This window comes from Eretmochelys imbricata, chromosome 6 (genome assembly GCF_965152235.1).
Source record: "Eretmochelys imbricata isolate rEreImb1 chromosome 6, rEreImb1.hap1, whole genome shotgun sequence".
In the NCBI taxonomy this organism is placed as follows: Eukaryota; Metazoa; Chordata; order Testudines; family Cheloniidae; genus Eretmochelys; species Eretmochelys imbricata.
Window position 1 is genome coordinate 105764594 of NC_135577.1, and position 144179 is coordinate 105908772.

The window sequence follows — 144179 nt, forward strand, 5'->3', positions numbered from 1 at the left end:
AGGCTTGAACCTGACTCTTCCATATTCAGGCGAATGTCCCAAACTACCTGGCTACTGGCGATTCTGGAAGGTGTGTTTGTGAGCGCTCTGACCTACATACAGCAGGCACATACTAAACCCCATGTATCTTATTCTGTGGAGGACATGTTATCCTAGAACTGGAAGGGACCTTGAGAGGTCATCTAGTCCAGTCCCCTGCACACATGGCTGGACTAAGTATTATCTAGACCATCCCCGACAGGTGTTTGTCCAACCAGCTCGTAAAAATCTCCAGTGATGGAGATTTCACAGCCTTCGTAGGCAATTTATTCCAGTGCTTAACCACTTTGACAGTTAGGAAGTTTTTCCTAATGTCCAGCCTAAGCCTCCCTTGCTGCAATTTAAGCCCGTTGCTTCTTGTCCTATCCTCAGAGCTTAAGAAAAACCATTTTTCTTCCTCCTCCTTGTAACAACATTTTACATACTTGAAAACTGTTATGTCCCTCTCAGTCTTCTCTTTTCCGGACTAAACAAGTCTAATTTTTTTCAATCTTCCCTCATAGGTCATGTTTTCTAGACCTTTAATCATTTTTGTTGCTCTTCTCTGGACTCTCTCCAATTTGTCCACATCCTTCCTGAAATGTGGTGCGCAGGACTGGACACACTACTCCAGTTGAGGCCTAATTAGCACTGAGTAGAGTGGAAGAATTACTTCTTGTGTCTTGCTTGCAACACTCCTGCTAATACATCCCAGAAGGATGTTTGCTTTTTTGGCAATAGTGTTACACTGCTGACTCATTTAGCTTGTGGTCAACTGACCCCCAGATCCCTTTCCGCAATACTCCTTCCTAGGCCGTCATTTCCCATTTTGTACGTATGCAACTGATTGTTCCTTGGAGACTAAATCTGTTAGTCTTTAAGGTGCCACCAGACTCCTCATTACTTTGCATTTGTCCTTATTGAATTTCATCCTATTTACTTCAGACCATTTCTCCAATTTGTCCAGATCACTTTGAATTTTAATCCTATCCTCCAAAGCACTTGCAACCCCTCCCAGCTTGGTATCATCCAAAAACTTTAAGTGTACTTTCTATGCCATTATCTAAATCATTGATATTGAACAAAACCAGACCCAGGACTGATCCCTGTGAGACCCCACTCATTATGCCCTTCCAGCATGACTATGAACCACTGATAACTACTCTCTGGGAATGGTTTTCCAACCAGTTTTGCACCCACCTTATAGGAGCTCCACCTAGGTTGCATTTCCCTAGTTTGTTTATGAGAAGGTCATGCAAGACAGTTGCTGAATAAGGAAGCATGCAGGGACTGTTAAGGGCATATCGACTCCTGCATGGCTTGTGTCTCTCTCTATGTGCCCCCCCACTTTCCATTGTTTTTCTCTGCTCTTGGCTTTCTCCTTCTAGCTTCCATGGTGCTGATCAACCTTGGCTCTCTGAATATTAGTGGATGCCAGGATGGTCATAAAATGGTGCAGCTTTTTGAATTTCTTAGACAAAAATGGGCTGATGTTGGTGTTTTTGCAAGAGACACATTCAGATCCCAATAATCAGGGGTGTGTGTTTGTGTGTGGAGGGGAGGCTGTTTGAAGGGGAAGGTTTCTTGTGCCTTGTGCCAATGTCAGTGCTGAGGTATCTGTTCTTTTCTCCTGTGGCATGGGGGAAGGGCGGGTGCAGCTCTCTGGAAAGAGATTGGGCTAGGCTGACTCCTCTAGCTGGGAGCACATAATGGTGGTTTTAAATATTCTTACTATCTATGCCCCTACTCTGGAGTGGCATCGTGTCTCCTTTCTGCAGACACTTGCCCAGGCCTTGCTTAGCTGTGATCCTGCAGGGATCCTGGGGGAGACTTCCGCTGTACTGTAGACTGTTTTAGACTGGAACAATGAAGAGACACATCAGTCAGCCAGGGAACTGCTTTGTCTCCTGCAGACCTTTAGGTTGGTGGCTGTCTGGAGGTTCTCACCCCATGTTAGGCAGTACTTCTGGCCAAAGGCTACTCCCAACCACATCTCAGGGGCTAAACTGGATCACTTTTATACCAGGAAGTCCAGTGTGAATGTTCGTTTGGTCCTGTCTCCCACGCACTTGTCTGACCATCATTACATCTCTGATACTGTCTTTCTCCCTGTATGTGCTTCCTACTGGCACTTCATTGCCAAGCTGTTGCAGTACTTGAATTTTTCCAGGTGTTTGCTGTGTTGGCAGCAGAAGCCCTTGCATGAGTCTCTGAGATGGTGGGATATTGGGAAGGTCCAAATCCAGTTCTGCTAGCAATACATCCAGGCTGTTATATGAGCCTTGGATGTGCTATAAGTGCTTTAGAACAAGACACTTTGGACCTTCATGGTAGCTTTGTGGGGAATCAGGTGCAGATCCATCAAACTCTTATTGAGAAGTACCAGCTTCTGCGGTGCTTGCTGGAGGAGAAGGTGCAGTGAGCCCTGGCTGGGTCTAGGGTGACCAGATGTCCTGATTTTATAGGGACATTCCCTATTTTGGGTCTTTTTCTCACATAGGCCCCCCCCCCGCCCACCTCCTGTCCTGATTTTTGACACTTGCTATCTGGCCAGCCTAGCTGGGTCCATTTCACCCACTGCACAACATCAGTGCTCTCATGAGTTGTTGGGTTTTTTTTGTTTTTTTTTGTTTTTTTTTTTTTTGGAGAAAGACTATGGCCCATTAGCAGATTCCCTGTCTCTGGCTGCCTGGTGGTCATCTGACTGCTGACTCTGCAGAGATCTGGCAAGTAGCTACTTCCGTTTACAGTGCTCTGTGTTTGCCTGAAGCCTGTGATGTGCAGCCTATGAAGGAGCTGTACCTCAGTCTGATTGGCAAGGAGTTGTGGTGTCTGGATGCCCCTTGTTTACAGGAGGTCTCTGTTGTGGCCTAGCTCTCTACAGACAAGGACCTGAATATCACAAAGCTGCCCTTTGAATTTTATAAACATTTTTGGCATCTTATTAATTCTGAATATTTGCTGGTGATGTCTCCTTCCTTTCCAGGAGAAGGAGCTGCCCCTCAGCAGCCACAGAACAGGAATCATCCTGCTGCCCAAGAAAGCAGACCTTTTTGACTTAAGGCACTGGAGACCTACTTCCCTTCTGTTTTGACTATAAAATCCTATTCAGGGCTTAGTTTCCCATTCTGGCTTTGAGACCCACCTTACAAGAGAGACTAGAACCATTATCCTTTCCATTCTGCATGTATTGGTGGCCAGTGCCAGATGAATATATTAATTAAAACTGAAGTGTTACCAAGGGAAGAGAGAGAGGTGCTATTGTGTAGAATGTATCCCATTTCTATTTGTAGTCTGAAATTGTTGTAGTACTTCCATATGCCCAGTAAGCAGACAGTAGATAAGGTTGTTTGTGGAATGCTAAGTCTGAATATCCTGTGTTTGTGTGGTGTGTGTGTGTAGTTTTTTTTAATAAACTATGCCATTGTAACAGCATTCCTTTTGCTTAAGACATACATATGTTTTAAGCCCTAGCTTTACCTTGATGAAATATTTCATTTCAGATAACTTAATTGTTTGAAACAGAAACCATTATATGTCATCTTCTCATGTCCTTTGTGCAAATCTCAGTAGTAATTGCTACAGTCAAATCTTGTAGTCTTTACTCTAGCATAACTCCCATTGAATGCCAACTTTATTTTGTCCCTTCCTTTATCTGAAGCACTTAACTTACATACACCTATTCTTGAGAAAATAAGGCTTTACAGCTCTGGTTATCAATCAGTCTTGAGTAATTCACCCTTAATTCTGCAGCATTCTTTCCCCATTCCTTTGTACTTTCTTCCTAAGCACATTCTACTCGTCTCTGGACAGATTAATCTCTCCAAAGATGTTCTTATGCCAAGCCTGCACAGAACTAACAGAGTTAAGCCAAATCCAATGTTACAATAGATTTCATGGTTTATTATGCATCTCACAGCACTGCTAGGCCTGGCTCATTGGCAAGTCTAATTGGTACTCTCAGTACAGCTACAGCCCATCGAGGTTCTTCCGCCCACGTATGGCAGGTTTTCAGCCAGCCAGAACATTCAAGGAGCTGTCAGGGAAGCCAGCTCAGCTTTGCTTGCTATCTCTGCTTGTTGAGTTGACATGAGACAAGTTATTACCATATAAATGAGATCAAGTCTCAGATAATTGCTGACTGAAAGTAAAACTGAACTGAATTGCTTGTGGCCAGAACTATTAAATGTATCCATCTATTTTTTTAAACTTTTGCCACCGCCAGCCCCCCATCCATTAGCCAATTCTATAAATTCTATAAAGAGCCCTTAGGTCTTCAATCAGGCTACCAACTGTGGATTGATTTTTAGATTTAGCACTTTCTAGGGCTCCTTTCAATTCTCCTCCATTTGCCATCATGAATCTGTACCTACTCTTGCACAAACCTTACAATGATAAGAAATTGCTCTGTAGGTGGATATGGATGACAGTCAGCCTGACACAAATAACCCAAGAGAGTCAAGTTATCCAATTCATTACTATGATCTTCTCTTAAAAAAATTCAAAGAATATGCTTTTGGTCGACTTGCTGAAAACAACCCTTCTTGCACCTTCCTCTGATGTATGTGGTAGTGGCCACTGTGGGGGACAGAATACTTGACTAGGTGGATGATTCTGCTGTGGTATGGCAATTCTTATGTTCTCTGCTGCTAATCCTTGGAATGCTGTTTGGAGTGTCTGATGGGACCCCCAGGATACCACCTGGAACTGTGGGACTGGCAAACCTCCTTAACTCAGGCTGGTGAGTTATCTCTATCAGTGCTTTCCTAGTGACAAGCAGCAAACCCCTCCAGGTGCTGTTATCACTCAGCCACCAACATGCAGAGGCACACCCAGCTAAGCTGCATGAATACTCTGTTGATGTTTCCCTGTGTATAGTTCATGAATCTCCCAAGCCCCCAGCCATTCACTCCAGGAATATACCATCTTGCACTATTCAAGAGCAGGGCTTGAGTAGTGCAAGATGGTTTTATTAACTAGTTCACCACTTTGTCAAAGGAATGTGGATATGCACTGACTTTATAACCTGAGCAGTTTCCTAAGCACTTTTGACAAACTCACTGGTAAGGATAAAACATTAAAGTAAGTTTTATTAACTGCAGACAGATTTTAAGTGATTATAAGTGGTAGGCATAAAGGTCAGAGATAGTTATCAAAGAAAATAAAAAGTAAGCATGCAGTCTAAATCCTAAAGTATTTGGATCAAGCAGTTTCTCTCACCCACCTGGATGTTGCAGGCAGGTTACAGTCCTTAACATCGGCTTTCCCTTTAAGCCTAGGACCAGTCTCCTCAATTCAAGTCTGTCTTCCCAGTGTTCTTGTTGCTTTCAGTGTAGGTGGAGGAGGAGAAAGGTGGTCTCATGATGCCTCTGTCCCCTATTTTATATCCTCAGTTCATGTGCCTAGAAAACACTAGCCTGGACATGTCCTGGTGGGCTTTGCTGAGTCTCAGAGTTGAGCAATCCCCATTGTGTGGTGCTTCTGCAATTCTCTTACAAAATTATAAATCCTTTGTTTACAACTCCCCTGCTGGCTGATGGTGGTTTAATGCCCAACTGGGTGTGGGTCACCTCCTTCATTGTCGTTGGAGAAACAGAAGTGGGTGACTCCCAAACTCACAACATATTTCAACAACAGCCATACAGCAAAACATCTTAACTTCATACACACTAACTATATATAGTGTGTATGTATAAATATATATATTGACAGAACAATGGGTTTCAGCAGATCATGGCCTTTCCCGTAATATCTTACATGGCATGCTTTGGTTGAAATGTCACAACCATATACAAATGATGAATAGGGATTACAGGGTGCTATTTTGAGGCACAGTGTGTCACAGGGTGCTACTAGCTAAGGGGAAAAATAGTGATAGATATAGATGGAGCAATATATCTAACATTCCTCCTCCTCCTCCTCCCATGTAGCATAGAGAATCCAAAAGAAATGATAGAATCCTTCATACTTCTCAGCAGTGAAATCTGAAGGGGTCATATTTGAATGACTGAAATAAAAGGACATGATTTAAAATAAAATGCTGGGTGCTTTTTCTTTCTTTTTTTTTTTTAATATTTGGCTGAAGCTGAACTACTTGGCAATTTACTTTAAAAATTAATTCAAATTGACTTGGATAGGAACACCACAGATGGAAAACTGGCTGAGACACAATAAACCAAGGGTAAAGACAAACAATACACTGAGTTGGGGAAGGTGTTTGGGGGTGGGTGGGAGTTTCTGCCAGGACTGGCATCTGGTCCCCTTGTGTGTATACATTATGGTAGTCTTTAATTACAAGATCACACACTATTGATTCCACAGGACACCTGCCTCATTTAATGTGCTGGCTGGACACACAATTACGTTGCATAGGCAGCCATAAATCTGGCAGTTCTTAACTTTGGAGTACTTGATTTTGCAACCCAATAACTTTTTTGCAATGTAGTTTTCATTTGTTTGTTTATATTGATATATGTAATATGAGAGAGAAACTGGCTTCTGCTCTTCAATAAATATGTGATTAGTATAAATGCCAAGCAGGGGGAGAAATGTTTTAGTGTGTTGCAAAAGGATATTAGTAATAGAATGGCATTAATAAATTGGCTCTAGTCTTAAAAATGACTCTCATAATGGCTTTTCTGCATCCCATGCTGATTTGTCTTTCAATGACTCTAGATCAAAATTTTTCAATTTACAAACCAAAAAAACCTGACACCGCCCCCCCCCTCCCGCCCCCCAAATGATGGTGCTTTATACTCATTCTGGGATCTGAAAGTCAAACTATGTTCTTTCTGGCTTGCCTGTCATCAGGAATAAAAAATTCTGCAGGCCAAATTCTGGTTGCACAGTGTAACTAAAGCAGAATTTAGCTCGGCAACAGGAATTTAGTTAACAATTCTGCTACTGAGGCATGAGCCAGTATATGATCCAACTCTCTCTCCATACCTGTGGTTTAACTTTAACATGCTTGCAGGTATAAAAGATTTATAAAAATGTATTTTGGGTTCTGGTTCTCTATTACTTATCCCAGTTTAACTTCAGTGTGGTGATACATGACATGGCCAGAGGAGAGAGATGAGTTCAGTTCAGGCAGAATATCAGGAAAATTTTCCTGAATGAAACTGATTGGTCTGGGGAATATTCTCCCCAGGGAAATGGTGGAGGCTTAGGGGTGAAAGTAAGTTAGAGGACTTACTGGTATGCCGGAGTCCTGAGCAGGGGGCGTGGCCTCAACCGGAAGAGGTGTGGCCTTAAATCCCCGGGCCCTTTAAACCTTGATTTAAAGGGCCAGGGCGCCAGCTGTGGTAATGGTGGCTGAGAGCCCAGGGCCCTTTAAATCACCCCCAAGCTACCAGCTGCAGAGGCGGCTGGGAGCTCCAGGGCTCGGGTGCGATTTAAAGGGCCCAGGGCTCCAGCCGCTGCTACTGCTCTGGGCCCTTTAAATCCTGGCCTGAGCCCTGCCACTGCTAGCCCGGGGCTCGGGCAGCAGGGCTCAGACGGGGATTTAAAGGGCCCCAGGGGGTAGCAGCGGCTGGAGCTCTGGGGCCCTTTAAATCCCCACCGCAGCCCCGCCGCCGCCGCTACCCCAGGGCTTTAAATAGCTCTCGGAAAGCTGGTCCTGGTACGGCAAACCAGCTCTTACTGGTACGCCGTACCAGCTTACTTTCACCTCTGTGGAGGCTCTATTGGTTGGCACACTTAAAACACAGAACTCTAGAAGATATAGGGTGTGAGAGAGATGGATATGAAGATGTATAGGTATTACAATGATGGGTACTTTAAGAATGCCCAAGATAGATCAGGGAGAGTAAGTGCGGTAATATATTTTACTGAACTGACTTGTGTTGGTGAGAGGCAAGCTTTCGAGCTTACACAGAGCTCTTCTGTGACCTGAAAAATTTGAAAGCTTGTCTCTCACCAACAGACATTGGTCCAATAAAAGGTATTACCTCACCCATCTTGCCTCTCTCATATCCTGGAACCAACATGACTACAACATCACTGCATACAAGATAGATCAGTTAGATGACACAATAGGATTGTGCCATCTCCGCTTCCTTTGATTCTACACCCATAAAGAGCTAGGCATTCAGTGCTTAAATATCTAATAAAAATATGTTTCAGGGAACTGGGCAGAGTAATTTAACTCCGAATCTGCTGGGAATATAATGTAAAACACATATAAAGGTGAACCTAAAAACTGTTCCTCCTTAACCATAGGTGTAGTTTGATTTCTATATTTTTTTTGGGAAGGGGAGGGGAAGCTCCAGTCAGGCTGATGGGGCTATATGTGGGTGGGTGGCAAATTCCATGCCTGCCTGAGGCTTGCAGTTTAGTGGGGCGGGGCAATACCCCCCTGTTTCCCCAAGCTACACCCAAGTTCTTAACCCATCTTCTCTCTTCTTGTAAAGCCACCATCTGCCTGCCACTTATGTTACTTAACACCTTCAGAATGTCCTTCACCTTGGTTAGATCTCTTACCTGCAGTAAGGGGATTGCTAACAGGATGACTTCTTTTCATCTTCCTTGCCAGGAAAAAATAGAGGAACACCAGGTCCAAGAGGACAGGAAAAGGCTACAGTTTAACTTCCCAATGCCACTTAATAGCACAAACTTTTAAATACATAAATCCTTAAACTGCAGAGAAGATCATGTGAAAGGCAAGACTGCAGCAGCCAGCTATTGCAGAGAAAATGGACTGCATCAAACAAAAAAGGGAAATGAGGAACTTATTTGGGAATAGAATTAAGCTAAAGCATGGAATTTTCATGAAATATGAATCATTCTATGGGTGGGCTGGTGACTGGAGGATACTGGAGCACAGACAAGGAGGGAGAGAACATCTGAGGATTTGAAAAGTCAAACAGTAGAGGCAGCATGAAGATTAATATTTCAGAAGTCCTCTTTAAAATCATGTTGTTACAGTGCTTGAGGCATTAAATTTGCCAGGTTGACTACAATGGGAAATCAGTTTGGCTTAAGCACTGTGCAACCATGGAGAATTCACAGAAGTTTTCAACCAGGCTAATACATTATGCATCTGAGTTGGACAGAAGAAAATGTAAATCTTAAACATAATAATTTATGGAGCAGGAGAGAAGCGCGGAGTTTAAAAATGCAGTATGAAGGGGATGCCAATGAGAAGGAATCGTGTGAAGAGGAACAGGCAAGGATGAGGGAAATGTTACAAGGAGGCACTTAAAGAAATATTAGCTCTGGGAGATGAAATTATTTTACTAATGGGGAAAATAAAACATTGCCCATTATCACATGGGGGCTAGTAACAATAGGAACAACTGGTCTCGTAACTATCATTTCACATTGCTGTCAATAAATGGTGATGCATACACACACTACTTACTGAAAGGACAAGCAAAATTCATGTACAAAGGTATGATGCTCATGTGTGGTATATACCCTCAGCTAATCTTTAGTATCTTCCCCTTTGCCACCCGCAAACCAGCAGAGCTCTATTGGGCAACAGTGTCCTTCCTGGATCTAAATAGGAACTATCTTCCCTCCTGTTCTAGGCTGGGAATACAGAAGGGAGGTCAGGCATTAAAATACAGTGGGAACTAACTTATGGAAAGTTAGCTTTTATAGCACAAACGGGCAGGGGCAGGGATTGATGTGTTCAGTAGGATCCAGCAACATGTGGCAGAAGAAGAGACCACCAGCCTTGCTTTCAGTGAAGATTGGTTCTTGGTTGTGAAATAAAGGGGCTTTAATTTGATCATCCTGTATTAGCTAACACATGGTTTGAAGGAACAGAAGTCCAGTGAACAGGACAACTTCATTTTCTAAGGCTATTCTTTTTCTCCTCTGCATGTGGCTCTTTGCATTGTATGTTTTACTGTGTCTCTGCTCTGCAGTAATTCTTGGCTTAACTATTCCAAGAGTTTGGTAATTGAAGCAGAATACATCTTCTTTTTAAAGAACAATCTAATTCCACCCTCTCCCCCAAAACACACCTAAAACCAAAGCCAAAACCAAATGCTGCATAGGGAATTTCATGTATTCTAAAAGGAAGCCTAAGCAAGGCAGTAAATTAATGATCACGTTCACCCATCTGTAATGCTGGTTCTGGAGACCTAGATTCTGTTGCTCATCTGGCAGAGCTAGAAAAGTGTCTGTCATTAATCCACATGAACGTTTCCTATTTAAACAAATCTTACTGTGAGCAGAGCTGCACTTTCTGACTTCAGGGAGCACTGTTCTGAATGCATCACTAGCAAAACCATGGTCAATAAAGTATACCTCTCAGTAAATTCTGTAAAAGGCACAGCCTTAGAGAACAAATGTGTTGCAGATTATCCCCCTCCCCCCCGACTGGCATCTGTATAAAATGATGGAAGGGGTGGCAGGGAAAGGAGGGTGAATTAAAAATATTGTTTAGCTACAAAATTAAGCAATGAAAAAGTGGTAAGAAACACAAATCTCAAAAGCACTGAGGTCAGGACTCTTAAAGGTATTTAGGTGCTCAACTCCCATTGAGGATCTGGGTTTGATTTCAGCCAGGAAGCAGGATTTCAAAGTTGTTGTTAGATAAGGATTAAATTGTCACCCCTGTATGCGCCACTGGTGAATGTTCTAACGTTCAGCATCAAAGCTCTGACTGGAAATGCCTTCTCTCTGCAGGAGTTTACAGGGAGTGCCCACTCACTTGGTTACTGGCCGTGTGCACGGGTGCTATGGAAGCAACCATCAGAGTTGCTGATTGACACTCCTGTGGAGACAATTACTACTTTCCTTTATAGGCTCTGCTTCTACAGGGAACTTGGTGCATGCAGACAGACTCTGCCCTTCAGGGGGTGGGGGCTTCATTGAAATCATAACAGTCAGTAAGGCTCTGTGTGGGTGCAGGGGTTTGCTCAAAGCAAGTTTTGGGCCTTGGTTTATGTATGTGTTGTGGCTGAGGGGTGGGATACTGAGCGATTTTCATGTTGTTTGAATGCCATTGGGGGGGTATCTGTTATGATGTTTGGCCACAGTGCTTGTCTAAAGTTCTTGCTTTTAGCTATTCTTTTTTACTTTCAGAACTGAGTCTTCTGGCCCAAATGAATTAAATATAATACAGTCCTAGTATTCTATCCAAACTATAACTACACTCCTGAAGGCAATAGAATTTATTATTCAGTTTACAGTTAGTTCTCTGCTGGAGACAGAGTTTTCTTCACTTTGTGGAGTCCTTTGTATCTCTCCTTCATAGAATTCTCCTTCAAAGCCTCTTCAAGCCTGTTTCTTCCTTTTCCCTTTACACCAGGAAATTTTTGCTTTTAAAAAAAAAAAAATCACTGTCTCATTGCTGAACAAAACCTCTGCAGCCATAATTACTAAGCTTTTGTTAGCCTAATTAGTGGCAAAGTCTGACTGGAACCTGGGTTGGGTAGAATTCCCCAGCTGAATTTTTATAATCGTTTGACTCCTCAGTTTACAAATGAGTGAATTGTAAGTCAGAGCAGAATTTATTCCTCCATAGGAATGGAACAGATCTTGCAGTACTTCAGCAGATAAAATTCTCATCAGAGTCACTGGGAGTCATGCCTGTGTAAGGATCTGAGGACTAGGTGCTACGTCTGTTGGTCTTAACTGGCTCCCTTAACTGGCATCAAGAAATCTCTGTTAATGTTAATCCTAATGCAAATTGTCAGAACAGAGCATGGGGAGGTATCAGCACTTGTTATTTCTACACCTGCTTTTGTTGCCCATCTGGTATTTTTATTCACCTCATTTTGTAGCCTCAAATACAGTTCATGAAAGATGGACCTGAGAACAACGTATAGGTGTAAAGGGCAGGGTTTTATTCCTGTTAAGTACTACTGTCTACAACTTCTCTGTGGTGTTGGTTAAGTCATTTAACCTCTTGTAAATTAGTAATAATTAGTAGGAGCTGGTCTAATAGTATTTAACAAATACACAATTGGGTAAGTTTTGGCTTTGAAAGTCATTTGTTATTTGCAGCTTAAAAATATTTGACCTATCTATGGATTATCTAACATTGCTGTTCAAAATTGAAACTGATCACTCAAGTCAGTAATAATATCTAGCTCTTCTATAGCACTCTTCTCCAAGTGCTTTACAAAGGAGGTAAATACCACTATCTCCATTGTACAGACAGGGAAACTGAGTCACAAAGGTGAAGCGATAGCTGCAGCAACATCTGAAAGGCGAATGGCAGAACCAGGAATAGAACTTACAGTTCCTGAGTTCCAGTCTATGGCTCCATTAGCTAGGTCACATTGTTTCCCTCAAGATTGTAACCTCTGTGGTGTAGGTGATTTGTCTTAAGTGCTTGAATGTATGTGGCATACATTGGAACCTCTAGGTGCTATCATAGTCGAACTATTTAATAATACTGGGATGAATAAACCTTCAGTGTTTCAATAAATGAATCAGGTAGACCAGTTTGCAAGCTGTTTTGAGATCCTGGGCATCCTAGTACTAGATACATGTATTCTATATCACTCTTTATTATTATTGATAAAACTGCTACTCTCACACTTACAGATAATGTCTTTAAATATCTGCCTGTTTAAGGAAGCAATGAACCAAATTCATACCTGGTGTAGTTTAGCCTAGTATATTTTAGAAATGCTCATGTGATTTGGTTTCTGTATTTTACTAGTCTGTTGCATATGTTGATGACAAATTTGGGAGATAATGTGTATCATATGCTTTAAAGCAGAGGTTCCCAAACTGTGGTCTGTGGACCACCAGTGGTCTGTGAGCTCCATTCAGGTGGTCCGCAGGAAGTTCCCCCTAAGGTGCACACCTGGGTGGCTGCACACGAGAGAATTAAGGGCTGCCCACCTAATTAGTAAAAAGAAAAGGAGCACTTGTGGCACCTTAGAGACTAACAATTTATTCGAGCATAAGCTTTTGTGAGCTACAGCTCACTTCATCGGATGCATACTGTGGAAACTGCAGAAGACATTATATACACAGAGACCATGAAAAAATGGGTGATTATCACTACAAAAGGTTTTCTGTCCCCCCACCCCACTCTCCTGCTGGTAATAGCTTATGTAAAGTGATCACTCTCCTTACAATGTGTATGATAATCAAGGTGGGCCATTTCCAGCACAAATCCAGGTTATCATACACATTGTAAGGAGAGTGATCACTTTAGATAAGCTATTACCACTCTCCTTACAGACACACAGGCATGGCTCTACTAATTAGGTGCCTGGACCCTGGAGAAGATGCACATGTAAGGTGAGGTGGTGGCCTTGGGAGGAAATAGGGGATAGGTGGGAGGGGGCAGTGGGGTGAGAAGGAGGGGGGTGGAGGGAATTTGGGACGTGCAGGGCTGTGGTGGCCAGAAAAAGAGGTGACTTTCCCCAGCTCCAGGACTGTGACTGCTGTGGCAGGGGAGAGGACCCCCCTCTTCTCAGCCCTAACTCAGGGACCCCCATGGCAGGGGAGAGAGGGCACATCCATCACAGTAGAAAGACTACTGATATTAATATGAATTGTGTGCTTTTATTGGTAGAACAAAAAAGTGAATTAAATTTTGTTTTTTTTTAATATAGTGCTTTTATCCAAACCATAGTTAGCTAATGGTACAAACAATATTTGGAAAGATCATTAAGTGGTCTGCCGACACCCTCAGCAATTTTAAGTGGTCCATGGAAAAAAAGTTTGAGAACCACTGCTTTAAAGATATTAAAATACAGGATACCTCTGCATTCCTAGCTGTTAACTCTCTGTGGGGGTGTGTGTGGAGGGGGGGGTATCCTGTACATATTTACAATTCGTCCGAGTAAAGGAAAGACACAATAGTGCACTTCCAACTGCACTGAATATAAAAATGGTCTTATGTCAGATCTGAGTGCTTTATTCTCTTGACTGCTATATTGAAGTATTATCTGAGACTGAAGCCTGATCTCTTTATTTTAAAAAAAAAAAAAAAAAAAAAAGCTAATTTTCTTCCTTGGAACCAAACCCTGCAGTGTCTACTTAAATAAGATCCCCATTGACTTCAGTGGGGGGTTTGCCCAAATAAAGACAATAGGATTGGCCATATATAGGGCCACTGAATTCAGTGGAAATATTCCTATTGACTTTAAAAGGTTTGGGATCACACCCTTAGTTCTCAGTGGTGATGGTGATGTCAATAGACTCAGTGGCAATGGAATCAGACTTCCAGATTATTGGCCTGATTATGCAAATATATGTGCATGTGAGTTTGGCTACTCAGGTGAGTGATCTGGCTGTGTGATTTCTGATCCAGCCCTTAGGCTTCAGTAAAAAGGCAAGAGATCCAGAATGCGCCATGTGCAACACATGAAAACATGATCCTTTCCCTGAAGAGAACACAGTTGAATGTGGAGAGGGTGATAGTGGACCAGCTCAGGAAGGTGTTCTGTATGCAGGGAGCATCATGACAAGATGTGGAGATGCTTCTTGGAAAAGCGGATGATAAATGTGGTGAGTCTGGCATTGTTACGGTAGCGTAGTGCTGGGCAGGGCTGGCAATATGAAAAGACCCTAGGGACTAAGTCAGGAGTGGAATTATTTAAGACCTGGAAGGAAAAGATGAGGCGTTTGAATGGGACTTGTTCCTACTGCCAGTTTATGCAGCTCTCCTGAACCTCAGATAAAAGTCCAAGTTTTGGGAGTTGTAGTCCTTTTTCTGTATGTATGTGTGTGATTTATCTAGTAATTTTGTGTGTTGTCCGCAGCACATGCGTTCGCTATACTGTTTTGTTTATGATGTTATCCTCCAAGATCTTTTTTCTCCCCTATGACCAGCACTGATTAGAAATTTGTAATAAAAATATTTTAAAAGTGAGGCGGGGGACAGTTGTGACATGCAAAGGGCTCTAGCAGTTGCATTGCTCAAGCCTTGCTTTCTCTCCAAATCCATAGGTTCCTTCACTTTCTGAATGCAATCTGTATAGAGACCCAACCCATCACAGGCTAACTGTTTCCAGAATGATTTTTATCTAGGTCAAATGCACTGAAGTTGAGTAATTCACAAATTTTAGATTTTATCAGATGGTCATCTGTTCATTCACAGAATTCTCCAAACTTGATCCAGTGTGTATATGCATCTGTGCTGCATTGTTACAACTGATAAAAACAAACTTGACATATTTATGTCATGCAAGAACACCTAAAAAATTAGACAGTTCTGTCTTTATGAATACTTGTTTTTGTGAGACCTGGAAAGTTGTTGTGTCAGAACCAAAGGTCCAGTAAAATATTCATTATAGAAAAAAATAAAAATAAAGAGCTGTTAGTGGCAAAATTGTTGAAAAGATTCTTTAACTTTTTAAGTGAGGGAGGGTGGTGTATTGGCTAGGGTGTTAGCAGTAGCAGATTAGCCACTGGGTTTATGGGGCCCAAGCCCAGGGACCAGAGCCAACTGCGGGGCCCTGGAGCCCCAGGCAGAGCGCCCCTGTGCCCTGACCCCGCTCCTGGGCAGCAGCGCCGGGCGGGGTGGCTATGGTGCCAGGGGAAGCCCCCTGCACCTGCCTGACCCTGACAGCAGCTGGGGGGATGGTGGGGGAAGCCCCCAGCACCTTCCTGACCCTGTCCCCAGCAGAAGCTGGGGGCAGGTGATGGCAGGGGAAGCTCCAGGACTGGAGAAGCTCTCTCTACCTGCCACGGCCTCAGGGTTGGGGGAGTTCTCACTGCCTGTTGTGGCCTGGGGCCGTGGCAGTGGGGGACAGAACTTCTCTAGTTTTGGGGCCACAGTGGGAAGCAGAAAGTAGCAAATGGGTTGCCGGACTGCAGTGGGGGAGCAGAAAGGGGGGACCCTAGGTGGAACAGGGGCTGGGCCCTTAGGAAGGGGTGGGGCCATGGGTGGGGCTGCACATAGAGGGGGCAGAACGGGGGCAGGACTGGAGATGGGTGGGGTGGGGAGAGGGCTCCCCACTTGCTCTGGCCCAGAACCCTAGGAAACCTTAATCCACCTCTGGGTGCTAGCCTAGGACTTGGGAGACCTCGGTTCAATTCCCTGCTTGGGCATAAATTTCCTGTGTGATCTAGAGCAAGCCAGGTAGTCTATGTGCATGCTACAGCTTATGTTGGTATAAGTTATGTCGCTCCGGGGTGTGAATAAGCCACTCCTCTGGGCCATGTAAGTTGCATGGAGTTAAGCACCACTGTGGACAGCACATTAGCAGGAAAGCTGATGTAGCTACTGTTGCTCATGTGGGCTGGAGTAATTAAGTCAATGGGAGAGCTCATGGTGGGTGAAAGGTGTAACTGCTGCACACCTCAAGAAGAACCTATATTTTGCCAAGAAAAAAATCTGTGGGGAACACGAATTCTGCACATGCGCATTGATGCAGAATTACCCCTGAGTGTAGTGTAGATAGATCCTAGTAATTACTGCAGTAGTGCATGTCCACAGTACCCTCCTTGGGTTGGTGGTGTGTCCTTACCAAAACTGGGAAATCAAAAAATTTCAACCAGCTGTACTATTGTTTGGTGTGAGGCAATCAAACAGAACCTAATGGGCGAATAAAGTAGGAACGGAAGAAAGTTCTCAGATTCCAATTCTGGGATTTCATGCTTCTAACTGAGTGCTGAATTTGAACTCTTGCATTTACCACTTATGTTCTACTCTTTATCAGGCAATTTAAAAGGTCTACATAAATGCCATGCTTGAGCCTCACAAATCTCTCTTAGAGAAATTTTTTAATTTCCCAATTTGATTAAAGTTTCCATGGAAATTCTGAATTTTGTTTTAAAAAAAAATGGAGGGAAATTTTTGAATAAATTTTCACGTCCCGTCCCCCCTCCCCTTTGTAATTCACAGCTATTGAGAACTGGTAGTAAAAGAAACATGGTGGGTTGGTTCTTCCCTGAACACAAAGGGTGAGGGAGATAGTCAAAATACCTGGTAGACAGCATGTGTTCAAAAGTCTTCTCTGCCCCACCAGTGTACAATAAACCCACTTTATGATGGCCGAGTTACTGCAGATTTACAACAATAGAGCTTAGAGCACGTTTAGTGCCGGATACAGATATAATGGCCTGAAAGTTAATCCTGTATTTTTCAAGGAAAAAGTAGGAGTGAGAAGAAGGTTGCATAACTACAGTGCTGTTTCTTCTGACATTCAATGGAAGAGCTATGATGGCACCAGCGAACAGGTTTTCTGAAATGGTGGATGGTCTTATAACTGACCTCACCCCAGTTATATCTACCTAACACAAAAACAGTGTTTGGCCAGCAGCTCACAAACAGATGAATTGTCTTTCTCCTGCCATCTGTTAACATTCAAAAATCTCACTGACTTCAATAGGAGTTCCTGTTGCAATCAAATGTGACTTCATACATGTGCACACAACTGTAATTAGCAGAGATCAAATCCTGGACATTCAGCACTGAATGTATAAGTTTCTACATCTGACCTGAAATAAAGCTCCTTCAGCTGAGTAGCAGGTTGTTCTGGGCCTGGACATGATCAGAAACACTAAATGCCCCAACAATTACTATGTGGGTGAAACCAGACAATCACTACGCTCTTAGACTCTCACGGAGAAATGATAAAACACAAACACACCCTATCACCCGTTTCACAAAGCGATCGCTCTATATCTGACCGCTCCATGCTCATTCTCAAAGGAAACCTGCACACCACCTTCAAAAGACAAGCCTGGGAGCTTAAATTCATAACTTTGCTAGATACTAAAAATCATGGCCTGAGTAGACACTGGATTTGTGGCTTACTACAACAATCTATAACTCACTAACATGCCCTGCCACAAGCTGCCTTTTTTCATTGCTTCCTGACAGCATCTAGAATTCAGTCTTAGGGCAAATCTACAGAATAGCAGCGTAATTGCGCTGCTTTAGTGTGTCTCGTGAAGACGCGCTATGCAGGTGGGAGAGCGTCTCCTGCCAATATAGTGCTGGTATGGATAGCACAGAACTTGTGTCACTTGGGGGAATAGGGGGGGCTTTTCCACATCCCTGAGCGATGTAAATTAGACCAGCGTAAGTGGTAGCGTAGACCTGCCCGAGGTCTTTGTCAGCAGAGAAGTAGTGAGCTGGATTTGCATGAAAGTAACAATTCTGTGAACCACTGCTAACAGCAAAGAGCTTTGCTCTGCTAAGGAAGACCTGGTACATCTTTGAGAAGCTGGTCACTTGTGAATCCTTTGATCCTAAAAACAAGAGGCAGGTAGGTTTAAAAATACTAACAAATCTTGAAGGCTGTGCTGAGGCAGCATTACTGGCCTCAACATAACAAAACAATAGCAGAAATTTTCTTCGCCTTTTGTCGTGTTGAACTGATTCTAACATAAGCTTGAACCCCGAGGCCCATGTTTGCCAAGTAGGGGTCTGCTCTTCAGACAGTTTGGCACCACAGGCAGTCTTGATCCACCAGCAAAGAGCCTGATCCCAGATCCACGTCTGTGGTCTGGTTTTATTCTAGTACCAGTGAATTGTAGTAGAGATTGAATTCCCTAATCACGCTCCTCTGCTAAAAGAGGGAGCACTTTGGCTTTGCCCCCTGAGTTTGCAGCCTGGAAATGTGTGACAGGAACTATCACCAGAAGTCACTGAGTTTCTGAAACCAGTGAGGGAAGAGGTTCACCATTCCCTGAGAGGTATCAAAGGACCTGTGACTGCGGGGTGGGGGATGGTAAACAAACAGAGAAATGCATGTTAGTTCATGGGGAATCCTGCGATGGTCATGGGAAGATAAAATGGTTGCAGTAACTGGCAGTGGCTTGGCTAAAAATCCACAAAGAGATGATTAAAGAGAAACAAACAACTCTGCATGTCTTGTGCTGGAGACCAAGACAGCACCTGCAGTAAGGGGCCACAGTGTGTCCCGCTGAGTTGTTACTATGTCCATATCCCCTACCACCATTGGCAGACCTACACTTCACTGTCCACTGGAAAATTTGTATTTGCTGCACTACAGTGTAGGTTTCTCTTGATAGCAAGAGCAGCGTTAGTGGGCTATCCATTATCTGTAACTTACTGTGATCATGCTGTAGACCTTGGTGGGGAGATGCACAGCTCCCCTGACAGCTAGATCAGGTTTAACTGTGGTTCAGGATATCAAAGTCTGAGTGAAGAGAGAGCTAGAGGGAGGGACTTTGGATGTGCCCTTACTCCTCGTGTTTTCCCTGCTGTCCCATTGGAAGATACCAAATGGGACCATTTCTGTGTTGCACATTGATCAGGCTGCATACAAAGTAGGTGGTTTGGCTTGTGGATAGAATTTTGAGGAAGCAAGTTGCTACACCTTTTTGTGCATACACCACAGGTGTTGCCCTAAGTCAGGAACCGCCTCCGAGTCCCATCCCCCCCGGCCCCCGCAAGAATACCAATGAGGTAAGGAACAGGAGAAAGGAAAAACACCCCTGCAGGGCTTGCCTTAATAAGCTCCTCTGGAGTTCCACTATTGTTTAATACTTTCCCAAGAATTAGATCACCACTTCCTTGAGGCCCTTCCACTTGAATGGAACTCCTAGTATGAGGCAGCTAAGATGTAAGTATCCAGGCAATGGAGCCAGGGCATTCCAGGATGAAAACTGCAGTATGGTTTTGAAAACTGCAGTATGAGTATGGTTTTCCGACCAATTGTGCAACTGCCTTACAGTAGGTTTGTCTAGGCTATATTTCCCCAGTTTGCTTATGAGAGTATCATGTGAGATAGTATCAAAAGCCCTACTTAAGTTGAGAGATGTCACATCTACTTCTTTCCTCCTATCCACCAGGCTTGTTACCCTGTCAAAGAAGGGTATTAGGTTGGTTTGACATGATTTGTTCTTGACAAATCCATGTTGTTTGTTCATATCACCTTATCTTCTAGGTGCTTATAAATGGATTGCTGCATTTTCTTTCCAAAATTAAGCTGACTGGTCTATAATTCCATAGGTTGTCCTTATTCCACTTTTTATAGGTTGGCACTATATTTGCCCTTTTCTAGTCCTCTGGGATCTCTTCCCTCCTCCATGAGTTCTCAAAGATAATTGCTAATTGCCCATAGATCTCTTCAGCCAGTTCCTTAAGTATTCATGGATGTATTTAATCAGGCCCTGCTGTCTTGAAGACACCTAACTTGTCGATGTAATTATTCTTTCCCTATTTTAGCTTCAGATCCTACCCCATTTACACGCATGTTCACTATGTTAGTTGTCTAATCCACTCTTAACCTTTTTGGTGAAAACTGAAACAAAAAAGGCATTCAAAGCTTTGGCCATTGCTGCATTTTCTGTTATCTTTCCTTCCTCATTAAGTAACAGGTCTACCCTGTCCTTAGTAGTTGTTTTGCTTCTCGTGTATTTGCAGATTATTTTTTTGTTGTTGCCCTTTATATCCCTATGTTTAATCTCATTTTGTGCCTTGGCCTTTCTAATTTTGTCCCTACATGCTTGTGTTGTGTTTTTTTATAGTTATCCTTTTTTTACTTTGACCTTTTGTTTGACTCTTTTTTTTTTTTTTTTTTTCCAGTTTCAGGTCACAGAAGATCTCCTGGTTAAGAAGTATAGTAAAAGACCACCTTGGCTTATCTTTCCTATGCATTGTCTCTTTAAAAAACTGCCATCCCTTCTGAACCCTTTCCCCTTAGACTTGCTTCCCATCTGATCTAACCTACCAATTCTGAGTTTGCTAAAGTCTGCCTTTTTGAAGTTCATTGTCTCAGTGTTCCCCCACACCACTGGCTCCTTGTCCCATTCTCCTTTCCCAGTCCGTACTAGTTCTCCCTCTGCATGCTGGCGCCTCATCAGATCTCTCTCCATTCCCTCCTTACCTCCTGCCCCACTAGTTCTCCATCCCAGTCTCCCCCCAACCCAGCTCAGAATCCCAGTTTCTCTCTCCCTCCCCGCAGCGAGCCTCCAGTCCCACTTCCCCTCCTAGGATCCTTGTCTCAATCAATACTGCCCCCATGGGTCTGGCTCTTCAGACTGAAAATAAGACAACATTTTTAACAAGGAGGGTAATTAGCCATTGGAATAATTTACCAAGGTTTCTGGTAGTTTCTGCATCACTGGCAATTTTGAAATAAAGATTGGATGTCTTTCCAAAGATATGCTGTAGTACAGTGGTTCTCAACTGTGGTCCACCGTTTGTTCAGGGAAAGCCCCTGGCGCGCCGGGCCGGTTTGTTTACCTGCCACGTCTGCAGGTTCAGCTGATCGCGGCTCCTGCTAGCCGCAGTTTGCTGCTCCAGGCCAATGGGGGCTGCAGGAGGGGCAGCCAGCACATTCCTCTGCCCATGCAACTTCTTGCACTGCTCACCCCCCCATTTGGCTGAAGTGGCAAACCACGGCCAGTGGGAGCTGTGATTGGCTGAACCTGTGGACACAGCAGGTAAACAAACCGTCCCGGTGCGCCAGGGGCTTTCCCTGAACAAACGGTGGACCACGGTTGAGAACCACTACTCTAGTGGAAACAGGAATTAATTCAGGGAAATTCTATGGCTTGTATTATGCGGTAGGTCAGACTAGATGATTATAAAGCCAGAAGGGACCATTATGATCTATGAATCATCTGAAAAAGAAAGTGAAAGCTAAATCCAAAACTTTAAGCCGCAATTATGCCCCAGTTGCTCAGCATTGAGAGTTTTTTCTTTCATACAGTGAATCATCCATACAACATGCATGTCTCTCCCAATCTTCGTCTGCTGGGAGCTGCTCGAAGTCTCACCCCAGGTTACTGGAGAGGCTTGACCCAAGCACAGGAGACTCCATTTTTTCCCCACAATCAGCTGTTTGTTTGTTTTTACTATAGAAAATGGGAAGTGTCTAATCTCTTTCAACCATGAAGTTCCAAGTTCAAGTTGCTCTTTCTCCACAGGCTGGCAGTACTGCAGAGGTAACCATGTCACACCATCTTTGTTTCCTTTAAGCAGCCTCTCAAGTGAGAGAATTGCTAGGTGAATCTGTCAAATGGAAATCCATCCAGATGGGACGTTGTGTTTAGTGTCCATTCCAAATCTCATGTCACCTCGACCACCTCTCTCCTTTCTTCCAGGGTTAGACAGTTTTTCTTTATTGCTTTTTGATGAGAATTTTTGTAGGGCTGTCAATTAATCACAGTTAACTCACGCGATTAACTCAAAAAAAATTAATCTTGATTAAAAAAATTAAGTAATTATTCGCAGTTTCAATTGCACTGTTAAAAATAGAATACCAGTTGACATTTATTAATATTTTTGGATGTTTTTCTACATTTTCAAATATATTGATTTCAGCTACAACACAGAACACAAAGTGTACACTGCTCACTTTACATTACTTTTGATTACAAATATTTGCATTTTAAAAATGACAGAAGAAATAGTATTACAATTCACCCCATGCAAGTACTATAGTGCAATCTGTTTATCGTGAAAGTGCAATTTACAAATGTAGATTTTTTTTTTGTTACATAACTGCACTCAAAAACACAACCATGTAAATCTTCAGAGTCTTCAAGTCCACTCAGTCCTACTTCTTGTTCAGCCAATAGCTGAGAGAAACAAGTTTGTTTACATTTATGGACGATAATGCTGCCCATTTCTTATTTACCATGTCACCTGAAATTGAGAACAGGCATTTGCATGGCATTGTTGCCGGCATTGTTGCCAGCATCGCAAGATATTTACGTGCCAGATGTGCTAAAGATTCTTATGTCCCTTCATGCTTCAGCCACCCTTCCAGAGGACATGCGTCCATGCTGATGATGGATTCTGCTCGATAACAATCCAAAGCAATGCGGACTGAAGCATGTTCATTTTCATCCTCTGAGTCAGATGCCACCAACAGAAGGTTGACTTTCTTTTTTGGTAGTTTGGGTTCTGTAGTTTCTGCATCAGTGTTGCTCTTTTGAGACTTCTGAAAGTATGCTCCACACCTCATCCCTCTCAGATTTTAGAAGGCATTTCAGATTCTTAAACCTTGGGTTGAGTGCCGTAGCTATCTTTAGAAATCTGATATTGGAACCTTCTTTGTTTTGTCAGATCTGCAGTGAAAGTGTTCTTAAATCAAACAACATATATGCTGGGTCATCATCCTAGACTACCAGAACACACACTATATTACAGAAAGCAAGCAAAACAATGGTGCAGGAGACATACAATTCTCCTCCAAGAAGTTCAGTCATAAATTTAATTATCAAATTTTTTTAAACAAGCATCATCAGCATGGAAACATGTCCTCTGGAATGGTGTCCGAAGCATGAAAAGGCATATGAATGTTTAGCATATCTGGCACGTAAATACCTTGCAATGATGGCTACAAAAGAGCCAAGCGAATGCCTTTTCTCACTTTCAGGTGACACTGTAAATAAGAAGCGGGCAGCATTATCTTCCATAAATGTAAACAAACTTGTTTCTCCTAGCTATTGGCTGAACAAGAAGTAGGACTGAGTGAACTTGTAGGCTCTAAAGTTTTACAATGTTTTGTTTTTGAGTGCAGTTATTTAACACAAAAAAATCTACATTTGTAAATTGCACTTTCACGATAAACAGATTGCACTACAGCACTTGCATTTGTGAATTGAAATACTATTCCTTTTGTCATTTTTGCAATGCAAATATTTGTAATCAAAAGTAATATAAAGTGAGCAGTGTACACTTTGTGTTCTGTGTTGTAACTGAAATCAATATAATTGAAAATGTAGAAAACATCCAAAAATATTTAAACAAATGGTTTTCTATTATTAACAGCATGATTAATTGGATAATTAATTGCAATTTTTAAAATCTCTTGACAGCCCTATTTTTGTGTGTGTCCTGATTCATGATAGTCTATGGGGGCAGTACAATAGAAAGTGCTTGTCTGTCTCTGACATTGAGTTATACAAAGCACTGTCCAAGCCCACAGAAGAGAGTGTGTGCAATCAATCTCATATTCAACACATTCCTGATTGCTAGCATACAAGGAAAAATGACAAGCTCTGGAAATTGAAACATGCATTAAATTCTCTTCTTTTCAGCAACACCCTTCTTCCAAAATGCATAAAATGTGGTCAAGTCAAATAGCCTGCCCTAGGCTCATCTTTCCTCCCAATAAACTTCCATATAAAATTTCAGTGATGAATCTAGTCATTATACTGACCTTTTTAATAGATAAACAATACCTGCAGCTTCAGGCAATGTATTTTCAAGGGGAAGTAAGCAATCCATCTCCTATTATTTGGAATGTTAATTGGCTTTAAGGTCATTGTGGCTCATGCACCCATCTGTGAAGAAGTATCATAGCTAACCTTTCACAAAAAAAGGTTTGAAGGGGAAATTCAAAGTAACAGGGATGATAAAGACTTATTCATCTTGGCTCCTATGTTGCTGATATCATCTATCAGTCACCTACCTGTGAATGCAGGCCATGATAGGCGTTTTCCTTGACCCACTGGCTATTTTACTCAATTTAGGAGATTCTTATAATTACAAAACACTAATACTCAGCAGTTTCATATTGCACTGTCCCAGATGCTCAGATACTACAGTGATGGGCGTGGGATTTTGAATACAGTAGAACTGTGACAGCAGTAAAATTGTATAATATCTAAGAATATTGAGATGTAATAACGTTACGAACACTGTACGTGACCTAATCAGTAATGGGAAGTTATAGTACATTGTGTTATAAGACTTTCCTGAATGAATACATTTATCTAGCTTCATAGAGGACTGTGGGAAGAACAAATAGGAAGAAAATGGCCCCAGATAAGGACTCTCTAGCTTTATCCATTGTTTTTTCAAGTGTGCGCCAATTCTGCCAATGCTCGTGGCCACGCACCCTACAATTGTCTTGTGACCCCCTCCCCTTTTGGATCAGGACCCTGCGCGGCTCCACTAATTAGGTAGGTGGCCCTTCATTCTCTCTTGTGGGGCCAACCAGGCACGCACCTTAGAGGGAACTATCCGCAGACCGCCTGAATGGAGCTCGCGGACCACTGGTGGTCCATGGACCACCGTTTGAGAACCTCTGATTTAGAGTGTGTGTTTGTATAATATAAATACATACTTTGTATAAATACCTGTGTTGTGATTGGAATTAGTATTAGGTGACCCTCAGAGGTCTAGTTTGATTCAGAAAAGCTCCCAAAAGGTCATATACCAATTTGGACCATATGGGAACCTCTGGAGACAGAAAAATTATCAATATTTCCAGTATTTCTTGTGTCTGGCTGGGCAGCAAGTGCTACAAAAATATCTTAAGCTTGGTATTTCAGCATATTTGCTCCCACCCAGAAATGGGAAGAAGAGCTAACAATGTTTCTAAGCAGCAAAAATGGTTAAATAACTGATAACCGTCTGTTGGAGCACCTTACATTCTTTAACATATTTATCCTCCCCACATCTCTGTGTGGCACAGAAGTACTTTCCTTCCCCATGTTATGGGTGGGGAACTGAGAGATTAAGTGAGTAGCACAGGGTCATATAGGCAGTCAGTAGCAGGAAATTGAACCTAGGTCTTGTGTCCTAAACAAGCACCCAAACCACTGGAACATTATTCTTCTCTATTTTGCCTCTACCTAGTTTGCCTCCTGGTGGAATCTTCCCACTAGGAGGTAAACTATCCTTCTGATCAGCCAATCAGGATTTTCCCATGTTCTGCTTTAGATGGGACCCGTATCTTAGAATCATAGAACTGGAAGGGACCTCGAGAGGTCATCTAGTCCAGTCCCCTGCACTCGAGGCAGGACAAAGTATTATCTAAACCATTTTGCATGAGATGGGACCTTCTTTGCAAAATAAAGACCTGATCCTGTGAGGAGCTGAGCACCTCTGGCAATGTACTCAGTGCCTCGCTCAACTCCTATCGACTTCTTCGGAGCTGAGGTATCTGAGTGTGCCATCGCATAGGCCCTTAAGGCTATCGGAGAAAGCTGGGGAATCCTAGACTGGCTGGTGAGTTTCCCGTGACAACTTGCTTTAATGGGATGGAACGTGATGATCAGAACTACTTTAGTCCTTCAGGCAAAAGTTCTTCTTAGGGGTTAAATATAGAAAAATGTAAATATAGTCACTGTGTTGCTCCTTGAGTGGGAAAAGTAAGGGTCAGACGGCTGGGGCTTTTTGCTGCATATGCAGTGAGTTTTCAGACACTGAGGTGGGGGAATGAAAAGACAATCACTGCACCATCAGACAAGCTGCACAGGTTACAAATCTTTGCCAGAGGATTTCATAAGGCTTACCAGATAATGTACCTCTAAGCTGCTGCAGAACGCTGCGGGTTGTGGGGCATTTGTTCTGGAGATAATCCGTAGTGGTTGTAATGCATTTTGTTGCATATATGGTGTACATCTCCTGTCGTGTGATGTGATGTAACATGGCATGCGGTGTTATAAATAGAACCAGAGATCTTGGGAAAAAAAACCTGCCTGGCAGGCAGGCTCACTATCTCGCTCTCGCTCTCTGAAATGCTTCCTCAGCTCTCACTAGGCTAACTTTTTTTTGCCAACGGGCACCGTCCTTTCTCCCACCCTGCAGTTCAGGTTTCTGTGAATCTGTCGGCCTGGAATGGTTCTCTCCCAAATTTCCTCTCTTTGTCAACTGCAGAGGCACTAAGACTTCAGGGGACCAGCTTCCTGCTACAGTCGCTCTTTCTCTATGCATTTGTCTGTCCATTTCTAATACCCTCCTCTCCCTGGGCAAGATCCTACTCTTAGTACCCTGGTGTAATTACACTGAAGTCCATGGAGTTAATCCACATGTATAATAGCATAACTGAGATCAGAATCTGGCCTTTATATCTTCTCCCTAATGTTTCTTTCCCTCTTCTCCTCCCTTTTAGCATCCCAGTTAAGGCTTCATGACCCTATGCACAATGGTCCTTTTTTACTGGCTCAGTAAAAAGGGATATACAGAATAGAATGATCTATGGTAGCCCTTGTGCTGTGGCCGACAATGTACTTCTGGAAAAAGTCCTAGGGGTATTTAGCAACCACATTTGGTTAAGAGTTTGGTTTTAAGTCTCCTGGTGCTTCTAGAATTGCTCCAGGGCACTGACTGAAAGGAAATAGTGAATTACTAGCATCAATTTCAGAGCCACCTGGGTTTTCCACAGAGGTCTCCTATCCAGCTACTAACCAACACTCTCTTAACATGAGAGTTTTCAGACTCAAACGTACAGATGTTTAAGGTCAGAAGGGACTATCATGATCATTTAGTCTGAGTTTCTGTACGCTGCAGGCCACAGAAACTCTCCCACCCATTCTGTCATAGACCCATAACATCTGGCTGAGTTACTGAAGTACTAAAATCATGATTTAAAGACTTCAAGTTGCAGAGAGCACTATTTACACTGATTTAAACCTGCAAGTGATCCATGCCTCGTGCTGCAGAGGAAGGAGAGTTGATCAGATCATATCCTAAGTGATATGGCTGCCTAATTATAGCCTACTACCCAATAGTTATCAGGCTAGAAAACATCAGACATACAAACTGACCTAATGTGCAATTCTTTAGGCTTGTTGGGACTTGTACTTCATTATAAAGTCCTAGTGCAGGAAATATAGGCATACTTTGGGGGCTGTGTTTGTTTTCCATTAGCAACATGTAGTAGTTTTGCCTTCACTTCTCCTATAAAATATAGGCTGTAAAGCGTTAGGATCAGTTTCGGAAATAGAGTGCAGTTAAACCAGAGTAAACGAACTGCATTCATGTTTCAGTATAGGACCCTTTGTTTCCCACAAGTGCATCCCACAGATTTTTAAGGAAATTGTAAATATGAATGCTTGATAAATCATTGCACAATGTATTTTCCTGGGCAGCGAATAATAAGCTGTTCCTATGGTTTCTGAACTAAAATCCTTAAACACACCGACCCAAGACAGAGTGGCTGGGAGAGTGTGTTAAGGACTTAAAGTGCCTGCATAATGTGGTGCAATATGGACAGGTGTATGACCCAGAGGTGATAAACTGCAAGTTTAGGGTTGGTGTTTTTTCTGCCTCTTTGAAAGGTCCTTTACAGGGTTCCTTTCCCATCCATTGGTTTATGTTTGTCACAACTTTATTGGTGAAATCTTCTCCTCTCTGGCCCAGCTGACTCCTGTTGACCTCAGTGGGCACTGGATGAGGCCCTTAATAACTTAGAGCACAATACCTTGTTTTGTTTTTTTTTTCTTTTTCAAAAACGCTAAAACTCCTTATGACCTCTTCACTGCAAAATGAGTCAAAAACAAGAGTATTATGGCAGTCCATTTTGGTAAGATTTACACCACACTCTCACCCTCACTCTTTCCTCCCCCAAATCCTAAGGATTTCTGATACAGTGATAGACAAGTCCTTAAAAAGATCGAGCTGTCTCATAATGTTCACTGTCCTTTGGTTGCATTGTGCATTTGAGCCATCATCTACCAACTCTGAAAAATAACTCCAGGCATTAATTTTTGAAGGATGTATCTTTCTTTTTAAAGGTTAGATTAGGCTCCATACAGTTCCTGAAATGTAAAAACAAACAGAATGCAACTAGCAATTAATCAGGCTGTTTACAGACTTCCCACTGATCGAGTCCCTACACATGAAATCATTAACCAGAGAGAATGTTAGCACATGAATGCTGCCTTGATTTGTAGTTCCACACATTGTGTTTGGCTCAGTAGCCTAGAAAAAATAAAACAGATTCAGCCTAAAGCAACATAAGTCTTGTTAAATCTCACAACTGATGCTTCTGTCTATAGTGTTAGAAATTAAGAGCATGTTTATGTCCATCTTCACATGCCATCTTGAAAAAGGAACATTTTACTGGAGTAAATTTTTAATGACTTTTTTTTTTCTTTTCCTCTCCCTTTATTCAGCTACACTCAAACAGCATCTTCAGTTAAATCTCATCTGATGTTACCCTGCTCCCAGTTTTGGGGGTCAAATGTACCCATCTGGATGCACTGCATTTAATGTTCTGCTCCTTTTATTTTATTTTATAGATGTTCTTTGTATTAGGGCTTCCCTTTATCTCTTGGATTTATTCTCTTCCAGTTTCAGGGACTTATTTGTATTTGCTTTATGGAAGAATGGTCAAAGTAATGACAGTATATGTTCCTGTCTTTCGTCATTCAGCTTTTTTTCTCTGGTTACAAACATTTGTTCCTCCTTACCAGGAACACCTGGAACTAGGATATGACATTCAACGCAGGCTCAACAAGGCTAGACTCTGGCAACTGTATTTAGATGCATATGACAGACATACCTCATAATACTCCCCAGTTTTGATGCTTGGGGGCAGTGCTGCATGGTGCAGTAAAGCAGGCATAGATTTAGTAAGAATTTCAGGGTTCCTGGTTCCCAAGCCGGAGGAGTTCAGGTATGTTATGAAAGGTGGCTGAAGCACGGACCAAAAATGACTTTTTCTCAGTGCATGAGTTCATCCTTTTGGCCACGTGATCCTAGGGAGGGATTTCAAGTGCTTTGGAGGATAGGATTAAAATTCAAAATGATTTGGACAAAATGGAGAAATGGTTTGAAGTAAATAGGATGAAATTCAATAAGGACAAATGCAAAGTACTCCACTTAGGAAGAAATGATTAGTTGCACACATACAAAGTGGGAAATGACTGCCTAGGAAGGAGTACTTGGGTCATAGTGGATCACAAGCTAAATATGAGTCAACAGTGTAACTAACTTGCCAAAAAAAAAGGGCAAACATCGTTCTGGGATGTATTAGCAGGAGAGTTGAAAGCAAGACATGAGAAGTAATTCTTCTACTCTGCACTGATAAGGCCTCAGCTGGAGTATTGTTCATTACTGGGCACCACATTTCAGGAAAGATGTGGATAAATTTTGAGACAGTCCCAAGAAAAGCAACAAAAATGATTTAAGGTCTTGAAAGCATGACCTATGAAGATTGAAAAAAATTTAGTCTGGAGAAGAGCAGACTGAGGGGAGACATAACAGTTTTCAAGTACATAAAAGGTGGTTACAAGCAAGAGAGAGAAAGATTGTTCTCATTAACCTCTGAGGATAGGACAAGAAGCAATGGACCAAAATTGCAGCAAGGGAGGTTTAGGTCAGACATTAGGAAAAGCTTTCTAATTTTCAGGGTAGTTAAGCATTGGAACAAATTGCCTAGGGAGGTTGCAGAATCTCTATCATTGGTGGTTTTTAAGAACAGGTTAGGCAACACCTGTCAGGAATGGTCTAGCTATTATGTAGTCCTGCCACGAGTGCAGGGGACTGGACTAGATGACCTCTCGAGGTCCCTTCCAGTCCTATGATTCTATGATTCACATTGTTTTTGCCCTCCCATGGCTGGAGGATTAAAGCAGTTGTGGTTGTTTGTTGGCATTGGGGAAGGGACAGAAGAAGTTTAAATGGGGGTGGAGAGTGGGCAGGCATTGATGGATCTCAGAATCTTTAGTGCTCTGTTAAATTGCCATCGAAGTATGGGCCAAATGAAGGGCTTGATTCAGTAAGGTATTGAAGTTAATGGGACTGATCATATGATTAAAGTTAAGTATGTGCTTGAAAACCTCCCTGAATCTCGGCCTAATTCCTGGTGTTACTTAATGGATTTTAGTAGCATTATCCGGAGATGATTTCGCCCATTGCCTTATTAATGGGACATATTATAAATAGAACAATAGTAGATTTGGCTGGCGGGTGAGCATGAACTCAAACCCCCTTAACTTCCCGAGTCATCTTTGATTAGACCCAGTGACAATGAGGGAGACCTGAGGCTCAAGTTTCTGTCAGGTTACTATCTCCACTACAACACATGCAGAGATTCTTATTGCAGCAGGAGTAGTCTCTGAATTGGTCAGCTGCACATTACGAATTATTAGTAAAATATTGTTGTTAAGTGAATCGAAAATTAAGTGGGGTCAGACTTAATCTGCTTTGTCATTTTTTGTTAAAAACTAGGGCTGTCAATTAATCACAGTTAACTCGTGATTATCTCAAAATTAATCAGAATTAAAAATTAATCATCGCACTGTTAAACAATAGAATACCAATTGAAATTTATTAAATATTTTTGGATGTTTTTCTACATTTTCAACTATATTGATTTCTGAGCTGTAGCTCATGAAAGCTTATGCTCAAATAAATTTATTAGTCTCTAAGGTGCCATAAGTACTCCTTTTCTTTTTGTGAATACAGACTAACACGGCTGCTACTCTGAAACCAGTTACAACACAGAACACAAAGTATACAGTGCTCACTTTATTATTTTTATTACAAATATTTGCACTGTAAAAATGATAAACAAAGAAATAGCATTTTTCAGTTCACCTCATACAAGTACCACAATGCAATCTCTTTATTGTGAAAGTGCAGCTTACAAATGTAGGGTTTTTGTTACATAACTGCATTTAAAAACAAAACGATGTAAAACGTTAGAGCCTACAAACCAACTCAGTCCTACTTCTTGTTCAGCCAATCACTAAGACAAACAAACAAGATTGTTTACATTTACAGAAGCTAATGCTGCTCACTTCTTATTTACAATGTCACCTGAAAGTGAGAACAGGCATTTGCCTGGCACTTTTATAGCCAGCACTGCAAGGTATTTACATGCCAGATATGCTAAACATTCATATGCCCCTTCATGCTTCAGCCACCATTCCAGAGGACATGCTTCTGTTGGGGACATTGGGGCATGGCCACTAGGTAACTTGAGGGGATGGAAGACCACGAGTGTCGATGAAGCCCCCTCGCACTAGGCCCAGGTGTCCTTGGCCCCCCCTCCCGCCTGGAGGCACTCGCAGCAGCTCTGCGTACTAGGCCCAAGTGTCCTTGGCCCCCCCGCCTGGAGGCACACACAACAGTTATGCTGAGAATCTGCAACAATAAGTTGCAGAGTCAGACTGCCTGAAACTAAGCAAGGCCAAACAGGGGAGATATGGAAGAACAATGCTGAATAAAGCAGCTTTATGTATAGTTTAACAAATGATACAGAGAACCAGGGAACTAGCTGGGAACTGCATTGGCTAGCTATATGGATACTTGGGGCAGCTTGCTATTGGATAAGTATGCTGGGAAAAAGGATGTATAAAAGCCTGTGTAACTTCCTGCTCTGTGTAGAGGATTTGAGATTCAAATCTCCCTGTACCTATTTGAAGCTTCAAATAAACTTTTCTGCTTCTCCACCCCATTGTGATTATTGGGTGTAGCACACCGGGTAACGAACCACTCAAGCTGTTGTTCAGCCTCTCGGCACTGGGTGCCGGCAACAGCTTTTGGCGTCCCTGGGTGGGCGACGAGGCTGCAATTTAGCCTTGCCTGGACCCTTCATGGAGGTCAAGGATTGCGGCGAGAACCGACACCCAGCTCGCACCGGTGAGTTCATCGAGGGCCTCGGAGGAGACGTGATTTGATCGACCCCGGAGGGCACAACGGTGCAACGCACTCATATAGTGGAGAAGCAGTTGTGGACGGCGGTGAAGAACCGGTCCCTTAGACATGGGGGAGGAGCAGCTGCAGGCCATGGTGAAGAACCGGTCCCTTGGATAAGGTAGGAACCTTTTAAAATCCGGATTGTATGCTCTATTGGAACCTGGGGACGCCCAGAGTTACCCTGTAGGTATGGGACAGGGACAGAGCTCAGGGGTTAGGGCACGCTGTACGCCCCTAGAGTGCATTCTAGCAAACTGGAAGGTATTTGGTGCGGATCCAATGAGTAAGAGCCATTTAAAACGATTCTGTACAGTTGACTGGCCTCAATATCAACTAGAGGACCAGGAGTGGTGGCCACCAGGAGGGTCAATTAATTACAACACGATCCTCCAATTAGTTTTGTTTTGTCAGTGAATGGGTAAATGGAATGAATATTTGTATGCACAAGCGTTTATGGCTTTAAGAAATAGAACAGAGCTGTAATTCTGCAAAGTTGTAATTTGACTCCGACTAGTTCGGTAGTAACTAATGTTAGTCCGCAGACCCCCACCCCCACTGTAATGGCAGAGCTGGTGTCCCCTTCGGCCCCCACACTCCCACTGTATAAGGGTAGGATGCCTCGGGTTACAGAGATTGCCCCCTCGGTGGTACTCTATCCTTTGCTGACCGAGACTGTTGTGGCTTGCCCAGGGGCAGATGGACGTCAAGCTACCACTATGCAAGTTTACACCCATGTGCCATTCAATCCAATAGACTTAGCAGCTTTTAAAACACAGGCTGGGGAATTCTCAATGAACCCAAGCAGGTTTATTTCAGTCTTTGAGGGGTGCCTCAGTAGTCACAAGCCGGATTGAGACGACTGTAATATCCTCCTGAGAACCCTGTTGTCTGAGGTGGAGAGGGATCAGGTTACAGCTAAGGCAAGGGGAGTGTCAGCGTTCAAGCGAAAAAAAAAAAAAAAGAAAGGAAGCTATCTGTCAAGTTCCTTTCCAAATAACTGTAAGCGGCTCAGGGCATTTCTGGGTATGGCAGGCTTTTGCAGGATATGGATCCCAGAGTTTGGACTGTGGGCTAAACCCCTGTACGACTGTGTAAAAGGAGTGGATCATGACCCCTTCTATTGGACCCCAGAGTCTGATAGGGCATTTAAAATCCTGAAAAGAAAATTAATGGCAGCCCCAGCTCTGGACCTGCCGGATCTCTCTAAGCCATTTCAGTTGTATGTACATGAACGAAGGGGGGTGGCCCTAGGAGTGCTCACACAGCTGTTAGGAGCATGGAGATGTCCCGTGGCTTATTTTTTCTAAGCAATTGGATCAGGTTGCAAAGGGTTGGCCGGCATGTTTTTGGGCGGTCGCAGCTACTGCCCTAGTGCTTGAGGAAGCGGAGAAGCCAACATTGGGAGGGGTTATGCAAATCTATACTCCTCATATGGTTCGAGCCTTATTGGATGCAAAGGGAGGGCTTTGGTTCACCCATGCTCGGATTGCTCAGTACCAGGCTAAGTTGTTAGAGAACTCTGAAGTCACCTTACAGCCTTGCCCCTCCCTTAACCCAGCCACTCTCTTGCCAGAAACAGAGGAACAGAAACATGACTGTTTAGAGATCATACATGCCCAGTACTCTAGTCGTCCAGATTTAAAGGATGTACCTCTCCCAAATGCAGATTATGAGTGGTACACTGATGGTAGCAGTACTGTAATAGATGGGCAAAGGAGGGCGGGTTATGCTGTTGTGACCCTCCATGACACTGTGGAAGCTGAAGGTTTGCCTGCTGGGACCTCTGCCCAGCTTGCCAAACTAATAGCCCTGACCCGTGCACTTGAACTGACAAAAGGAAAGCGGGTCAACATTTTTACTGATTCAAAGTATGCTTTTGGTGTGCTGCATGCTCATGCTGGCCTATGGAAGCAAAGGGGAATGCTGACAGCTCAAGGCTCCCCAGTCAAGTATGGGCCCCAAATCCTCCAGCTCCTAGAAGCTGTACAACTCCCCTCGGAAGTGGCGGTGGTACATTGTAAAGCCCATCAAAGGGAGGATCAAGATGTGGCCAGAGGTAACGCCCAGGCAGATAGAGAGGCTAAGCATACTGCCACCCTGCCATCCCCTCAGACTGAGAACGCCCATATACATGCCCTTATCCCATCAGTAGGGGAGCTTCCAACCCCTCAGTACTCTGGGGAGGAGAGACAGCTAACTGACAAACTCAGTCTCCGGGAAAAGGAGGGATGGCTCCATTCCCCAGAAGGGAAGGTCCTCTTACCAAAGGGCCTAATCCGGCCAGTGCTGCAGAAACTACATCAAACCACTAATGCTGGCAGGGAAGCACTTATCCAACTAATGGGAAAATATTTTATCACTTCCGGACTCCGACCCCTGGCTGCCCAAGTACAAGCGGACTGCTTAGTCTGCCAAAAGAATAATCCCCGACCAGGACATCCTGTGCCACCAGCTGCCCTAGAACCCACTCCGGGCCCTGGACAAGTGTGGCAAATAGACTTTACTGAGTTCCCTGGACCCAAGGGTTCAAATATCTCCTTGTTATAGTGGATCGGTTCAGCGGATGGCCAGAAGCCTTCCCATGCCGTAACTGCACTGCCAGAACAGTGGCCCTCAAGTTTGTTAAGGAGATCATTCCTCGCTTTGGACTCCCCCTGTGGTTGGAATTTGACAACGGGACACACTTCACATCAAAAATCATTCAAAGCATCTCACATGCCTTACACGTCCCCTGGAAACTCCATACGCCCTGGAGACTGCAAGCCAGTGGTGTAGTGGAGCGTACCAATCAGACCCTTAAACGGCATCTTGGCAGTGTGCCAAGAAGCCTCACTGTAATGGCCTGATGCTTTGCCCCTCGTCCTACTCCGTATCCGCGTTCTCCCAAAGGGTAGATTAGGGCTCAGTCCCTTTGAAATTATGTTTGGAAGGGCATGGCCTATGAATGGCACCCCGGTTCTGTCAGGGGAATGGGAGTTGGGTAATGGTTTTTTGTCACAGTACATGTGTTCCCTGTCTGCTGTTCTCTTGTCTCTTCACAGGTATACCAAGGAGTCCCAGCCTCTCCCCTTGGACTCCCCCGTCCACTCCTTACAGCCCGGTGACTCTGTGCTTGTTCGCACCTGGAAAGACGAGCCTCTCCAGGAAAAGTGGAAAGGACCCTATACCGTCCTGCTGATCTCCCATACAGCGGCAAAGATCGAGGGACACAAGAACTGAATCCGTCACTCTCGTCTGAAGGCAGTACCCGCCCTCTCGTCAGCAGAACAGTAGACCGTCCAACCTGCTGACTCCTCATCTAGTGACGATCTCGGGCTAAAGCTACTGTTTAAAAGACACAAATAGCAGGCACCTTAATGCTAAAATGGGCCCACCCAGGTACTGGAGACCCTGGGTTGGAAAGACTCTGGTGATAATTAATTGGGTAACATTGTTATTTTCTGTATTGGTATTTCCAAATTGTGCATATTGGGAGCATAACTCCTTTGTTTCGCTTGCGCACCATGTTGCTAATTTAACAAACCAGACTGATTGCTGGGTATGTGCTCCAATTCCACTGTCCCCCCAAAACGGGAATGCCTCTTGACATGCTGCCCTTGACCCTAGCAGAATTAGCCACCACCAAAGAGCAGGAAAGAATGGACTCGCCGTTCTGGAATAAGACCTCTTTACAGCAAGCCACTTATCAGGACCAGGAGTATTCAGTTGCAGTACTCACTGAGGGAGTGTTATGTTTTACCTGAAACCAATCTGATCACTATGGGCTTCCTGTGGGAAAAAGCTCCTGTGTTATTACAGTGGGCTGATGGGTATTGGATAAAGACCAAAAGGGGAGGCCAGCAGTGTGGGTGTAATGGTTCCTCCCCTTTTAGGGAAACTCTTACAAATACTCTTACCACAAAAGAAAGGTTTGGAAATATAACTTGCCATCCAGTTAATATCTCCAATGTAGCAAGCCAATGGCGAGTGTAATTTGAACGGCACAATTAGAAACGCCCCCACTTGTACCCAATCAAAAAAATAAGATGCCCTCTTAGGGGCATATACATTGTTTAAAAAAGCAGCCAAAGCAGCCTTAAATATCCCAGGAATCCCCTTAAGAAACAGTCCTTACTGGGCCCTACAGGGTCACTATTTTGTATGTGGCCGAAAGGCTTACAAGGTGCTGCCAGCCAACTGGACAGGTAGCTATTATATAGCTCATGGAGTTCCTCATCTTTCCATAATTGCCACACTGCCCAAAGGAAAGATTAGAAATGCCTGAGACACCTCTGTTGAGTCACAAGAAAAGACCCTGCGGCGACTGACTACGGCATTAGAGGACAATATGAAGAATCCCCTCACAACCGAGAAGCTTGTAGGGTGCTCTGTACTGGGAATAGCGCCACTGTTTACCAGGCCAGCCATGGCATGCATAGGCCGCTATACTATAAGGCTGCAGATAGTACTTGAGAAGGTGGCCTTAGAGTTAGAGGACTCAGTTAGTGATTTAGGGTCAGCAGTAAAAACATTAAATAAAGAGGTACAGTAGCTCAGGATGTTTTCCCTCCAAAACAGGCTGGCTTTGGACTATCTTGGCATTCCAAGGAGGGGTTTGTGCCCTCGTCGGGCCCCGATGTTGTATATATGTAAATGATAGCAGTTATGAGATCTATGAAAAGGTGGTACAGGCTGAGGCCCATGCCCGAGCCGGAGCACAGGTTGCCTATACTGCCCCCGAGAGCGATTGGTTGCAAACTTTGTTTTCAGGCTGGGGTTTGTCGGCTTGGCTTGGTGGTTTATTTAGCCTGCTATTGAAAATTCTCTTTCCTGTATTGCTTGTATTACTGGTATTATGCTGTGCAGTATCATGTGTTAGGGCCCTTTTGCAAAAGTTAATAAGTCATTCTCTTCAGGGCTATCACAAAGTGCTTATGCAAAGTCCTATTGTAAAGAAATAAGTAGCCCAAGTGAGAAAACTCAGAGCCAAGGTTGTTGAGTGTTCTCAAAGGGGGGAGTTGTTGGGGACACTGGGGCATGGCCACTAGGTAACTCGAGGGGATGGAAGACCACGAGTGTCGATGAAGCCCCCTCGCACTAGGCCCAGATGTCCTTGGCCCCCCCTCCCACCTGGAGGCACTCGCAGCAGCTCTGCGTACTAGGCCCTAGTGTCCTTGGCCCCCCTGCCTGGAGGCACACACAGCAGTTATGCTGAGAATCTGCAACAATAAGTTGCAGAGTCAGACTGCCTGAAACTAAGCAAGGCCAAACAGGGGAGATATGGAAGAACAATGCTGAATAAAGCAGCTTTATGTATAGTTTAACAAATGATACAGAGAACCAGGGAACTAGCTGGGAACTGCATTGGCTAGCTATATGGATACTTGGGGCAGCTTGCTATTGGATAAGTATGCTGGGAAAAAGGATGTATAAAAGCCTGTGTAACTTCCTGCTCTGTGTAGAGGATTTGAGATTCAAATCTCCCTGTACCTATTTGAAGCTTCAAATAAACTTTTCTGCTTCTCCACCCCGTTGTGATTATTGGGTGTAGCACACCGGGTAACGAACCACTCAAGCTGTTGTTCAGCCTCTCGGCACTGGGTGCCGGCAACACTTCCATGCTGATGATGCTCATTTAAAAAAAAAAAAAGCATTAATTAAATTTGTGACTGAACTGCTTGGGGGAGAATTGTATGTCTCCTGCTCTGTTTTACTTGCATTCTGCCATATATTTCATGTTATAGCAGTCTCGGATGATGACCTAGCACATGTTGTTCGTTTTAAAAACACTTTCACTGTGGATCTGACAAAACGCAAAGAAGGTACCAGTGTGAGATTTCTAAAGATAGCTACAGCACTTGACCCAAGTTTTAAGAATCTGAAGTACCTTCCAAAATCTGAGAGGGATGAGGTGTGGAGCATGCTTTCAGAAGTTTTAAAAGAGCAACACTCCGATGTGGAAACTACAGAACTTTCACCAAAAAGGAAAATCAACCTTCTGCTGGTGGCATCTGACTCAGATGATGAAAGTGAACATGCATCAGTCTGCACTGCTTTGGATTGTTCTCGAGCAGAACCCGTCATTGGAATGGGTGCATGTCTTCTGGAATGGTGGTTGAAGCATGAAGGGACATATGAATCTTAGCACATCTAGCATGTAAATATCTTGCAACGCTGGCTACAACAGTGTCATGTAAACACCTGTTCTCGCTTTCGGGTGACCTTGTAAACAGAAAGTGAGCAGCATTATCTCCTGCAAGTATAAACAAACTTGTTTGTCTGAGTCATTGCCTGTACAAGAAGTAGGATTGAGTGGACTTGTAGGCTCTAAAGTTTTACATTGTTTTGTTTGAGTGCAGTTATTTTTTTTGTACATATTTCTACATTTGTAAGCTCAACTTCCATGATAAAGAGAATGCATTACAGTACTTGTATTAGGTGAATTGAAAACTACTATTTCTTTTGTTTTTTACTGTGCAAATATTTGTAATAAAAATAATATAAAGTGAGCACTGTACACTTTGTATTCTGTGTGGTAATTGAAATCTATATATTTGAAAATGTGGAAAACATCCAAAAATATTTAAATACATGGTATTCTGTTGTTTAACAGTTTGATTAATTGTGTGATTAATCACTTGGCAGCCCTATTAAAAACATAATTCCTTTATTCATAGGACCATCATCTCCTGGATAGCCAAGAAGAATGAACTTGTAGTTAAGACACAAGACTGGGAGCAAAGAGATCATGCTCTCTTTCCAGCACAGTCACTCCGTCCCTGTATGCCACATTAGCCCTACATCTAAAACTCTTTGATTGTGGAATAAGTCTTTTTTTGATTTTTCTTTTTTTTTTCTCAGATACAGTTACCCAGCGATAGATCAGTCGGTCAACTCATTAGGTGAAGGTGAAGTCACAAACTGTTGGAGAACTGAGGGAGGAACTGCTTTTAGAAGCATTTATATAGTGTGTTTGGGAGAATGTAAACTTGGGTGTGCTGTCACCAGCCATCAAAGCTAGCAGAGACTGTGAATTTCATGGAGGCAGAACTGCTGGAGAGACCAACAGAGCCATGACTGAAGGACAGTCAATTGAATAAACCAAGAATAACCTTCAGGGAGAGAACCAAAGGGACTTTAAAACCAATAGGGAGCTAACAACCTATCCCACTGTGTGTTTTTGCCTATGAGCAACAAGCACATGTTCAAAAGTTCTGTCTCATAAGGGAATGTGATTCTGAGGAGGACGCTTGCTCACACAAGTGGGGAGTTACCCTTCCTCCTCTTGTCTGTTCTTTTTGTACAGAATCTTTGGCCCTTTCCAGAGTTTCATGGTTGGGAGACATGGTCTTGCAGAGGTCATAAGGCTCTGTGTGCCTATACAGATAGGAAGAAGATAGTAACTGGCCTAGTGTACTCCTGCTGCACCTAAACTTTGGTGAGGAATGCCTTGGTACACCCTGAGCTCCTCTGACAACAGGACCTGGGTTGGCTACCTGCATCATAGGATAAATCTACGCTGCAATAAAAGACCCCCAGCTGGCCTGGGCTTGCGGGGCTTGGGCTGCAGGGCTATAAAGTTGCAGTGTAGATGTTCAGGACTCCCAGGGCTGTCCCTTAGTAGTGATTTCCCCTGTGAGTAGGGAATAAAAGGGACTATATCTCAGTGTGTGTGGATACACACATTGTGGTATAAGAGTGGATACATTTCTGTGACTCCTTGTATCCAGGAGACACTGAGCAGATCATGAGAAACAAGAGGAATCTTCAGTAGTTTGGTTCAGAAAGGATTGTGCAGGGAGAAGAAACTAAGAGAACATACCCTGAGCATGGCTCTAAGCAGAGAGCTGTGGAGCAGGCTGACAGTATTTGCCTGAAACACCCCATTCAGTTAGTAGGTTTTCTTTTACTGAGAAAGGGTTGAGTGGGTTCTGCTGAGCTGCTCTTGCAGGGGACTCATTACCCTTCCTGGATATAAAGGAGTTAATCCTAACTCTCTGGGGACAGAGGATCTAGGATGGGGGCTGAGCCGTCCTGAAGGGGGAATTCTAGGAGCAGCCAAGCCTGGGGAGAAACTGAACAGAACTGTGTGTGTATATTAACGCACAAAACAGTAAGATAATATATAAAGTCAGATCTCCAGAAGAGGATGGTTTTTGTGGAGCAGATCGGGAAAGATATTTGCGCACACTCCAATATGGTAATCGGTTATGCTAAATGTTTGTTCCGCCACAGCAGAGACTCGGCCAGAATCCTCATGACCCATAAAAAGCAGATAGTGAACCAAAGAGGAGTTTTCCATTGTCTAAGCCATGCTGTGTATGTCTCATCTGTCAGTTGAAAGTTGGTTTTTCCATAGCTGCCTGAAAGCTGCACAGAACAGCCAGTGTATTTGTCTTCACCAGCTAGCAGCCAGAGAGTGGAGCTGAATTAACCGGTTAGTGGAGTTACCTGTCGCATGCATGCATTCTAGATATTAGAACAGCTGAGATGCAAACTTGGACCCCCATCGTCCATAACCAGATCAATTAGAATGGAGCCTGACCTGTGTAAGCTGTGTCAAACTTTTCATAGGTGGAAGATACTTTGTGCACATATTTGTACATCTATTGTAGCAAAGCCACCTACATTTTAACTAATTCTGATTTTGGCATAAACCTTTCCGTTGGTGTTCTCAGGTGCAATTGAATGAAACCTATGGTGGTTTGGTTGACTTCCCCCCACCCCTACTTTGTTTAATAAATTTCTGAATCTTGTTATTAAACAAGGAGCTGGTTTATTCTCCTGTTGATTCCTCGCGGAAGTTATTAGCCCCTATCACGAATGAGGGCCAACAAAACTAACTATTCTTAAGGTGTAACCTGTCAAAGATAGGAGTTTAAAAAATGTCCTCAGCATGAGTAATTGTTTCCTGTGTTATCTGGAGAGAAAATAGATTTACGTCTCAGAAGCATACCCAGACTGCTAAAATTGGCCACTTTCACAGAGCCTAATTATTTTTTCCCCCTCTTTCCCTTTTAAGAGTTCAGTTTTGATATGGAAACTATCTTTTGAGCTACAGTGATTCAAGGTTTAACTTATCAGAATGCATTTTCTGGTCATTCATCATTGTACTGTGTGGGCCTTTTTCTTCCACCTCACCACCCTATTTGTAACATTTCCTGCATGCTTATTTCTAGGGCTTTGATTTTTGTCACACTTTAGGAAACCTCATGGATGACTGTCAACAACTGTGGATTAAAAATCATAAGTTCCCATTTCTCTTCCTAAGGTAGATTCCTCTTCATACAGTCTTGTGTCCCAAATTTTCCACCCTACTGACACTGCTATTCTGAAAGACTGTGGAACAGAGTGCATCTGCAACCAACCCTGCTTTGACTGATAGAGTGTGGTGTGGGATTTGAACCCAGGACCTTCAGCACAAGGCACTGCTGCTTGAGATAAACATCATTCTGGGATGTATTAGCAGGAGTATTGTAAGCAAGAGACGAGAAGTAATTCTTCCACTTTACTCCTTGCTGATTAGGCCTCATCTGGAGTATTGTGTTCAGTTCTGGGCACCACATTTCAGGAAGGATGTGGACAAATTGGAGAAAGTCCAGAGAAGAGCAACCAAAATGATTAAAGGTCTAGAAAACATGACCTGTGAGTGAAGATTGAAAAAATTGGGTTTGCTTCATCTGGAAAAGAGAAGACTGAGAGGGGACATAATAGTTTTCAAGTACAGTAACTCCTCGCTTAACATAGTTATGTTCCTGAAAAATGCTACTTTAAGTGAAACAATGTTAAGCAAATCCAATTTCCCCATAAGAATTAATGTAAATGGGGTGTGGGTTAGGTTCCAGGGAAATTTTTTTTGCCAGACAAAAGACATACAGAATAAGTTTTAAACAAACAATTTAATACTGTACACACCAATGGTGATTGTGAAGCTTGGTGGAGTCATAGGGTGGGATATTTCCCAGGGAATGCCTTACTACTAAATGATGAACTAACACTCGGCTGAGCCCTCAAGGGTTAACATGTTAATGTAGCCTCACGCTCTACCAGGCAGCACAAATGGAGGTAGGAGAGACAGCATGGCAGAAAGAGACAGAAACACATGCACCCTGTGTGGGTGTGTGTGTGTGTGAGAGAGAGAGACCCACATTGTTTGTGTGTGTGTGAGAGAGAGAGACAGGCATTGCCTCTTTAAGTACGCTGACCCCACTCTAAGTACACTGCCTTTTTAAGTAGATCCCCAAGTTGAGACAGCAGCTGCTGCCAGCAAGCTCCCTCTGTCCTGAGCCCTGTCATGTCCCTCCCCCTCCCCGTTCTGTGAAGATGGGGTACAGGAGCGGGGGGAGGGGGACAACCTAACATTAGAACCCCTCTTTTCCCTCGCCCTGCACAGCAAGCAGGAGGCTACAGAGAGCAGCTCCAAGGCTCAGGGCAGGAGCAGCACGCAGCAGTGAGGGGAGGGACAGCTGAACTGCTTGCAATTGACAGCCTGCTGGGCGGCTGCCGCACAGGGAACTTAGGGGAATGGGGAGCTGATGGGGGGGCTGCCAGTCCACCCTGGTTCCAAGCCCCCACCAGCTAGCACCAAGGGGCTGCTCTTTCTGCAAGCAGTGGACAAAGCAGGCGGCTGCCAAACAACTTTATAAGGGAGCCTTGCGCAACGTTAAACGAGCATGTTCCCTAATTGATCAGCAATGTAACAACAAAATGGCGTTAACCTGGATGACTTTAAGAGAGTAGTTACTGTACGTAAAAGGTTGTTACAAGGAGGAGGGAGAAAAATTGTTGTTCTTAACCTCTGAGCATAGGACAAGAAGCAATGGGCTTAAATTGCAGCAAGGGAGGTTTAGGTTGGACATTAGGAAAAACTTCCTGTCAGAGTGGTTAAGCACTGGAATAAATTGCCTAGGGAGGTTGTAGAATCTCCATCAATGGAGATTTTTTTTATGAGCAAGTTGGACAAACACCTGTTAGGGATGGTCTTTCTAGATAATACTTAGTCCTAACATGAGTGCAGGGGACTGGACTAGATGACCTCTCGTGGTCCCTTCCAGTCCTACGATTGTATGACTGTTCCCACTGACTAATGGCAGTATGAGATTCATAAACCTCTTGTGTACATCAGTTACTAGAGAGAACAAAGAGAGACACTCTTTTAGTGTGTGTTACACATCCATTCAGCAAATTGGCTAGTACTGGCTGGTGAGTAAAAGGAGTGGCAAAGCTATGGGCCTGATTCTCCTCTCTTGCATGGGTGTAAATCATGGGAGCTCCATTGTTACACCGGCATAAATCTAGTGTCAGGGAAAAATCAGACCTAATAACTTGATGTTTAAAAACCTCTAAAACGATGGGATTTGTCATGGAAATCATGGCTGTAATTAAAAAGGGACCTCTACTTTTGGACAACAGAAAACAGAGAAAGGACTGTCTTAAATTTTTCAGGGGTCCTGGAAACTTTTGTGTAGGACTTGGTAGACTGAGTTGGTGAATGGCAATTTTTTAGATGTGCACCACTTCCAACTTTTGAGGGTTTGATTCATGTTTAAAATCAACCGCTCAGGGTGCTCTTTTGTGGTTTTGAGCCCACTTTTAGTCTAAACATATAAAGTTAACTGGTGAACTGGTTTATGGGTACATTACATTAATCTACTGGCCACTGTAAGAGACAGGGCTAGATGGACCACTGGTCTGACCTAATCTGGTCATTCTTATGTTCTTAATCTTCTGGTCAGGTCACCAACAGCTGGCTGTGAAAGGGAAAAAATACAAATATTGAGCTAAATACAATGTTAATTTTGTGTAACAAGCTGGTCAGAAGTACAGGGACCTTGTTTTGATCTGCACACGTATTTATAAATAGATTTTAACAGAATGCTTTTAACTGCACTGTTGTTACTTGAAATCAGAAAGCCTACCAAAATAAAAGTTCAGTCTGCTGCTTCATCTATAATGCACCAGTACCCTTCAAATCACAATCACAATCCAGTTGCCATGCTTTGCTCACAAGAGACCTGGGAAGGAATAAGAACAGTAGAGAAAGACAGACATTCTTTTGGATTCCTAAATTCTAGAGTTGAGCTCTCTGAAAAATAAAACAGAGGCAAAATTAGCTACTAGCTTGACTAAGGAAAAGAGTTGGAAACTAAAAAGCTTTGAAAACCTCGCTAATAGTGGTAAGATGCTACGCTGAAGACTACTTTTATGCTATTCTGTTAATAGCTATATATTGTTGGCTCATGTAGTCATTTAAAAAGAATCTGGATGCAAAAGGAAGGAAGCATTCAATAATGGTTTGGTTTTTGCAAAAACAGGGTTGGATTTTGTCAGCTTTTTAGAGTTTCTCTGCGTATTTTCCACCTAAAACTTTCACCATGGCTGTTAAGGAAAATTGATTTTTTAAAATGAATATTTATTATTTGTTTTCTGGGTGTGTCAAATGCCTCTACCAGGGCTAGGATTGGGCTAGGCATCATTCAATAGAATAGGTGATTCTTGCCCTCTAGAGCTTAAAATCAAATCAGACAAATAGATTAACAACAAAAAATAATTTCTGATTAAATGGAAGCATTTGTTATGCAACAATCACAATTATTCATTGTTATGTAACAATTCACAGCTTATTTCCCTGCTTCAATAATTGCTAAGGAAATATAAGAACTTTAAAACATGCAGCAGTCCAGACTTCTCTTTTTGCCAGTACTGAATGGGACTGAAATCACAGAAGTTCTAGGTTCTGTTGGAAATCTTGAACCCATTCTATCTGAGTGTCCTACATGTGGTAAAAGGATGTCTCCAGTCCCCACCTGAAATGGATAGATTGCGTCTTTGAAAAAAACCCTTAAATATGCAGTACAAAAATGTTTTATTCAAGGATTATGACTAAACCCGGCTACCACTAACGTCTTCAGCACTAATTTCAATGTGAGTTTTATCATTAACTTTAAAGGGAAGGAAAAATGGGACCAGAGTAGTAGCAAAAGATATAAAGCCTGATCTGACATATACCTCAGTGTAAATCAAGCAAACATTAAAATCAATGGAGTTACTGTAGCAGAATGCCAGAATCTGGTTCAGTTTTGTTTTCTGTCTTTAAACCAAGTTTCTTAGATAGAGAAGTGGAAGGAACAGGCTATAGAACAAGGACCTGCTGCTGTTTTATTCTTAACTCAGCCCAGGTTAATTGAAAGATACGCGAATGTCTCAAGTTGTCCTGGAACAACTTGTAGTTCCTGTAGTATTTTATTGATGACTGTAGGGTAACAGTTAAATAACATATAAAGCAAACATTGGTAGTCATGCCTGGCTGAATTCTCTGGTTTCTGCAACTGCTTTCTGTCTGTGTGAGTTTGAGTCAGCAGGAAGTGTGGAACTGCACTGTGACATGAGGTGGTGCGACCAATTTAAACTTCCCATTGAAATGGAACCCTCTACAGGAGAGCTTTATGTAAAAAGTTGAATGGAATTTGAGATACAAGATGGAGTTGTTGAAATGGTAGAAGGCACATGGTAGCAATACTACTGAGTGAGTGGGGTTTTTTTTGTCCTTGGGAGACTAAAAATATTGAAAGCTAGTGAGAAACAGAGAGGGTGAAATAGGAAGCACTTTTGCTTGGCTTCAACAAATATTGCTCAGAGAATCAACTGTAGCGACCTATAGAATTTGATGTAAAGAACTGAAGGAGGATTACCTACAGCTAGAGGTAGAGTTGCATTCACTCTAGATGAAAAGGGTATGTCTACACTGTAATTAGGTACCTGCCGCTGGGTGGGAAGGTCTGAGAGCTTGGGCTGCAGCCCAAGCCTGAATGTTTACACCACAATTAAACAGCTCCACAGCCTGAGCTTGAGTCAGCTGGCACAGGCCAACTGCTAGTGTCTAATTGCAGTGTAGACATACCCAAAGAGGCTATGGGGGCAGTGTCTGGCAAACTGAGAGAATACTAGTGCTTGCAGCTTGTCAGTAAAGAAATAGTCATTTATTTGGACAAACAGGGCAAATGTCTCTCCCAATGGAATTGGAAGATTCAAAGGATTGTAAAAAGTAGAGAGAGCTTTATTTTATCACTTTTATTAATCTGCAGATATGACAAGGAGAATATGAATCACTGGTTGCAGGAAACTTCAAGTACATTAAACAGTAAAATGAATCTTTTTGTTCTGATCAACACAGGCCATAAAATGGATCCGCTGCTTTAATCCAGGGGTGCTTGAAAATCCAAATGGTGGGAAAATATTTTATTGGCATGCTTAAAATGGATATGTTGTATCTGCAAAGAAAATGTCAAGTTTGACTGAAAGTATTTAGTTATTCAAGAGATCTGTACTTTAGCAAAAAAAAAAAAATTAAGTACATCAGAAGTGGGAAGCCTTCTAAACAACCAGTGGGGCCACTGGACGATCAAGGTGCTAAAGGAGCACTCAAGGACGATAAGGCCATTGTGGAGAAACTAAATGAATTCTTTGCATCGGTCTTCATGGCTGAGGATGTGAGGGAGATTCCCAAACCTGAGCCATTCTTTTTAGATGATGATTCTGAGAAACTGTCCCAGACTGAGGTGTCAGAGGAGGTTTTGGAACAAATTGATAAACTAAACAGTAATAAGTCACCAGGACCAGATGGTATTCACCCAAGGGTTCAGAAGGAATTCAAATGTGAAATTGCAGAACTACTAACTATGGTTTATAACCTATCATTGAAATCAGCTTCTGTACCAAATGACTGGAGGATAGCTAATGTGATGACAATTTTTAAAAAGGGCTCCAGAGGTGATCCCAGCAATTTCAGGACAGTAAGACTGACTTCAGTACCAGGCAAACTGGTTGAAACTATAGGAAAGAACAGAATTGTCAAATACATAGATGAACATAATTTGTTGGGGAGGAGTCAGCATGGTTTTTGTAAAGGGAAATCATGCCTCATCTATCTACTAGAATTCTTTGAGGGGTTCAACAAGCATGCAGACAAGGGGGATCCAGTGGATACAGTGTATTTAGATTTTCAGAAAGCTTTCGACAAAATCCCTCACCAAAGGCTCTTAAGCAAAATAAGCTGTCATGGGATAAGAGGGAAGGTTCTCTCATGGATTGGTTAAACAAAGGGTAGGAATAAATGGTCAGTTTTCAGAATGGAGAGAGGTAAATAGTGGTGTCCCCCAGGTGTCTGTACTGGGCCCAGTCCTATTTAAGATATTCATAAATGATCTGGAAAAAGGGGTAAACAGTGAGGTGGCAAAATTTGCAGATGATACAAAACTACTCATGATAGTTAAGTCCCAGGCAGACTGTGAAGAGCTATGAAACGATCTCTCAAAACTGGGCGACTGGGCAACAAAATGGTAATGCACAAAACATAATCCCAACCATACACCAGCATTGTATATTGTATATGATAGAGATGTTTTCAGAGTACTATCCACAATGACTCCAAGATCTGTCTCTTGAGTGGTAACAGCTAATTTAGACCCCATCATTTTATATGTATGGTGCTTACCCAGGGGACCTCCTGGGGGGGCAGTTATATTGTGATACCACCTGATCTTAGACCTGGGGGCAGCCCACCAGGAAAGCTTCCCCTTCTATAATTCTGCACTTCGTATAAGGTTTCTATCCCAAACATGCAAAGATCCAGTATTTAAGATGTGGGTATACCATGCATTTATATAGAGGCAATGTGATATTTTGCAAAATTCAACCTACAGGATACATTACAGGCCTTCTTCTGCTCCCATTTAAGTCAAAGGCAAAACTTCCATTTAATTTCAATGCTGCAGGATAGTGCTTTCCATTTGGAATCATACTTGGTTTATCCCTCTGTACATGCATATATTACATAAAAAATAACTATGTTAAAAGAAAGTTATTTAGATTATGAAGTCCAGCACTTGAAAGTTAAGAAATGCTGGATTTGCAGTTGCCCATGTGATCTTAGTTCTGCCCCGGTGCACTGAATGAGGCAAGGGTTCGGAGGGAAAAATAGTATGTGATCATGTAATTAAAGACAGGTTTCAGAGTAGCAGCCGTGTTAGCCTGTATTCGCAAAAAGAAAAGGAGTACTTGTGGCACCTTAGAGACTAACCAATTTATTTGACCATAAGCTTTCGTGAGCTACAGCTCACTTCCTCGGATGCATTTATCTTAATGTAATTAAAGACGGTATCACAATGCATAATGTTACATGGCAATGGTAAATCTGACATTTCCTAACTTTTGAGTGCAGGATGTGCTGGGTCTGGAGGGATAGTTGGGGGACTCCTGCTCATTGCACTCTGTCCTCCCAATCTCCCCTCTCCTGGGGGGCTCCTACCTTATATGGTGCCCCTAGAGAAGGGAATGTGCTATGCAGCTATGCACATAGTCTAGAGCAGTGGTTCTTAACCTGGGATGTACGCATCCCCTGGGGGTGCGAGACACCCTTTCTGGGGTGCAAGACATGCCAGATTTTTTTAGAAGGTAAATCATCGAAAACACAAATTAAGCACAGGCACGTAAGTATAACTACTTTGTGTCATCAAACCTATGTATTTATTAACATTATACATTTTTTAACGATTACTGTAATATACAAACAAAAAATATATCTAGGTTTAAAGAACTGACCTACTTCAATGATTTTTGATAAGGGGTGCAAGAACATATTTTGAGAACCAAAGTGGTGCAGGCTGCAGTAAAGGTTAAGAACCACTGGTCTAGAGGGTAATCGTGTGTGGGGAGTCCAACCTGGTGCTTCCTTCCTCATCCCCACATTGTCTGCGGCTACAGCTGCTTTGGCAGCTCCAAGGCATTCCCAGTGCAGTCTGTGGTGCGGCTTCTGCTGCTGCTTTCGTGGTGGTGCGGGTGCAGATCTTTAGAACGTTCCTGTTCAGTTATTACTTTTTAATAGTATTAAGTTTTCAATGGCATATTACTCTGCAAAACCTAAGCAGAATTTCATGAGACAAGCAAAAATTGCATCTGTATCCCCAAGATTTTGTTCCTGGTAAATTTCAAAGGCATGCTGTGAACAATGAGGACCTTATTCCTTCTAAAAATAAATTGCAAGAATCTTTTATATTGAAAAGCACTGGGCAACCTAAATATGGTGATCACTACCACCTACTCTAATTTCCCTTCTCAGCTCTCTGAAGGGCAGGCAGGGGCACTGCCTTGTAAAATGACAAGAGCCTCATTTAAAAACAGGGGGGTAAATTGCAAAAACTGTATTTTTTTATTATTGTAAGCAGAGACAGGGTGGGCTCCACCCTGACATCTGGTGGTGAGGTGTGGCAAGTTGTGGAAAAGAACTTCAGGGGCTGATCTCATTTGCATAGGCACACCCACCCCGCCTAGAATGAGGCCATAACTGCCCAAATGGTCACTTTGGCTGCTGTGGGATCCCCAGTGTCTCTGTTATTGGGGCGGGAAGAATAAATTGTTAGTACCCTGATTATGGGAACTGTGCTTGGAACTGTACTTGGCCTTTTTGTTATGATGGAGGACTCACCATCAACTGAGTAGCACTCGCTAGGCAAGGGACATGGGTTCCAAAACTCTGTGAATTGAGAGAGACTTGAGACAGGTATTAGTGCCTGGTCGTGTAGGCCCCTTTGTGAGGGCCTGAAGCACCAATTGCACCTCTGTCTCTCTCCACTGTGGAATGTCAGAGCTAATTTTGGGTCTATTAAGAGTTTTGTTACAGGTACTGTGCTGAATTCACTTCAGCCTTATGGTGCACCAGCACTAAGGCTCCCACTACTATGAGCTGAAATCACTGAGAGCTGAAATCACTGAGCACTGTGTCAAGTAGTGGGGAGCCGGAAGATCTAGTGTGCAGCGGAGCTGTTCGTGAGACGGCGAGCTGAGCGGAGCCGGTCGTGAGACAGCGGTGTGTTCGTGAGACGGCGAGCTGAGCGGAGCTGGTCGTGAGACAGCGGTGTGTTCGTGAGACGGCGAGCTGAGCGGAGCTGGTCGTGAGACAGCGGTGTGTTCGTGAGATGGCGAGCTGAGCGGAGCTGGTCGTGAGACAGCGGTGTGTTCGTGAGACGGCGAGCGGAGCTGGTCGTGAGTCAGCGGTGTGTTCGTGAGACGGCGGTGTGTTCGTGAGACGGTGAGCTGAGCGGAGCCGGTCGTGAGACGGCGAGCTGTGCAGAGCGGAGCCGGTCGTGGTGGAGCGGAGCAGAGCCCTGTGGGGCAGTCAGCTTCAGGACACGTAAGGTGCCCCTTACCTCTTCCCCCCCCCCGCCCCCAGGCACATTCCGGCCAGACTGGGGAGTAACACTCTGCAGATGAACTTTTGAACTCCGGGGCTGGACTTTTCTGGACTTTGGGTGATTTGTGGATTGCTGGACTCAAGAGACGTTTGGGTTCTGGGATTCAAGGGCCTAAGGGAAAGGATGTGGCCCAAATTTTCTGGGGTGGGTCGGTGTTCATGGTTTGGTTAATGAACACTAGTTGTGGTGTTTCCCCAATTTAATGCTGATGTTGTTTACCTCATGTTATTAAAGATTCTCTACTACACCGAGACGCCGTGCTTGCGAGAGGGAAAGTATTGCCTCCTTGAGGCGCCCAGGGGGTGTGTAAGATTTTCCCAGGTCACTGGGTGGGGGCTCGAGCCAGTTTTGCATTTGCTTTAATGAGAGGGAACCCCTGTGTACTGAACCCGGCCCTTGCTGCTATCAACTTGGCCTGGCAGAAGGGTTACATTTTTGGGGGCTCATCCGGGATCGAGACTGGGTCAGTACCCCTCGCAAGCACATCTTAGGTGAGTCATTAAATTGGGAAAACCCAGAATCTGGTTGTTGTTGTTTTGATCTGTTATATTTGGGAAAGAAATTACAGTTTGTATAATGGCCCTACATTTGCTAGAGGATTGGTGCAGGGGGATGAATATTAACCCTAGGAACTGTGTCCTGGTGACCAGGGTGCCGGAGGCATTCGATGAAGGCTCAATAGAGCCTGCCTTAAGGGCATCCACTGAGTACCTGAGTAAGTGTAAAATGCATGGGCGCATGTTTGTGAGGGAGGACGGAGATTTTGCTGTACTGTGTGAGCTGCCGTCGGCTGTGGACCCTCTACAGGTTCCAGGCACGATAGCAGTGGAAGATGGTGAGTGGAAGGTAATAACTACTGGGAGCCAGCCCTCACCAGCTCCTGCATCTGAAGTGGAGTTTTTAAAGAAAATGTCAGCCTTTTTGGGGAAAGAGGGGAAGACCTTGGCTGATATGCCGGGTCTGTTGGGCCTTGACCCAGGAGTCCCAACCCGGGAGGCTGCTCCATCACCTGATGAGTGGGTGAAGGCTTTGGGGCAAGCATTAGAGAAGGTTGTGCCACCCCACCCTGAGTCAAGCCCCTATCGTAAACTGAGGTTGTTTTCTGGGGGTCCCACCCCAATACCTGGGGAGGAAGCATTTGAACCCTGGCTGGAACACACCACTGAAATGCTGCAGGAGTGGGCAGTACCTGATGCTGAAAAGAGAAGGCGCCTAGTAGAGTGCCTCAGGGGGCCAGCCCTAGATGTGATTCGCACCCTGAAGCTCAGTAACCCTGGGGTCAAGGTAAAGGACTGCCTAGAGGCCCTTGATCATGCCTTTGGGAGAACCGAGGGCTCAGAGGATATTTATTGCAAGTTCCTCAATGCCAGGCAACAAAAGGGAGAGAAAGTTTCTGCCTACATACAGAGGTTGGAGAAATTATTACAGAGAGCCATCATGAGGGGAGCAGTAGCGGTTGAGCAAATGGACCGGACTAGATTGGCTCAGATTGTGAGGGGAATTCAATATCAGAACCCAATCCTTCTCCACCTTCGATTAAGGGAGCGCCAAGACAATCCACCGGGTTATTCTCGACTGATAAAAGAGGTCCGAGAGGAGGAAGAGAGGCAGGCAGCTGGTGAGGTTTGGGAGGTTCAGCCACACCAGGCAACTGCCACAACATCCATACGAACGCCCAAGGCGCTGATGGTGAATCCTCAAGAGGAACTTACCCAACGAGTGCAGGTCCTGACACAGAAAGTGGCTGAACTAGAGAATACTATCGATTCAGCAAAGACTTCAGCGTACAAGGAACCCCCCATTACCACGGTCCAGAAGACTACATTTAGAACCTCTGCCCCACCCCGGCAACCTGGGAAAGGGCAATCCTTCTTCTGCTACCGGTGTGGCCAGGATGGGCACATTGCTGCCAGGTGTCAGAATGCAGAGAATCCCCCGCTAGTATACCAAAAGCTGAGGACCACCTGGGGAAAGTCGGGAAACGGCCCCAGGGCCTGGGAAGGGAGCCGCCTAGGCCTGCAGGGTTTGGAGGCTCCCCTGCGAAGAATCATGCCACCCGAATCCCACCAGGATTGATAGGACCTCGAGCTGAGGTCACTGTAAAGGTTGAAGGGACAGAATGTAGAGCAGTGCTTGACACGGGATCCCAAGTGACTATCATATTCCAGTCTTTCTACCAACAGATGCTTATGCATCTGCCTATACAGCCCTTGACAGGGCTTGGCCTGTGTGGTCTCAGCATGGATGAATACCCGTATCAGGGGTATGTCATTGTACACCTGGAATTCCCAGAAGAGATCGCTGGGGTAAGACAGGAGGTGGACACTGCAGCTTTAATATGCCCTGACCCTAAAGGTGTCTCTGATGCGTCCGTGCTGATAGGGACCAACTCCAGCCTCTTTAAGGTACTTGCAGATTACTGCAGACAGCGAGCAGGGGACCAATACCTGAATACCTTAGTGATACACACACATTGTGCCGCAGCCTACAGAAAAATTGAGGATGCAAAAAGAGTGATGCCTGATTTGCCGGTGGGAGCACTGAGGTACGCAGGCCCGGTCCCCTTAGTGGTGCCTGCAATGACAGAAAAGGAGGTGATTGTCATGAGTACCTGCCTGAAAGGCAATAAGAGAACATTAGCAGTGGTAGAGCAGCCGACCGAGGGAGGGCTCCCTGAAGGAGTGCTGGTTCTTAGTGGAGTCATAACCCTACCTGCTGAAGCCCAGGAAGAGGTGACTATACTGATTGCTAATGGAACAAGTCGTGATATTTTTGTGAGGCAAGGACAAAAGATAGCAGACCTCTTTGAGCCTGAGTCGATTGTAAAACCCCAGTGTGAAACTCAAGTTCTGACAATAGACCCAGCAAAGTTTGACTTTGGAGATTCACCAGTGTCCGAGGACTGGAAAGATCGCCTGAGGAAGAAACTTTGTGAAAGATCCAAGGTGTTCTCACTGCATGAGTGGGATGTGGGATGTGCAAAAGGAGTAGAGCACAATATCAGACTACATGACTCTCGACCTTTCAGGGAGAGATCTAGGAAGATTGCCCTCTCTGAGATGGAAGATGTGCGACATCATCTTCAGGAGCTGGCTGCGAATGGCATCATTACAGAGTCCCGCAGCCCATACGCCTCACCCATTGTGGTAGTCCGCAAAAAGAATGGGAAAATCCGGATGTGTATTGACTACCGCACCCTAAACAGCCGTACTGTGGTCGACCAGTACACTATGCCTCGAGTGCAAGATGCCTTAGACTGTTTGCTGGGAAGCCAGTGGTTCTCTGTGTTGGATCTTAGAAGTGGGTACTACCAGATCCCTCTGGGAGAAGAAGATAAGGAGAAGACAGCCTTCATCTGCCCATTAGGGTTTTATCAGTTCGAACGCATGCCCCAAGGGATTTCTGGAGCACCTGCCACCTTTCAACGTCTCATGGAGAGAGTTGTGGGAGACATGAATTTACTGCAAGTGTTAGTTTATTTGGATGACCTGATTGTGTTTGGAAGAACCTTAGAGGAGCATGAAGAAAGACTTCTTAAAGTGCTTGATAGGTTGGAGGATTATGGTCTGAAGCTTTCAATTGACAAATGCCAGTTCTGCAGAACCTCAGTGAAGTATGTGGGTCACATCGTATCCCAAGAGGGTGTGAGTACTGATCCTGATAAAATAGAAGCACTCACTACATGGCCACGTCCAAGTAACTACAGAGAACTCAAGACCTTTCTTGGATTTAGTGGCTACTACCGCAGGTTTGTGAAAAACTATGCTACGATTGTAAAGCCTCTGAATGATCTTACCAGGGGACATCAATCCAGCAAGAACAAATCTAAGACCAAGAATAAGGGGAGGTTCCCAAAGCCTCCTGTGCAGAGAAACTATGGCCCCTTTGCACCATTTGGGCCACGGTGGGATGAGAGATGTGAAAGGGCTTTTCGAGAAATCATTACTTGCCTAACTCATGCTCCAGTCCTAGTTTTTGCTGACCCAAGCAAACCATTTATCCTGCATACTGATGCCAGTTTGGAGGGTCTGGGAGCAGTCCTGTACCAGGAAGTGGAAGGCAAACATAAACCTGTAGCCTTTGCCAGCCGAGGATTGTCTGATAGTGAAACTCGTTATCCCACCCACAAGCTGGAATTCTTGGCCTTGAAATGGGCCATCACTGAGAAATTTCGAGACTACTTGTATGGTGCTCAGTTCCAGGTGTGGACAGACAACAATCCACTGACTTATGTGTTAACAAGTGCTAAGCTGGATGCTACAGGGCAGAGATGGGTGGCCGCCTTGGCTAGCTATGAGTTTAGCATTCAGTACCGATCAGGGAGAAGCAATGTAGATGCAGATGCATTGTCCAGGCATCCGCAGGCTCCAGAAGTTGCTGTGATACCCACAGATGGAGTGAGAGCTATTTGCAGTGTGAGTCATCGAGAGCCAGAGGCCTGTGAGAGCCTTCAGGGATGTATTGCAGAAGCTTTGGGCCTGCCTCCTGAATGCATGCCTTCTGCTTCAGTGAACTATATTGCATTGGACCAATCTCCTTTGCCCATGCTCAATGCGGCTGACTGGCAAGAAGCCCAGCGGCAAGATATTGACATTCGTGATACACTACTTGCCAAAAGGGAGGGGCGAAGCCCAGCTGCGGTTGTCCCACCTAACCCGGAGGGTAAACTACTATTGAGAGAATGGACCAAATTAAAACTGATTCAGGGAGTGCTACACCGAATGACCACTGACTCTTTACAAAAGCAACGAGCACAACTAGTACTGCCAAAAAAGTACAGAGCCCTGGCCATGAGGGCCCTGCATGATGACTTTGGGCATTTAGGGATGGAGAGGACCCTGGAACTTATTTGTAGTAGGTTCTATTGGCCCCGAATGGCTGAAGTTGTTCGCAGGAAATGTGAGACTTGTGCTCGATGTGTTCAAAGGAAAACTCTGCCCACGAGGGCTGCATATCTCAAGAACATCACCAGCAACAAACCTTTGGAATTGGTATGCATTGATTTCTTGTCTGTAGAGGTAGACAAGAGGAATGTTGGAAACATTCTAGTAGTGACTGACCATTTTACACGGTATGCACAAGCATATCCCACACGTGATCAGAGGGCCACCACCGTTGCTCGAGTATTGTGGGACAAATATTTCTCAGTCTATGGATTCCCGGCTCGGATACACTCTGATCAGGGGCGGGATTTTGAGAGTCACCTTCTGAAGGAGGTGCTGAAGATAGCAGGAATTAAAAAGTCTAGGACAACGCCTTATCACCCCCAAGGTGATCCTCAGCCAGAGAGGTTCAATCGAACCCTATTAGATATGTTGGGAACTTTGCGACCAGAGCAGAAGGCAACCTGGAGCCAGCATGTCGCATTTCTGGTGCATGCCTACAATGCCACAAAGAACGATGCTACGGGAGTCACCCCATATCTCTTGATGTTTGGGCGAGAACCAAGATTACCCATAGACTTGTGCTTTGGTGTATCAGAGGATGGAGATAGCTATGAAACTCATCAGCAATATGTATCCCGACTAAGAGAAAAGCTGCGGGATGCTTATCGCTTAGCTACCGCTGCGGCTCGGAAGAACGCAGACCGCAACAAACATCGATATGATGCTAGAGTGCGTTCGCAGGAGCTCCAGCCGGGGGACAGAGTCCTGCTGCGAAATTTGGGTATTGCTGGCAAACACAAGATAGCTGACAGATGGAAGGCAATACCTTACCTGGTGATGGAAAAGCTGGGAGATCTGCCGGTCTACAAGATCAAACCTGAAGACAGTCCAGGGCAAATAAAGACGGTGCATAGAAACCTTTTGCTCCCTGTGGGGGAATTGGTAAGCACCCCTTATGAGATGGGCCATGACAGGGCAGCCGGGCAGAACAGAGGTGCTAGACCAAAGCTGCCATCCAACACAGACAGTGGGCCCCCTGCAGCTAACTTACCCCTATTCTGCACATCTGAGAGTGAGTCTGAGGAGGAAGACACAACCCTGGTGTATCCTGGGATGGAAACAAGATTTCAGTCTCGACCAGCTGAACCAAATGAGAGTTCTCCCTTTTCCACCCTAAACCCAATGGCGGAATTATTTAGGCCCATTTCTGACACCCCTGTGCCGCTGATGAGACCCCCATGTGATGACACACACAGGTTATTGGCCAGTGGAGACACACAGGTAGCGGATGTCCTGGGCACCTTGGACCCTCCAGCGTTAGAACTAGGAGTGCAGGGGCCTACACCAGTAGCCGAGGGACCCTCCAGGGAAGCCTCTCCATCCGTCACTCAAGAGGACGTTCCCCCTACCTCGGCAACAGAGATTCTCAATAGACGAGACAGGGTGATAAGACCAGTGAAACGGTTAACTTATGATGCACCTGGGGTGACTAGTGAGGAGCCAATACATTTAGCACACAGGATTGTGGAAGCCAAAGTGGGCTTTCTGAGGCCCTTTGGAGGAAACCAATGAGTTGGTATAAAGGGAGTATGATTTGTCGGGACGCCAAATTCTCGGCTGGGGGGAGGATGTAAGCAGAGACAGGGTGGGCTCCACCCTGACATCTGGTGGTGAGGTGTGGCAAGTTGTGGAAAAGAACTTCAGGGGCTGATCTCATTTGCATAGGCACACCCACCCCGCCTAGAATGAGGCCATAACTGCCCAAATGGTCACTTTGGCTGCTGTGGGATCCCCAGTGTCTCTGTTATTGGGGCGGGAAGAATAAATTGTTAGTACCCTGATTATGGGAACTGTGCTTGGAACTGTACTTGGCCTTTTTGTTATGATGGAGGACTCACCATCAACTGAGTAGCACTCGCTAGGCAAGGGACATGGGTTCCAAAACTCTGTGAATTGAGAGAGACTTGAGACAGGTATTAGTGCCTGGTCGTGTAGGCCCCTTTGTGAGGGCCTGAAGCACCAATTGCACCTCTGTCTCTCTCCACTGTGGAATGTCAGAGCTAATTTTGGGTCTATTAAGAGTTTTGTTACAGGTACTGTGCTGAATTCACTTCAGCCTTATGGTGCACCAGCACTAAGGCTCCCACTACTATGAGCTGAAATCACTGAGAGCTGAAATCACTGAGCACTGTGTCAAGTAGTGGGGAGCCGGAAGATCTAGTGTGCAGCGGAGCTGTTCGTGAGACGGCGAGCTGAGCGGAGCCGGTCGTGAGACAGCGGTGTGTTCGTGAGACAGCGAGCTGAGCGGAGCTGGTCGTGAGACAGCGGTGTGTTCGTGAGACGGCGAGCTGAGCGGAGCTGGTCGTGAGACAGCGGTGTGTTCGTGAGACGGCGAGCTGAGCGGAGCTGGTCGTGAGACAGCGGTGTGTTCGTGAGACGGCGAGCTGAGCGGAGGTGGTCGTGAGACAGCGGTGTGTTCGTGAGACGGCGAGCGGAGCTGGTCGTGAGTCAGCGGTGTGTTCGTGAGACGGCGGTGTGTTCGTGAGACGGCGAGCTGAGCGGAGCCGGTCGTGAGACGGCGAGCTGTGCAGAGCGGAGCCGGTCGTGGTGGAGCGGAGCAGAGCCCTGTGGGGCAGTCAGCTTCAGGACACGTAAGGTGCCCCTTACCTCTTTCCCCCCCCCGCCCCCAGGCACATTCCGGCCAGACTGGGGAGTAACACTCTGCAGATGAACTTTTGAACTCCGGGGCTGGACTTTTCTGGACTTTGGGTGATTTGTGGATTGCTGGACTCAAGAGACGTTTGGGTTCTGGGACTCAAGGGCCTAAGGGAAAGGATGTGGCCCAAATTTTCTGGGGTGGGTCGGTGTTCATGGTTTGGTTAATGAACACTAGTTGTGGTGTTTCCCCAATTTAATGCTGATGTTGTTTACCTCATGTTATTAAAGATTCTCTACTACACCGAGACGCCGTGCTTGCGAGAGGGAAAGTATTGCCTCCTTGAGGCGCCCAGGGGGTGTGTAAGATTTTCCCAGGTCACTGGGTGGGGGCTCGAGCCAGTTTTGCATTTGCTTTAATGAGAGGGAACCCCTGTGTACTGAACCCGGCCCTTGCTGCTATCAACTTGGCCTGGCAGAAGGGTTACATTATGAAGAGCATAAGTAACAGGGAGAAGACAAATCTGCCTAATCCATAACAGCTGAGTCACCAATGTCATTAAATTGAATGGTTAATTAGCCAAAAAATACTGCATAATGTGAGTCCACATCTGAATTTTGCATACCCCAAATTTTTGGGTTGTTCAGCTCTGGGGTTTCAGTTTGGGCCCACTAAACAATGCAGACAAATTATTTGGGACAATTTATATCTTGACTTTTTTTCTTTTTAAAAAACACCTAGATCAGCATGAACCTTATCAGTTTCAGTTGGGGGCAGGGGGATCTGTGAACATTTGTTATTATAGTGATGGTGACCATGCATTTACCCCTAACACTTTGCCGTGTTTCACATGAACGCCCCAAACTCAGCACAAATAGCAGTTTTGCATGTTTCCCACTCAAGCCTCAGAAATCAGTACTCAGTACTTATGGACAGATAGAAATGTTATCCAAATGTTTGCAAACCCACACAGAATTTTCATATACAACTTTTATTCAGGTCTATTTAGCATTCTGTGGCCTATCAGATGACCTCTTAGATGTTATCAAAGGCAAATTAACACCTCTGTCATATTAGAGTTCAAATAATTGGCTGTTTCTTTTATTTGTTCCTAAATGAAAGCCAGATCATCAGTGTGAATGACAACTTAATTACTGATACAACCTACAAATTCTGCACAAGCACAAACATGTTTTCTATGTGCAGGGAGGTTAAAATAAAAGTGACATTTGATTAAATGAAAAGATATCATATAAACTGACATGGAAAATTCTTTCCAGTCCATGCAGAGGGACTGATGCTGATGTGCTGGAGCAGTGTCCTGTCTGTAATAGTATTTCATTTCTGTCCTGGTTACTCCAGAGTCTTTATGCCCCTACCCCATCAGGAACCTCATCAGCCTTGACTGATTGCAGATGCCCCTAATTTTGAGCCTTCTCATTAGTTGTCTGTGATGAATTTAACTGTCAACCCCACCTCTCTTGTCATACACAGAAGAAAAAAATGGGAACAATTGGCTTCTCCAGAAGTGTTCTCTCCTTTGTGCATCTGCTGTTTGATTCCAGGGCAGATATTTACAGAGTTGAATTTCTCTAGCCTTTCCAACAGCTGAATTGAAGGTCAAATACACTTAAATTTTTTAATGAAGATTCTTCTGATGTAATTTCATTGCATTAGTCTACAATGCAGCACACATCCCATATCTCTGACACAAATGACAAAGTGCTTTTGAGTGGCTAAGCTTCCTTCTGTTCTCTCAGCCAAGGAGTGTGTATTATCTCTCGTGGGCTAAAACCCTCTTCATCAGATACATACAGTAGGAAGAAATATATACAGAGAACATGAAAAAATGGGGGTTGCCATACCAACTGTAACGAGACTAATCAATTAAGGTGGGCTATTATCAACAGGAGAAAAAAAACTTTCGTAGTGATAATCAGGATGGCCCATTTCAAACAGTTGACAAGACGGTGTGACACAAATCAGACATCAAGAATTATAACATTCAAAAACCAGTCGGAGAACACTTCAACCTCCCCGGACACTCAATTACAGACCTAAAAGTCGCAATTCTTCAACAAAAAAACCCTTCAAAAACAGGCTCCAATGAGAAACTGCAGAACTGGAATTAATTTGCAAAGTGGACACCATTAAATTAGGCTTGAATAAAGACTGGGAGTGGATGAGTCATTACACAAACAAAACTATTTCCCCATGCTAATTTTCCCCTTACTGTTACTCACACCTTCTTGTCAACTGTTTGAAGTGGGCCATCCTGATTATCACTATGAAAGTTTTTTTTTTCTCCTGCTGATAATAGCCCACCTAATTGATTAGTCTCATTACAGTTGGTATGGCAACCCCCATTTTTTCATGTTCATAGAATCTCAGGGTTGGAAGGGACCTCAGGAGGGCATCTAGTCCAACCCCCTGCTCAAAGCAAGACCAATCCCCAATTTTTGCCCCAGATCCCTAAATGGCCACTTCAAGGATTGAACTCACAACCCTGGGTTTAGCAGGCCAATGCTCAAACCACAGAGCTATCCCTCCCTCCTATCTCTCTCTATATAGATGTGTGTATATATCTTCCTACTGTATTTTCCATTGCATGCATCTGATGAAGTGGGTAGTAGCCACAAAAACTAATGCGCAAATAAATTTGTTAGTCTCTAAGGTGCCACAAGTACTCCTCATTCTTTTTGCTGTTACAGACTAACACGGCTACCACTCTGAAACCTGTATTATCTCTGCCATCCTGATGCTTCTTCCAAGCCCTCCTCTTACCCCCTTCCAGCACTTTCAAACAACATCCAATCAGATGCTGTTGTCACAGAAAGTTTCCATTCTGTGTAACTGTCACCTACTGTCTCTGCACATGCACACCTCTTTCATTCTTGGTGACAGCTGGGTTTCCCTCCTCCTCTCTTCTAGATCTTCTGCTTTCATCATCAATGCTTTCAATTTCCACAATGCTTGTCTGGCCCTTTAGCCTTCTGCCTCCTCACAATCACCATGTAATTTGACCATCAAGCCTGAATCAACTCTTGCTCTTATCGAAATGGCAACTCCTTCAATCTTGTTCACTAAACACTACTCCTCTGATCTCTCTAGAGATCTGAGCTCCTTTTCTTTGACCACCATTTCCTGTCTTTCAACCTTATCTACCTTCCCCACAACCCAGTCCTCCCCTTGTATAATCTCTGGTTTATCAATGCACATGACATCTCTGCTCTAGGGAAGCAGCAGGAACCTGACACACACTGCAAATTAACCCCCCTGACCGCTCCTTCCTCTTGAGCCAAGAATGGATAAATTCTGCCAAACTGTCACCTGACTTTTGGTGCTCCCTGGATTTGATCACCTCAGCCAACATGACCTTTAGAAAATGGATGCTTTGTAGGGCTGGAGTTTCTATCTGAGGAGCTAAAACCTTACACAATTTTCTGATTTCACATACAACAACCGAGTTTCATCTGGGGTTTTTGGGTTCACGCAAACTCAAAATTCAGAGTCTAGAGCTTAAGCAAGTAAACAAAAGATTGTGAAAACTCAAATTGTAACCAACAGGTTACACAGAGTATCCGATGAAGTGAGCTGTAGCTTACGAAAGCTTATGCTCTAATAAATTTGTTAGTCTCTAAGGTGCCACAAGTACTCCTTTTCTTTTTACGGATACAGACTAACACGGCTGCTACTCTGAAACAGAGCTCTAGATATGACTATTTTAAAGGAGCTGTCACAATACAAATATAAATGGGTAAATTGATACTCTGTGTCTGAAATCTTGTTTTTTTTCCTCAAGAATATTCTTAGAGGTTTTATGCATGTCTGATCTCATCAGGTAAACAGGATACGTAAGTTTCTCAAGCTATTATTCCACTTAAGACACTATTTGTTGATTTGTTGTAAGAGTAAACTGTGTATCAAGCTTGACTATATCCACCAAGTGTATTTATAAATATTAATCCATGCTTCAGCTCCATTACCACAATAAAAGTACTAGAAAAGAACAAGTGATACACATTTTCTATCCTGAAAGGTTGCAAAGTAGGATATCGTTTTCACACAGCTTAATAAGTAACGATGGATGAATCTCACAAGATGCAAGGTTTCAGGTAATACTGATGCTTAACACGACTGTATTGTGTAGATGTTTTTACAAACATCTAAGTCTCACAACAGTCAAGCAAGGCAGGTAATAAAAATACTACTTCAAACCCCATTTATACAAGGATCTAAAATCCCTCTTCAAACATTTTTAATTTGCACAACATCCCTGTGAGGTAGGGAATAATCAGCAACCACTCTGGTCAACCTTGTTTCAGGGTTCATACAAGGTTTTTGGTTTTGGTGGGGGGTTTTTTGGTGGATACTGTATCTCCAAAACAAACAAAAAAAAATCACATTTTAAAAAAAATCACTATCACTGGTCAGCATTTTGAAATATTGACATTTCATTCCACCCTTGTTGGCCCCCAGGTCCATACTCAGTAAGAGCTCACATGATTTGGGGCATACAAAATCAAAGCAAGAGTTCTATTACATGAAATGCATGTATTTAACATTTTCAATATCAATAAAAATATATAGTTGAACATTTATAATATACACAGTGATCTTTTTAATGTGAAAAATATTCAACAAAATCATAGTTGTAGTAATTTTAGCCAAATACTTCATTTCGAAATCATTATAAATGATTATTAGCATTCTTTCATTCAAACTACAGTTGAGTGTCCAAGTATGAGTAATAATGGTCACTACTTCTCATTGCCATTTTCATTTGCAAATAGAAGTATTATTATTATAACCTGTGTGCCTTACTTTCTCTAGCTGTAGGATATATGACTTGCTCATGGTCCTAGATGGAGCTGAGATTAGGACTTGGGATGCTCCTGATTCCCATTTCTGTGCTCAGGCCATGAGAGATAGCAATATTTGGTTACGCTTGCATCTAGTCAGATGCTTGTTGGAAGCATACCCAGGCTTTCACTCCGTGGTTCATTGGTCTGTGTGTGTTTGATGTTCTGTTGCAGCAATCAGTTGTTAAGCTTTGATCGCAAAATGTCTCCCTTTTCTGGTAATAGGAAAATGGTGTGACGTTGTCTCTAATATCTAAAGTTATAAATCTTAAACAAGATGTAACCCTGACTACCCTGCCTTCATGGTTAAAGGTTTCTTCCATAATGTTGTCATGTGAGTCCAACAACTGTGTGTGTGTGTCTGTGTTACTAAGAATAATATCTAGTTCTTGTCTGGTTACCACACCATTTTTTATTGGGATGCAATTAGCTGTTGGGTTACCCACCTGCAGCAGTAACTACACTTACTCTTTGCATAATGACAGGTTTCAGAGTAGCAGCCGTGTTAGTCTGTATCCGCAAAAAGAAAAGGAGTCCTTGTGGCACCTTAGAGACTAACCAATTTATTTGAGCATAAGCTTTCGTGAGCTACAGCTCACTTCATCGGATGCATGAAAGCTTATGCTCAAATAAATTGGTTAGTCTCTAAGGTGCCACAAGTCCTCCTTTTCTTTTTACATTTACTCTGACGCCTTCATTCAGGATGTCTGAAATATTTATTCCACTTGCTTAAGAAGTCTTGTGTTGAATTATTATCACTGCCTTCTCTCTCCTTCACCTCTTTTGTTCTGTCTTGTGACATCTTTCTATGGATATAACTTTATCCCAGGGTCTAAAACAAATTGTTGAAATAACTAGGCCTCAGATGGAATGTGTTAGTGATAGGTGTGAATGTTCTTATTCTAGGTGATTGTATTGGTAGCTTAAGAAAAGAAATACTAAAGTGTGTGTGTGAATTTCCTATGATTAGGAATCAATAACATTTTAGAAAGGAGGTAAATTATTTACAATTTTCAAGGAAATAAACTGATGATAACAGGCAAACAGTTATTTCACTAAGTTTAGCTTGAGCAGCTGGGAAATGCTAAACAACCAGTGATTGGTGCTCATAGTGATAGAAGCTTTAGATTCTTCTAGGTGGGCTATCCTCAGCAGCTTCACTTGGTTTTGTTTTTACTCTATAATCAATTGACCTGGGGAGAAAAACTAAAGCAAATGGGTCTTGAGATCTGTTTCCTAGATTATTTAATCAGTGGCTCACTCTGATTCAGAGATGGTAGCCTGCCCTTTATCTCTGTGACTAGCAAGGAATATTCCTGATACACTGGCAGAAGTGCCTTGCTCCAGCACCCTGACTGTCTGTGAGTCACCTCTAGACTCTGGTACAATGATGGAGGTGCCAGTGAGGACCTTCAAGAGGCATATTTATTATTCAATATTTATACAGCCCCAATGTGCTTGACAGAATAAGACAAAGTCCTGCTCCAAAGAACTTGATATCTAAGCACCTAATTCTGGATTTTTCGGCATAGAGGAATTACTTGGGTCTTGTAGGGTCATTATGCTGGTCCTATACTGTCCTTCCTCTTTGCAACTGCTGGTGAAGGGATGCGCCAGAGGCGGTCCTAGAAGTGGCAGGGATATAGTTGGGGATTGTCACAGCACAGGCATAAATCAGAATAACCCTTGAAGATGCTTTCTCAAGTCAGCAATGTGATGCAGCTGTAAAATAGGTAAATGCGATCCTAGGATGTCTTAGTCAAAGCATTTCCAGTAGCGATAGAGAAGTATTAATGCCATTGTACAAGGCACTGGTAAGACCTCATTTGGAATAATGTGTAAAACTCTGGTCACCCGTGTTCCATAAAGATGAATTTAAACTGGACAGATGCAGAGAAGAACTACTAAGATGATCACAGGAATGGAGGGCCTGTCTTATGAGAGGAGGCTGGAAGAACTTGGTGTGTTTAGTCGAGCAAAATACATTAGGAAGGTAAATACCAGGGAGCATGGAGAGCTATTTAAACTAAAGGACAATGTTGGCACAAGAACAAAAGGGTAAAAACTGGCCATGAACAAATTCAGGCTGGAAATTAGAGGATGGTATCTAACCGTCAGAGGGGTGAGGTTCTGGAACAGCGTCCCAACAGGAGTTGTGGGGGCAAACAACTAAATTAGCTTCAAGAGAGAGCTGGACAAATTTAGAAGCGCAGTTGTCGGATGGGTTGCTTGTGATGGTGGGAGGCAGGGCTCAACAGCTCTGGAGGGTCACTTCTGGTTTATATCTCATGTTCCTAATGCTCATGCTTCAGGGTTTCAGCCAGCCGCTGGCAAGGGTCATGAAGGGATATTTTTCCCCTTAGTGTATTCTGGGGGGATTTTCTCTCTCTCTCCTCTGAAGCCTCAAGGATGACCAAGGCTGGAGAGGGGACATTGGGAAGGGTGGGCTGGTGCTGTGAGGGATTTTTGAGCCTTCTTTCTCTCAGGTGTATGCCTGGCTGGTTCTTACTTACATGCTCAGGATCTAACTGATCACCATATATGGGGTCAGGAAGGAATTTCCCCCCGGGCCAGATTGGCATTGATCTTGGGGAGGTTTTACCTTCCTCTGCAGTGTGGGGATGCAGGTCACTTGCCAGGTTTATCTGGGTCCATCTCACTTTATCATTTCCCTGTCATTGCAGAGGCCTTAAGCACTGGTGCCCTCCATCCCTTCTGTTCTCTGCCTGTGGCACACAATAGTCTAATCTTCTTTGGGTCTCATTTACTTTGGCCTCTTTTCTGTTGGTTTCAGTGTGTTGGTGGCCTGTGGTATACAGGAGGTCAAACTAGATCTAGCGGTCCCTTCTGGCCTTAAACTGTATGATATTGAAGTGCCCGAGCTAGTCCCTAGCAGCCCCAGCAGCCCAGAGGTGAAAAGATTAGTGTATAGACACCTTTGTTCCCCTCCATCCCAGGCTACACCTCCTGAGAGGCACAGCTAGAATCAGAGCCTAAGTTTAGACATCATATGGTGAGTCCTTCACACAAGACTTCACTTACTCAAGCCCAAGCAAATGGCAGACTTTACAAATACAGTGGCAAGGAAGGCAAGAGAAACAGACTGAACAACTCTTTAGATTGACAGCTGGGCAGCCAAACCACCCAAACCTGAGACCAACACATGAAACTTGGCAAGAGTCATTAACCCCCCAGTCAAGACCTGATCATGTGCTGCGGGAATGAATCATGGAAGGTACTGGAAAAGTCATCAAGACTTATTTGAAATGCTGGTGACACCCCATATAAATATAGATCCAGGAGAAAAAGACACAAGCTCAGGGGTTGGGGATATGAGAGGATTTGTGTCAGTGCCAACAAACAAAACACAGATCCATGGTATTGTGGGTTATTTTTCCGCTGGGGCCAGCTTGCCTGTAGAGTGTCTGAAAAACAAAAGAAACAATTTCCACCCCCCTGGTGGGGACAGATTATTGCTTAATAAATAATAATAATAATTAATAATACCACTTCCTTTTACAAGTTTCCTTGCTAATTGCAGGAAAAACAGAAGAATTACCTCCAGGCTGTCCTTATTTTGTTCTTTAGTCAGGCAAGTGAAATTACCCCACTCACTGGTCATTTATGAAATTCATGAGGTGGTGTGCCTCAGTTTCCCCTCTTGTACAACAGAGCACGTTTGCAATAGTTTCTCTGCTGTACCAAGCTTTAAGTTTATTCTCAGGTAATAGCTGAGACACAGCTTCAGATTTTTGCACTGTACACACACACACACCCCCTTATGGTTAACCTGTCCCCCTTATTTTCAGGCTTGACTTGTTTTTTCACCTCCCTTTCCTGGAGGGCCATAATCTGAGTCTTCTAGTAGCTTGTTTGCTGACCAGATGTATTCATTATTTGCAGCTCCTTTGTGCCCATCAGCTAGGTAATTTGCATTTACACAGAGGCTTACTAGCTTGCTTTTGGATCCAAAACTATTAGTAGCTCAGAGACTGTCTTAAAAGGGAAACATTCCACTTCCACTAGAGTTCTGATTACTTTCCACTTTCATCTCCTGCTCCAAATCACACAGAGATCTGAAAAAGAAAGCACAACCTATCGTGGATCCTTTTGGAGCCCTATTAAGATTTTATTTAAGTACCATGTTTTATTTGCATTTCTTTTACCCCTTCTCCAATATACACTGCACACGCCCTGGGAAAATGCACATTCCTTTCATATAGTTTAACCTCCATAACATTATGTTAGCCATATTCATTTTACACGAGGTGTAACTGCCTTCCCCATGCCCACAGAGTTTTCATGCACACCCACCAAAGCAACAGTCCAATCCCCCAGAGCCACCCCAAGGCTCAGTGTTCCCATCATTCCTCCCCTTTTCCTTTTCTTTTACCTGTGCACGCACAAAATTCTCTTTTGCCTAACATTTCTTGCACTGCGATTACTCTTTTTTACACAACTGTACCCGATTACACTCCCATCTTGTACAACTAGACACAACCAGGGGCAGCCAAGTTAAGTTCCAATAGAAACCCCTTACATCCTTTAGTGATTTTGATTACATTACCCAATAGTCAAATAATTTTGATCAGATTCTCTCTCCGCCTGCTGTCTGCAGCAGTCCCTTATAGACCATTTCTGTGGGAAAAGGGCCTATTTTCCTCAGAATAGCTGTAAAGGCTTCTGGGGACAGAAGCATAGTGGTGGTAGTAGCCACTCTACCCGACCCTCTTGGATAATTTAATTGCCAAGCTTCCATCCAATGTGACTGCACAGAGTTGCACATACAGTTACATTTATATAACTGGGTTTTATCATTCAACAAAAACTTCCTTCTTGTAACACCACAACTGTTACTCTTTTAACGTCTTCACAACAGTTACCTTTTACCATTTCCACAACACTCAAATGTTTACTTTCCTGCAAACCCTGTATTATCAATTTTTGCAAAAGCTATTTGTAACTTTTCACTCACTTGTTTAAATCACTTACTCCTACATTTAGTTCTTTAAGGTAGTGCAATTTGTCTGTAACAACTTAGCCACCAAGTACAATTATTGCCACACAGCTGCCTTAACCTGTGCTGTCTTTGCCTTGAGACTGTTCAAAGAGGCAGTAAAACATTTGTCTCCATGGATGCCCATGGATCTTTTACTCCAAAAATTCTAGTGGAATACAGCAGACCTCTGTCATACTTTGTCCAAAATAACCAAAAACATCTCACATAAGAATCCAAAGTACCCTCCATTAAAACTTCAGAAAAACAAAAATGTGTGGAAAGGCAGGAGGAGAGGTGGAAAGAAACCAATTAAGCCTGTCAGGTCAGTTTAAAGTATAGGCTACCAGCAGCAAATTAAGTAAACCGAGAAAAAGAAGGAAAAGAAGAAAAGGACATAGTTAGCTCTGAGCCAAGAGTAGGCTCCCTGGGTTGAAACAGTTGGGAACCGTTATCCCCAGGTTCTCATTCTGGCTCTGAGAGAAGAGTGGGGGTTGTTACCTGCTCCTGCAAACCCTGCCATTTTGCACTTTGAAACTTTTTTTTTTCCTTCCCCGTCTTTCTCTCCACTCCCCCAGGACCAAGTCCCAGCTCCAGTCTCTAAAGGTAGTCTGTGAACTCTGCTTTTGACTTTAAACTCTGTTGTGCCAAATCATCTTTAACCACCCTTAACTAATTTACAACCCTTCAGCAGCCCTTGCTGAAGCAGCACCAAACTTGAAAGATTACTGGCAGCTTTCCATAATGCTGCCCTTACTTCAAACCTTTCACAAGCGGACTGAAGTGCCTCCTTTCCCTGGAAGGCATTCAGTCCCCATGGGCAGGAAACCTTCTTCCACTACCCATATACCATGGAGGGTGGGCTCCTCAGCCACCCCCCATCCCTCTGGGTCCCCTAACACTTCCTCCATTTCCTTTTTAATCTCATCCCAGGTTGACCCCTGCACCTGATAAGGGCCCTGATTCTTCCTTATCCATTTATCCAAAAAATTCTTTACCCTGGCTTGCCAGAACCCGCAACTACCATCACGAGAGTTTGCTATACCCCCTCCAAGCAGCTGCACGGACTGTTGGGGAGGGGGACTTACACGCTGCCACTCACCTATCCGATGCGATGCATCCGAGTCATCAGCACCAAGATGTTAGGGGGCTTATTCCTTCACCCACTTACTTCCTTAGTCCTTCTCGCATGAACAGAGAGCAACAATACCCGAAGTCCAAAGGTGCAAACAATTTGATGTTTATTGGGGTGAACTTCCAGCAAGCATGATTCCAGTTTCCTTCCTTAGTGTCCTCCTTCCCATCTCTGACACCACAGAGCCTTACACCTGTGTCCCTGTTCCCATTCCTGCCCTTAGCTAAACATGATTCCAATTTCCCCACCCCGATTCCCTGTTCCCATTTCCCCCTTTAACAAAACATGATTCCAATTTCCCCACCCCCATTCCCTGTTCCCATTTTCCCCTACAAACACCCCCACACTTCCTGATTGACTGCAGACTATATAGTAAAACTTGAGTTCTGCTTAGCTATACCTTAACCAATCATTTTACTGAAATTTAACTAACCAATCCTAAAATACTGTAACATGATTATTTAACCAATTATATCCCACCATCTTAATTAGTTTACACCCAGCAAAATTAATTATACAGCAGACAGAAACAGTCACAGAACCAGATAGAGATTATACAGACAAACAATAGGGAAATAGGGACTACAGTGATAGAACAACAAAGAAATGAGGATTTCACATCCCAGCTATAGATAAGTGAGTTCTTGCCAGACAGGATACTATCAAACTAAGTTTCCTTTTACATCTTCTAGGCACTTCCCTTTCTCTGGAGGCGATAGGCATTATCAGGACAGGACTGTATTCCTAACAGCCCAATAGCACCTTATTTCAATGTGACTAGTTTGGAAAGTGAGGATGTGACCGGTCGCTTCCCAGTTTATGGCTGCCTCTGTTGCTTAGCCAAAGGCCTTAGCCTAAGAATAGGGCCTCGGACTCTCACAGTAAGAGAAGGCCCTTACACCGGCAGACAGTGATTTTGATTCTTTCTTTTATACCTTTATAACTAGCTAAGTGATAAGAATACACCTAAATTCTTAGAGTATAGGCCTTTACAGACAGGCCTGAATATCTATATCCTAACAAACAGCATCACTGCCAGTCTCACCAAGTGCAGAGTCATTATAAGCACCTTAACTGACAAAGTCACTAAGTCCAAGTGTTTAGTCAGATACGAGTTATTGGGCTCTATTCAAGGGCAACCAGTTAAAATTCTATGGCCTGTATTATACATGAGGTCAGACTAGATGATCGAATGGTCTTTTCTTACTTTAAAATCTTTTAATCAAACGGCACCTGACTGAAGTTCTGTGGTGATCATTTTTCAGTGAGTCATTATGAAAGCCATATCGTAAGAAAACCAAACACATATGTATAGGAAGGGTACTGTGACAGATATGACAATCTCCTGCAATCTCCTTGAGAGACCATATTGAATTAGGTTTATGTACTAAGGTGGCCTGGGATTTTTTGTAACTTCCCTCCTGGGGACCTGTGACAGACATGAGACCTGGGAAGAGTAAAGGAGTTTAAAATATGTTTGAAAATGTGCCAGACGAGTATGGACTTTGTGGACAATAAGTGATAAGTGGATTTCCTGGAAAATTCCTAAAGAGAGGTTAATGCAAATTCCCCAACTCCAGTTATGCAAAACCCAGTCTTTTGAAGCTACACCCTGAAGATCATCTGTCTGCGGATCACTTGTTACTGTAGGTGAAGATCAGAGACTTGAGGTGTGAAAAGAAATGGCTGATGTGTCCAGCCTTTGTACTGCTTCTGCATCTAAGTTGGATGAACTTGTAACCATGGGGAAAATCCAGCTGTGAGTTTTGAAGGGCTGACACCTACCAGAGCCCTAGACTGGAGTTGGGGGTGGTCTCTGGTAAGCTTTTTAGCATGTGTGTGGGTTATTTTATTATTTTAATAGGTTTTCTCTGTAATGCTTTTACTTTAAGAGTAAATGTGCTTGCTTAGAAGGAGCTGTGTGGTCATTTATAACTACGTGCAGGACACTGATCATAGCACGCAAAGCCAAGGCATTAGCTGACCTCAGGAGGTCATCTAGTCCAACCCCCTGCTCAAAGCAGGATCAATCCCCAACTAAATCATCCCAGCCAGGGCTTTGTCAAGCCTGACCTTAAAAACTTCTAAGGAAGGAGATTCCACCACCTCCCTAGGTAACGCATTCCAGTGTTTCACCACCCTCCTAGTGAAAAAGTTTTTCCTAATATCCATCCTAAACCTCCCCCACTGCAACTTGAGACCATTACTCCTTGTTCTGTTATCTGCTACCACTGAGAACAGTCTAGATCCATCCTCTTTGGAACCCCCTTTCAGGTAGTTGAAAGCAGCTATCAAATCCCCCCTCATTCTTCTCTTCCGCAGACTAAACAATCCCAGTTCCCTCAGCCTTTCCTCATAAGTCATGTGTTCCAGTCCCCTAATCATTTTTGTTGCCCTCCATTGGACGCTTTCCAATTTTTCCACATCCTTCTTGTGTGGGGCCCAAAACTGGACACAGTACTCCAGGTGAGGCCTCACCAATGTCGAATAGAGGGGAATGATCACGTCCCTCGATCTGCTGGCAGTGTCCCTACTTATACATCCCCAAATGCCATTGGCCTTCTTGGCAAAAAGGGCACACTGTTGACTCATATCCAACTTCTCATCCACTGTAACCCCTAGGTCCTTTTCTGCAGAACTGCTGCCTAGCCATTCAGTCCCTACTCTGTAGCGGTGCATGGGATTCTTCCATCCTAAGTGCAGGACTCTGCACTTGTCCTTGTTGAATCTCATCAGATTTCTTTCGGCCCAATCCCCTAATTTGTCTAGGTCCCTCTGTATCCTATCCCTACCCTCCAACGTATCTACCTCTCCTCCCAGTTTAGTGTCCTCTGCAAACTTGCTGAGGGTGCAATCCACACCATCCTCCAGATCATTTATGAAGATACTGAAGAAAAGCGTCCCGAGGACCGACCCTTGGGGCACTCCACTTGATTCCGGCTGCCAACTAGACATGGAGCCATTGATCACTACCCGTTGAGCCTGACAATCTAGTCAGCTTTCTATCCACCTTATGGTCCATTCATCCAGCCCATACTTCTTTAACTTACTGGCAGGAATACTGTGGGAGACCGTGTCAAAAGCTTTGCTAAAGTCAAGGAACAACACGTCCACCGCTTTCCCCTCATCCACAGAGCCAGTTATCTTGTCATAGAAGGCAATTGATTAGTCAGGCATGACTTGCCCTTGGTGAATCCATGCTGACTGTTCCTGATCACTTTCCTCTCCTCTAAGTGCTTCAGAATTGATTCCTTGAGGACCTGCTCCATGATTTTTCCAGGAACTGAGGTGAGGCTGACTGGCCTGTAGTTCCCAGGATCCCCCTTCTTCCCTTTTTTAAAGATGAGCACTACATGAGCCTTTTTCCAGTCATCCAGGACCTCCCCTGATCGCCATGAGTTTTCAAAGATAATGGCCAATGGCTCTGCAATCACATCCGCCAACTTCTTTAGCACTCTCGGATGCAGCGCATCTGACACCATGGACTTGTGCTCGTCCAGCTTTTCTAAATAGTCCCGAACCACTTCGTTCTTCACAGAGGGCTGGTCACCTCCTCCCCATGCTGTGCTGCCCAGTGAAGCAGTCTGGGAGCTGACCTTGTTCATGAAGACAGAGGCAAAAAAAGCATTGAGTACATTAGCTTTTTCCACATCCTCTATCACTAGGTTGCCTCCCTCATTCAGTAAGGGGCCCACACTTTCCTTGACTTTCTTCTTGTTGCTAACATACCTGAAGAAACCCTTCTTGTTACTCTTAACATCTCTTGCTAGCTGCACCTCCAGGTGTGATTTGGCCTTCCTGATTTCACTCCTGCATGCCCGAGCAATATTTTTATACTCTTCCCTGGTCATTTGTCCAATCTTCCACTTCTTGTAAGCTTCTTTTTTGTGTTCAAGATCAGCAAGGATTTCACTGTTAAGCCAAGCTGGTCGCCTGCTATATTTACTATTCTTTCTACACATCGGGATGGTTTGTCCCTGTAACCGCAATAAGGATTCTTTAAAATACAGCCAGCCCTCCTGGACTCCTTTCCCCCTCATGTTATTCTCCCAGGGGATCCTGCCCATCAGTTCCCTGAGGTTGTCAAAATCTGCTTTTCTGAAGTCCAGGGTCCGTATTCTGCTGCTTTCCTTTCTTCCTTGTGTCAGGATCCTGAATTCTACCATATTTATATACTGCAAGGCCTTAGAGCATCCCACAGACAAGAAAATAGAAGAATTTGCAGCCTCAATTAGGCACAGAAAGCAGTGGGAAGAGAAGGGAGGCTTCCAAAGACTTCCATGGTCACTGCCTCCCAGGTTCCCATCCACTTTTGCTTCCCCTACTAATTCTTCCCGGTTTGTGAGCAGCAGGTCAAGAAGAGCTTTGCCCCTAGTTGGTTCCTCCAGCACTTGCACCAGGAAATTGTCCCCTACGCTTTCCAAAAACTTCCTGGATTGTCTGTGCACCGCTGTATTGCTCTCCCAGCAGATATCAGGAAAATTAAAGTCACCCATGAGAACCAGGGCCTGTGATCTAGTAACTTCCGTTAGTTGCTGGAAGAAAGGCTCGTCCACCTCATCCCCCTGGTCTGGTGGTCTATAGCAGACTCCCACCACGACATCACCCTTGTTGTTCACGCTTCTAAACTTAATCCAGAAACACTCAGGTTTTTCTGCAGTTTCATACCGGAGCTCTGAGCAGTCATACTGTTCTCTTACATACAATGCAACTCCCCCACGTTTTCTGCCCTGCCTGTCCTTCCTGAACAGTTTATATCCATCCATGACAGTACTCCAGTCATGTGAGTTATCCCACCAAGTCTCTGTTATTCCAATCACATCATAATTCCTTGACTGTGCCCAGGACTTCCAGTTCTCCCTGCTTGTTTCCCAGGCTTCTTGCATTTATGTATAGGCACTTGAGATAACTTGCTGTTTGTCCTGCTTTCATAGTATGAGGCATTTCCCATTTCGCGTTCCATCCTCCCATTTCGCGTTCTCCTGCTCATGCTTCCTCCCGGTATCCCACGTCCCCACTTACCTCAGGGCTTTGGTCTCCAAAATGATGACTGGGAGCCAGAAACCTTCAAGTGTGTGCCACTGAAGAACCATGAAGGGGGAACACAGGTGCAGTTACCTTCAAACTGTGACAAGTATGTCTCCACTTGGAGCTGGAGGTGTACGTTCCAACTCAAGCGGACACATCTGCACCAGCTGTGATCAAGCGAGGCGGGTGTTGAAAGTGGGGAGGAGAGGTAGCTGTCGTGAGTACATACCTTGGGTCTTGGATAGCATCATGCCTGGGGTGGCTAGCCTCTCACGCTTGCACAGCTGCAGCTCTGCTCGATTACTAGCATGCTAGTTTGATCAGAGCTGGTGTGGGGGTGTCGTCCTGAGCCAGAATTTACACCTTCCAGCTCCAGTGCAGACATACTTGAAGAAGTAAACTTTAATTGTCCTTAAAATCGGTCGATCAATTATAACTTTTGTTACAAAACTAAAAGGAACGTTGGAGGGGATGTAAAGCAGCTGAGAAAAAGATGTAAAAATAAGCATCAAATTGCTAGTTTGCGAATGATTATGCTAATGCCTGTACTAAGCCTCCAAGCATACCCCGTGGGAATTAGATAGTTGCGGATCTGTGAGCAGGCTCAATCTTAGCTAGATGCTTATGCACTTAATAAAAACCCTCTGCTGTGTCTCCTGCCAAACCTGATCCATGAGCGCTTACTAAACATTCGAGGGTTTTCCTGGGGAGGAGTCTTGAAGAGGGATTTGAAGGTGAGAGGACAAAGGAGGTGGGGAAGAAGGGATCTTGATGTATGAGGAGAGGGATTTGCTCTAATTCTGAAGGTGAGCAAGCTTCCCCATCCCATTTATCTTGAAGACATGTGGTTAACCTTCCCTCGTTCTTTTGCTTGCTTATTCAGTGCTGACCCAGCTCAAGACAAATACACACATACTCTTGCTGATTTGAAGAGAATTTACTTCTATGCTTGAACTCTGTACCGTTTTCTTTTTATTTTAACATTATCTTAATAAAATTATTATATCTTTGTGAAAACAAGTCATCTTGTAGCCCAACGCTTTGGAAGCCTCCCTTCTCTTCCCATTGCTTTCTGTGCCTAATTGAGGCTGCAGATTCTTCTATTTTCTTGTCTGTGGGATGCCCTGAGGCCTTGCAGTAAATAAATACATAACATGAATTCCCCTCTTTTGCTGGTATAGACCTCAGAGCGAGTGGGAGAGATCAGATCACAGATGGCTAGTTTGACCACGACCCTCCTTGCTTCCCTGGCTGATGTAGCATGCAGTGGGGAGTGGATTACTATGGGGCACCCTCCATCTGACAGGTAGATGTTTTTAGAGGAAACTCCTGCCCTCTCTTGCCTCTATCTCTAATGACTGTAATTTGCTCCTAACCTTCTCTGCTGCTATGTAAGGGGTGAGTCACTTGTTTCTATTCTGTCCTTTCCAGCAAGGCAGGATATTTGCTGTACTGGATCCTATCTACCACTGCATCAATACATCAGGCAAGTCTGGAAAGGCTCCTGCTGCTCACCTACTGCTACCCCTTTGTTACAGCCATGAGAGTGGGGCGGACAGAGGTGGGGCAGGCTTATTTCTGTTTTAGGAGTGAGGACTCCTCAGGGACCCTGAACACCCCTGAAATGTAACACATAGAACTATTATCACACCACTAAATTCACCTTGTTTCATATTACACCCAAAAAACTACATTAGAGGAATATTAAGGTTGCAAAGTGGTCACATATTGGGAGATGTCTCCCTCGTGCATTATGGTCTTTAATTACATGATCACATGCTATTTTTTTTCTCATGGGACCCCTGCCTCATTCAGTGGCAGCATGGGGGGTGTTGAGAGCACAGGAGAGACAGTCTCCCTGCTCACAGTTCTTATGTTTTGGTGCACAGCAGCTGGGAGGAGCATTTGCAGGGGAAGTCCTGCTCTGCTCCCCAGCCCTGGGCTGGAGCATACTCAGTACACATGGAATCTGCAGAGAATTTAGCTCTAAGACATCTCTAATTAGAATGTGCCAACTGAGATTTTTTCTAAGGCTAATAAGTTGGCCAAATGTTGGTAGTTTTTCATGGGAATAACAAAAGGCACGTCCCTGACACAGTGGCACCCCCTGCCAAATATCAGGATCCTGTTCCAAAGCATGGGGGCACTAGAGCATCTCAGCAAATCGATTGTAAGGAGTTTTAACATGAACAAAACAATATACTTTTCCTAATCTAATTCTCAGAAACAGCTGGTCATTTTTGCTGAAACTTTCCAGAATAATTCATCCTGAGGAAGACACGCAGCATGAATAATTTAAGCCCAAGTGGTTAACAACATAAGAACGGTCATACTGGGTCAGACCAAAGGTCCATCGAGCCTAGTAAGCTGTCTTCTGACAGTGGCCAATGCCAGGAGTCCCAGAGGGAATGAACAGAACAGGTATGTAAGCAATGTCAGAATGAACTCCACCCTGACATCTGGTGGTGAGGTGTGGCAAATTGTGGAAAAGAACTTCAGGGGCTGATCTCATATGCATAGGCACACCCACCCCGCCTAGAATGAGGCCATAGCTGCCCAAATGGTCACTTTGGCTGCTGTGGGATCCCCAGTGTCTCTGTTATTGGGGCAGGAAGAATAAATTGTTATTACCCTAATTATGGGAACTGTGCTTGGAACTGTACTGGGTCTTTTGTTATGATGGAGGGACTCACCATCAACTAAGTAGCACTCGCTAGGCAAGGGTCATGGGCTCCAAAACTGTGTGAATTGAGAGAGGCTGGGGACAAGTATTAATACTTGGTGGTGTGGGCCCCTTGGTGAGGGCCTTACATGCTAATTGCACTTCCTCCTCTCTCCACTGTGGAATATCAGAGCTAATTTTGATTCCATTAGGAGTCTAGTTACAGGCTGCTGAGCTCACTTTTGGCTAATGGTGTACCAGCACTGAGGCTCCCCTCCCACAAGCTGAATTTATCTAAGAGCTGAAATCGCTGAGTGTTGTGTTAAGTAGTGGGGGAGCCTGAAGATATATTGTGGAGCAGTTTCTGGGATGGCTGGAGTGCCTTGTGGGCAGGCTGGTGGAGCAGTTCATAGGACGGCGGGAGCTGCTTGTGGGATGCGGAGCAGTTCGTGGGACAGCGGGAGCTGCTTGTGGGCTGCAGAGCGGAGCTGAACAAAGCAGTTCGTGGGGCAGCTGGTGGAGCGGAGCGGAGCGAAGGCCTATGGAGCTGTGGGGCGGTCAGCTTCAGATCATGTAAGGTGCCCCACAGCTCCATAGGCCTTCGCTCCGCTCCGCTCCACCAGCTGCCCCACGAACTGCTTTGTTCAGTTCTCTTCCCCCCCCCCATCTCCACCCAGATTGGGAGGTAAAGCTCCGCAGATAAACTTTCGAACTCTGGGGCTGCCTTGACCAGGGACAGAGACTTTTGGGTCATTGGACTTTTGGGACTTTGGGTGATTTGGGGTTGCTGGACTCAAGAACCAAAGGGAAAGGGCATGCCCCAAATTTGCTCGGGGTGGGTTTTTGCTCATGGGTTGTGTTATGAATCCTGTTGGTGGTGTTTCCCCAACATAATGCCACATTGTTTCTCTCTGTTATTAAAAGGCTTTTTGCTACACTCAGACTATGTGCTTGGGAGAGGGGAAGTATTGCCTCTTGGAGGTGCCCAGCGGGGGTGGTATATATTTGTCCCAGGTCACTGGGTGGGGGCTCGAGCCGGTTTGCATTGTGTTATTGTAATGGATCCCCTAGATATTGAACTGGGCCCTTGTTGCTGCCAACTCTGACGGGCAGAAGGGTTACAGGTAATCATCAAGTGATCCATCCCCTGCTGTCCACACCCAGCCTCTGGCAAACAGAGGCCAGGAACGCAATTCCTGCCCATCTTGGCTAATAGCTATTGATGGACCTATCCTCCATGAATTTAGTTCTCTGGTTGAAGTGTGGCAAAGTCTTATTAGGGTCAGGTCAGGCAACCTTATCTTTCAGCATCTCCACCTATAATACTGGTAACATTCTGCTTGTGGGCATATGTGCAGGGTCCCTGTTAATTTCAATGCACTGTAAATGGGAGCCATGTCTGAGTTTCATCCTGCATGGTATTGACTCACAGGTCCAGAATTGGCTTTAAGTTACTGGTATCTAATGAGATATTTTTAGACTCCTCTCCCCCCACTTCCGTGTCCCTACATGGATTGTCTGTGCTCTGTAATTACTGTTCTCTCCCAGTGGAATCGCGTAAACACATCTTGACCTTTTAACAATGTACTAGCTGTAAATACAGACACAGAGAAATGCACCTCAGCAAATGATCTTTCGCAGATCTTGTGGCAGCTGGTGTTCATGAATGTTTTATGTAGTGCAATGTACTACCACAGACTAGACCATCATGTGCTGCATGGAGGTGGAAATGCAGGTTAGATGGCTCCTGCAGACTGCATTTTCACAATGTGTTAGACCGACAGTTATGCTTGTGTTCATTAATCATATTCTAATTCCCACCCTGTGCTCCGTGGCCCAAAGAGGCAATGCAATTGGTGTGGGCAGTCCGTACAGCAGATCTCCACCCCATGTGTGCTGTGAGTCTGTGCTCTGTGGACCTTCATTGGTAGTAAAGCTCTGAACAGAGGGAAGGCACGGCTGGTGAATCTGTGACTATGTGGATCCACAAGCTAATCTTCCATACATGGGAGGAATCACGTCAGCCAGTGAGACTAATGCAGTTCTGGTGTCATGGATTGGCTCTGTGATCACACTGTGGCTTTAAGGAAGAAGTCTGCCTGTGGGACTCCGATGAATGCAGCATATGTATCTGGGCTGTATGAATGGTCCAGGATTTGGCCCGTATGAAACCCCTGAGATTTTTCAGTTCCTAGCTAAGAAAGTGTGCTCCATCAGGTATATAGACAAGGCATTTGGAGGCTCCTTAGAGCTCAAGAGCTCTCAGAGGGCTGTCCTGTTCTTCATCCCTCCCTCTGTCCATTCAGCCCTCCAATAAGTTAAATAAAATAGATTTCATTAGGTAAATAAATATATGCAAACTGTTCCTCTGTCATTCATTTTTATGTGTACAGTTGTCCAGCAGCCGTATTATCTACCCTCAGATGATAGTGACTAGCCTGACAATTGCTTTGTGACTAAGAGAGCCCTGAGCAGGCTGTCTGGGGTGGAAATGAAGAGGATGAGTGGAAGGAATGCCAGGTTTCTCTTTATATGGTTGCCACATCTAAGGCTTTTTACAGGATTAGCAATTTGCAACTCAGGATGGACTTCCTGGGCCCGATTCTGGAGTTACTCAATGTGAGTAACTCAGACTAACTTCAGCAGAAGAGCCTCAATCCAGCAGCTGTAGAATTTGGCCCACTGCCTTTCAAGAGAGCATATTGTCTAAAAGTGGATAATTAAAATTATGCTGTGATTTTTTTCCCTTATTGATATATTTTAAATTAGAGAGAGAAATTTGTACAACCCAACACAATAAAATCTTATTTAAAGTTTGGCTTCTCTCAGTGTGGCATTGACACCTGAATAGAAACAATCTAACATGCCCTAAAGGCAGATCTGTGGTATATGTCACCCTGTTAAACAGTCTCCAACAAGACTAGAAATTTTAAAAAGGCAATTGTAACTTGGAGCAAATATCAGCCTAATTATTTGTGATAGCATGTATCATGTATTTAAGGCAAGCCCCTGGAATAAGACAACTGTTTTATTTATTTTTTAGTTTTTTCCCTTTTCTTATACTGTTCTTTTAATATTCTTAACCCCTTCAGTCAAATAATCGAGGACGATGTTTCTTCTTCTCCCGTTGAAACCCCTAGAAAGGAATGTAAAGAGACACACACTTAGGGGTTTCATTCTAGCCTTGCGTTCTTTTCTGTAGACTGAATTTTAAAGATAGTGTCCTGTTGGCTGAAAGCCTTTTAGGAATGATGCAGATTTCGTGATATATTTTGTCTGTACATTTATTCCCATTCCAGTACCAAAGCTTCAGTCTAAAGCTTCAGATTTTGGAAGCCTTTAAATGAAAAAAGAAAAGGAGGACTTGTGGCACCTTAGAGACTAACCAATTTATTTGAGCATGAGCTTTCGTGTGCTACAGCTCACTTCATCCGATGAAGTTGTAAAACTAGTTGTACAACTCAGAATATCAGTGTCATGCCTTCTGGGATTTCCAGCTGAAAAAATTCTGATTGGAAATGGCTTTGCACAGATGAATCACGAGATGTGTGGAGAAGAATACCCTGCCTGGTTAGCAGGGAATTTCTGCTATAAGCCAGGGGCTTAACGGTTGGAAACAAGCAAGGGGAAGAAAGACCTTGGTGTATTAGTTGATCACAGAATGACTGACCCACCACTTTCATGTGCGCATGAAAAAGGCAAATGAGATCCGAGGAAGAATCAGGCCAGGTATGCCCAGTAGAGAGAGGAGAAGTATTAATGCTATTGTATCAGGCACTGGTATGACCTCATTTGGAATACTGTGTACAGTGCTGGTCACCCGTTTTCAAGAAAGACGAATTCAAACTGGAACAAGTGCAGAGAGGGGCTACGACGATGATCGGGGAATATAAACTGTGATGAGAGGAGACTAGAAGAGCTTGGCTTGTTTAGCCTAGCAAAATGAAGGCTGAGATGGGCTGTGATTGCTCTCAATAAATAGATGGGGAGTGAGTGTGTAACTTGTGAGTGTGGGGGCGGGAGGGTAAACACCATAGAGGAAGAAGAGCTATTTAAACTAAAGGACAATGATAGCACAAGAACCAGTGGGTATATTGTGGCGTTATTTGATTAAAATATGACCATATAGATCATTGTTGCAACCACTGTTATATATTTACAACAAATTTTGTACAAAGGTTGTCAAGTAAGGTGTCTATGGAAAGCTTATGATTTGCTGAATATGATAATGCTATTGGTATGCATGTATCATTTTTGTATTTGAAGCTATAAGTATTGGCTCTATACCTGGATTTCAAATGTTTGCTCCAGGGGTAGTGCCCACAAGGTAGTTAGCCAGCACATCTTGGAGGGCCTTTTCAAATTGAGTGGCCCATCAAAAGAGCATTTAACTCACAATGGAAGATGCCTGTCTACCGTGAATGGACGTTCCTGTGGACATGCTGTTTGAGGTATAGGTAATGACTTCTACCATGACTAAGTAAAGTTATGCATGAATGTGTGACTTGCCCTTGTGACTCCAAACCCCATCTTGTCACCTGTGATCTTTCGCTAGCAATGCTGAGGCTTTGTTTGAAACATTGGGTTTCCTTCCACATGGCAGAAGCTATAAAAGGCCCTGGAAACATCTCATTTTTGCCTCTTTCCTGTTCAAGCCTATGGACTATGGACTTATACTAATGAGAGCATTCTAACCAAGGGACTGAGGTCCTTCCAATGATTTGGAAGCAACCAGAGACTTGACTTAAGCCAGCAGTTTATTCCATCACTGCTACAAACCTGAACCAAGAACTTTGCAATTACTGTATGTATTTGATTCCTTTAGCCAGTTTTAACTCTCACCTTTCTTTCTTTCTTTTTATAAATAAACCTTTAGGTTTTAGATACTAAAGGACTGTCATCAGAGTGATTTTGGGGTAAGATCTGAGTTGCATATTGACCTGGGTGTGTGGCTGGTCCTTTGGGATCAGAAAAACCTTTTATTTGATGAGACTGGTTTTAAAAAACCACTCATCTTTAAATCCAGTGTTTTGGGGGGTAATACAAAGACTGGAATACCTAAGGAAACTGCTTTCCTGACTTCTTGTTAGCCAGCGTGGCGAGACAGAAGTTTACTTTTGTTGCTGGTTTGGTATATCTCATGGAAGAATAACCACCAGTTTTGGGGTGTATCTGCCCTATTTTTCAGCAGTTTGTCCTCAAGTTGGTATTCTCAGTTTTGACCCATGGAGGCTCAGTTACCGTATACTGGCCATGAATAAATTTAGGCTAGAAATTCGAAGGTTTCTAACCATCAGAGAACTGAGGTTTTGGACCAGCCTTTTAATAAGAGTAGTGGGAGCAAAAACCTAACTGGTTTGTAGATGGAGCTTGATAAATTCATGAATGGGATTATATAACAGAGTTGCCTCCAGTAACAGGGAACTCAACACCATGACCCAGGAGGTCCCTTCCAGTACCATGTTCTTATGAGTGGAAAAATACTCACTTCCTCAGAGCAGCCTGATCTCTGTATTACTCTTGGAAGTTTTAGGTAGTAAACATCTAATTGCAGATGGGATAAACAAATCCTTTAGGTAGCTGTGAAGCAGGGAGATTAGGATACACAGTCTCAGCCTAACACAAGGGGGTTGGTTCTAAGACCACACTTACAGGATGGGGGACTCCATTCTGGGAAGCGGTAGCTCTGCAAAAGACTTGAGGATCACGGTGGATATTCAGCTGAACATGAGCTCCCAGCACGATACTGTAGCCAAAAGCTCTAATACAATCCTTGGAGGTATGAACAGGGGAATCTTGAGTGGGAGTAGGGAGCTACATTACCACTGTATTTGGCACTGGTGTGACGGCTGTTGGAATACTTGCTCCAGTTCTGATATCCACAATTCAAGGCTGTTGATAAATTGGAGAGGGTTCAGAGTAGAGCCATGATAATGATTAAGGGATTGGAAAATGTGCCTTACAGTGAAAGCATTACAGGGTGGCCTTCCCCTTTAAGGACCAGGAGGCCTGGGCCTAATCAGTCCCACCTATGCCGTATTTATCAGCATCCCAGCCTCTGCAAGTGGGACTAATGGGGTCAGGTGTTAATATTGCACGCACCTGGACCTCATAATGAAAAAGCTTAAGATAATAGAGTCAGGGAGAAGCTGTGATAGGAGCCATAGGGAACAGTTTAGGCTCCTGTGGAAAATCCCGAGATAGGACCTATTGGAAACAGGGAGGACCTGGGAGAAACTGCCAGAGTCCCTGGGGAAGAGAGGCAGTGGAGCAAAAATGGCAGAAGCACAGTTGGTTGGATGTTTTGTTTGGTTGTTTAAATTGAACTTTTGTCTTCCTGGAAGGGGACTGAATTTTAAATGTGACCTAACTGCAGAGAAAAGTCTCTCAGAAAAGGACCATAGCAGAACCAGATCAGCCAACAAAATGGGATGCTAGAGCAGAAGAATCCCTGCAAAGCCATTCTCTGATGCCAGGGAGCGCTATGGTAGTGAATGGAACTGCTTACTGAGAGACTGGAGGAACTCAATTTGTCTAGTTTAACAAAGAGAAGGTTAAGGGGTGACTTGCTTGCAGTTCATAAGTACCTACATGGAGAATAAAAATTTGATAATGGACTCTTAAGGATTGCAGACAAAGGTAGACTATATGATCCAAGGGTTGTCAACTGAAGCTAGGCAAATTCAGACTGGGAATAACGTATACATTTTTAACAGCAAAGGTAATTAACCACTGGAACAATTTACCATGGGTTCTGGTGCATTCTCTATTGCAAGCAATTGTTAAATCAAGGTTGGAGTCTTTCAAGAGAGATACTCTAGTTGAAACAGGAATTTACTCAGGGAAGTCCCACAGGCCTTTGTTATACAAGATGTAGCCTTTTATTTTTATTTAAAGTGAATTTATTATTGTGGAATTACACCACCGTGAGTTCAGCTCTACAGTGGCTACTGTTTCAAACTTAACAGACTGAAAGTCACCTCTGCTACTTGTTTCAGATTTAGAATCTCTAGGAACACATACAAATCAACGACAGTGGCCACATATCTATGTCACAAGTGCAAGGTTTAGTCTGTTTTACAAGTTTTATTAAAATGACAATTAAAGTTATGATTACCCAAGCATATCGAAATTCTATACAGACCTATGCACCAGTTACAAATATAGTCAAACTTATACCCTACTAGATAATGTTAGGGTCTGATGGGTCTCTCATGGATTGATCATCAGTAGAGGGATGGTACCTGCTGGAGTTTCCCATAGAGAGCTCAATTTTCCTAATTGTGGCACCCTTTTTTTATAATGTGATTCTGACTATGCCTCATTAGCATTTATGAACATAGTGCACCCAATGGTCAGGGCATGTGTTAGAAAACCGGATAACTTGTAAGCAAAAAATTATTTTTCTTGTTCATTTATCACAATATCCCCCATTGGTACATCTTTTTCTGTAAACTAGTGGCATAGGGTCATTCTTTGGTCACTTACTTATGTCCAGCATTTAGGGTTGCCAACTCTCCAGGTTTGTCCTGGAGTCTCCAGGAACTAAAGATGACTCTTTAATAAAATATTATGTCATGTGATGAAACCTCCAGGAATATGTCCAACTGGAACTGGCAACCCTACAAGCATTTCTGAACTCTGTGGCCTAGTATGGTTAAGCTAAAATATTACAGGCCTCAGCCTCTAGGGTCTGCGTTTCAGCCCTACGTACTTAGAGACCTAATACATAATGATTCCTTCTAACTTCCGATCCTTATGTAACCCTACAATTTAACTCTATTTAGCATACAATGATTATACACAACATAACATGTTAGCTGATCATAACATCACATAATAAATGAACAATAAAGTAAAATCATTGGCTACAAGGAGGTCAGACTAGATGATCACAGTGGTCCCTTCTGGCATTATAATCTGTGACTAAATGCAAACTAAAACAGACTGCCAAAATAGAACGAACACATGGACATAACCATGAAATATGCCATTGTGTACTTTCTGTCCCAATCTTCTTTGTCCCTTTCTTTCACTCCCTAATTCATACTTTCTTTCACGTTATCCCCTGTTCTTGATTTTGGAGCCACCATCTACTAGGGCTGGCCAGAAAACAAGAATTCAGTTTTGTGAAAAATTGAGCCTTCAGAATTTGTTTTCATTTCTCACTGGAACCAAAGCAAGCCCTTTTGAAATTTGTGATGTGGAAGATCCAGGTTCAAGTCCCTCTTCCAAATCAGGCAGAGCAGGGACTTGAACAAAGTTTTGGTTTTGATGAATTGGCATTTTCCAATGAAAACGTGGTTCAGAGAAAAAATTCCCAATCATCTCCCATATGTCTAACACCATCCTTGTCCTTCAAATCTTGCTTTAAAACCTACTTCTTTTGTGAAGCTTCCTGCTGTTGACTTCACTGATGTTTCCACACCTCCTTATATTTGAGCAGATGTCTCATGTCCCACATTTTGTTTAATTTATGTTGTATGATCTTAAGGGCAGGGGCTTTGACTTTTTAGGTTTGTCAGGCATCATGTGTGCTGATGGCTCTTTCAAGTAATAATAATCCAGCCTCTTAGCATCCCTTCCAGCTATTTAATTTTTTTGAACAGAATTTTAAAGTGACTGGTGTCCGCCTGAGTGCATCTTATACAGCAGAGAATTTTTTAAGTCACATAAGCAACAAAACTAGGTTTAATCTCAGTGTGCATTTTCAATCTAAGGCCCCAGTTCTGCCAGCACTTATGCACATTGGTATATTATAAGGAACTCCAAATCTGTCACACATGTGCTTCACTCCAGCCATGTGAGTAATCCTATTGGAATCAATGGGACTACTCCCTGGTTTAGGCATGTGCACTGCTACAGGCTGGGGACCGACTGGCTAAGCAGCAGTTTTGAAGAAAAGGACCTGGGGATTACAGTGGATGAGGAGCTGGATATGAGTCAGCAGCGTGCCCTTGGTGCCAAGAAGGCTAACAGCATGTTGGACTGCATTAGTAGGAGCACTGCCAGCAGATAGAAGGAAGTGATTATTCCCCTCTATTCAGCACTGGTGAGGCCACACCTGGAGTATTTCATCCAGTTTTGGGCCCCCCCACGACAGAAAGGATGTGGACAAATTGGAGAGAGTCCAGCGGAGAGCAACGAAAATGATCAGGGAACTGGGGCACATGACTTACAAGGAGCAGCTGCGGGAACTGGGCTTATTTAGTCTGCAGAAGAGAAGAGTAAGGGGGGATTTGATAGCAGCCTTCAACTACCTGAAGGGGGGTTCCAAAGAGGATGGAGCTCAGCTGTTCTCAGTGGTGGCAGATGACAGAACAAGGACCAATGGTCTCAAGGTGCAGTGGGGGAGGTCTAGGTTGGATAGTAGAAAACACTATTTCACGAGGAGGGTGGTGAAGCACTGGAATGGTTTACCTAGGGAGATGGTGGAATCGCCATCGTTGGAGGTTTTTAAGGTCCAGCTTGACAAAGCCCTGGCTGGGATGATTTAATTGGTGTTGGTCCTGCTTTAGGCAGGGGGTTGGACTAGATGATCTGCTGAGGTCTCCTCCAACCCTAATCTTCTATGATTTTATGATACTCGTTAAATGTTTTTTTAGGATCAAGGCTTAATATTTTATTATTTATAACAGGGTCTAAGGATTTCAAATCACTTTTCAAATATTAGTGAAACTCTTGCGAGTTAGGGAAATATCCATGTTTATAGATGGGGAAACTGAGGTACAGAATGGTTATGTGACATGTCCAAAGTCATACAAGAACCAGTGGGAGAATAAGATATAAAACCCAGATCTCCTGACTCCCATTTTTATGCCTCAACAAGACAATGCGCCCTCCCTCTCCCCAATTTAAGAAAACAAGCCTTTCTAGAAATTTCAAATGCAATAATAAAAGGTGTATATACTTTCTTATTGTAAGAGCTACAGTCTGGACTTTTCATTTCAAGTGCATATGAAAAACAGCAGCTGAAGTCCTCCAGTAATCTTGCACAAGACAGATTTATTTGAAAACATCCATTTTCATTAGTTTAGACCCACTTTGGTAATCAAATGAAACACCACTCAGGCAGTTAATTAAGAATGTTTATGTGGGCCTTCAAAATACAGAAAGCTCCAAGATGAAGCTGCCATTCAGCCTTTTACTGACGGTGTACAGATGGGATAAAAAGTTTAATGTGTTCTTAAAGGTATAGCATCAGATAGGATGCCTGAAGGAGCACCTAGATGTCTCTTGGGTAAATATATGTAAAATACAACAGCTGGATCTTCTGGGTCCACTTGGGAAGTCCAGGAGTGAAACCAGCAGTAATTTTACAAGCATCTCATAGTGACTCCACAATTGGGGTTACATCCTAAAATGGGACATAAATTGCTGTTACTTGCTAAAAGTAGGGGGCCAGTTAGCATGAGATTTCACACATTTGTTGTTTTGCCCTTTGAATTTTCTATGGAATTTTTGTTTAATTTCTTTTTTATAAATATGCAAGCCTATGGAGGCAGGGTGTGACGTTCCCCAGGGCACAGTCAGACTGATGGACAGCTGTGTCCACTCAATTCTTTAACCTGGGGTGCCTTTTACACTGCTTTGCTGTAAGAGCAACCAACCACTCCTGTCTACTCACACACAGCCTCCAGCATGTAAATCACTTCCAGATATACTATATGAGTGCTATAGCCAGCCACTCATGAATTACATTACAGGGAAGCACCAGCAAACTCACAGACTTTCCCCCAGAAATGTGTGTCTTGTATGGCCAAGCACTTGCCTCTACAATAAAGGTCATATAAAGTCCATCATTCATTCATACAGAATCAGGTGCACAAACCTTGTTATCCCAAATGGAGTTTCCCAAACACTTCAATCCAAATACACGGGTTTGGCTAACACAATGAAACACATTTATTAAATACAGAAAGATGGATTTTAAGTGACTACAAGTAGTGACGCGTACAAGTCAGAACTGGTTACAAGGAAATCAAAGTTAAGTGAGGTGTTGTGTTTTACCAAGTTAAGTGAATACAGAGCAAAGGTCTCTCTCACCACGTGCTCTAGCAGTCTTGCAGACTGCGCCTATTTCAGCCAGGTCAGTGCTGCTTCCTTTGTTTTTCTGGGGTTGATGATGCCATGGATAGAGAATAAGGGAGAGATGATTTGTGATGTCTGCCCTCTTCTCTTATAGTCCTTTCTCTTATGCAAGAATCATCTCCAACTGATGTTCCGGAGACAGAAAGTCTGTGTGGTCGGGAACCTGAAGCTGTTTCTTGGTCAAAATGTCAAATGAAACCAATGGGGGTCAGGTGCCTAAAATGTTTGCGGATCTGGGGCTAGAAGTTAAACTAGCAGTGTCAAAAAAGTATGATTTTAATAAATGATAAAAGCTGGACTCTGAATTGCACCGTGGCTCCATCCAAGCACTTGCAAATGAGAACACTGTGCAAACTGGTTTCTGAGAAGGGTCTTACCTTGTAAGTGTCAGATGGCTGAATGAGTGGAACAGGTAGTGGTTTTGTTGATGCTGGACTGTGAAAATTCTAAACCAGTTGAAAAGTTAACAGTAATTGTTGAAATATACCTGTCAGCCTGTGTCTTAGTTAATGCAAATACTGCTCGATTAAAGGCACCCCATGGATTGATATAACATCTTTTAGAGACCTTTTATTCCAAAGAAGTGGATTCATTTATTTGAACTATGCAGATGAAATATTGCATCTATAATTTGAAAATGGTTAAGGATCATATTTTCAAAATATATAAGAAAACTGCAGCACAATTCATAAGAATGATGTGAAAACTCCATGGGGATAATTTAGCCGTAATTAATGTAGCCTATTAAGAGTCAGTCTACCGTATTTTTTTCACTTGTGTGGCCCAGCGGTGGTATTATGTCATGATATCTTTCTGTGCTTTACTGCTTCATTAGTGAACTAGCTCTCCTTATTTACTGATTTTTACGGTCTAGTAAGGTACTGTAAATAGCATGCTGTTCTCATTTGTGATGTCTGTAAGACATAAGGCCATCTAGTTATTTGCAAGTGTGAGTTTAGTTTTTTGTTGGAAAAACAACCTGTAGGACATAAAAGTTTTCTATTGCTGAAGTCCGATCTTTGTCATTATAAGCTCCGTCTTCTATGTGCATTCTCTCTGTACCAGTGACTGTGCAAGTTAATCGTTTTAAGATGGGGGTGGGGGGGAAGAGGAGGTTTCAAGTCAGTTCTATTCCTGATGTAAGTCTACGGGCTTCAGTAGAGTCGTGCTAGGTGTGAAGTTGATCCATTTAGCTGCTCTTGTGCCACACAGAGTACTGGGTGCGCAACTATCCCTGTACCGTCTTTCCTTAGAAACTGCAGAGCTGCAGATGTAGGATGACCATATTTCCCCACGGGAAAACGGGACACCGCATGGGGCTGGCCCAAGCTGCTTACCTGAGCCCTGCCCCCCGTTCTCCCTCCTGCACATGGGGCTGGCCCGTGCTCTGCCCCCCTCTCCCTCTCCATGCATGGGGCTGATCCAAGTCGCTGGCTTGAGCCCTAACTCCCCCAAGTGCAGGGCTTGCATCCAAGCCCAGCCTGCTCCCTGCGTGGGGCTGACGTCGCTCTTTGCCCAAGCCCTGCTGTTCCACCCCACCCCGCGCGGGGCTGGCATCTCCACCCACCTGAGCCCTGCCTGCCCCCCAAGCAGCTGGCTGTCGCTGCTCCCCCGAACCCTGCCTCCCTGCTCTGCAGCTGGCGTCACTGCACACTGAAGCCCTGTTTTCCCCTCTCCCTCTATTCCTCCCTTTTCCGTGGGGCCTGTTCCAGATGATGTGCTCTAAAGCAATCTCTGAGCATGCCTACTAAATCGGCTCCCAAGACAAGATAAGCATGGGAATGTGAATCTTGTTGGGGTTTAGACTTGTTAGGCGCTGAGCGGTGTGAGGACTTAAGCACCTGTGAACATACCCAGATGCTTAAATGTTGTATTTAGGCACCTAACTGCCACTTTATGCACCTAAATTCCCTTTGTGAATGTAGCTCCTAGTCTTTCTGTACTTCACTTTGCCATCTCTGGAATGGGGATTATAGCAATTTCCTATCGTGCAGGGGTGTTGTGAAAATAATATATTCAACGGGTGCACAGGCCTGGATCTACAAAAAGTGGATTGTGGGGGAGTTCAGAGCACTCCTACCGAATTGGGCCCTGCAGGCAAGATAGGAGTACCTCCACCTATCTTCACCTGGCTTGAGGATCAAGCGGGGCTTAGGTGCGAGGTAGGGATCCTGATGCCTAGAATGAGGTGTTGTGTGCATGCCCTAAGCAGGCACCTGGGGAACTTTTACAGGGAAAATTTAAGCACCTACTGGGTTAAGTGGCAACTGAGCGGGGGTTTTGTGGCTTATAGTAGCACCTAAACTGGGGGTTTAGGTATCTTAAGCCCTTTGTGGATCTGGGCCTCAGGTACTGTGGTACTGGGGGCCATATAAGTACCTAGGATGGATAGATAGGTGGGTTGTGAACTGACATGAGATGGAACAAAAGTGTTAGAAGGCCAATTTATATACTACTGTAGCCATATTTCATATAGCCAGCAGCAAAATAAAAACCAGCACTTTTCTGTGGCAGCCTTTCTCTTACTTGCTTCTCAAAGGAGTGCACCACCCCCATTCCCAGGTGTATGTACTCTAAATTCCTGATCCACTTAATATATTCCAATTCTTCAGTTACTCCATTTAACTTCCTATGCACCTTAATAAGCTCCATAATGAAGAAGAATTAAAGTAATAATATATCAATTACACTGTTTATTCCAGTAACCTTAACTATTAAAGTGACAGTACATCAATTATGCTGACATGTAGCCAGTCACAACCATTCAAGTAACAATGTTAAATGGAAGACCCTTTTCAAAGGCTTATCTCATCATGGCACTCCGGAGCTGATGATCACTAATTGCCTTGTAAGTGTAATTTAAGACTTCATGATAGAGAAGTACAGGATTTTTGACTGTCTGAAAGGAGCTGCTAAATTCTTCTGATAATATGAGGCAGAATAAAAGCCAGTTTGATGGCCAGATCATTTGGGACTATTTAATCTCAGTCCGTGGCACTGAGCAGAGCCTACCTTTGCTCCTTTGGTCAATTACACATTGTCTGTTAGCACCATTTCGCTGTCTCTTTTCATGAAAGCACAGGTGGATAACACTGGCCAAATATTTTTTGTTGAATTTCCTATGAAATACATTTATGATCCTTTAAACTGCAGCTAGTGTTCTTAAGGTTTTTTAATTCTTAAACTCTATGTGTAAGAATTTCCTGAATATAAATAGAACTGGATCGAAAACCGTGGAGACTGAGGGCTAGATAGACAGCAGGTTTAAAACAAACAAAAGGAAGTATTTCTTCACACAACGCACGAATTGTGGCTCTGTTTGCCAGAGGATGTTGTGAAGGCCAAGGGTATAACAGGGTTAAAAAAGAACTAGATAAATTCATGGAGGATAGGTCTATCAATGGCTATTAGCCAGGATGGGCAGGGATGCAAAACCATGCTCTGAAGTGTCCCTAGCCTCTGTTTGCCAGAAGCTAGGAATGGATGATGGGTCGCTTGATGATTGCCCTGTTCTGTTCATGGCCTCTGAAGCATCTGGCATTGGCCACTGTAAGAAGACAAGACACTGGGTTGGATGGATCATTTGTGTGACCCAGTATGGCTGCTCTTATGTAGATCCACAAAGTGATGTGGGTGTCTAAACCTAGGAGAGGGTTCCCAGCTGTGAATCTCCAGGGGAGCGAGGTGCCTCCCTCTGGCCCAGAGTTAGGCACCTAACTCTCTGCAGGGGCAGGGTTTAGGCCCATCCTCCCCACCACTTCTTGGCATTTCCTATTGGCTAGTTTAGGTGGCTCCCTGCTCAGAGTGCTGGCTTCTGTGAATCCCATTCTTAGATGCAATCTAACCCTGAAACTCTTTCTTTATCCACATAAGAGGCACAGCATGGACCGTCCCCAAACTGACACACCAATCCTCCACAATGCTGACCTGCAGAGACCACTTCTATGGAGAGTGGTCCTGGGTCTCCTTGCTAATGCTGCCAAACATGGTGGTGCTTTTTTTGAATTGGAATTAAACTAAGACCAACAAACTCAATTCATGTAGGTCACAAAACACTTATTGGATTGTTAAACTTCCAGCCACTGCCACCAGTGGCTGAATTTGAACAGCCCACCGATAGGTGCTTACGTTCTAATTTCCCCAGGGGTGCTCAACCCCTACTCTGCCCCAGGCCCTGCTCCCACCCCCACTCCACCTCTTTCCACCCCCACTCCACCCCTGCTCTGCTTCTTCCTTCACCATTCTACCCCCTTCTCTGAGTACACCCCAGCGTCTCTCTGCCTCTTCCTGCCCCTGCTCCCCCTTCCCTCCCAGAGCTTCCTGCACACTGCTGAACAGCTGATCACCGGTGGGCAGGAAGTGCTGGGGTGGGAGAGGCAGGAACTGATAGGTGGGGCCCACTGGCAGCGGGAGGCGATGGGAGGAGAGGGAGAAGCTGATTGGCGGGGCCGCCGGTGGGTGCTGAGCACCCACTATGTTTTTCCCATGACATTTTTTCCCATGAGTCTGCTGCTGTGTGCCCATCTCATTCTTAATCCTTTGACTCATCCAGTCTTGCCTCATTTCTTAGGTTATTTCTTTGCTTCTAAAAAGAGGGTTTTTTATAGGGAGATAACGAAGGTGTGGTAGTTATCTTGCTGTAAAACCCTACTGAAGACAAGGCACCTGTAGATTTCATTTTGAGGTAGCTAGGCGAGGTCAGCACTAAACCGCCTGCCTGGGGTTGACCTTGCTTGGTTGACCTTGTGGTAAAACTCTGGTGCTTTGCCGCCATCAGAATTTTACAGCAGGACAGCTGATATGTGTGAATTAACCCATAGTTAGTTACAGATCAGGCAGAGTGACTGTTGGTGGGTAATTGTTAAGTGCCTTGAGTGATACGCAGTTGGAGTATGAAAAAATATATGGAGAGGAAAATGGGGGAAGGGATCAGACCAAGTACTAAAGAGAGGCAGCACAGCGTAGGGCCCACGAGGATTTATAGAAGGGCTGAGAATGATTCATAATACAAAAAGCTGAAAGAACTATTATATCTGGTAAACATCAATAAAGAAATATCAATAACATAAAACCAAAGACTGCATGGCTTACCAGCCTGAGGAATATAACGATCTCCAGGGTTCACTGAAAGGAGAATTTGATTTGTATTGGTGTTATGAAAATGAAGTTACAAAGAATAGGGGAGAGAACATCTTCTGGCCAAATCAGGGGAACTGGGGTTCCCCACTCTCTCGCCAACCTTCTCTGTGTCCTTATATGAGTTACTTTTATCTCAATGCCTTCATTTCTCCATCTGTAAAATAGTTATATTAATACTTACCTACTTCACAGAGCATTTGTGAGACTTAATTAATATTTGTAGTTGCTTTCCACTTCGAGAGATTTTTATCAAAGTATCTCAAAGTATATTATCAAAGTTCAAAAGTTAATGCACTGTATGAACATAAATATGATTGACACTCACAAAGCTTTGTTTTTATGCAAGTTGTGGTGGCCCTGCTTTGCGTTTATGTGTCAGAGTTCTTTTAAGAGATGGCTTTATACCTAAAAATATTACTATATATGGAATTCAATGAGTTTATCTACTGTAATTGTGGAACACAAATCCATAAACCTGTCATTGTTCACATAGATTTCTGCTGCCTCGTTACAAAGTCTCCCAGATTTTTGGAGGAATTTGTGATTTATGAACATGTTAGCATTAAGCAGCATTGCCAACCTAACATGTTCATCAATGAATTTGAAAATAAGATTGAGCCAAGTCGCCGAATCAATACTATATATAGAATCATAGAATATTAGGGTTGGAAGGGACCTCAGGAGGTTATCTAGTCCAACCCCTTGCTCAAAGCAGGACCAATCCCCAACTAAATCATCCCAGCCAGGGCTTTGTCAAGCCTGACCTTAAAAACTTCTAAGGAAGGAGATTCCACCACCTCCCTAGGTAACACATTCCAGTGTTTCACCACCCTCCTAGTGAAAAGTTTTTCCTAATAACCAACCGAAACCTCCCCCACTGCAACTTGAGACCATTACTCCTCGTTCTGTCATCTGCTACCACTGAGAACAGTCTAGATCCATCCTCTTTGGAACTCCCTTTCAGGAAGTCGAAAGCAGCTATCAAATCCCCCCTCATTCTTCTCTTCCGCAGACTAAACAATCCCAGTTCCCTCAGCCTTTCCTCATAAGTCATGTGTTCCAGTCCCCTAATCATTTTTGTTGCCCTCCGTTGGACGCTTTCCAATTTTTCCACATCCTTCTTGTGTGGGGCCCAAAACTGGACACAGTACTCCAGGTGAGGCCTCACCAATGTCGAATAGAGGGGAACGATCACGTCCCTCGATCTGCTGGCAGTGTCCCTACTTATACATCCCCAAATGCCATTGGCCGTCTTGGCAACAAGGGCACACTGTTGTCTCATATCCAGCTTCTCATCCACTGTCACCCCTAGGTCCTTTTCCGCAGAACTGCTGCCTAGCCATTCAGTCCCTACTCTGTAGCGGTGCATGGGATTCTTCCATCCTAAGTGCAGGACTCTGCACTTGTCCTCGTTGAACCTCATCAGATTTCTTTTGGCCCAATCCTCTAATTTGTCTAGGTCCCTCTGTATCCTATCCCTACCCTCCAACGTATCTACCACTCCTCCCAGTTTAGTGTCCTCTGCAAACTTGCTGAGGGTGCAATCCACACCATCCTCCAGATCATTAATGAAGATATTGAACAAAACCGGCCCCAGGGCTGACCCTTGAGGCACTCCACTTGATACCAGCTGCCAACTAGACATGGAGCCATTGATCACTACCCATTGAGCCCGACAATCTAGCCAGCTTTCTATCCACCTTATCGTCCATTCATCCAGCCCATACTTCTTTAACTTACTAACAAGAATACTGTAGGAGACCGTGTCAAAAGCTTTGCTAAAGTCAAGGAACAACACGTCCATTGCTTTCCCCTCATCCACAGAGCCAGTTATCTCGTCATAGAAGGCAATTAGATTAGTCAGGCAAGACTTGCCCTTGGTGAATCCATTCTGACTGTTCCTGATCACTTTCCTCTCCTCTAAGTGCTTCAGAATTGAATATGATATCACACGTTAAATGGGTCTCATACTACACACAATGCCCTGGATATAACTACTTGGATTGAAACAGACTCAGTTTGTAACTGCCCATCTTAAGCCCCAAACCTGCAACCTGTTCCGTAAGGGCAGAGCCTTATGCCTGAGCAGAGCCCATGGGCGCAAGGATCCAATCACAATGATCCGCTTTCAGGATGGGGGCATGTGACTTTGCACCATAAAAATGCCCCTTTTTGTGATAAAGGACACAGAGATTGTTCAAGTCAGAAAAATAAACCATGCTCAGTCAAGTCTTGTTTCTTTTGTTGTTATGAATTCTTATTGAGGACCTTTTGGAAAACATAATGTATTTCTTTCGAGCATAGTCATTTAAACCTACTTCAAAAGTATTAAACAAATTGGCAGAAGCCTCTGGAAATGTGGAGTAGGAACACAATAGTCAGCTCTTCTGTGTAAAAGCCTGAAGTAAAGCTTGGTGTTTCCTGAGAAAATAAATATCCTTCGATTCTCAGCTTCTTGCACGCACCAGCGCAGCATGTGGAAAATGCCTGACAGTCCACGTTCATGGTTCAGCAGACAGGACTAAAACCACAAGGCATGTTCTGAAATGCAGTAGTAAGCACAAAGCCTCAGCAAATCAAAGCAGTAAACATGATGACTCCGGCTTTATTGTGCGGAATCTTCAAAACTTAATTTGAAACTGTGTCCTCCCAGCACAACACAGGAGCTGCAAGACCGTAAGCAGCATATTTGAAATGAGGCTTTTCCATTTGTGATTTGTCCCTGTGCCGCACTGAGCTGCGGGATGGTTGACTGCATTTCACCATTAACTCGCGGACAGTTCGAAGAGGAAAAAAACCCAACAAACCCCTACAACAACAAGAAAACAAAAACACCAGAACAAAACAACAAAACAAACCTAACATAATAAATATGATAAAAAAAACCCTACTACTGCTGTGGATCATATGCTGGTACCACACAGGAAAACTTCTTGGTCTTCAGCAGCGTTACTCCCGATTTAACCATAGTCCAAGTCAGATCAGGGTCTAGGCAACATTTTCAGGTTTGGGTGGGCTCCAATGACCTTTCTGACTGGTTCCCATAGTTTTGCTTAAAGTTTTGGAGCAAAGCCAGCATACTTTTGTTAACCTGTACACATTGCCTATGGCTGTGTGTTTAAACTTTGATTGGATTCTTGTGGGAGGAGAGACTTTAGAAGCCACTGGAATGATGCCTTGGAACATTGGGCTCTAAAAATGCACATCTATACACATAGAGCAAAAATTTCTGCTTCCTTTTTTTGTTTAAAGCTTTCAGTCTCTAAAATATTTTGCACAATTCTCTTTCTTTCCGTGTATGACCCTGAAGCAAACAGTGTTGCTAACGATTACAACATATGGTCTTTTCTTAAAGCCCTAGTTCCTGGAGTCATGATGTTTTATGTGAGCATCTCAGCTTTCGTTTCTTTTATGCATGTTTCTAGCCCTCCTAGGTGTGGAGAAAAATATGATAACATGAGCCCTAAATGCTCAAAAGCCCAGAAGGCAAATAAAAAGAACATCAACATTTTATTATTTTAAATCTCATTGATTTAAAAACAATCTCATGTTTTTTGGAGACTTGCTCATGATTTTTAACACTTGAGACTCGTAATATTGAACTAGACGACAACTTTTTGTGTGATTTCAGAGTTCACATTGACAGGTTTGCAAATCCTGGTGGATTGAGTGGTTAAAAAAAATCATCACCAGTGGTTAAAGCACTCACCCAGGATGTGGGAGAGCCAGGTTCAATTACCCCTCTGCCACAGGGGGGGAAAGGTATTTGAACAGGAGGCTCTCCCACTCCTCAGGAGACGGCTCTAATCAGTAAGCTATGGGATATTCTGATGTGCGGCTTCCTCAGTTTCTCCTGTTGATGCTGTTCCATCTTGTACAAGTAATTAAAGGGTAATTGGAGCAGGGAGACTGGACTCTGGATCTCCTACCTCCCAGGTGAATGCTCACCCTAACCATAGGCTATGGAGTCATTCTCATGCTCTCTCTCTCTAGCCCAATGACGGATGAGTGCTCTAACTTGGCTAAAAGTTAAAAGAGGTTTGGTGGCACCACCTCCTTCTCTTGGGCTTGCCTACCAGATTGGTTCCCTCCGGCAAGATAGGTAGGGGAACACCTGTCTTCCCCTGCTTTGAGGATCCTACTGGAGTTTAGGCAGCCAGACACCTAGGCTGAGGCAGCAGTGCACATGCTCAGAGGCAGAAATTTAGGGAAACTCTTACAGCAAAAATATAGGTGTGGCATCAGTTGAGGTGCCTGCAGGGCAGCAGCTGAGTGAGAGTTTGTGGATTGCAGTGGTGCCTAAGCCCCCTTGTGGATCTGAACCTAGGACCCTAAGTCCCTATTCCAAAAGAGACTTCTGGAGTCTTATTGAATGTTTATGGGACTTAGGGACTATGAAAACGTTGCCCTTTACCATTTGCTTTTCAGAAATGAAACAATGAAAAGAGAGATAAAAACAGTCACTGGAGGAATAGTGTGTTGGACTTGCATGTATTTCCAGTCAAACAGTATTTTGCAGCAGTGCTTCAAATAGATATGGGGAAATCATGACTCTGAAGGTCAGTGAATTAATATTTAAAACAATAATTAGAATGTCTTGGGAATTATTTATTTTGTTAATAGTCATATTTATTATGGCAGTGCCTGGGCGCCAACTGAAAACAGGGTCCCACTGTGATAGGTGCTGTACAAACACAGTGGCAGATGGCCCCTGCCTGAAGATCTTATCATTTATATAGGCAAGACAGGCACAGGGGGAAGCAGAGTGAACAATGGGTGGTGGCAAACAGCATGTTAGTGCCACGGTTTTTCTTTTAGTTTTTTTCCCTCTTGATTTGCTTTTTGGGTGGGTTGACTTAAGTGGGAAAAGATTACATGGAAAGACAGGGAAGAGTGAAGGGGACAGAGCAGGTGAGAAGAGGAATCGGAAAAGGGGGAGGTGGAGACCCTTTGAGGGAGGGGAGAGGAGTGGAGTTGGACCAAGCAGCCAACCAGCACAAGGGAGAGAATGTCTATTCAAAACTTTAGAAAATACTCAGATTGCATCACCAGCATCCCAGTGTCCATGCTTGAGCTACTTCTGAAGCTGCTCCTACCACCTTGAGTCTGTGGCTGGCATAGTAAAGGGATATTGAGCCTTTTGCCACTAGGTCACCTGTTTAGTGTCCAAAACGAATTCCGTCTAGTTACATTTCCATGCACAATGAAGAAAAACATGATTTCAGTTGAAATTCTTTAGATTAAAGAACACAATGCAAAAAAGGTACAAAGGCAACGTCTCTGTGAGAACACTGTATGTCTATCTCTTTTCCCAGGCTGCAGCCCAATTATGAAAGCAAAATGGCAGGTGGCCACAAGTGAAAAGTACCAGACACATGTAATATCACAGGCATCACAGTTTCCTAACTGCTAACACCATCTCTCTGACCTGTGTGAAATGAGTTGGTTATTATTTGTATTCAGTAACTTTCAGAGGCCACAGTCAGGATCAGACACCCATCATACTGGGCATTATACAAACATGTTATCAAAGAGCTTAGTCTAGATCCAAGTAGCTACATCAAAAATAAACAAAACCCTCCTCCACATATAATATATAGTACTGTTGGCAAGACTAGAGGTGAAATCGGGCTGAATGGTCGGTGAGACTGAACTGCTAGATGTGGTAGCTGCTGTAGCAGGATTGAAGCAGGCTGATGGGTAAGTGTGGAGATTACCTTGCACTGCAACCTTTCCAAGCTGCCCTGTGGATAAAATGAGAACTTTTCCCCCTAGAATTGTCAACCCCCTCACTTCTAAAATAGGATCAATAACAACATAGTGCGACTTTTTGAAGAATCATCTTTTCATCAAGTTACTGGGAGGCAGATTAAGCGGCAGAATGTAAGAATGTGTCCTGGCAGAGTGTTCATTTAGACCCCATTATTAAATTCAGAAACAGATGCCCCTTATTGGGCTACCTAAAAATAAATCTCTCTCTCAGAATATAATTACAGAGTCTGAATCGACACCTTGCTGTTACATGCTCTGTCTCTTATTCTCCTTTCCTATTGCCGGCTGAAACAATGATGATTCTTGAAAACTTCCTGTTTCACTGCTTTGTTTGCCTAATAAAAGATATTGCCTACAGCTTTATGTGGCTGACAGTTGTTTTTATTTGGCTCTGCTTAGCAGTTATAGAGCACTTGAATTAATTTGAAGCAACCACGGATTACACAGAATGCTTATTGAACTCAGAAGGAGAGAACTGCTTTCCCTAATGTCGTCTATGGAGGCAGATCTCCTATTGATCCAACAACAGGATTTATGCTAATAATTCTTGTTAATGCTGATGACGGTAATGAAAATACATCCCCTTGCAATTTTCAGGTGGGATTTTGGGTGTATAGTAACTATGCTTGATTTTTTTTCCCAAAGTGGGGCTAACGTACTTAAAGCCTATAATGAGATAGTATGAGCTGAGAGTTGCCACCCTCCATCTCTCCTGAAGGACTCTGCCACTCTGTCTGGTGGTAGTTTCCTATTGTGGTTAGGCACCAGAAGATGGTACCTGAGAGGAATGTGAGATGGACACTAGTCCAGTGATGCTGGGGGTTGTGTTGTGTTCCTGTCTCAGTGATATCTTTGTGGTTTTCCATAGCTGAGTAAGGAAGCCCCTTAGGGCAGGCTTTTTTCCATCCTCTGCAGAAAGCCAGTGAGATGGGCAGAGCCAGTTAGGGATTCAACTCAAGGCTGGATGTCTGGCAAAACAAGTCAGCAGTGACTGGAAGATGAGCCCTTATATAGGGTAAGGATATTAAAATTTTTGCTTTATGAGGAACTCTGAGGCCCTGCGTCGCCATCATGGTTTTAGAGCAAGGTTTTACTTTCCTATGCATAAATGACATGGGATTTTGTATCTATAATATTTTGAAAAACAAACTTTTATTTTTGGCAACTTTCTTGCAACGTTTTATTACTATTCCTGCACATATACATCCATTTCTGTGACTTCCCTGTTGTGAATCTGAGTGTATGGCTGTGGAAGAACAAAGCCCTATTTTCAGTGCTAATGATTATTTATGTAGACCATAGTGCCATTTTTGTCCCCGAAGCACATTAAATGTAAAACTGGGTGCTGTGTTCAGTGGGACAGTTAAAGTGGGAGGTGTAGTTCCAAACTGGCTCATCTGAAGGAGCTGTCAATGCTGGTTCCTGCTGACAGACCAGCGGCGCCCCATTATGGTTCCTGTTCATAGACCAGCAGTCCCCATTGGGACGTATGAGAATGGTGGAGGTCAGGAAATTTAAACCCAGAATTAAAAAGAGGCAGTGTGTGGGGGGGATGACTGGGCCCCTCACCATGACTATGGGGATGCTCCTCTGATGGAATTAGCTGTTAGTCAGAAAAGCCCAATCCAGAAAGGGTTCAAAACAAATTAAAGTTGAATCCTGCCTAGGGAGATTAAAGAGCCACCATAAGATACAGCCACCAGAAGTAACTGTTTCATGCTTATTGAAACAGCTGTTTTCAGGTTCTGTGCCTGAACATCCCTCCCTCCATTTATAGTGCAACATGAGCACAGCTGATCATTTGCATCCTGAGTTCCAAATGGAGACCACATGAGACATTCATCTTTCTGCATCAGTCCTTTGACCCCTTTCACACTGTTTCCATGTGGGCTGCTATCTCAACAGGCCGTACAGGAATTTTCCTCAGTAGAAACTTTCCAGTGGCCTGAGAGTTACTGTGCATTCTCCAAGGTATGAGCTCTCAGTAACTCCTGGGAGTTATGTTAGTGTTCCTCTTGTGTGAGTCAGGCAGCTTTCTGCAGCACCAGTCAGATTAAAAACTTGCTCTATAGCTTTAAAATGTTTTTAAAACTTTGGGGAGGCCTGTCTGCCTGCCAAAGGCTGCTGCTATCTGTCTGCGTGGATGAGGCATCTGAGGAACAAATTAATAAATACTTATAAATGTGTTTGTGTAGGAGGGAGATGTTCATTGGTTGAGCTGATCTTACTTCTGTGTCTGATGTGTCATTTCCCCAGCTGTCTCTCTGTGCAGCACATGACAAGTATTGCAACATAGCTGTGATTGCCCAGTGATGTCTGCATCCTGTGAGAAAGGGTCGTTTCATTTCATACATCAAACTCAAGGCATAGTGATTCAACAGAGCCAGAGTATTATCCCATATCTTTGGCACAAAGCAGATATTAAAGTGAAATATAGCTATTGGTTGCCCTTGCAGTTTGTCCTTTCTTTGTTTTTTGAATGATCTGACAAGGTGCACAGATACCATTGTGATGGGCATAGACCAGTAGAAGGAGTCAGGTCACTTAGAAGTACCCAAGTTTGATAGATATATATTATGTATTTAAATAATAGCTTACATGTGGCTTCACCATTTAGGATTAATGTGGCACCCTAACTCATGCTAAAACTTTATTTTACACTATGCCTTCATGTATTCTCAATCTGTATGCTAAATTTCATGACATATCATAGACAAAAAGGAAAAGGAAGGAGGAGGTTGGTATTTGCACCGTGAGGCATCCTGTATAAACCAGGCATGTTAGATTTTCTGGTATGGATTTTCTGAGGCCTCCACAAGGGTGCTTACTTAATCTAGTATAGCACCTGAGTGATTATTATCTTTTGGTAGACTGGGTATAGATTCAATTTCTCTTTACATCAATTTATCTAGACTTCAGCACAATGAACAAAAACGCTGAATGGGATGAATGCAAAGCCAAAGACCCGTAAGTATTATTTAATGAAATCAATTAGATGAGTCACTTAGATATTTCTGTATATTCAGTTTCCAATATGAGATTTAAAACCTGGTGAAACTTCATTCTCCCTAATCATTTTAGGTACATTTGCAAAACAGATTAGCCCTTTATAAGATTAATTTTGAACCTGAAAACTTCAGCAGGTAGGAGCATCTGCAGAAGCAGCCAAAGCAGGGGTCTTTGGACATTCAGAGAACTTTATACAGTTTTCACTGGCCTTTCTCTGCTCTGTACTGATTGGTTGTTTGCTTCAGCCCTCCCCTCAGTCTTTTCACCTCAGCTTCACTCCAGATCTGCTCCTCTTACCCTCTTCACCCTACCCAATCTCCCCCATCCACCTTCCCCTCAATGTTCCCCCTCCCTTCGCTTTCCTTTCCATTTAGCTTTTCCCTTTCTGACTTACTCCCCCCAACCCCACAATAGTAGAACTAACATGATGTTGCTGCCATTGCATTGTTCTCTCTGCTTGTGTGTTCTACCCCTTCCCACCCTGTCTTGTCCCATCTCTTTAGATTGTAAGCTCTTTGGGGACAGGTTTCAGAGTAACAGCCCTGTTAGTCTGTATTCGCAAAAAGAAGAGGAGTACTTGTGGCACCTTAGAGACTAACCAACTTTTTTGAGCATAAGCTTTCGCGAGCTACAGCTCACTTCATCGGATGCATACCGTGGAAAGTGTAGAAGATCTTATTATATACACACAAAGCATGAAAAAATACCTCCTCCCACCCCACTCTCCTGCTGGTAATAGCTTATCTAAAGCACTTTAGATAAGCTATTACCAGCAGGAGAGTGGGGTGGGAGGAGGTATTTTTTCATGCTTTGTGTGTATATAATAAGATCTTCTACACTTTCCACGGTATGCATCCGATGAAGTGAGCTGTAGCTCGCGAAAGCTTATGCTCAAAAAAGTTGGTTAGTCTCTAAGGTGCCACAAGTACTCCTTTTCTCTTTGGGGACAGGGACTGTCTACTACACTGTGTTTGTTCAACACCCTTCAAAATGGGGCCCTATTTTTGGTTGGTCCTTAGGCACTATTGTAATAAACACAATTAATAACACCAAAACCAAGTCCTTTTTCATCACATTGCCTACAAGAAGTGCACACCATAGAACAAGGGTATAATGAGGTCCAGCATCTGCAGGCTTCATCCTGAGAAGTTTTGATCCCCTGCGACTCTCATTGACTTCACCGTTTTCATTGCAAGTTGCACTGATACATTTATTTCATAGTTAATGTCTGGAATTATTTTGGATTGGTCAGCATACTTTCTCCATAATGACTGTAAATGGGGGAAAAGATTAACAAGGGGCCTTTAAGGAGGTGTGGAGCTGGGTAGGTTTGCTTTTCATTGGCTTAACAGTGCAAGGTAACTTGTCTAGTTGATTTCATTTACTGTACGCTTATATCTTTGGCTCTTTTATTCTCGTAGAGACAGAACAGTAACTGTGGACTGTCTCTTCACTTTAATCCTCAGATCTCAAAAGAGACTTAATGAATGATTGGTTCCAGCATCCTGATGAATTAGGAAAAGTAAAATGTCAAATTTAGGATATCACTATTATGTCGACATGCCAGTTTTTTGATTGCCATGCTAGCCAGCTGCATTCAAAAGTGCACTTACCTTTTTATTACTGTGAAGAATAACAAGATTTATTTTTTTCTGAAAGGAATTGGTAAAGGTTCTTTATGTTCACAATGATATCCTATTAAAAAGAAAAGAATAGTCTAAAGTATTTCTTAATTTTCCAATCCAAGGAAATAAAATCCTACATGCAACTGGTATGACAACAGTATGTAGTAGTGCTCCTCACCTGTGGCACATGATGCCGCTTCCACAGTGAGGATAAGGCATTGGCACACCCACGACCATGACACACTACATCATCATTGGCTCTCTGACTGGCAGGGAAACATGGAGGGAATGGCTGATACGCTGTGGTCTCCTGATCACGGTAATGGTTGTGGTGTCTGATGTGGTCAAGTGCCTCACTTGGTATCCCTTCACCACAATTCACAAGTTTTGAAGTCAAGGGGCGGGGCTAGCTTGGGAAAATTGGGAACAAGCCTATAGGGAAAGAAGGGGCTGAATTTAGGGAATGTTAGTGAAAAGGGCAGAATGGAAGTGCAGTGGGGTAGAGAAAGCTGGGAAAGAGAGAGGCAAAACTTGGGAAGAGGAGTAAAGAAACAGATGCAGGAAGGAGGAATGGAGAAGAGGGTTAATAGATATTGACACAGGCAAAAACCACCCAACTTTGCTGTTGGCTCTTGTGTTGGATGGCTTCACCATCCACAGTATACTCTGTTTTGCATAAATATTAACATATGCTCCCTGTAATCACTGTGTCCTACTGTTCAGAGGGGTGTGGCTTGAGTTTCTGGAAGCCAGGAGCCTATGAGTTCTAATCTTGTCTCAGATACTGATTGCCTGCATCCCAAAGCGAGCAACTGATGCTCATCATTAATGCATGGGGTATTGGGATAATGTGCATTTGATTATATGATCTCAGTAGTTAAACATTCTTAGATGAGGTGATTTATGCAGGGCAGAATCCCAGAGAGATATTCTAGCAGGTGCCTAGTATCTGTTTCTATGGTTACAATTGCAAAACATAACCCTCCTGCTTTTAAATTGTTCATAACTATGTGAAACGATCACTTTGGAGGCTGAAATTTTGTATGTTTGGAGTCTTCCCTGAGGTAATTATTTTCGTTTTTAAATTATTCTTAAAGAAAGCTGGAATAAATACTATTTTGCAATTTTTGAGAGAGCCAAGTGGAAAAAATACTTTTCTCACATGCTGAGAAATAGTATGAGCTCAAAACTAAAGACTGTATTATAATTCAGCTGCACAAGGGTGGGGGTGGGGGGAGAGGCTGGTCATCAGGTGGTTAAATCCGTCTTGACTTTGGCATTTTCTGACTACTGAATTCATCTCCTCTCCCCAAAAGTCCTTCCAAGCCAAAGCATCTCTCCTACCACTGTTGCACAATGTCATTTTTGTTGACCACAGAGGTGGAGTGTCCTACACCAGAGCTGTCGTTGCCCTCCACCCTTATAACCATTGCATCTCAGTGATGCTCTGTGTACTGTGTGCACACAGTCTTTGAATCATTTTGTTTTCTTTTGAGATGAAAGGCACTGTCCAGAGGTAAATAGTATTAGAACGGTGACCTAAAGATGAAAAGCTCAATACCCGCTTAGCTATATCTGCTGAGCTATCCATTCCTTTTGAACGCATGGTTTGCCCTCCCCAATAATTAGTCTCTATATTACATTAGCAGCTCTCTTTCTCTTCCCTTTATATGTTTTCCAAACCAAATTGTGTTCTGAGAGCAGCTGTTACCCCTTTTGAATGCACTTACAAAAGGGTCAGTCAGTGCACTTATAGTTTTTGCTTAGGCAACTGGCCAGCCAGCACACAGGCTAAAACAACATTTTATTTTTAAATTGAATTTGAATGGAATGCCTTGGCGTAGTAATGCCTAAGTGCCTAAATACATTTTGGAAATGAGATTTAGGCTCCTAAATCGGTTAGGCAGTGCCACACTGAGCACAGCAATGCTTAAATGCCCTTCAAAATCTGGGCCAGAGACTCTAGCCTTCCATAGTTAAACTTGATTTATAAACCCATTTCCCTCTCTCTCTCTGTTGGACTTCACTAAAATCAAATCAATCCACCTGAAATTTCAGAGGCATAATCTTATGCAAGGGTAGAACTTTTTTGGTAAGTATGAGGCAAATTGGGACAAGGTTTTTTTGAAAGACATCAGAGTTCATAAAATGAGGTGATTTCACTTTCTTTCTAACTGAAAAAATGGCCAGGCTGGTATAGGGGGGAGAGAGGTCCACAAGGGAAGGTGTATTCTAGGGTAGCAGGGCCTTGGGAAAGTTCCCTTAATATCTCTGAGCCTCTATTCCTCATTGTAAAATGGGAATGACAAAACTACTTTTGCTCATCCTTTGTCTGTCTTTACTGTTTATATTGTAAGCTCTTTGGAGAATGGCCTCTCTTTCATCAAATGTACATACAGTACCTTACATAATAGATCCCTGATCTCAGACAGGGTCTCTAGCTGTACGATAATATTAATGGTTTCCAAGCTACATGGAAAACATTTGTCCTTCTAATTGGCAGTCTCACTTTTGTTTGACTGCTGTCTGGTGGAAAAACTTTCTAAGTTTATAAACTCAAATTAAATGAACTGATTCTAGTTTGGATTCCCCTCAGAGTGATTTTTGGCATGCAGGAAATAAATTACAGTATATTAAAAAAACAAAACAGCTGTTTCCATTTTGATGGAATATATCATGATTTAATAAAGACAGTCACCTGCTGCTGTGTAAAATCCTAATTAAGCAATATATGAATCAGAACAAAATTAGCTATAAAGCAATCACTATTTCATAACTACTGCAAGGACTGTATAACAATTACTATGTGAAAGGCTTCCTTAAGCATGTTGTGGCTATCATCACCTCTTTAATATGCTGAGCGGGATGTAAAGCTTCTATTGCCTATGGTAGATATTGTACAAAGTCTCCGTCATGGAAATTTAGATTTCAAAACATTAGATAAAATTACCAGTTTAAGATTGGCACATCCATCATGTTTAAAAACCACCTGTTTGTTTTGTTTGTTCCTAAACATCAAATGTAATAATTTTAACTGTAATTCAAGCTGTTAAAACCGTCATCAGAAAATGTGGCCCAAAATACTTTACAATTAAGTTTTCATAATTTGAATAGGCTGCATCTGTGTTGGACAAGCTTGTTTAAACCTTGCAATGTTTGTATGGTCAAAGTCAGGTCTTGAACTTAATATGTCACCAAAGGGAAACCCCATTGATTAGTTATAATGTCTTATGCCTGCCTGATTCTGCAGCTGCATCTGTGTGAATGGCCTTCTGTACCTGTAGAGAGCCCTGTTGACTTGAGTTGGGTTCCATGCAGGTGCAGAGGTTTGTATTCATGACTGCAGTTGCCGAGTTAGAGGTGTCGCTCGGTCAATAATCAGTCAAAACAATCTTTAGTCATAACTGTCACTGTCTTGCTATTTCCATCCAGTAACTGTAAGCTGTGTTTCTAGCTCACTGGGAACTGCCATTTTACTTCCCCGCAGCAAGCCTGCTCTAATGATGGCTTAGACTGAAGGTAAGAGAGCGCCAAAAGCTGCCCTCATCTACACGAGTGCAACCACACTAATGAGAATGGGGTTGCAGAGTTAGTGGAGGGCTGAATTTAGCCCATGTAGAGCTGGACAAAAAGTCTCATTTTTTGTGAAAATTTCATCTTTTTGGGGCAGGGTGTGTGTGTGGTAAATCACTATTTAGAATTTTGAAATTGTCCGATCAGATCTATAACTGGTTGTAAAATAGGATTAATTTTTCATGGCAATTCATCCTTTTTTTTTAAATTAAAAAAAAAATCAAAATTCAGACATTTGTTCCAGCAGTATGTGCAAAGAATGCAAAGACGACATTTACAAAAAGAAGGTGAATTCTAGACTATGTTGGATACAACACAATCTGTGAAGTCACGAGTTCTCTGCACTGTGTTCGCAATCAAAGTTTAAAGCCTTTTGGGGCAGAAACTGTCAATTACTATATGTACAGCGCCTAGCACAATGGGACCCAATCTGATTGACCTCTAGGCTCTGCTACAGTATAAAATGTTAATAAACCAGTGTCATGGGGAAGTAAATACTGATTATCCTAAACAATTATATAGATCTCACAATGGGCACAAAACATGAAATATTTGATAAAGCTAAAGCTAATGTCTTTCTCAAAATATCTTAGTTCATTTAACAATTATAATTTGTTTACCCAAAGGCCATCCTATAAATATTGTCTTGTTGAAAATTATTAGAAGTATTACATAAACAAAAGTGCTTGACTGAGTAGCTAAACACAGATTATGTAGTTTCTTAAGGCTGTTTGGAGCCCTTTGAATTTAACTGATAGAAGTTTGTCCAATGGAAAATTTGCTGTTTTGCTGTGAGAATAACATTAGCCTTCTGATCACATTGTAGCATAGCACCACTTAAAATGTTACTTACCATTAGCGACAACAAGAAGTTGTTTTGGAGGCTAATTGTCATTAGGATCACAGTGCACATACTAGCCAGCAGGCTTTATGGTTAGGAGGATGAGGTTTAAACCAGGAAAGGAAAGTAACCTCCTGGATTGGATAGCAAAACCTCAAGTGCTCTAATTCACTGAGATAAAGGAGATCTCTCCAGAGTCAGCCATGGTTGCAAAAGATAAATATTATATCTTGAAAAGCATGCTCTGTTTTCAAGCACCAATCTACCTTGCTTGAGCCAAACTCTTCTTTTCCACAGTGAGACTGTTTTGCAATATTCTGAAGGATTATGGGGCTATAAAATATGCTAAATAGAGATCCTAGTTTGCTTGATCTTGGATATAAAATGTAACTTTCTCTTAGAGTTCTCATTTATTTTTAAGAGTTCCTTTAGAAAAATTGAAATAACAATTTGAATGAAACAAAAATTAGGGGAGTTAATTGTGTGCCCTGCCTCAGTTTCCCCTTTCAGAGTCTGTGACAGAATGTACCCCTGTAGTCATAGAATCATAGAATCATATCATAGAATATCAGGGTTGGAAGGGACCTACGGAGGTCATCTAGTTCAACCCTCTGCTCAAAGCAGGACCAATCCCCAATTAAATCATCCCAGCCAGGGCTTTGTCAAGCCTGACCTTAAAAACTTCTAAGGAAGGAGATTCTACCACCTCCCTAGGTAACGCATTCCAGTGTTTCACCACCCTCCTAGTGAAAAAGTTTTTCCTAATATCCAACCTAAACCTCCCCCACTGCAACTTGAGACCATTACTCCTTGTTCTGTCATCTGCTACCACTGAAAACAGCCTACATCCATCCTCTTTGGAACCCCCTTTCAGGTAGTTGAAAGCAGCTATCAGATCCCCCCTCATTCTTCTCTTCTGCAGACTAAACAATCCCAGTTCCCTCAGCCTCTCCTCATAACACATGTGTTCCAGACCCCTAATCATTTTTGTTGCCCTTCGCTGGACTCTCTCCAATTTACCACATCCTTCCTGTAGTGTGGGGCCCAAAATTGGACACAGTACTCCAGATGAGGCCTCACCAATGTCGAATAGAGGGGAACGATCACGTCCCTCGATCTGCTCGCTATGCCCCTACTTATACATCCCAAAATGCCATTGGCCTTCTTGGCAACAAGGGCACACTGCTGACTCATATCCAGCTTCTCGTCCACTATCACCCCTAGGTCCTTTTCCGCAGAACTGCTGCCTAGCCATTTGGTCCCTAGTCTGTAGCTGTGCATTGGGTTCTTCCATCCTAAGTACAGGACCCTGCACTTATCCTTATTGAACCTCATAAGATTTCTTTTGGCCCAATCCTCCAATTTGTCTAGGTCCCTCTGTATCTTATCCCTGCCCTCCAGCATATCTACCACTTCTCCCAGTTTAATATCATCCGCAAATTTGCTGAGAGTGCAATCCACACCATCCTCCAGATCATTTATGAAGATATTGAACAAAACCGGCCCTAGGACCGACCCCTGGGGCACTCCACTTGATACCGGCTGCCAACTAGACATGGAGCCATTGATCACTACCCGTTGAGCCCGACAATCTAGCCAACTTTCTACCCACCTTATAGTGCATTCATCCAGTCCATGCTTCTTTAACTTGGTGACAAGAATACTGTGGGAGACCCGTGTCAAAAGCTTTGCTAAAGTCAAGAAACAATACATCCACTGCTTTCCCTTCATCCACAGAACCAGTAATCTCATCACAGAAGGCGATTAAATTAGTCAGGCATGACCTTCCCTTGGTGAATCCATGCTGACTGTTCCTGATCACTTTGTGCTTCAGGATTGATTCTTTGAGGACCTGCTCCATGATTTTTCCGGGGACTGAGGTGAGGCTGAGTGGCCTGTAGTTCCCAGGATCCTCCTTCTTCCTTTTTTTAAAGATTGGCACTACATTAGCCTTTTTCCAGTCATCCAGGACTTCCCCCGTTCGCCACGAGTTTTCAAAGATAATGGCCAATGGCTCTGCAATCACAGCCGCCAATTCCTTTAGCACTCTCGGATGCAACTCGTCCGGCCCCATGGACTTGTGCGCGTCCAGCTTTTCTAAATAGTCCCTAACCACCTCTTTCTCCACAGAGGGCTGGCCATCTATTCCCCATGTTGTGATGCCCAGCGCAGCAGTCTGGGAGCTGACCTTGTTTGTGAAGACCGAGGCAAAAAAAGCATTGAGTACATTAGCTTTTTCCACATCCTCTGTCACTAGGTTGCCTCCCTCATTCAGTAAGGGGCCCACACTTTCCTTGGCTTTCTTCTTGTTGCCAACATACCTGAAGAAACCCTTCTTGTTACTCTTGACATCTCTCGCTAGCTGCAGCTCCAGGTGCGATTTGGCCCTCCTGATTTCATTCCTACATGCCCGAGCAATATTTTTATACTCTTCCCTGGTCATATGTCCAACCTTCCACTTCTTGTAAGCTTCTTTTTTATGTTTAAGATCTGCTAGGATTTCACCGTTAAGCCAAGCTGGTCGCCTGCCATATTTACTATTCTTTCGACACATCGGGATGGTTTGTCCCTGTAACCTCAACAGGGATTCCTTGAAATACAGCCAGCTCTCCTGGACTCCTTTCCCCTTCATGTTAGTCCCCCAGGGGATCCTACCCATCTGTTCCCTGAGGGAGTCGAAGTCTGCTTTCCTGAAGTCCAGGGTCCGTATCCTGCTGCTTACCTTTCTTCCCTGTGTCAGGATCCTGAACTCAACCAACTCATGGTCACTGCCTCCCAGATTCCCATCCACTTTTGCTTCCCCCACTAATTCATCCCGGTTTGTGAGCAGCAGGTCAAGAAAAGCTCCCCCCCTAGTTGGCTCCTCTAGCACTTGCACCAGGAAATTGTCCCCTACGCTTTCCAAAAACTTCCTGGATTGTCTATGCACCGCTGTATTGCTCTCCCAGCAGATATCAGGAAAATTAAAGTGACGCATGCAGGGCATGCAATCTAGTAGCTTCTGCGAGCTGGCGGAAGAAAGCCTCATCCACCTCATCCCCCTGGTCCGGTGGTCTATAGCAGACTCCCACCACTACATCACTCTTGTTGCTCACACTTCTAAACTTAATCCAGAGACACTCAGGTTTTTCTGCAGTTTCGTACCGGAGCTCTGAGCAGTCATACTGCTCCCTTACATACAGTGCTACTCCCTCACCTTTTCTGCCCTGCCTGTCCTTCCTGAACAGTTTATAACCATCCATGTCAGTACTCCAGTCATGTGAGTTATCCCACCAAGTCTCTGTTATTCCAATCACATCATAATTCCTTGACATCACCAGGACCTCCAGTTCTCCCTGCTTGTTTCCAAGGCTTTGTGCATTTGTATATAAGCACTTGAGATAACCTGCTGATTGCCCCTCATTCTCAGTATGAGGCAGGAGCCCTCCCCTCACAGACATTCCTGCCTGTGCTTCCTCCCGGTATCCCGCTTTCCCACTTACCTCAGGGCTTTGGTCTCCTTCCCCCGGTGAACCTAGTTTAAAGCCCTCCTCACTAGGTTAGCCAGCCTGCTCGCAAAGATGCTCTTCCCTCTCTTCGTAAGGTGGAGCCCGTCTCTGCCCAGTACTCCTCCTTCATGGAACACCATCCCATGGTCAAAGAATCCAAAGCCTTCTCTCCGACACCACCTGCGTAGCCATTCATTGACTTCCACGATTCGACGGTCCCTACCCAGGCCTTTTCCTTCCACAGGGAGGATGGACGAGAACACCACTTGTGCCTCAAACTCCTTTATCCTTCTTCCCAGAGCCACGTATTCTGCAGTGATCCGCTCAGGTCATTCTTGGCAGTATCATTGGTGCCCACGTGGAGAAGCAGGATGGGGTAGCGATTCGAGGGCTTGATGAGTCTCGACAGTCTCTCCGTCACATCACGAATCTTAGCCCATGGCAAGCAGCAGACTTCTTGGTTTTCCCGGTCAGGGCGGCAGATAGATGACTCAGTCCCCCGGAGGAGAGAGTCCCCGACCACCACCACCCGCCTCCTTCTCTTGGGAGTGGTGGTCGTGGAACCCCCCATCTCAGGACAGTGCATCTCATGCCTTCCAACCAGCGGAGTCTCCTTCTGCTTTCTCCCCCCAGACATATCATCTGGTCCATTCTCCGCAATGGTACCTGTGGAGAGAACATGAAAGCGGTTAGTTACCTGTGTCCGCGTTGCTGGAACCCGGACATTCCCCTTCCTTCTTCTGGAGGTCACATGTTGCCAAGCTTCTTCACTGGCCTCTTGGCTCCGCTGTGCAACCTGCTCTAAATCTTTAGAGCTTTGTGCCTGTAGAAGCATATCCTGACTTTTGTCCAGAAAATCCTCCATTTCTCGTATGCAACGCAGGGTCGTTATCTGTTGCTCCAGACCTTCAATCTTCTCTTCCAATATGGAGACCAGCTTGCACTTTGTACAGACAAAGTCGCTTCTGTCCTGTGGAAGAAAGACAAACATGGCACATCCAGTGCAGGTCACAACAGCTGAACCCCCACCTTCCATATCACCTTCCTACTATGAGCTTCCTCAGAGAAGTTGGCAAGATGTAAGCCTCACTGGGCTCACTCCAGGCAAATTCCCAGGCAAACTCTTGCTGTGTGCTGCTCCGCTGTTCCCCGCTGCTCAGCTGGTTCGCCGCCGCTCAGCTGGTTCGCGAAGCTCTGGCTATTTTTAAACAGCCAGGCTTCCCTGAAACAAACAAACAGACAGCCCCAGTGCCTGCCCCCTCTACACTGTTGTAATAATCTTTGTACAAAGTATGTCCTGTGAGGTGTCGCCTGACAACTCACAATTTGCTGGTCATTATTGTCCTCGTCAAATATGCATGGCAACATTGCATGTGAAGTTATAAGATTCCACTACATGGTGTTATTAAGGCATGTTCCAAATTGAGCATGGCAAACAGGTCTGTCTTAAACAAAGGAATGTGTGCTTGGCTTAATTCGCATTTAAGCAGAGAACAGAGTCATCAAGCAGGAAGGGAATCAAAGGAAGTTCACACAGGTGAGAGAAAATAGCAGGAAACATCCTTCCCCATAAACTTTTTTATCTTGGTAGGGGACTGAAACTATAAGGAGGGACAAACACCCCAAGGAACACCCCCCCCCCTCTTTCCCTGCCCATTGCTCAGGAAGTGACAAAGGAAGCATTCATTGGATTCTGGGAGAAGGGGTCCTGACCTAAGACGTTTGGTCAGTAAGACTGCTGAAAGCATGTGGTGAGAACTTTGCTCTGAATTTAACATAGTTTAAGTTAGGTGCCAGTTGTGTTTTCTCTTTATTTTCTTGTAACCATTTCTGACCTTTATGCCTCATTACTTGTACTCATTTAAAATCAATCTCTTTGTACTTAATAAACTTGTTTTATTGTTTCATCTAATCCAGTGTGTTTAAGTTGAAGTGTCTGGGAAACTTCATTTGGACTGGCAAGTTGTGTGCATATTATTTCTATTAAAGAAATAATGGACTTTTTATATACTTTGTATTTTCCAGGAGAAGGCTGGGTAGTACAGGACATACATTTCTGGGGGGTGGCAGACTAAGACTGGCAGTGCATTGGGATCACCCTGCAGTATAACCAAGGCTGGTGAGAGCCAGAATGTAACTCAAGTGTGGCTGGCAGGCTCCAGTTACATACAAACACTCAGGGTGTGACTAGGATGCTGGAAGGCTGCTTGTGAGCAGCCTGAGTGGGAACTCCTTCAGCAAGGCATTGTAAGGCACGCACAGTTACAGGGCAGGGGTGACACAGCTGCTCATTAGTCTGGATTGATTCTGTGACATACCAGAGTACCCCAGTAAATCCACTTCAGGCTCTCTTGACACAATACTACTCTGCTTGGGGCTGTTTATTACAAAAACCTTGTGAAAATAGTACAAAACATAAGTCCCCCAACATATAGTACATTTCTCACCCCAGTGAAACCAGTCATTAGGCTCAACACTTCTCACACCTCGGTATCCCAAATACCATGCCCTGATGCCTTTGACCATCTCCAGGCTCCCTGTCAGTCCTCTTTGGTCCTTCTGGCCCTGAACAGCCACCCCAATGCTTCCAACTGGAGTGCAACCCTACTCTTCCCAGCGAGAACCCTTAGTGCCTCTCTACTCTTGGCCCCAGCTCTCCAGTTTAAAGCCACCAGGCAACTGCCTCTGCTACTGCTGCTCCTTCTGCCTTGAGTCCTTGCCAACTCTCTGGCTCTGGCTCCTGACTTGGGGACATTAGCCAGCAAACCTTTCTTGGGGCTGTCTCCCATGTCCCAAACATATGGTCTCTGACAGATCTTCCTTCTACTGATTGACTTCTGCTGGCTCTGACTCACTAGATATCTCCTCCCCTCAGATTCTCTCCTGTCTTTGACAGCTCTCAGGTGCTGCTCCACCCTCTTAATTGGCCAAATGGGAGCCTCAGTTCTGGCACCGGGGAGCTGGACCTACTTTAGTTACTGGGGCTAGGCAGCCTAAGACGGAGCCATTACCAGCTGGCAGAGTTTAGAACAGTCCCCAGGATCAGAGAGTTGTAACCAGCTACCAGTACAGACTGGGAACAGTAGAGTATCTGGACATTCTGCACGCCCACACCCACCACGTTTTTCCTTGTCTGTGTTCCCAATATTACCTAAGAGTATTCAAACGGAAAGAATTTTCGCAATGCATTTTCACCCTTTGTTGTTTATCTATAGTAGCTCCTGCATTTCATTCTCCCTGAACAACCAAAATAGCTACTTGTGTTCACTCTCTGTTTCAAATATGCCAGCACTGTGCGGAACTCTTTCAGTTGCAAACACTCCAGGGGAACATTTTTAAATCCAAACACAGAGCTGTTCTCATTTTAACTTAAAATCATTTCCATTCAAATTAAACTTGGTAAAACATTGTCTTTGTCATGCAGTTTAGGTCTGAAATTTAATGTCCCTTAAAGGTGTAATCATTTCAACTGAATAGATGCATTTCAGGGGTGTCACTAAAGAGTGGTTTGTAGTAGCTTTAAAAATTTCTTGACAGCTTTGTTGGACTGAAATTGCCTAAATCATTCCTGTTCCCTGTTTGTGTTCCTCGGGCAGCTTGTTAACATCTATTTACTTTGCATTCATTTTATGTTTTGTGATTTTATTCTTTTACTGCTTCTGTTGAGATGTTCTTTCTCATCATCACGTTGCTCCAAAATTTCTACAAGGTCTACAGTTCTTTTCCCCCACCCCTTCCTATCTTCAAAAATAGATATTCTATTGTTGTGCTATATCCTTTTGAGGGTCATTGTGGTTTACCATGTGTGTGTAGTTGCTGCAGTCCTTCTCCAGGTCCTCACTTCTTGAGCAACAGTCTCTCCAGAGTCTCAGAGTAACAGCCGTGTTAGTCTGTATTCGCAAAAAGAAAAGGAGTACTTGTGGCACCTTAGAGACTAACCAATTTATTTGAGCATGAGCTTTCGTGAGCTACAGCTCACTTCATCGGCTGCATACCGTGGAAACTGCAGCAGACTTTATATATACACAGAGAATATGAAACAATACCTCCTCCCACCCCACTGTCCTGCTGGTAATAGCTTATCTAAAGTGATCATCAGGTTAGGGTCACCTTAAAGTGACCCTCCCTTGCTAAACAAGGAGTAGGGATGCCAAATCCCAGTGTAGGGGAGAGAGCGTGGGCTCTGCCTAAGGAATCTAGTTAGACCTCCCCTCCAGTGTTTAAAGACAGAGCCGATCAGATTCAGTTGAGAATCCTTGTTTTTTTCAGTGAACACGAGAGCTGAAATTGCTGATAACCAGGTGCTGTGCTTTAGACCTGCCGTGTTGCAGTGACAGAGACCGCACAGCCTGCACGAGCAGTGAGGTTCCCCACTACCTGCTGAAATCACTGAGAGCTGTGTCGAGTGGTGGAACCTCAGAACGTGCCGTCACAGCAGATGGTGGCGGCGGCAGCCCGATGGTGGCAGGGTGAACAGTGGCGTATATGAACCAGGCGCCATGGTGGTGCAGCAGCTGTGGTGTTACCCGATGCTTCCCTCTCCCCAGGGTGGGAGGGGAACTCATGTGAATCCACCTCAGATCTCCGGACCTTTGCTGACCAAGGACAGCAGCTGTGAGTGGGGGGCAGTGGAGGGAGAGGGGAGTGTCGCATTAAAGGGACATTTGTTTGTTTGGACTTCCTCACCTCACCGCAAGGTGAGAAACTGAGACAAAGGCCATTGCCTAATGCCCACTGGGGTGTGTGAGTTTGCTCATTGTCATGTGCTTTTGAATCTTGGTTGTTTCCCCAGATTAATGCTGGGTTCTTTCCATCTTTTTATTAAAGGTTTTCTTTGCTATACACAGTGCTTGAGGGCAGAGAAGTATTGCCTCTGAGAGGTGCCCAGGGATGGTGTTTAATTTTTCCAGATCACTGGGTGCGGGCTTGAGCTGGTTTTATTTTGCATTGTAAAGAGGAGCGCCTAGATATTGACCCCAGCCCTTGTTGCTGCTAACTTCACCTGGCAGCAGGGTTACAGTAGTACAATCACACCACCTCCAGCTGGCTCCTAAAAGACATAGGAGAGCTCACCCCCCCCTCTATATTGAACAGTCATCCGTAGGCTCTAGATAATAAAGCCTATGGCTACTCCAACCTCATCACAGCCCGTCATTACTTTCCCTCTCAATTTTGGCCCTTTTCAGAGTATTCCAGGAAATCCTCCTGTTGTCAGATTCCCAGACTCCCAGGTCCCCTTTATCCCTCACAGGCCTCCTCTCCACCTCTTGTTTTTTGTTTTTGTTTTTCCAGATTTCCTCCTAAACCCCTATTCTACACCTCTGACGCTCCTTTTATATACTTCCTCCTAGAGCCTTTTTGTCTTGAAGAGATTTAGCATTCATTCTCTTTCCCCATCTTCCTTCTCAATACAGAGATCCACAGGCTAGTCCTTCCCAGGAGCTCTCCCTTGGCTTAGCCCTTTCCAGGTTTTGCAGGCAGGGAGAACCACCACAGATCTTATTCACTTCCAAGTCTATCTCACACTGAACAACAGGACCAGCCTTTAGACAGTTCCAGTATACTCTGGGAATGCCTCTGGTCATAGCAGTCCTACGCTGTTGCTATACAGAACGCTGCTAGCAGGCAGGGGAGAATAGCTGGGAAACAAGTCCCATCTCAGCAGCCAGGAGACTGGGGAAGGGTAAAGGGGACCCCACTCACCCTTCCAGCTAAGAAGTTATGGATGGGGAAGGGGAAGAGAAATGGAAATACTCTTCTATTCCAGCAGCCTGAGAGGGATGGAAGAGGTATCGTCAAGTTTATCAGACACCTGCAAGTCAGAGAGTGATATAGAAGATGGAGCTTTTGAGCAAGGGTTCAGGGACAAAGGCTGTGATTTTTGTATTTATTCATATTTAAAAGAAAAGCCAGACTGCAGGGAAGAAGCAAGTGTGTGCATTCTGGGTTATGAACAGGGTGAGTTTGCCACCTGCTTACAGAGAGAAATCTCTGTACACAAATATATATGCATAGATAAGCAAAATATCATAACATTGTTTCCATTCTGTCCTTCAAGAAAGCTGTCCTATTCTAATGTATTTCAATGGAGTTCTGTTTTCTCCTGCTAGGCATTTATAACTTACTCACCTCTGAGGTGTTTTCCCTATTTTTCTTCTTGAATGTCCTTGTTTATGGCTTATAAATACTGTACTGGCAGGTCTGAGGAAACAGTTTTAGTGCTAATTACCCCGTTTTGATATTTATAGAGACTAGTGCTTCATGAATGTTGGATGTGTTTCAGACAGTATTGTCTCTGTGCAGAAATTCATTACAGCGCTGTTTTTTCTATAAATATTTTAAAATTTGGTATCTAGCAATAGATTGTTTTTCTCTAAAAACAAAGTTGGATAAAATAACACATGAATGTCAGTGTCTGGACAGTTTGGTCAAACATACGCTGTGCCACATCATGGGTGTTAGATTTAGAAAGGTTTGTTAGATCACTCCGATTAGGGCATTGGCCTAGAGCAGGGGTCGGCAACCTATGGCATGCGTGCCAAAAACAGCACGCGAGCCAATTTTTAATGGCACGCTGCTGCCTGCTGTGTCCCAGCCGCCGGCCCCGCTCAGCCCGCTGCCGAACCCAGGCCGGGACCCTGGCAGGAAGCAGCGTGCCATTAAAAATCCTGCCAACCCCGGCCCGCTTTTCCCTGCCCTGCAGGGGCAGGGTGAAGAAGCTTGGTCCTGCCGGCTGCTGCTGCAGGGCAGGCAAGTTCCCCCCTCCCCTGCCTCTTCCCCCAGCACGCTGGGTTCCTGCCCCTCCTCCTTTCCCTCCCTGCCACCAATCAGCTGATGGCCCTTATGGGGTGTGGGGAGGAGTAGAAGCGGAGCCGCAGCATGCTTGCTGCTCCGGGCAGGAGGCGGAGAAGTGCGGGGGACAGGGCTGTGGGGATGTGGGGTGGAATCAGGACATATACCCTCCAGCCCCCTGCCATGAGCTGCTCTGGGCAGAGGGCTGGGAGCACCCCCACGACCCCAGCCCAAACCCCCAGCTCCCTGCCCTGACCCCTACACCCTCCCACATACACCCCAGCCCCCTGCCCTGACCCTGCACCCCCCCACGACCCCAGCCCTGACTCCTTCACCCTCCTCACACACCCCCAGTCCCCCCACACCCCATGCCCTGACTCTTGCACCCCCCACATTCCCACCCCCACCCTGAGCACCAAATGGGAGCTCCTGCACCCACCCCCCCACATTCCTATCTGAACCCCTTGCACCAAATGGGAGCTGCCCAGGTAAGCACTCCACACCCAAACCTCCTGCCCCAACCCTGAGCCCCCTCCCTCATTCTAGTTCCTGGCCAGACCCTGCACCCCAACCCCCAGCCTGCTCCTTCACTCCCAGCTCTGTACTCAGCACACTCCCACCCTCATCTCAGTGCAGAGAGAGGAAGAGAATGGCTAGAACGAGGGAGAAGGTAGGTATGTACCCACTCTGTGTGGGCAGGGCTGGGATCCCAGACCGGCAGTGGGCTAAGCGGGGCCGGCAACCGGGACCCTGGCTGGCAGGAGCCGGCGCATGGAACCCCAGACCGGCAGCAGGCTGAGCCGCTCAGCGCGCTGCCGGTCTGGGGTCCCCACCGCCGGCCCTGCTCAGCCCGCTGCCGGTCTGGAGTTCTGGCTGCTGGCCCCTTGCCAGCCGGGGTTCCGGCTGCAGGCCCCGCTCAGCCCGCTGCCAGGCCTAGATGAACGAAACCCCAGGCTGGCAGTGGGCTGAGCGGGCTGGCAGCGTAAGATCAGCATTTTAATTTAATTTTAAATGAAGCTTCTTAAACATTTTTAAAACCTTGTTTACTTTACATATGACAATAGTTTAGTTTATATAATATGTTTCAGAGTAACAGCCGTGTTAGTCTGTATTCGCAAAAAGAAAAGGAGTACTTGTGGCACCTTAGAGACTAACCAATTTATTTGAGCATGAGCTTTCGTGAGCTACAGCTCACTTCATCAGATCAGATAATATATAGACTTATAGAGAAAGACCTTCTAAAAACATTAAAATGCATTACTGGCATTCAAAACCTTAAATTAAAGTGAATAAATAAAGACTCGGCACACCACTTCTGAAAGGTTGCCGATCCCTGGCCTATTGCTTGGAAGTCCCAGATTCAAATCCCTGCTCTGTCACAGATTTTCTATCTGACCTTGGGCAGGTCATTTAGTCTTTCTGTGCCTTAGACCCCAACACTGCAAAATGAGGATAACAGCACTTCCAGAGGAAACACCTCACCAGGTTTAGTGAGGATAAATACTTTAATTATTATGACACATTCAGATGCTCACAATAATGGAGGCCATATAAGTACCTACCGATGCAGGACTGCCCGTCTTTACTTTAATACACATCAACAACTTGCTCTGTCTCTCTTAAGCCACTCCGCATGAGCCAGATTTGGGTGAGGATTAATATAAATACTGAAGAACTTTAAACTTTTGCCTGGCCTCTCAGATGGTGAAGGGCAACCAGGAGCATCCCCCAGCTCTTATCTGTGAACTCTGGGCTTAAATTCTGCTCCCTTTTTCTTGCAAGACTGGCACATTTAGCACAACCAGACCGAAGTCATTAAGCAGCATGAACTAGAAAATGCAAATCCTATTGTGACATTCTATACTTTGGGGGAGCATCTTGTAACCCCCATATTCCTCATTTTTATATAATTGTGATCTTGCATATAAAGCATGCCTTGTAAGGTATCAGGGGAAAGGTTATGATCTGCTGAAAGACACAGTTCTATCTAAATATGTGTATCACCAATGCATATGAAATTATAAGAATTGTGTTAAATGGTTTTCACGAAAATATGCTGTGGGTTTGGGAGGCGCCCAGATACTAGCTATACAGAGCCAATGACAAGGGAGGTAACCAACACAGCACCTGGAGGGGTTTGCTGCTGGTCACTAGCCAGGCATTGTGAAAGACAGCCCAGGTTGGAGAGAGTTCAGGGGGCACCGTGGTCCCAGAGTCCCAGGCTGCGCCACAGGGATCCCATCACAGTGGCACAGCAAGCAGAGTGATATGCACAGCTTGTTGTACTGAGCAAGGTTTGCACTTCATACACTGGTGTAAAGATTTTAAGGGAGACTTTAAGTGTGGTGGCTAAGGACAGTCAGGAGGAGGCTACCGGTTTGTTATTTTCTGTTTGCTTATTTTGGGAAAGGGAACGAGGGACAGAAAAGCAGGAAAATGAGTGAAAGCGGTGAAGCGCTTTTGTGGCTGCAGAAAAGGAGAGAGAGCACCAGAGAATATGGGAACAGAAAGAACTGGAGATAAAGGAGAAGTAGGAGGAAAGAGAAAGAGAGCGAAAACACCAACTGGACCTGCTAGAGAGGCAGAACCAGAACCCACCGACCCCAGCGATTCCTATCACTCCAAAAATCCACAATTGGGACCATCTATGTCCTGCATACAGTGAGGCAGATGATATTGCTGAATATCTGACCACTTTTGAAAGGCTGTGTGCAATGCATGAAATCCCTGATGCCAAGAGAGTTCCTACCCTGATTGCAAAATTAACTGGTAAAGCTCTAAGTGTATTCAATTAAACGCCCAATGAGGATGCTTTAGACTATTGTAAATTCAAAACCATTGTTTTGCAAAGGTTTCAGATTACCCCTGAAACATATAGAGTTAAATTTAGGAATCTTAAGAAGGATATTGGTATGAGTAATGGGGAATATGTGAACAGAATGAAAAATTTGAGGGGGAAATGGGTGAAGGGCAAAGGTGTTACAAGCTTTAACGGAATGTTTGATCTTGTTGCTTAAGAGCATTTCCTAGGCATTTGTAAGGCAGAGCTAAAGCAGTGTTTATATGGGACAAAAATGTAAAGTCTGTGGACAAGACAGCGTCTGTAGCTGATGCCTTTGAACACAGTCCCAGGCTGTGCCCCGGGGATCCCGTCACACCTATCACATGGACTGCCTTACTCTGTTAAAGGTTGAACCACCGGAGATGTCTGTACTCTCCACAGATCCACACTTAAACAGGAACAGTATACATCAACATTCTTTACCCCTCAATTGGGAGGGATCCCACAAGGGGAGGGGTGCAACATACTCCTCTTTAATATCCATACCACTCTCGGGCTGAGCCTTCAAGCACTTCAATCACTGAAATCCTATTGACATTGCACAATCAGCCCTATTATCTACTATTTTTTCTAAATTAGTAATTCCCTCCCCATTCTGATATCTGAAATAAACAACTACATTTCTGAGTTGTTTTTCTTTCCTTGCTTATTAATTTAATTTGTCTCTATATTTAAAAGAAAAGGAGTACTTGTGGCACCTTAGAGACTAACCAATTTATTTGAGCAAAGCTTTCGTGAAGTGAGCTGTAGCTGTTTATTTCAGATATCAGAATGGGGAGGGAATTACTAATTTAGAAAAAATAGTAGATAATAGGGCTGATTGTGCAATGTCAATAGGATTTCAGTGATTGAAATCATCCAATGAAGTGAGCTGTAGCTCACGAAAGCTTTGCTCAAATAAATTGGTTAGTCTCTAAGGTGCCACAAGTACTCCTTTTCTTTTTGCGAATACAGACTAACACGGCTGTTACTCTGAAACCTATATTTAAAAGACCATCATTACATTCAACATGTTGGAACTAGAATCTATTTCAAAGATTTTTGTGGGGAGGTAGGGCTTTTTTTTTTTTTTTACAAATAAACATCCATTGACCAGGCCTTGCCTAAATATATCTATGGTCCAAAGCTTCAAGAATGGGGTAATAAGATTGAGCTATGAATGGGTATATAGATTTGTGTGCTGTTGTTATTTACTATTATCTCAGCTACAGCAGGTGCTGGCTAGGTGTGGTACTCACACAAAGCAAGAAACACAGTCTCTGCCTTGAAGGGTTTTCACTCTACAGCCACAATCTTGCGAACACCTAAGTCCATGCATATTTTATTCCCATGAGGCTAGTCACATGAATAAAGTTACTCAGGTGCTCAGGTGGAAGTATGTATGATCAGGTCCTAGTAGTACAATGCTTTCCAAACAGCTAATTCCTGTTCAGACTCAGTCCCGCTTTCAAAATATCCATGACCTCAGGTGGAGCACCATAACAAGGGACCTTTGTCTGCCTGACACTGTTTGCTGTTCCCAGGGCAAGATGAAGCTTTTTTTTTTTTTTTTTTTATTAAGGTTTTCTCCTTTTTTTAAAGAGGTTTTATTGATTCTTGTGTTGTAAAGCTCTATGGAGAATGTTAGTCTATAAATTATCATAGTGGGGGCCAGATTGTGACTGACTTGGACTACATGCCTATATAGGGGAGCAGGAAACCTCTGTACACCCTGTCTGTGCAAGCTGCTCAGACACTGAGCCCAGGAATGTGGGCTACTACCCCTGTCTTGGAGCAAGAGATTAGGGAAGGGTAGGAAATGGGTAGAGCCTTGACACTCTCCCCACCCTCTGCCCCCTCCAGCACCAGCCAATATAGGTGAGCTAGCAGGGGGAGTGTTCTAATATGCTAGGATAGCAGCAACTTACGACTTCTGCTCATCAGCTTGGGGCAAGGGAAATAAGGCAGGTAATTGTGCCTGAGAGGGGTGTGTTTAAGGCACAATGAGCCTGGGGGTCCTGCAGCATAGGCGCCACCCATTGTTCTAAGCTGTGCCTAAAGACACAACCTAGTCCTTAAAAATGAAACTGGTCCATGACAATACCTTGAATACACTTGAATTACTTGAAATGGCACTTCCAGTTATTACTGCTAGTTATTTGTTTAGTGCTAAGAGTGTTCTCAACAGAATCACTCTTTGTGGGCATTGCAGAAGTGGGGTTTTATGTGAGATTTGAATAAAGAGATTTTGGTAGCTTGGCAAGTAGGGGATGGTGGACAATTCCACCCCCGGGGTAGCATGAACAGGTCTTAGAGATGGTAAAGGAAACAAATGGGGCATCAAGACTGGCATTGCAGATAGTAGAGGGAGGCTGGGGAGAATGTGATGAAAGACAAGGGTCAAAGCAAGGTTGTTAGAGCTTTAAAGGCCAAGATGGGCAGTTTAAGCTTTTTAAGACTCCATCGCTACACTGGGTTCGAGTCTGCTGCCCTTACTCACACAGAATAGTACAGCACTCTGCAAGTAGGCACTGCTCATTTCAGTGGGACTGTTTGTGGAGTAAAGTACTACTCAATGTAAGTAAGGGGACAGTATCTGGCCCTTGCAATGTAGGCTTTTCATTAATGATTTCTCCATTTGATCTTTTATAGTAGAGTCCTTGTTCCATTTCTTACATAAATGTGTTCTTGTGGTATCATTTCTGCTTTTGAATATCGAAAACATTAATTTTGTAAAAAGAGTAATGTGATCTGCCCAGTGCCTAATCTCAGATCCAATACCGTCACTTTGTGTGCTTCTTTCAGAGATTGTTTGAGGTGGTGGTGTAGCCATGTTGGTCCCAGGATACTCACAGAGCTGTGTAGCTTGAAAGGTTGTCTCTTTCACCAGCAGAAATTGGTCTAATAAAAGCTGTTACCTCGCCCACCTTGTCTCTTTCACAGAGAGACATTTTCATATCTGAGCATCTTTCTTAGTTGCAAAGCACAAAAAGGTCTTGGCAGTGTGAAAACTAATCTTAAACTTAATCTCACTGTTTAAGATCAAATGGTGGAGAAATGCATTTCTTAAAGATGACCCTACTTGGCATTTTCCAGAGCGTGATTGATAATAATAAGGTAATTTCTGTGTAATGTCAGTAGAATTGCCCTGTACGTATCGTACCAGTAGCCGGCCAACGAAATCCTCCCCGACTTTAGCATTTAAGACACAGAAAGGTATACACACAAGTCACTCTTGACACTTATTCAAAAGTACAGCTGCTCCACTAGCTTGCCCATCAAGCATGGTGAATTGCATTTCTCATCACTGATTACTCAATCTAGCTTTCCTGTACAGCTGAAGGCACCGCCAACTATTTTCTGACATGATGTCAAATCTACTAAACATTTTTGGCAGATAGATTGTGTTAAATAATTGTATTTTTAGGCAGCCAGTCAATGGAGATAATTTATCAATATAGTTATTTCCAGATATATTCCACCACACCCAAAAGTGCTGAAAGCTGTGTCTAATATGTGTAAAAAGAACAGGAGTACTTGTGGCACCTTAGAGACTAACAAATTTATTTGTGCATAAGCGCGCTACAAAGCTTATGCTCAAATAAATTTGTTAGTCTCTAAGGTGCCACAAGTACTCCTGTTCTTTTTGCGGATACAGACTAACACGGCTGCTACTCTGAAATCTAATGTGTGTGTGTGTGTTAGTTATATAATATTATATGTTTGTACACATTTTCTCCCACTAGGATGGTTTGCATCTTAAGAACATAAGAATGGCCATACTGGGTCAGACCAAAGGTCCATCCAGCCCAGTATCCTGTCTTTCTACAATTGCCAATGCTAGGTGCTTCAGAGGGAATGAACAGAACAGGTAATCATCAAGTAGTCCGTCCCGTGTCACCCATTCCCCACTTCTGGCAAACAGGCTAGGGACACCATCCCTGCCCATCCTGGCTAATAGCCATTAATGGACCTATCCTCCATGAACTTATCTAGTTCTTTTCTGATTCAACATTCAGAAACAAATAACTTAAAACAGGAATGATGAGGAGGGATTTATTTAGCAGATCATCCTCACAAACCTTTAAAATCCACAAACGGAGCTGTTCTGTAAATGCCTCTATAACTGCAAACAACTTTTTTGATATTACAGTAGAACATTGCCAGTAGCTACTCTGCTCATCTGCACACACAAAGCAGTGGTGCCTGTCCGTTTCTCAGTAAAGATTGCGTTAGCATTATTTATTTAGACAATGTCATTATTTATTTATATAATGACAGTAGCATATTAATGATGACCCCAAACGAGTAGAGCACTGTAATGATGTTCCATGTTACTAGTACTTTGTTACTCGGACGAAATTTACTCCAGAACAATTAATATAGCAAGGAAGTATAAATAAACAAAACAAACTACCGGAGCTGAATGCCAAAGATCTGGGCTGTATCCCAGCTTCTTCAAAGCTTGGAGTATACAAATCTAGGTGATTGTTTCTGATCCACCTCTCTTTTATTTCAAAGGTAAATAATTATAGAGAAAAATAAAATAATTGGCATAAATAATGCACATAACATTTGCGCTTTACATCTAGCGTATAGGTTTGGGCCCAGGACTGGGAACTATAGCTGTGAAATGAATAAACAAATTCTCTGGTGAATTTATCCTGGCCTTATATTATGAATTAGTGATTAAATAGATAAATTTTAGTGGCTGTCTAGTCATTAGTGCAAATTAGTGAGGTCCTACTGTAAAACAAAGCTGATCAATTGCAAGTTTAATGGAGTTGGTTAGAATTGGTAATGTGGGTCTATGTACAAAAGGGTAGAGTGCCCTCTATTGGCCATCTCTGCAATTGCATATGATAAGCAGGACTAAAATATCAGCATATGCAAATAACATATAGTGGTCATTCAAATAGTAAAGAGAGGCTTTAATTAATTTTTGGGACTAAATAGGGAGAAATGTCTGAATGCAGGAGCAGGAGCTAGGGATTCCTGAGTTAAAATCCCCATTCCTCTTCTTCCTTGTTCCCTATCCTTGGAAGATGCTTAACCTCTGTGCCTCAACATTCCATCTATAAAGTAGGACTAATCATACCAATTATACCTCCCAGGGATGTTGTGTAATTAATTAGTTAATAGGGTGTATATAAAGTTCTTTCCAGATTCAAAGTGCTTTAGCTCCGTGTTATTCTGAGCTGTCTTGTGTCCTGCATTACAGTTGTGTTTTGCCGTGTAATTGACACGTTGGTGAAATACTGCTGCTCCGGTAAGATATTTATCATTATTTCAATGAGATTGGAGTTCGCTGGAAGCTGCAGAGCCAAGGCATTCTGCCTGCACATCTATCTGCTTGCTTTATTAACGCTCACAAGAGACATTTATGTTCATAATGTGACCTGAAGGTTATCTAACTTATCAGTTCAGACACTACATTATGGTAATATACTAATGGAAGAGTATATTCTGATAATATAAATAATGGTTTCACTATATGCTAGATAAATGATCCCTGGGAGAGTATTTAATGTACGAATAAAAATGGGTTAGTTAAGCAAAAGGAGCAATCTATCAGCCTTTTATCAGTCAGATAAGGGCTGCCTGTGATACTGTGGAGCCCAAGATGCAGCCCAGGAGACAGGATGAACAGAAAGTTCTTATCACACTAATAAATGGAGGGATGCTACAGAGGAACTTAATGCTATTATAGACCTGACATTTTAAAATAAATAAATAAAACCACACACCTTTCTCTGAAGAATATGAGCCAGCTCCTCAGCTGGTGAAAATCAGCATTAGCGCAATTGCCTTTAATGGATCTATGCTGATTTATACCAGTTGAGTAGCTGTCCTATATTTTTCTGATTTGCTTCAGCTGCAAATTTCCCAGGGGGCAAACAGACAATGATGGGCTTCAGGGCAGGAAAATTGAGATGTGAATTGCATTCTGCTTCTATTCAGTTATCTGTTATGGGAGAGAGGATGAGCCTATACTTGAGTGGCTACCGCTTGGAACTGGGCATTTGAATGTGAGTTCTGTTCCCAGCTCTGACACTGACTTGTTCTGTGACTTTGAAGAAGTCATTTAACCTGTCAAGGTTCCTCCCCCACTCTGAACTCTAGGGTACAGATGTGGGGACCTGCATGAAAAACCTCCTAAGCTTATCTTTACCAGCTTAGGTCAAAACTTCCCCAAGGTACAAAATATTCCACCCTTTGTCCTTGGATTGGCTGCTACCACCACCAAACTAATACTGGTTACTGGGGAAGAGTGTTTGGACATGTCTTTCCCCCCAAAATACTTCCCAAAACCTTGCACTCCACTTCCTGGACAAGGTTTGGTAAAAAGCCTCACCAATTTGCCTAGGTGACTACAGACCCAGACCCTTGGATCTTAAGAACAATGAAAAAGCATTCAGTTTTCTTACAAGAAGACTTTTAATAAAAATAGAAGTAAATAGAAATAAAGAAATCCCCCCTATAAAATCAGGATGGTAGAGACCTTACAGGGTAATTAGATTCAAAACATAGAGAACCTCTCTAGGCAAAACCTTAAGTTACAAAAAAGATACACAGACAGAAATAGTTATTCTATCCAGCACAATTCTTTTCTCAGCCATTTAAAGAAATCATAATCTAACACATACCTAGCTAGATTACTTACTAAAAGTTCTAAGACTCCATTCCTGGTCTATCCCCAGCAGAAACCAGCATAAGACAGACACACAGACCCCTTGTTTCTCTCCCTCCTCCCAGCTTTTGAAAGTATCTTGTCTCCTCATTGGTCATTTTGGTCAGGTGCCAGCGAGGTTACCTTTAGCTTCTTAACCCTTTACAGGTGAGAGGAGCTTTCCCCTGGCCAGGAGGGATTTCAAAGGGGTTTACCCTTCCCTTTATATTTATGACACCAGTTGATTCTGGGAAACTTTCACGGGAGAGTGCATCAGCCACTTTGTTAGAAGCTCCTGAGATGTGTTGGATGTCGAAATCAAAATCTTGGAGAGCTAAACTCCACCGAAGAAGTTTTTTGTTAGTTTCCTTGACGGTGTGAAGCCACTTCAGTGCAGCATGGTTGGTTTGCAGGTGGAAACGCCGTCCCCAAACATATGGGCGTAGCTTTTCCAGAGCGTAGACAATGGCGTAACATTCTTTTTCAGTGACTGACCAGTTGCTTTCCCTCTCAGACAGTTTTTTGCTGAGAAACACTACAGGGTGGAATTCTTGATCAGGTTCTTTCTGCATTAAAACTGCTCCCACACCACGCTCAGACGCATCTGTGGTTACTAGGAACGGTTTGTCAAAGTCTGGGGCCCTTAGTACAGGGTCAGACATGAGTGTCGCTTTAAGCTTGTTAAAGGCCTTCTGACACTTTTCGGTCCACTGAACAGCATTTGTCTGTTTCTTTTTGGTTAGGTCTGTCAGTGGGGCCGCGATTTGGCTGTAGTGCGGTACAAATCGTCTGTAATAACCAGCCAAGCCTAAGAAGGATTGAACCTGTTTCTTTGACTTTGGGACAGGCCACTTTTGGATAGCATCCACTTTGGCCTGTAGGGGGCTGATAGTTCCTTGACCCACCTGGTGTCCAAGGTAAGTCACTCTGTTTAGGCCTATTTGACACTTCTTAGCCTTAACAGTTAGTCCTGCCTCCCTTATGTGCTCAAGGACTTTTTGTAGATGTTCCAGGTGGTCTGCCCAGGAATCTGAAAATATGGCCACATTGTCAAGGTAGGCGACTGCATATTCTCCTAATCCCGCTAGGAGACCATCTACAAGTCTTTGGAAAGTGGCGGGTGCATTTCGCAGCCCGAAAGGGAGTACGTTAAATTCATACAGCCCGAGATGTATGCTGAAGGCTGACCTTTCCTTGGCAGATTCATCTAGCCAGTACCCCTTGGTTAAGTCCAAGGTAGAGATGAACTGGGCCCGTCCCAGTTTCTCTAATAGTTCATCTGTGCATGGCATTGAATCGTTGTCTGGGCGAGTTACAGCATTTAGCTTACGGTAGTCCACGCAAAAACGTATTTCCCCATCTGGTTTGGGAACTAGAACCACTGGAGTTGCCCATGCACTTTCAGAGGGGCAGATTACACCCATCTGTAACATATCCTGGATCTCCCGTTCTATAGCAGTTTTAGCTTGAGGAGACACCCGGTAAGGTTGGACTCTAATTGGGTGAGCATTACCTGTGTCAATGGAGTGGTATGCCCGTTCAGTCAGTCCTGGGGTGGCTGAGAATGTTGGCGCGTAGCTAGTGCACAGCTCCTGGATCTGCTGTCGCTGCATACACCCAAGGGTCATGGAGAGGTTCACCTCTTCCACACCACCAGCACATTTCCCTTCATAGTAGACACCATCAGGCCACTCAGTGTCGTCTCCTCCCTGGGCTGTAAATTGACAAACCTTTAATTCTCTGGAATAAAAGGGCTTTAGAGAATTAATATGGTATACCTTAGACTTTCGGTTGGAGTTGGAGAATGCTATGAGATAATTAACAGCTCCCAGGCGCTCCTGGACCGTGAATGGCCCTTGCCACGATGCTTCCATTTTATGGGCCTGGAGCGCCTTTAAGACCATGACCTGGTCCCCTACTTTGAAGGAAAGCTCTCTGGCATGTTTATCATACCAGGCTTTCTGCTCTTTTTGAGCATCCTGTAAGTTTTCTCTAGCAAGGGCTAAAGAGGTTCGGAGGGTGTTTTGTAGGTTGGTTACAAAGTCCAGAATGTTAGTTCCTGGAGAAGGTGTAAATCCCTCCCATTGCTGCTTCACCAACTGCAATGGCCCCTTAACCTCACGGCCATATACAAGTTCAAATGGGGAAAACCCTAAACTGGGGTGTGGTACAGCTCTGTAGGCAAAGAGCAACTGCTGCAACACTAGGTCCCAATCATTGGAGTGCTCATTTACGAATTTACGTATCATGGCCCCCAAAGTTCCATTAAACTTCTCCACCATGCCATTTGTTTGATGGTGGTAAGGAGTGGCAACCAAGTGATTTACCCCATGAGCTTCCCAAAGGTTTTCCATAGTTCCTGCCAGGAAATTAGTCCCTGCATCTGTGAGGATGTCGGAGGGCCAACCTACCCTGGCAAAAATGTCTGCTAGTGCCTGGCATACACTTTTAGCCCTGGTGTTGCTTAGAGCTACTGCTTCCGGCCATCGGGTGGCAAAATCCATGAAAGTCAGTATGTACTGCTTTCCTCTGGGTGTCTTTTTTGGAAAAGGACCCAGAATATCCACAACTACTCGCTGAAATGGAACTTCAATGATGGGGAGTGGCTGGAGAGGGGCTTTGACCTGGTCTTGGGGTTTTCCCACTCTTTGGCACACCTCACAAGACTGGACATAGGTAGAAACATCCTTGCCCATTCCCTCCCAGTGGAATGACCCCCCCAAACGGTCTTTGGTCCTGCTCACCCCAGCATGGCCACTAGGGTGATCATGGGCTAAGCTCAAGAGCTTGGCCCGGTATTTAGTTGGAACTACCAACTGTCTCTGAGGATGCCAGTCTTCCTGGTGTCCCCCAGAAAGAGTTCCCTTGTATAAAAGTCCTCTTTCTACAACAAACCTGGATCGATTAGAAGAGCTGAGAGGCGGTGGGTTGCTCCGTGCCGCCGTCCAAGCTCTCTGGAGGCTTTCATCTGCTTCCTGTTCGGTCTGGAACTGTTCCCTTGATGCTGGAGACATCAGTTCCTCATTGGATTGTGGACCTAGGCTTGGTCCCTCTGGAAGCGATATAGGGGATGGAGCTGTTTCTGTTGACTGTGAACCGCTCTCCGCTGGTGCACTATGTTGGGATTCAGGCTCCGGCTGAGCCTCTTGTGTTGGGTTATCGGCTGCTGCCAGTTCAGGGTCGGTGGGGCCCTCTGGTGTTGAGGTTGCAAGTACTGGATTCAGTGCTGACACTGGGTCTGGTGTTGGTTGTTCGGCTGGTTCCGGTTCTGGGACTGGTTCCGTCTGGGTCGCTGGGACTGGATCCACTACTGCTGTTGCAGACATTGGCCTGGGGTCTGGGTCCATCACCTCTGACCGGGTCCTGATAGAAGTTTCCGGAACAGAGCTAGGCCTCACGGCTTGTTTAGCCTGGCTGCGGGTGACCGTTCCCACCCTCTTGGCCTGCTTCACATGGTTGGCCAAGTCTTCCCCCAACAGCATGGGGATGGGATAATCATCATAGACTGCAAAAGTCCACATTCCTGACCAGCCCTTGTACTGGACAGGCAACTTGGCTGTAGGCAAATTGAAAGAGTTGGACTTGAAGGGTTGAATCGTCACTTGGATCTCTGGGTTGATTAAATTGGGGTCCACTAAGGAAGCATGGATAGCTGACACTTGTGCTCCGGTGTCCCTCCATGCGGTGACCTTCTTCCCGCCCACACTCACAGTTTCCCTCCGCTCCAAGGGTATCTGGGAGGTATCTGGGCCTGCGGACCTCTGGTTTGATTCCGGTGCAATGAACTGTAATCTGTTGGGGTTCTTGGGGAAGTTGGCCTTTACATGCCCCAGCTCGTTACATTTAAAACATCGTCCAGCTGATGGGTCACTGGGGTGAGGTGGGTTGCTGGAGAATGGGGTGGTGGGACGATAAGGGGTCTGGAGGGTTCTTTGGGAGGTAGGTGGGGCCTTGGCGGCCCCCGGTAATAGGGTGTGGTCTGGGGTTGTCCCTTCTGGTCTCCGCTCCAACTGCGACCAGTTTTCTTCTTCTCTGCCACCTCCACCCATCTGGCTCCAATCTCTCCTGCCTCGATTACAGTTTTGGGCTTCCCATCTAGGATGTATCTTTCTATTTCCTCAGGAACACCCTCTAAGAATTGTTCCATTTGCATTAGGAAGGGCAAATTTACTGGAGATTTAACACTTGCTCCTGATATCCAGGCATCCCTATGTTTCACAACGTGGTAGGCATGTCGGGTAAATGACACGTCTGGTTTCCACCTTAGGGCTCTGAACCTCCGACGAGACTGCTCGGGTGTTATCCCCATTCTGACTCTCGCCTTGGATTTAAACAGTTCATACTCGTTCATGTGTTCTCTAGGCATTTCAGCCGCCACCTCAGCTAAGTGTCCACTGAGCTGTGGCCTCAGCTCTACCATGTATTGGTCGGTAGAGATGCTGTACCCGAGGCAGGCCCTTTCAAAGTTTTCTAAGAAGGCCTCAGTATCATCACCTGCCTTGTAGGTGGGGAACTTTCTGGGATGGGAAGTGGTACCTGGAGAAGGATTGCTAGGGTTTGTTGGTATATTCTGATGAGCCTTTATCTTCTCCACCTCCTCCACATGCTTCCTCTCTTTTTCCTTCTCCTCCTCCACATGCTTCCTTGCCTCCATTTCCCTCTTGTGGGCAGCCTCCTGTACCTCCTTCTCTAGCCGCATGAGTTCTATCTGTCTTTCATGTTCCCTTGTTTTTCCTCAGCCTCAAATTTGGCTAATTCCAGCTGTAGTCGAGCCGCGGATTTTGTCATTCTAACCTCTCTGTTTTTAACTGACTTTACACCTGAGGTTTAGAAATAAACAAACAAAACTTGGCTGTAAAATTTTGCTGTGCTGGAATAGAATACCTATTCTCTGATAGTGATTGTCAGCCTACAGAAAAAGACAATTCCCTTGTCTCTGCTCTGGGCCCAAATCAAAGCAAAAAACCTCCAACTACTTGGAAACCTGCTTACCCAGCCCAAAGAAAAAGCAAATGGGTAGAACACACCCCCCCCCTATTTACTTTTAGGAAAAAAAAAAACAACTCTGGGTTGGAAGACTGTGAATTTCCCTGCAGGAGTTAAGTACCCTGCCTCCAGGCAAAGAAAACCTGCAATTCACAAGATAATCCCCTTTTGTCTCTGCTTGGCCACAAAGCAGAGAAAAAACAAGCGGCTTTCAGTTTCAGCTGTTTTCTGGACTTCCTTTCCAAAGGAAAAAAAAAATTCCTTTTTAAAATCTGTATTTCTAGTTCAAAAAATCTCAACTGGATCTCAAAATGATTTCAGGTTAATCCCACCACTATGCCACCATGTCAAGGTTCCTCCCCCACTCTGAACTCTAGGGTACAGATGTGGGGACCTGCATGAAAAACCTCCTAAGCTTATCTTTACCAGCTTAGGTCAAAACTTCCCCAAGGTACAAAATATTCCACCCTTTGTCCTTGGATTGGCCGCTACCACCACCAAACTAATACTGGTTACTGGGGAAGAGTGGTTTGGACACGTCTTTCCCCCCAAAATACTTCCCAAAATCTTGCACTCCACTTCCTGGACAAGGTTTGGTAAAAAGCCTCACCAATTTGCCTAGGTGACTACAGACCCAGACCCTTGGATCTTAAGAACAATGAACAATCCTCCCAACACTTGCACCCCCCCCTTTCCTGGGAGATGTTGGATAAAAAAGCCTCACCAATTTGCATAGGTGACCACAGACCCAAACCCTTGGATCTGAGAACAATGAAAAAGCATTCAGTTTTCTTACAAGAAGACTTTTAATAAAAATAGAAGTAAATAGAAATAAAGAAATCCCCCCTATAAAATCAGGATGGTAGAGACCTTACAGGGTAATTAGATTCAAAACATAGAGAACCTCTCTAGGCAAAACCTTAAGTTACAAAAAAGATACACAGACAGAAATAGTTATTCTATCCAGCACAATTCTTTTCTCAGCCATTTAAAGAAATCATAATCTAACACATACCTAGCTAGATTACTTACTAAAAGTTCTAAGACTCCATTCCTGGTCTATCCCCAGCAGAAACCAGCATAAGACAGACACACAGACCCCTTGTTTCTCTCCCTCCTCCCAGCTTTTGAAAGTATCTTGTCTCCTCATTGGTCATTTTGGTCAGGTGCCAGCGAGGTTACCTTTAGCTTCTTAACCCTTTACAGGTGAGAGGAGCTTTCCCCTGGCCAGGAGGGATTTCAAAGGGGTTTACCCTTCCCTTTATATTTATGACATAACCCTTCTGTTTTAGTTAATCCATCTATCATGTAGGATTAATAATAACTCTCTGGGGTGTTTTGTATCTCAGTGTACAATTAACATTTTGTAAAGCACTGAGAAATGCTCAGAGGAAAGACACTATTTAAATGCCTGTTCATATTACCATTTATTGTTGCTGAGAAAATGTATCCAGTTATTATTACTGGGGAACCTAGTCGCATCATAGAGGTGATGTTTGAATTTTAGTGGGAATTGCCCCACATCAGATCATACGGAATGGGCAAAATTCATTGCAGTGCTCAGAATCAGCATTAGGCCTCGGCACCATCTGAGTCCCACTTGAGCCCTACTTAAGTTTGTACATGGGCCTTGTGATGAATTTTCAAATTTCACCCAGTTGGAGTAATAGGACAGGCTCTGAAGAAGTTGCAAATCTCACAATTGCTATTGTATGGATTGCTGAAACATACGTGTTGGGGCAGAGGTTGGGAGAAAGAGGTCCAGCAAGCTATATGAGTAAGGGAGGAAGGTAAAAGGCCACAGTGGTAAAAGGCAAACCCATTCCTGAGATATCTGGAAAGACAGAGGGAGTGTGATCAACAGGACATCAAAATCAATTGTAATGTTTAACTTTTAATGTTAGCTTGACTCTGAAGCCCTTAACATCCTTTCTGGATTATGCTTATCAGATCTTTTTTAAACTCAGTTCACGTTCCCATTAATTAAAATCAGAGCACATTTAATATTGAAATGCAAAATACTCATATCGGTTATTTTCATTCTTCTACTTGAGTTGTCAAGTCAAAACAGCCGTACTTGAAACGGGGCTGAAATGTGTTTTAGCAGTATATTTACTACAGTTGTTGATCAGATGAATGTTTCCTGAGATGCATGAAAAGAAGCTATTCATAATAGCCATAGTGCCCATGACAGATTGCCATCTACCCAGCCAGCTCTCCTAGGTGTCATTTAGTACATAGTTGTTTTCTCTTATTAACAAAGGGAAACGGTATAAAATTGTTGTAAGATTTTTTTGTTATTAACAAAAAACAGTGCTTTATTACAGTGACGTGTACTTTATGCTTAAGATTTGACTAACGTTACGGATTCATGCTTTCAAGCCATGTTGGATTCACACAACTCAAGGCTATATATTATTAGTATGATTATATACTTTACTTATACAGCATCCAAAGTATGCCAGGCATTTTTACATACAAATAAAAGACATTGGTGGGGGGGCAGGGGGCTGATTCTCCATTGCCATGCACCGTGGCTAGTCATTTATGCCAGTGCAAAGCGAAGTGTAAACCTATGCAGGCCAGATCTCAGCTGGTGTAAATTGGTGTGGCTTCATTAAAGTCAGAGAATCTGGTCTATACAAATATAGTAGCATTCTATACCCACTTTGCACTCATTGCTGTCAATGAGCCCAGTAGGTCAGGCACTGGGGAATCAGGCACAAGGTCTCTGTCCCAAAGAGTTGACTTTCTAAATAGATATAACATGATAAATGTAGGCAAAAAGAAAGGGGTTAGTAGAGGGGAAATAACTGAAAGTAAAAGGCATTAAGATACTAAGCTGATGAGGACCATATAAGTACCTAGATAGAATGTGCATTATTTACATAGATAAAATGGCAGTTGAAACAGACAGATTTCACCTGGTTTTGCTTGGACACCATGGAAAATCATGCATTTGGTAGGATTTCAAACCACACCCAGGTTTGCACAGAAGATTTCTGATCCTTTCCAGAAAACCTGAATTTGGAATGAAACTCACAATTTAGGTGAATATTAGAGGGCTATGGGATGCATTGCAAACACTAGTAAAAATATCAGGATTGAACACTATTTTATCACTCAGTCAGCACCTGTAGAACAGTGTGCAAGTGTATTTAAATGGAATAGATTTTGTGTGTGATTTACAGTTGAATCACTTGCTAATTAAGAGAGAGCTAATATTTGTGTAAATAATTTGCTATTCTAGAAGTAAAACTTTATTAACTGAAGGAAAATGTAACCAATTATTTTTGAACATTGGAGTCCAAAAAATACCAAGGTTGAGTTACAGTGTTACTAAATGATCGAGGATGTTTCCTTTTGAGTAATTATGTTCAATGAGACACCTGTCAGTGTGGTTTGCTCTCATCACTCATCATTATCCTCAGTCATTGCTTTACTGTGTATTTAAAATAGGTTCCAGTGAACACTTCAAGATTCTAAAGCTAACATTTGGGGGGAGTGGAGAGAGCGGGAATAAAAATATGAATGGCATCTGTTTATTTACTTATTGCCATAAATTATTTAATTTCAGGCTGTAATGTCTGATATAGTTCAATAGTGCTGTGTTAAGAATGAATTTTAAATGGATCAAACTTCTAGAAGGATGATAATGTAATAGACAGGTGTGTGTCTATCTGAACCACTGCTCTCTACTGGCTAGGATGAGAACTGCTAATCCATTTCTAATAGGTCCCATACCATGAACAGAGATTCTGAGTTCTGATCATAAATGGCAGGAGTGTGGGATCTATTCCTGCTGCCACTGTGAAGTTCAAAGTGGTTGTGGATGCAGGAAACTGGCAGCAAGGAAGTCCTGGGTAGTTGTTGGAATAGGAGCTACTGGCAAAAGACAGTGATGATAAAACTGTGTTCAGAAGAACCCTGTCACATTGGTGCAGTGCTGATAATAAATATAAATAATACCTATATTTTTGCCTCATAACTCATAACATCAATAACAAATATGTTCATTTTTAATCTTTGTACTTGACCTGTTTCTTCCAATATCCTTTTTTATTTTTATTTATTTACTTGTAATTAACAACTTTAGTCCTCACTGATATCAGCAGAGTTAGGAACAAAAGCATCACATGTCCATAAATTTTATAATAACGCTTTCCACTTCTCTAGCATCTTCCATCTAAGGCTCTCGGTGCGTTATAAACATTGATGAATTCTAGGCTTGCAGCATCCCTGTGACTCACAGTAGATGATACGAGAGCCCTGCAGCAGCCGTGGGGTCCCACAGCACCCACTGCCATAATAGCGGGAGCGGATAAAATATACTTTGTTGCGTGCAGGATTAGGTGGGCAAAATAACCAGACTGAGGTAATTTGGGGGAAAACACTAAATCGCTTGTCAGTTTGTCATAAATAGAATTTCAGCAATGTAAAGCAAGTTTTTCTTTTTTTAAAATGAAGGTTTTAATACTTAAATTTAAGTGAGGGATAGAAATAGATTTGATGTCTATTGTAACAGAAGTTAAGCTATGTTTTACATGGTTTAAGCAAGATTTGTTTTATTCTTTTAGTGGTAAAAATTGTCTGAATTTTGTATATAATACATTAACCAACTTTTTTTGAGGGATTTGCAGGATCTAAGGTTTTTGCAGGTGGGAGCAAGATAAAAATGCAAGAAACAATGCGGGAGCAGGTGGGAATGGATTGCAGGGCAGGACTAGAGTGAGATTGAAAAAATAGTTCCATGCAGGGCTCTAGATCATAGAATCATAGACTATCAGGGTTGGAAGGGACCTCAGGAGGTCATCTAGTCTAACCCCCTGCTCAAAGCAGGACACATCCCCAACTAAATCATCCCAGCCAGGGCTTTGTCAAGCATATCTACCATTCCTCCCAGTTTAATGTCATCTGCAAACTTGCTGAGGGTGCAGTCCACGCCATCCTCCAGATCATCAATGAAGATATTGAACAAAACCAGTCCCAGGACTGACCCTTGGGGCACTCCGCTTGATACTGGCTGCCAACTAGACATGGAGCCATTGATCACTACCCATTGAGCCCAATGATCTAGCCAGCTTTCTGTCCACCTTATAGTCCATTCCTCCAGCCCATACATCATCCACATCATAGATGATACTATTATCCCATTTTATAGATGAGCAAACTGAGGGATCACAATTGTGACTTTCACGACCATTCTTTGGGCTCAAGCAGGGTCGCTGGAACCTTTGTAAAGTGGGGGGCCACCGATGCTGGGACCAGCGAGCCATGTGTCCCACTTTTTAATATGGGTGTCGTTTGGTGGGTTGGGGTGTGGTGTTGCCCCCCAAAACTGCAAGTCTCAGGCAGGTGTGGAGCATAGCCAGCAGGGGCTGCTCTTCATGGCTGATAACACTGTGAAGCGCAGGCCTGCCGGTGTCACTGCACCCCTGCTCGAGGCTTGCAGTTTGGAGGGGCAACACTCCCCCCTGCCCTCCGATCTACACCCATGTTAAAAGTAGAGGGCCTGGCCCTCTGCCCCCGACCCTCGGTTCTGGCGCCATTGCGATCAAGTACATTGCAGATGGAAATTCTTTTGTGTATTGTATTATATGTTTGGTCAAACATTAGATTGGCAGCTATGGTATCACTGTCTCCCTTATTAGTGTCTTTCTTTTGCATTACAGTACAGATAGAATTTTAAACAATGGTGACACTTCAGTGCCATTTGTCTTGCAATGTAAAGTGAACCAGTTATTAGTGTGAGCTTTTCCTTGTGAACACATGCTATTTATTCAGCTGTTAGAACTAGGGTGACAAGATGAAACATGAGCTCCCAGGGTGATGCTAAAAGAAAAGGAGTACTTGTGGCAACTTAGAGACTAACCAATTTGTTTGAGCATAAGCTTTCGTGAGCTACAGCTCACTTCATCGGATGCATAAAGTGGAAAATGCAGTGAGGATGTTTTATATACACAGACCATGAAAAAATGGGTGTTTATCACTTCAAAAGGTTTTCTCTCCCCCCACCCCACTCTCCTGCTGGTAATAGCTTATCTAAAGTGATCACTCTCCTTACAATGTGTATGATAATCAAGGTGGGCCATTTCCAGCACAAATCCAGGGTTTAACAAGAACGTCTGAGGAATGGGGGTGGGGGTGAGGGGATGGGGGTAGGAAAAAACAAGGGGAAATAGGTTACCTTGCATAATGACTTAACCATTCCTAGTCTCTATTCAAGCCTAAATTAATAGCATCCAATTTGCAAATGAATTCCAATTCAGCAGTCTCTCGCTGGAGTCTGGTTTTGAAGTTTTTCTGTTGTAATATCGCAACTTTCATGTCTGTGATTGCATGACCAGAGAGATTGAAGTGTTCTCCGACTGGTTTATGAATGTTATAATTCTTGACATCTGATTTGTGTCCATCTATTCTTTTACGTAGAGACTGTCCAGTTTGACCAATGTACATGGCAGAGGGGTATTGCTTGCACATGATGGCATATATCACATTGGTGGATGTGCAGGTGAACGAGCCTCTGATAGTGTGGCTGATGTTATTAGGCCCTATGATGGTGTCCCCTGAATAGATATTTGGGCACAGTTGGCAACGGACGTTTGTTGCAAGGATAGGTTCCCGGGTTAGTGGTTCTGTTGTATGGTATGTAGTGGCCCAAAGAGTTAATGCAGCCCTGGGATGCATAAAGAGGGGAATCTCGAGCAGGAGTAGAGAGGTTATTTTACCTCTGTATTTGGCACTCGTGCAACTGCTGCTGGAATACAGTGTCCAGTTCTGGGTGCTCACAATACAAAAAGGTTGTTGATAAATTGGAGAGGGTTCAGAGAAGAGCCATGAGAATGATTCAAGGATTAGAAAACCTGAGCTCCTTGAGTCTATCACTAAAAGGCAATCTATTTAGCTTAACAAAGGGAAAGTTCAGGGGTGACTTGATTATAGTCTGTAAGTACCTACAAGGGAAACAAATATTTAGTAATGGTCTCTTCAATCTAGCAGTTATAAGGTATAACACAATTCCGTGGAACAATTTACCAAGGGTCAGGGTGGATTCTCTATCACTAATAATTTTTACATCAAGATTGCATGTTTTTCTAAAAGTTATGCAAGTTCTATGGTCTGTGTCATACAAGAGGTCAGCCTAGAACAGTGGCTCTCAACCTTTCCAGACTACTGTACTCCTTTCAGGAGTCTGATTTGTTTTGTGTACCCTTAAGTTATACCTCACTTAAAAACTACTTGTTTACAAAATCAGACATAAAAATACAAAAGTGTCACAGCACATTATTACTGAAAATTGCTTACTGTCTCATTTTTGGAATATAAATACTGTTCTTACATTTCAGTGTATAATATACAGAGCAGTATAAACAAGTCATTGTTTCTCTATGAAATATTAGTTTGTAGTGACTGCACTAGTGCTTTTTATGTAGCCTGTTGTAAAACTAGGCATATATCTAGATGAGTTGATGTACTCCTGGAAGACTTCTGCATACCCCCAAGGGTATGGGTACCCCTGGTTGAGAACCACTGGCCTAGATGCTCACAATGGTCATGTCTGGCCTTAGAATCTATGAATCTGCTAAATCTCAGAGTAAACTGCAGGTGATGTCCTGATAGCTATAGGTGAAAAGTCCGCTTTGTGTCATCCACATTCCCTTTGGCCATTTAGTCACTCAGGTTTAGAGTGTGGGTTTTTATTTTCAATCCCGAAACTGAAGAGTGCTTGATGGGGAAACATAGATTTCCTTCTGTTTATCTGGTTTGCAGATTTACATTGTGCCAGGAGAGAGAAGCTGTTCCAAGTGAGAACTACAAGGGCTTTTGACTACTGAGATGGTGTCTGTTTGTCTGTTGACACACTGGATGATTTTAGATTATTGATGTTGGTGGATATTTCAGCCTTGTGAATTATACATAGAATAACTGATGACCCTGGAGTGAACACAAAGGATGTAATTTACTCAAGGGGCTCTGGGCTGACACACTAAAGAGAGAGCCCTGAGAGTGAATTCAGCCGTGCGTTCATGACAGGGCCGTCAATTGTTATTTATTATATATAGTTTCACAAAAAAACTTTTAATGTTTTAAAGGCCTTGTCTCATACATTACTGAAGGCCCAGCTAAACACTCTCATGACATCCGGGATCTTGTCAAGATCTTGAACACACAGTTCAAAGACAGATTTGAGATCCCAAGAAGGGGAGATAGATTGACTAGAGCGGTAGTTTTATGATACTGACTAAAAAACACTGAGTATCAGAATTAGCTTTATTGAAAATTTTAGGGAGGAAGGATGGTCTTGTGGTTAAGGCACTGGGCTGGGAAACAACAGACTAACATTCAGTTCCTGGCTGTGCCACAAATTTCATGTGTAACATTGGTCAAGTCACTTAATCTCTCTGTTCCATTTGTGAAATAGGAATAATAATTCCGTTTTTGTACCCGTTGGTGGAAAACAGGGGCTGACAGTTGGGCTCTGATATCAGTTAGGGCCTCTACATGCCACTGGAATACAAATTAATAGTAAGGAGGAGGAGGAAATATTACTAAACAGTGTGCAAACTGTTCCTGTTCATGTGGGCCTCATGTGACTTGAAATTCATTTTGAGTTTGAATGAACATTAAATTTGAAGCAAATCACTTCCACCATGGTCCAGCCTGTTTGAGGACAGAAATTTACAAAGTTTCACATTGTCTCCATCTCAAACTATGAACCTGTCCAGGTTCTCAAAAAGGTTTATGAAACACAGCAGCATTTTGCACAAACAGGGCCAGAGCTTTAGGGCTTGTGTACATGGGGAGTTCTTCTGGAATAGCTATTTCCAATTGACTCCCTTTGTAGATGCTTTATTCCAGATCAAGAGTGCCCCTTATTCCAAATTAGTTTAATTCACTTCCAGAGTGGATTAAGGAATAAGGTTCTCACATTCCGGAATAAGAGCATCTACACAGGGAATTAATCAGGCATAGCTATTCCACTTAAATTCACACTCAACCCTACCTTAATCTGAATGAACTTTTGTGTGTGGACAAGCCCTTAGGTTTGCAGCAAGTTTTACCTCGTTTCGTTTTGTGGGGGGTTTAAATAAGTGTTCCAGGTCTCTAGCAAAGGGGTAAATTGTGTATTTGCATATGGCCTGAAGGGAAGGAGGTTGTGTGCAGGGAAACAAATGTGGTTTATTTCCCTGCCCCTGCTCCTGAAAGCCACAGAAGCTGGTGAAGGTTTTGACAACTGGGGAATAAATAGATGCCTGTTCAAGTGTAAATGTCTCTGTGTGTAATAATTCATTTTATGAGACTCCTGCTCTGCCAAGGGACCTTACAGTGACGCAGAACAGAGAAACAGTGGCAGGGAAGGCTTTTCCCTTCAGAAGCTGACAGGGGCTGGTGCTTAAGCCTCTCAGCCATAACGGGTTTGAACACAGTAAAAAAATGTTCGCTCAGTAGATCTTTTAGTGAAACCTGTGATATGGGGCGTGCATTGTCATCCTACTGACGTACACAGCCAGTGCTGACCCACATTCTGCAAGAGGGGAAGGATACTGTGGGAGACCCACACCTCCAGTTGCAGAGCTTGTTTAAGACCAGCCTTTGATTCGATTGTTTAGTTCCATAGGCCACATTTTCATTTAAACTCAATCCAGCTGTTGGTTTTGCACATACATGTTTGCACGAATGATGCCTGTTGTGGTGGTGGGGCACACGAAATGGGGAGGGAATTGGAGTTTCTGGGTGAAAATGTAGGACTTCAGGCAACATTTAAATGGATTACATCAAGGATGAATTTGGCACAATTTTTTTTTTATCAGATCCCATCATCATTCCTCCCTCATTCAAATCCCTGCTTTTTGTTATCCACCTTCATTGGGTCAGTCTAAAATGCAGGCCCTTCTTTGGCTCTATTTGACATGCTGTGACATTTAAAATAAAGTGCTTAGTGGTAAAATATATAAGTGCTGACATTTAAATGGTTGATGTTAGATTCCGGAGCTAACCTGGTGTTGAGGTGAACGGAGACAGCTCAGGGCCATTGCTTGCACCTGTCTGCAGACTTGGGGAGAACACTGTTGTATCTGCGTATGCTTGATTCATCTTCATGAACATAAGGGATAGAAATTCTTGCTTGCCCCCCAAATAGAAGTTTAGGTTTTCAAGCCAAATTCTGTGGCAAAGGGCAAATCCCATCACTGCAGACTCTGGGAAAACATTGGGCCCTGATAGTTATTCACAGTTTAATTACTTTCACATGTCCCGTACCATACTTAAGCTTGTGAGCAGGAGCTGATGGCAATCCTCAAGCATGATCTATGTATGTATCTATTTATTCACTATTTACACCACACCCATTACTGTAATCTGAGGCCTTAGAGGGCTAGCATCTTGCTAACATTTATGGCATGGAAACTAGAGAACAGTCACAAGGATTAGTTGTGAGGCATCAGAGGGTTCATCCTAGATGGCCTTTGCTTGCCCCCAGTTGAGAACAACGGAGGTGGATACCATGGCATTTAATAGCACAGCAGAAATATCACAACACCGAACACAAATGGATTTAAAAAATCTACAAAGGAAGGAAAAGAGCCTGTTATTGGTGGAGCTGTGTGAAACATCCCATGAAAGAGGATAAGAGGCTATAATGGCCCCTACAATTAATGGGGGAGAATATTAAAAAGCTCAGCTTATAATAAAAATGCAGATACATTAAGAGGCTGTTACAGCGTGTAAGATGTAAGCAGCCAAGCACTATGTCAGCATGGCCACCAAAGGGCAAGAGAGGGATATTAGTGATAGAGGAGATTCATGTTGTCAAGAGCCATTGCGTCGCTAATCGTAACGAAAGCTGAATTTTATTTCTTGATCAAGAGTGTGGGATACAGTTTCCTGGAGGGAAAGTGAAATGCTCAAAGTCTGTGCCTGGTAGCCTCTACTTCTGGGAGCTAGCTGAGCCCTGGGAGATCCTGTTCTTCCTCCTGCTAGCCAACACAACCACAGTAGGGAGGGGTGCTGAGGGTCTTGGTTAACTCCCCACTACATTCAGGTCCAGGTGTGAGAGGGAATGGAGCCTGGCTGGCACTCAGCCTCGTTCTGCTTCTCTTCTACTGCCAGCATTGCTGTCGGGTGGAATCTCTTTCCCCCAGCCCTAATCTTCCTTCCTTAGCCAGGAGACTTGAAGGGGAAAGTGGGTTTCAGACCTGGTGTCCTAGAGACCTCTGAATGTCCTCCTCCCCCGCATCATACTCGGGTCTGGATCCAAGGGGGCAGTGAGACTGTGGCTGGGCCTCACCTTCCTCCCTGCCGCTGCCCTTGCTCCAAGGGAGGTGGGTGAGGCTAGTGGGTGATGGCTTCAAAAAATATGCCTTTGTCAACTATTCAGAGAGAGCTGCCCAAAGCACAATACACACAGAAATAATAACATCAGTGTTGTCACACAGGTTTAAGGGATGTTAGTTGCTTTGCATTGCAGCTTGTTTTCATTCCTTTATAGCAGTGCTCCATTAAAATATTCATACTCACTCGCATTTAGGGCTTGGTCCTGCAAGTGCTGAGTGACCTCAGCTCCCTTGGAAGTCAGTGGGGACTGAGAGCTCTTAGCAGCTCCATGAGGCACTCAGCACCAGGCAGGACTGGGCCCGCAGAGTACTTTAGCACTGTTCTGTTCTTAT